Below are 144,179 nucleotides of genomic sequence, written 5' to 3'. Positions count from 1 at the left end.
TAAAGAACAATGATGAATCTGCAAAACATCTCACAGCATGGATGAAACTGGAGGGCATTATGCTGAGTAGAATAAGTCAATCACAACAGGACAAATACTGTATGAGACCACTATTATAAAAACACATGAAAATGTTTTCATACACAAAGAAATGATCTTTGATGATTGCGAAGGAGGGGAAGAGTGGGGAGGGAAAAATACTAACTAGATAGTAGATAAGTGGTAACTTTGATGAAAGGTAAGACAGTACACAATACTGAAGAAGTCAGCACATTTGACCAAGTTAATGTCATAGAAGCTTCACAGACACATCCAAATGCCCTGAGGGATCGAGCTACTGGGCTGAGGGGACAACAGTCTTGGGATACATCTAGCTCAATTTGCTTAACATAATCTATAAAGAAAATGTTCCATATTAGATTGTGGTGATTAGCGCCTAGAGGTCTAGAGTCTTAAAAGCCTGCATGTGGCCATCCTACATACATCTACTGGTCCTATCCCAGCTGAAGCAAAGGGAAATGAAGAAAACCAAAGACACAAGGGTAAGCTTAGTCTAAAGGACTAATGGAACACGACTACCACAAACTCCACCAGACTGAGCCCAGAATAACAGGATGGCACTTGGTTGCCATCACAGGCTGCTCTGGCAGGGATCATAATACAGGACCCAGACAGAGCAGGAGAGAAATGTAGGAAAAAATCCAAATTCATCAAAAAAAAAAAAAAACACACAGAAACCAGTCTTGTTGGTCTGACAGTCTTGAGAAACCCCGAGAGTATGGCTCTCAGGCATTCTTCTAACTTAGTACTGAAGTCACTCCTGAGGCTCACTCCTCAGTCAAAGATTAGACAGATCTATAGGGCCAAATGGAGCCCCGGTGGTGCAGTGGTTAAGAGCTCAGCTGCTAAACAAAAGGTTGGCAGTTCAAATCCACCAGTCACTACTTGGAAATCCTATGGGGCAGTTCTACTCTGTCCTATAGGTTCGCTATGAGCTGGAATCAACTCAACAGGCCACGGGTTTGGGCTTGGGCATAGGGCCAACAATAACACACTTGAGAAATGTGCTTCCTAGTTCATTTATGTGTATGAGACTAATGGGCACACCAGCCCAAAAGCGAAGGTGAGAAGGGACAGGAAAACTGGATGAATAGTAATCGGGAAGCCAGAGTGGAGAAGGGGAGAGTGTTGACACATTGCGGAGTTGGCAAATGGTGTCACAAAACAATTTGTGTATTAACTGTTTAATGAGAAACTAATTTGCTCTGTACTTTCACATAAAGCACACACACACACAAAGTCAGGACTGTGGTCTGTTTGCAGGCCATAGTCAGAATGCCTCTCCTCTCAGGGACACAGTTGGCAAGGAGCATAAACCAGATGGTTTGGTTTTTTGTTTTGATGGGAATTGAACAAAATAATATTGATCAGAATTCTCATATTTGAAGGCTTTTTTCAATCAGTACTGTGAATAGTGGGTACCCATATGTGGAGTTACGTGTCTTATGCGTCTTGTCTAAGAGTAATAAATGTTTACTCTGTTAAAGTAAACTAAAGCAATTTATTGAAGTTTCAATAACAGTTCAGATGGGGAAAAACATCTGATTTTACAAAGTAAACAAATCCTTCCAAAATGGCAAAGCTTTTAAAGACTGGAAATAAAAAATTTCAGATTTACTATTTTGATTAGACATTACAAACTTAGATTAACACAAGGTGGGTTTACTGGAAGTGGGGGCTGGGGAGGTTACAGGACATTTCTCTCTTAGAAACAGCTTAAGTGAAATTTTTCTTGTCAGCAGTTGCCTAGGAGAGTCAGCATCAAGGCCTTCTTCCTGAGACATTGTTTAAGGAAGGGTCTTGATAGCTCCTGTGAAACAGTTTATTGTTATCCTCTCAGCCTAACCACAGAAAAAAGGAGAAAACTTTATCTAGTTTACATTTAGTCACAGGCCTTAAAGAATAAGTCAGGGTTTGCACATATGAAAAGAAAGACAAGATGGAGGAGGACCCCAAACTCTAAAGCAGTCAAGTGCCTCAGTTGACTTGCTCTTACTCATCCTTCCTTCTGATCAAAGATGTTTTCGAACATCCTTTGATCACTTTTTGAATGAATGTTTCTTCTGCATGGACCCAAATGTTTGTGTTTTTCTTTTGGTGGCTGCTTAAGTTTAGCGAGTTTATACATTGTCATTTTTAAGTGGCTGTTGGTTATGACGAGTCTTTGCACTATTTGGTTTCTTTTTAGTAGTCGGCCATCACTGGACCCCTTCACCGTGCTGTAACTTGACATTCAGCTTCTCTGATGTCATAGAGGTAGGTTAGTAAAGAGCGGAGTCACATTTGAGGAACAACTTGTCTATTTCATACAGCCAATCCAGGGTGTGGGGTCCCTCTGTTTTGTTGTAGAGATGGGCAGCTTCTGTATACAAGCCATGGATTTACTTTTATTAATTCCTGGGAATATTAAGACTATATAATCTATTTAAGTGTTCATTCACCATTGAATTAATTAGAATAAATTCTTTGAAGAAATATTGTAATCTAACTTAATAAAACAACATAAATCTACCAACTTGTGGGACTCAGTCTAGAATCAGGTTTATATAATATTATACAACATAAATAATTTAGTTTCTTAGCATCACTGAGATTATAAATTATTTCTAAGTATATTCAGCTTATAGTTGTTTTTAAACATGAACTTTAAATTTTCATCCTGGAGGAGGAGAAATCTAGGGTCATTTAACAAAGATGTTTTAAAATTCTTTTTTAAAATAATTAACAAAAATTAGAGTCATCAATAAACAAATTTGAGTGAAGCGGTTTGTACAGCCACCTGGTAATTAATTTAGAAAGTCAGGAGCTTTGGGCAAAGCTGGCAGAGTTTTTAGTTATTTATGGAGCTACACCTCCACCATTTCCTATGTGGATAGTCTGGTCAGCCTGGCTGCCTGATAACACAGAGGTAGCCCCCCTTTTTTTAGCTTTCTCCTTACTATCGCTGCAGTTTGGTTATCTTGGTGGGAACAGTTGACAAAGAATCCCAGAGAGGGCCTCGTACGGTCTCTTTAAGGTTACTTTAACATAAGCTATTTGGAAGGGCTTTTTACTTTTCTTGCTTTGCACTGTTTTCAGTGTTGGGAACTTAGAAATCTGTAGTTTTTCTCAGTCCCGTGAGCCTTCCATTTCTTGTTTCTTTATGGCTCAAATTAGATATTTTTAAATGAGAGGGACTTCCCTTTGCCTGGTTATTATATAGACTAAAAAAAAAGAAAACCTGTTGCCATCGAGTCAATTCAACTCCAACTCATAGCAAGCCTTTAGGACAGAGTAGAACCGCCCCAAAGGAATTCCAAAGAGTGGCTGGTGAATTCGAACTACTGACTTTCTGGTTAGCAACCAAGCTCTTAAACACTACACCACCAGGGCTCCATTATATAGACTAGTTGGTATGAATCAGGGAGTCCAGACTTCAATAAGGATTTAACCAACTGTCATGGATTGAATTACATCTCCCCAAAAATGTGTGTATCAACTTGGTTAGGCCGTGCTTCCCAGTGTTGAATGGTTGTCCTCCATTTTGTGATTGTAAATTTTATGTTAAAAGATTAGGGTGGGATTGTAACACCATCCTTACTCAGGTCACCTCTCTGATCCAATGTAAAGGGAGTTTCCCTGGGGTGTGGCCTGCACCACCTTTTATCTCTCAAGAGAGAAAAGGAAAGGGAAGCAAGTAGAGAGTTGGGGACCTCATACCACCAAGAAAGCAACACCAGGAGCAGAGCCTGTCCTTTGGACACGGGGCCCTTCACCTGAGAAGCTCCTCAACCAGGGTAAGATTGAGGACAAGGACCTTCTTCTAGAGTTGACAGAGAGAGAAAGCCTTCCCCTGGAGGCAACACCCTGAATTTGGACTTGTAAAAGCTACTAGACTGTAAGAAAATACATTTCTCTTTGTTAAGGCCATCCACTTGCAGTATTTCTGTCATGGCAGCAGTGGATAACCAAGACACCAACTTTAAATTGCCCATAAACAGATAAATGAACTAGTCAAAATAGGCACACTTGCAAGAACTATTAACCTGCATGTGCAAGTGAAAGAGAAAACGAGCAGAAAGTTTTCAAAGTGGCTACTGATAGTTTCTAAACTGTCAGACAGACAGAACAAAATGTGCACACAGCAAAATCCAATTTGATTGTTACTTTCAGTTTCCCAGAGTCAACCAAATGTTTACAAGACTCTGAGATTCTTAGGCAGTGATCAAGTTGCAAACCTGAACCAATGTCTTGGTCAGTATGTTCAAATTCACATGTGAACAAAAAGGAGACAGAGAGACATGTACATATTACACTCTCAACAAACTTTCAAAACCGACATACTAAGCAAGGCAATAATAGAGTAGTATTTTTAAAAAGCTCAACAAAAGGAAAGCTGAGTCAAGGATTTTATATCCAATCAAAGTGTCCTTCAAATATCAATGCGATAGAAAAACAGATTTCAACATCAAAGAATTTAGGGAATTTTGCACCTATTAGCCCTTCTGAAGACTTCATTAGAGGATGCACTTTATCCAACAAAAACTTGACTGGGAAACTTCAGCAAAAGAACTGATGATGAACATTTAAAACTATATAAAGGTATACTATACACGAGAGGAAACCCTGGTGGCACAGCAGTTAAGAGTTAAGGCCGCTAACCAAAAAGTTGGCAGTTCAAATCCACCAGTCACTACTTGAAAATTCTATGGCGCAGTTCTACTCTGTCTTGTGGGGTCGCTATGGGTCGGAATCAACTCAGTGGCAACCACTATACAAAAGAGTAAATGAAATAGAAGGGTAAGGGTAGACAATAAATCCTACAATAAATTTCAAGAGTGAGGTATGCAAAAAGAGCAGAAGGCTTGCAGCCAACAGGGATTTAACTTGCTGCACTCCTGAATCCACTGTGGAGAAGGAGGGTCCAAAAATGATCCAACTCAGTACCATTAGCCCAAACCCCCTGGCTTCTTGGAAGTTACAGAGGCAAATTCTCCTTTGGGTCCCATCTGAGTCGCCAAGAAATGTCTAAGAGTAATAAACAATTACTCTGTTGTTTTTTTTTTTCTGTTAAGCAGATTTATCGAAGATTCAAAAACAATCTGAACTGGGGAAAACATCTGATTTCACAGAGGGAACAAACGCTTCCAAAACAGCAAAGCTGTGGAGACTTTTAAAAGATAAAAAGAAAGAATTTGAGATTTACCATTTGATTATGCATTACAAATGTAGATTAACACAAGGTGGGTTTACTGGAAGTGAGGGCTGGGGGAAGTTATAGAACAGTTCTCTCTTAGAAACAGCTTGCTTAAGTAAAATTTCTCTTGTCAGCAGTTGCCAAGAAGACCTAAATCAAAGTCAGCATCAAGGCCTTCTTCCTGAGACATAGTTTAAAGGAAGGGTCTTGATAGTTTCTATGAAACAGTTTGTTGTTGTCTCTCAGCCTAACCACAGAGAAAAGGAGAAAACTTTCTTTAGTTGGCATTTAGTCACAGGCCTTAAAGAATAAGTCAGGGTTTGCGTATATGAAAAGAAAGGCAAGATGGAATAGGGCCCAAAACTCTAAAGCAGCCATTTTTACTTCAGTCAAGGGCCTCACTTTACTCGCTCTTACTCAGTCTCAACTCTTAATAATAAATAAAAGTATAAATTAATCAGAAGAAAGACTGAGTTACCTTTCTATTCTTGCTATATAAATGACATTACAAAATTGATCAAAGAGCATGCAGTAAAAATATGTAAAAAGTATGATACAGGTGTGCCAGTGAGTTAATTACTACAAATACAAATATGATGCTGTTTTATCACAGTTTTTGTTATATCTGTAGTATTTCTCAGCTTTTTAAAATTTTAATTTTTTGACCTATTTTCTCATTCCAAATAAATATTCACTTTTGTATTGCATTGCACAAAATCAGGGCTACTGAATTTGTGGTTTTCTTTTTGTAAATGAGGATCCCAAAAGGTGTATGTGCTTCAGGCTCCACAAAACACGGTTCCCCCCTGCATAAAAACTCTGTAGCAACATGAGGTATTAGATTATACATTTTCATATAAAGAAAAGAGTCTACCTCTCAACAGAGGAATGTGCTGAGCCACACCGATCAGAATGTATTCATCCTTCTGGGCTGAAGAATGGTCATTGGTTTTAGCCCTTGGTGGAAAAAAAACCCTGCGTCCCAGGCACTGTGTATTGTTGGTCGTATTGTCTTTCATAAAACAGATCCTCTGGACAGAGGCAGATGGTCAAGTTATTATACTAATTCTTCACACTTGGCCATGCACAAACCCAAGCTGCAATACAGTTTTATCTGATGCTTTAAAAAGAAATGTATGGTTAGATTATTTTCCTGTAAAACCATCACTTAAAAAAAATGAAGACAAGGTTATATTTAAATGGATAAGAATGATTTAATATATAAAAGATGGGGGTATGAAAAGCATATTCAATTTCCCCTGACCTTCTCCTTTTTTCTAAACAGGACGTTCTTTCCTGTATTACTGCCAGAGATAGAATCACTTAACAATCTCCTGTTTCAATTTTCCATGTAGCCACCAGAGTCGAAGGTAGCCTTTTCATTTTGTTGATTTGTATTGTGATCAGAAAGTGTTGTTTGAAATATTTCTACTTTATGGACAGCACTATTTTTCTTTTTGTTACCTAACATATGATTAGTTTTTGTGAATGTTCTTTGGCTCTTAAAAAGAATGTGTATTCTCTATTATCAGGGTGTCCAAACCTGTTGGCGTTGAGTCGATTCTGACTCACAGCAACCCTCTAATTATCAGAGTGTAGCATTTTCTGTATCTGTCCATAAACTCGTTGCTGTCCAGTCGCTTCCGACTCATAGTGACTCTAAAAGAGAGAGTAGAATTGCCCCACAGAGTTTCCAAGGAGCTCCTGGTGGATTCGAACTGCTGACCTTTTGGTTAGCAGCCATAACTCTTAACCACTGTCGCCAGAGTTTCCATCGATCCATAAGACCTACCCTATTGATTGTTTAGATCTTCTGTCTCCTTTCTCCTTTTTTATCCATTTGATCTGTCTTGTATTGAAAATGTTGTAGTTGTGTCTTATTACTAGTGTGCTCCTGTCTATGTCTTCTTACTTTCCTGCTGTTTTTATTTCATCCAACGGGTTGCTGTGTGCACATATAATGGACACATATTCATAGGTGTTATATTTTCCTTGTCAATAATAGCTTTTAGCATTAAAAAAATGTCCTTTGTTGAACATACTGCTTGAATTCTACCTTGTTTGCTATCACAATCATTACTCCTGCTCTCTTATTGTTCCTGTTTTCCTGGTATACTTTTGCCCATCCCCTTTATTTTATTCTTTGAGTCACTTTATTTTAACTGTGTTTTTCCTAAACAGTGAATAGTTAGGGTTTGTTTTGTGAACAAAATTAAAAGCTGTTTTGTTTGTTTTTTTTAAAATAGGTGAGTTAAGGAGTTCTGACGGCACAGTGATTAAAGCACTTAGCTGCTAACCAAAAAGTCAGCAGTTCAAACCCACCAGCTACTTTGCAGGGAGAAAGATGGGGCGGTCTGCTTCCATAAACAATGGCAGCCTTGGAAACACTATGGGGCAGTTCTGCCCTGTCCTATAGGGTCACTATAGTCAGAATCAACTTGTTATAGTTTATTTGGAAAGAATTTTTAAAAATAAATTTTCACTATGTTTTTCTATTCCCACCACCCATCTGTCAGCCTGTTGTATTGTTTTGTGGTGGCTTGCATGTTGTTACAATGCTGAAAGCTATGCCAAACAACATATTGCATTGGGCAAATCTGCTGCAAAAGACTTCTTCAAAGTTCTAAAAGGCAAAGATGTCACTTTGATGATGACTAAAGTGCTCCTGATCCAAGCCATGTTTTTTTCAGTCACCCCATATACAGGCAAAAGCTGGATAACGAGAAAAGAAGACAGAAAAATTGATGCATTTGAATTGTGGTGCTGCTGAAGAATACTGAAAGTCACCAAGAGTCAAAGTTGACCCAACAGCCACTAAAAACAACCACAGACTTTTCTAAGAAACTTCTCAGTTCCTGATACCTTGTTGGTGTTTTCCTGTCCAATGTCCTAAGTCTCTGCTTATACAGAGTTTGAACCCCAAAGGTGGAGGAAAAGCATTTTTTACAAGTGAAAATTTTCCTCTAGTCTTTCATGTGTGGTCCCCAGGTCACAATTAAACATTGAAATGCAATGGAATGAAAGACAGATTTCTTCTCCAAACCAAGTTTCCACTACTCATTAGCAATTCCCACCTCTTGACTCATTGTTTTTTTTTTCCTTAAATACTTTATACTTCTAAAGTAACACCAAGGCCAAAAATAAAACAGGAAGCAACTCAGGAACAGAGAGTTTTTAGAGCTATTACTGGACCAAATCCATAAAATTGAATCTTCCACAATCTGAAAAGCTGTTAAAATCACAGATAATTTCTTCAGCTCTGTCCTGGAAAATGAAGCTGGCAGCAAAGAGCTTCTTAACGCCTTCTGGAATGTCTTGATTTCTTGGCAAGTAAGGAGAAAAAGGAAGGAAAATAGGTTCAAAACACTGGCATATCACTTGAACATTGTGTTCTTTTAAAGAACTATCTATATGGGATCAAATTGACAACCAAAAAAAACCAAACCCAGTGCCATCGAGTCGATTCCAACTCATAGCAAACCTATAGTACAGAGTAGAACTGCCCCATAGAGTTTCCAAGGAGCCCTTGGTGGCTTCGAACTGCCGACCTTTTGGTTAACAGCCATAGCTCTTAACCACTACGCCACCAGGGCTTCCCAGATTGACTACAAACCACCGGAAAGGTTAGATAGAAAGATTAGGGGACAGTGACTTTATGTTAATGATGGAGGAACAATTCAGAAAAGGAGGATGAAAATGGTTGCACAGCTTGAAGAATGTAATCAACATCCCTGAATTGTACATGTAGAAATTGTTAAATTGGTGTATATTCTGCTGTATATATTTCAACAAAAAATAAAACAAATTGCATTCAGTAAATAAATATTTATTGAATAGGTGAATAAATTATATGATGAATGGATAAATCCATAATCTGGCACTTGTTAAAAAACAAACAAAACATTGACATATTATACATAGACCTGAGATGGTAGAAACTTAGTTGAAAGTGTAGGTTTGACGATAAGAGACATGATGAACTGATTAGAAGAGACTTCTCTGTGAAAAAGTTTTCAAAAATGGAAACTAACTTGCTATCACAATCATTACTCCTGCTCTCTTTTTGTTCCTATTTTTCTGGTATACTTTTGCCCATCCCCTTAATTTTATTCTTTGAGTCACTTTATTTTAACTGTGTTTCTTTGAAACAGTGTATAGTTAGGGTTTGTTTTGTGAACAAAGTTAAAAGCTTTTTTGTTTTTTTTTATTTTAAATAGGCACTGTGCTAAGCCTTTACCTACAGTCTTATCTGCTCCACCCCCAGCCCCCCACAAAAAGAAAAAAAAAACTCACAAAAACACTTTGAAGCATATAATTGTTGGCAGATGATTCTCCATGTGTCCTTCAAATTTCTGTATGATTTGCAACTGACTTCCTATGTTTGGAGCTATCTTTTCAAGGGTGTTTATATAGCAAAAACTTTGGAAAATAGAGATAGTATCTCTCTCCAGAGTGAAGGGTAGTGTGTTTACTGTCCATCATAAGAATAATATCTGCTTCCAGGGCAAGGGTCAGGCAGGCTTGCTGACTGCTATGGACCTGGGCTCCCTAAACCCAGGGTTCCTCTACTCTACCCCAAACCACTGCGTGTGGAGGAACACTGGCCCTCTTTGTATTGCCCTTTGGGAAGCAGCATTCAGAGAATTGGCTGAAATGCTAACACTCTGAGTGCTGCTATTGCTGTGAATAATAAAGTCTTTTGTCTCTGGCCCAAGGTTTAGGTCCTCTAATAGGATTCATGAAACCGTGCCAGACTAACTTGTTAGTTTGCTAATAGACCCTTTACAATTGTTGCAATAATATAATTTCCATTTTAAATATAAGGTAAAATAGTCTAACAGAGCTAATAAACGGGGAGAAAAGGAATTAAACTTAAGACTTTAGTCTTCAAAGCCCCTCTTTTAACGACCAGAGGCTGCCTCCTCTCAGGGGTAGAATTGTGGGTGATTTTTGTTTTCTCGTTGATGTTTTAAATTTTTATTTTATTTTTAGATAATTGTTAATACACATGCAGTTATAAGAAATAGCTTTCTCTATCTCTTTCCAGCTATCTTTCTAGTTTGATTCCACTGTGGTTGGAAAACACATTCTGTATCATTTCAAATATTTTAAATTTATTGTGGTTAATTTTATCACACAGGATATAATCTGTCTTGTTATATGTTCCTTGGGCACTTGAAAATAGTATATACCCTGCTATTATTATTATTTTTCTTATTGTTGGGTGGTGTGTTCTATTAATGTCAGTTAGATCCTGTGTGTTAATAGCACTTGGTGAGTTTTCTTATATCCCTTCCTGATTTTATGTCTAGTTGTTCTGTCAACTCTTGAGAGAGAGGTATTGATCTCTCTAAAGATAATTCCATATTTTTCTATTTCTCCTTTCATTTCTATCACTTTTGCTTTATATATTTTGCAGCTCTGTTGTTTGATGCATATAAGTTTATGATTGCTCTGTCTTCGTGGTGGATTGACCCTTTTATCATTATGTAATGTCCCTTTCTGTTCTTGGTAATTTCCTTTGTTCTGAAGTCTATTTAACCTGATATTAATATAGTCATTTTTTTTTAAACTAGTGTTTTCATGATATACCTTTTCCATCCTTCTACTTTTATCCTGCCTATATCATTACATTTGAAGTGAGTTTCTTGTAGACATAGACAGAATACAACTGGGTCATGTATTTTTAATATACTCTGCCAATCTCTTTCTTAGAATTGGTATATTTAGACCATTTGCATGTAATCATTTCTTTTTTTATTTGTTCTCTTTTTCCCTTGCTTTCTGCTAGTTACTTGAACATATTTTAGAATTTCAATTTATCTATAGTGTTTTTTTTAATAGTGGTGAAAATACGCACAACAAAACATATACCATCTCAATAATTCCTACATGTATAATTCAGTGACATTGACTATAATCTTCAAGTTGTGCACCCATTCTCAATGTCCTTTTTCAAATTATGCCAGCACCATTAATATAACTTTCTCTTTCCCATCCCTTCTACTTCTGGTAATCACTAATATCTTTGGTTTCTGCATATTTCATATTGAAGAGATTACACAGTACTTGTCCTTTTGCAATTGACTTATTTCACTCAGCATGACATTTTCAAGATTTATTTATGTTGTGGCATGCATCACAACTTCATTTTTCATTTTATAACTGAGTAGTATGCCATTGTGTGTACATACCACATTTTGTTTATCCATTCATCGGTTGATGGACATCTTGCTTTTTTCCATCTTTTGGTTATTGTGAAAAATGCTGCAGCAAACATTGACATACAAGTTTCTGTTTGCATTCCTACTATTACATTTTCTAGATATACACCTTGGACTGGGATTGCTGATTCATATGGTAGTTCTGTGTTTAACTTTTTGAGGAATCACCAAACTGTTTTCCACAATGGCTGCACCATTTTTACATTCTCGCCAACAATGGATGAGGGTTCCCATTTCTCCACAACTTTACCAACACCTGTTATTTACTTTTTTCTTTTTAATCCTTGCTATTCTAGTGGGAGTGAGGTGGTATCTCATTGTGGGTTTTGTTTTGTTTTGTTTTGCTTTGTCATTGTGAAAAAGTCTTTATTGTAAGAAAAAAATTTAGTTAACAAATTTCACTTAGCAATATATACCCAAAAGGAAAACAGAGTGCAAAGAAAGTTTTAAGTCAAAGCTTCACCAATTCCTACAGCATTAGTATTATGTCTCAATTTTCAAAATTAACTTTTTAAAAGCTTAAAACTTAAACTAAAATACTTTAAATGAAAACAAACTAGAATGGAAAAAAACATATACAATGTTTCTCTTTGGATTAAGGATCTAGCACCTCTGAGTTGTTCACAAAAGCATGCCTCCCAAATGTGTTTTTCTGTTATGTGGTGCAAAAGATCCATATTTAACGTGCTTTAAACTACTTCAACTCAGATTTCACTCTGAAGTATACTAATGAAATGTTAATTGAGAAAAGCTGAAAATAGTTTCTTATAGTTTAGTCAATACCTTTATTACATGCTAGAAGAAACTTTGTGTGAGAAAACACTGAAAAGGTAAATTTTTTAAACCATATTTCACAAATTCATGGTGCAAAATGGGTCCCACAGCTTCCTCTATGTAATAACTACTCTCCAGCCTTTTTTGGGGTAAACCTTTTCATGAGTTTTTATAATAGTGGTCTCATACAATATTTGTTCAGTTGCAATTGACTTATTTCACTCAGGATAATGCCCTCCAGGTTCATCCATGTTGTGAGATGCTTCACAGATTCATCATTATTCTGTATTGTTGTGTTCCATATTTTTGCTATTGTGAATAATGCTGTAATCAACATGGGTGTGCCTCTATTTGTATGATGGCTTTTATTTCTCTAGGATATATTCCTAGGTGTGGAATTGCTGGACCATATGATATTTCTATTTCTAGCCTTTTAAGGAAGCGCCATATCATTTTCCAAAATGGTTGTACCATTTTGCATTTTTACCAGCAGTGCTTAAGAGTTCTAATCTCCCCACAGCCTCTCCAACATTTGTTATTTTCTGTTTTTTTTGATTCGTGCAAGTAATGCCAGGGTGAGATGGTATCTCATCGTAGTTTTGATTTGCATTTCTCTAATGCCTAGTGATCTCGAGCATTCCTCGTGTGTCTGGGAACAGACTGAATGTCTTCTTTGGTGAAGTGTTTGTTCACATCCTTTGCCCATTTTTTAATTGGACTATTTGTCTTTTTGTTGTAGAGGCGTTGGATTTTCCTACAGATTTTAGGAATTTAGACCTTTGTTGGATTTGTCATAGCCAAAAATTTTTTCCCAGTCTGCAGGTTCTCTTTTGGTGCAGTCTTTTGATGAGCATATAAGTGTTTAATTTTTAGAAGATCCCAGTTATCCAGCTTATCTTCTGGTGTTTGTGTATTGTTAGGTATGGTTTTTATCTTATTTGTGCCATGTATTAGGGCCTCTAGTGTTGAGCCTTTTTTTCTTCTATGATCTTTATAGTTTTTGTTTTATATTTACACCTTTGATCCATTTTGAATTAGTTTTTGTGTATGGTGTGTGGTATGGGTCTTGCTAATTTTTTTACAGATGAACATCCAGTTTTGCCAGCACCATTTGTCAAAAAGACTGTCTTTTCCCCCATTTAATGAACTCTAGGCCTTTGTCAAAGATCAGGTGACTGTAGGTGGATGGATTTACATCTAGGTTCTCAATTCTGTTCCATTGGTCAAAGTGATTGCTGTTGTACCAGTACTAAGCTGTTTTAACTACCTTAGCTGTATAGTAGGTTCTGAGGTCAGGTAGTACATGTGACTCCTCCTACTTTATTCTTCTTCAGTAGTGCTTTACTTATCTGGCCTCTTTCTTTTCCATATAAACTTAATGATTAGTTTTTCTATCTCATGAAAGAATGCTGTTGGTATTTGGATAGAGATTACATTGTATTTGTAGATTGCTTTGGGTAGAATTGACATTTTCACAATGTTGAGTTTACCTATCCATGAGCATGGTATGTTTTTCCATTTATGTAGGTCTCTTTTGGTTTCTTGAACTAATGTATAGGTATTTGTAGAGGTCTTTTACATCCCTGGTTAAATTTATTCCTAAGTATTTTATTTTTTTAGGGGCTATTATAAATGGTATTGTTTTCCTGATATCCTTTTTGTAGTTCTTCTTATTGGTGTATAGGAATCCAACTGATTTTCATATGTTTATCTTGTATCCGGCTGCTCTGCTAAATCTATTAGTTTCAGTTGTTTTCTTGTGGACTCTTTAGGGTTCTCTATGTATAGTATATCATCTGCAAATAGGGAGAGTTTTACTTCTTCCTTACCAATCTGGATGCCCTTTTTTCTTTTTCTGCCTTATTGCTCTAGCTAGGACTTCCAGCACAATGTTAAATAGGAGTAGTGAAAAAGGGCATCCTGTCTTGTGCCTGTTCTCAAGGGGAATGTTTTCAGCTTCTCTCCATTGAGAATGATGTTGGTTGTTGGTTTTGTATAGATGTCCTTTATTATGTTGAGGAATTTCCTTTCTATACCTATTTTATTGACAGTTTTTACCAGGAATATGTGTTGGACTTTGTCCAATGCCTTTTCTGCTTCAACTGAGATGATTATATGAGTCTTTTGTTTTATTTGTATGATTGATGACACTGATTTTCTAATGTTGAACCATTCTTGCATACCTGGTATGAATTTCACTTAGTTATCATGTATTATTTTTTGATATGATGCTGAATTCTATTGACTAGAATTTTGCTGAGAATTTTTGCATCTATATTCATGAGAGATACTGGTCTGTAATTTTCTTTTTTTGTGGTGTACTTGCCTGGTTTTGGTATCAGAGTTATGCTGGCTTCATAGAATGAATTCAGAAGATCCTTTCCTTCTCTTTGTGGTTTTGATTTGCTTCTCCCTAATGGCTTATGCCTAATCGCTAATAGGAGCCCTGGTGGTGCAGTGGTTAAAAGTGATTGACTGTTAACCTAAAGGTAGGTGATTCAAAGAAAGATGTGGCAGTCTTCTTCCATAGAGGTTCACAGGCTTGGAAGCCCTATTGGTTTGCTATGAGTCTGAATTGACTCAATGGCAGTGGTTTCATTAATGGCTAGTGACACTGAGCATCTTCTCATTTGCTTGTTGGCCATTTGGATATCCTCTTCGGGGAAAGGTCTGTTCAAATTCTTTGCCCATTTTTTGATTGGGTTGTTTGTCTTTTTGTTGTTAAGTTGTAGAAGTTTTTTAAAAAATATATTTTGGATATAAAGCCCTTGTCAGATATATGGGCCCCCAAAATATTCTTCTAATCTGAAGGTTATCTCTTCACTTTGTTGATAAAGTCCTTGGATGAACAAAGGTATTTTATTCTGTGAGGTCCCATTAAGATTTTTTGTCTTTTGCTGCTTGTGCTTTTGTTGTCATATCTGATAATACATTCTTAAAAACTAGGCATGTTGATATTAGACAAATATGAACAGGTAAATGAGAGCCCACTTCAGGAGGAATCACACCCGGGGGGTCAGCTGGTGGGACCACCTGCATGGATGAGGGGTTTCTTTGGATATGAAGTCACAGTTCAACATTCAACAACCAAATGAGGAAATGACAGTTTATTATTTACAGATCCTGGAAAAGAGCACACTTGACGACTGCACACAGAGTTCACATGGGTACCGATGAAGGGGAGACTCAGAGAGACAGTGAACAGATACGGGTTCAGCTTTTAATTGGGTCCAAGGGGGAAGTACACTTTTGTTTGTGGGCTTAGGAACTATTGGCTAATTTAAAGCAAGAAGCAGGAAACTGTGAGGCCTGGGGTCTTGAAATAGCAGGGAGGGTAGGAGGTCCTTATCTGGGTTCACAGATGTGATGTGTTTGTGGGATAAAGGAGAGCTGGCAAGGGGAGGAAATGGCTCTGAACTGTTTTTAGGATTTTGCATGTGGCTGTGAGTTGATTTGGAAGGCAAGCAGGCCAGCTATTTTGAAATAAGTAATGTTTAAGCATAAAACAAACCAAACCCAGTGCCGTCAAGTCGATTCTGACTCATAGCAACCCTATAGGACAGAGTAGAACTGCCTCATAGAGTTTCCAAGGAGTGCCTGGCAGATATGAACTGCCAACCCCTTGGTTAGCAGCTGTAGCATTTAACCACTATGCCACCAGGGTTTCCTTGTTTAAGCATAGCCTGGAACAAAAGGGATACTGAGGCAACAAAAAAATGAAATCTTGGTCTCTTATGATGCTAGACTCCGTAGCCTGGCACCTACATTTTCTTCTAAGAATTTTACGGTTTCAGTTTTTACATTGGATTCTTAATTCATTTTGAATTGGATTCTTTTATCTGGTATGAAGAAAGGATCCTGATTCATTCTTCTGCAAATGAAAATCGAATTTTCCCAGCATCCTTTATTGAAGAGTCTTCCTTTCCCATTGAAAGGAATTAGCACCCTTGTTGAAAATTAGTTGACTATAGATGTATCCCCACACGTTTGTCGGTTTGTCGTACTGTGGTACTTGTGTGTTGCTGTAATGCTGGAAGCTATATCACCGGTATTCAAACACCAGCAGGGTCTCCCATGGTGGACAGGTTTCAGTTGAGCTTCCAGACTAAGACAGACTCAGAAGGACCTGGTAGTCTAATGCTGAAGAAATTAGTCAGTGAAAACTTTTTATGAATAATAGTGGAACATTGTCTGATAGAGTGTCAGAAGATGAGCCCCTCAGGTTGAAAGGCACTCAAAATATGACGGGGGAAGAGCTGCCTCCTCAAATTAGAGTCAACCTTAATGACATGGATAGAGTCAGGGTTTTGGGACCTTCATTTGCTGAGGCAGCACTATTCAAAATAAGAAGAAACACCTGCAAACATCCATTACTAATGGGAATTTGGAATGTACGAAGTATGAATCTAGGAAATTTGGAAATCATCAAAAATGAAATGGAATGCATAAGCATCAATATCTTAGGCATTAGTGAGCTAAAACGGATGCTATTGGCAGTGATAGGGTAAAATATTCATATGTCTACAAGGAAGGCCATTAATACTACTTTTCAAATTTACACACCAACCACTAAGGTCAGAGGTGAAGAAATTGGAAGATTTTACCAACTTTAGCAGTCTGAAATTGATCAAACACGCAATCAAGATGCATTAATAATTACTAGTGATTGGAGTGTGAAAGTTGGAAACAAAGAAGAGGAAACAGTGGTTGGAAAATATGGCCTTAGTGATAAAAACGATGCTGGAGATCATGTGATAGAATTTTGTAAGACCAATGACTTTTTCATTGCAAATACCTGTTTTTCAACAACATAAAAGACAGCTATACACAAAGACGTCACCAGACAGAATACGCAGGAATCAAATAGGCTACATGTGTGAAAAGAGACAATGGAAAAGCTCAGTATCATCAGTCAGAACAAGGCCAGGGGCTAACTGTGGAACAGACCATTGCTTGTATGCAAGCTCAAGTTGAAGCTGAAGAAAATTACAACAAGTACACAAGAGCCAAAGTATGGCCTTGAGTGTATTCTACCTGAATTTAGACACCATCTCAAATAGATTTCACACACTGAACGTTAATGATCAGAGACCAGATGAGTTGTGGAATAACATTAAGGACATCACACATGACAAAAGCAAGAGGTCATCAAAAAGACATGAAAGAAAGATTGGGCAGTGTTTCATTCTGTTGTACATAGGAACTGACTCAACGGCACCTAACAACAGCAACAACTTAGGTGTATGGATTTATTTCTAGACTTTCAATTCTATTCCATTGTTTTATACGTCTTTTTATTATACCTGTACCAGACTGTTTTAATTATTGTGGCATAATACTATGTTTTGCAATCAGGGAGTGTGAGTCCTCCAATTTTATTCTCCTTCTTCGTGATTGCTTTAGCTATTCATGGTCCCTTGCCCTTCCATATAAATTTGAGGACCAACTTTTCTGCTTCTGTTAAGAAAGTTGTTGGGATTTTGATGGTGATTGCATTGAATTTATAAATTGCTTTGGGTAGTACTGATATCTTATCTATATTAAGCCTTCCAATCCACAGAATGTCCTTCCTTTTATTTAGGTTTTCTTTAATTTCTTTTAGGAATATTATATAGTTTTCAGTGTACAAGTCTTTCATTTTCCTGGTTAAATTTATTCGTAGGTATTTTATTATTTTAGATGCTAGGGCAAGTGGTAATGTTTTCTTAATTTGATTTTCTGTAGGCTGATTGCTGATGTATAGAAACCCAACTGATTTGCCTGTGTTGACCTTGTACTCTGCCACCTTGCTGAATTCATTTATTAGTTCTAATGGCTTTCTTCAGGATTCTTTGGGGTTTTCTATGTATAGGATGATATCATCTGTGAAAAGTGACAGTTCCTTCTCAATTTGGATACCTTTTTTTTTTTTCTTAGTCTAATTGCTTTGGCTAAGACTACCAGAAACCTACTGAATAGCAGTGGTGGGAGTAGGCATCCCTGTCTTGTTCCTGATTTCCCTGATTTTAATGAGAAAGCTCTCATTCTTTCACTGTAGTGTTTTCAAGTATGTCTCTTTGTATAACTCTTTTAATGGTTGCTGTAGATATTACATTATATATACATAATTTCTCACCATCACTGGTGCTGACATTTTACCAGTTTGCATGGAGTATAAAAACCTTCCCTCTTTTTATGTCCTCATAATCTTCCCCATATGTAATATGTTATTGTTGTTAGGCATCATTGAGTCAATTCCAACTTATAGCGACCTTAGGTACAACAGAACGAAACAATGTCTGGTCCTGCTCCATGCTCACAATTGTTGCTATGTTTGAGCCCACTGTTGTAGCCACTGTGTCAACCCATCACTTTGAGTGTCTTCCTCTTTTTCGCTGACCCTCTAATTTACCGAGCATGACATCTTTCTCCAGGGACTGATCCCTCCTGATAACATGTTCCAAGTACATGAGATAAAATTCTGCCATCCTCACTTCCAAGGGGCACTCTGGTTGTACTTCCTCCAAGATAGATTTTTTTCCTTCTTCTGGCAGTCCATGGTATAGTCAATATTCTTTGCCAATAATTCAAAGGCATCAATTCTTCTTTGGTCTTCCTTATTCATTGACCACCTTTTGCATGCATATGAGGTGATCGAAAATGCCACAGGTTGGGTCAGGCACACCCTATTTCTTGAAGTGACATCTTTGCTTCTTAACACTTTAAAGAGCTGTTTTGCAACAGATTTGCCCAATATAATGCATCATCAGATTTCTTGACTGCTGCTTCCACGGGCAATGAAACCCTGGACAACTTCAATCTTTTCTCCGTTTATCAGGATGTTGCTTATTGGTCCAGTTATGAGTATTTTTGTTTTTTGTTTTTATGTTCAGATGCAATCCATACTGAAGGCTGGAGTCCTGGATCTTCATCAGTAAGTGCTTCAAGTCCTTTTCACTTTCAGCAAGCAAGGTTGTGACATCTGCATATCACAGGTTGTTAATGAGTCTTCCTCCAATCCTGATGCCATGTTCTTCTTCATATCGTCCAGCTTCTTGGATTATTTGCTCAACATACAGCTTGAATAAATATGGCTAAAGGATACAGCCCTGACATGCACCTTTCCTGACTTTAAACCTTGCAATATCCCCTTGTTCTGTTCAAATGAGTGCCTCTTGGTCTATGTACAGTTTCCTTATGAGCACAACTGAGTGTTCTGGAATTCCCATTCTTCGCAATGTTATCCATAATTTGTTACAATCCACATGGCCAAATGCCTTTGCATAGTCACTAAAACACATGCAAATATCTTTCTGGTATTCTCTGCTTTCGCCAAGATCCATCTGACATCAGCAATGATATCCCTCGTTCCATGTCCTCTTCTGAAACTGGCTTGAATTTCGGGCAGTTTCCTGTCAATGTACTGCTGCAGCTGTTTTTGAATTATCTTCAGCAAAATTTTACTTGTGTGTGATATTAATGATATTGTTCGGTAATTTCAGCATTCTGTTGGATCACCTTTCTTTGGAATGGACATATATGGTTCTCTTTCAAATTTCTTGGAATAGACAAGTGAGCACATTCAGCATCACATCAATTTGTTGAAACATTTCAGTTGGTGTTGTGTCACTTACTGGAGTCTTGTTTTTCGCCATTCCCTTCAGTGCAGCTTGGACTTCTTCCTTCACCACCATTGTTACTTGATCATATGCTGCCTCCTGAAATGGTTGCACACTGAGCAATTGTTTTTGTACAGTGACTCTGTGCATTCCTTCCATCTTCTTTTGATACTTCCAGCATGATTCAATATTTTCCCCATAGAAACCTTCAATATTGCAACTCAAGCCTTGAATTTTTTCTTCAGTTCTTTCAGCTTGAGAAATGCCAAGGCTGTTTTTCCTTTTTGGTTTTCTAACTACAGGTCTTTGAACACTTCATTATAATACCTCACTTTGTCTTCTTGAGCAGCCCTTTGAAATCTTCTGTTCAGCTCCTTTATGTCATCAGTTCTTCTTTTCACCTCAGCTACTCTGCATTCAAGAGCAAGTTTCAGAGTCTTTGCTGACATTCATTTTGGTCTATTGCCTGTATTGGGTGACAAATTGGGAACTCACCTTCTTGATTTTGGAAGAACCTTATTTCCCACCTGTTAGATGGGTTTATTTATAGGTTATAATTAACAGGCTACTTTCTCCCAAAGTTATCAGTTAATGGGTAAAAGATCATTCATTACATACAAAAAGTTTGTTCCATGTATGTTATTTATAAGGTAGTGGCTGAACTTTTAATTTTTTTTTTTTGTATGGCACACACAAAAATAGCTCCCCCCGAATCCTTCTCTCTCTAGCCAAACAACCAGAAACAGACAGCCTAGCAAGACAGAAAACCTTTAGACAATAACTGCTCTACTCCAGACAAACACCATGGAAAAACTGTGACACCACGTCCAGCAATTCTAGCAAAGATTGCGAAGGAGTCCTAGAATTCCACCCTTGCAAAGCTGTAGTGAAGCACTCTAACTGCCATGCTGTGGTGGTGTCAGTAAAGGCCAAGTAGGGAATGGAGATTTTCATCTCCTAGGGGGTGATGGGTACCCCCTCCAGGGTATCAGTAGAGATTGTGTGGTGAGCCTGGACTTCCACCATCACTTGGCAGTGATGTCCTTCTCCCCATCACCACTGGGGTAGTATCAGAGGATACCTAGTGAACAGTCAGGACTTTCACCACCTTCCAGTGTTAACAAGGACCCCACCCCAGTTGTGTCAGTGGCTACCATGTGGAAAGCAGTAATGATGCAATCCTATCCAGCCAGGGACTTATAAATGGAGGCCAAGTAAGGATCCAGAATGCCCACACCTACTCAGCAGTAACAAGGAACCATCTGCCCCTACCCCCACCTTAAAGTGTCCGTGGAGGCCAAGTAGAGAACCTGGACTTCTACTTACATCTGGCAATAGTGAGGTGGTATCCCACCCCTACCCCTGTCAGTGTGGTGCCAAAGGAAGCTGACTAAAACAGAGGTTTAAATAAGATCCAGAGTCTCATAACATAGGAATCAAAGTGTCCAGACTGCAAATGAAAATCACTCATCATACCAAGAATGGGAAGAACTCAAACTGAATAAAAATACAATCAATAGATGTCAGCACCAAGATGACAATCAAGACATATTAAAATTATCTGACAAAGATTTTAAATCAACCATCATAAAAATTCTTCACTGAGCAGTTATGGACACACTTGAAAGAAATGCAGAAACAGAAAGTCTCAACAAAAAAATGAAAAATCTCAGCAAAGGAATAGAAGTTATAAAGAAGACTGAGTTTATAATTTTAGAACCTAAAAGTAAAATGAAATAAAAACTCAATGGATCAGCTCAACAGCAGAAAGGAACAGGAGGAAAGAATTAATGAATTAAAGGTAGAACAGAAATTACCCGATCTGAAAAAAAAAAGGAGAAAATAGATTAAAAAAAAATGAACAGAGTCTCAGGGGTCTATGAGACTATAAGAAAAGATCTTATATTTGTGTCAAGTCCCAGAAAACAGAGGAGAAAGAGGGCAGGGCTGAAAAATTAATCAAAGATATAATGTCTGAAAACATCCAAAATTTGGCAAAAGACATCCGACAGACGCAAGAAGCTGAGAGAACTCTAAAAAGGATAAACCTAAAGAGATACATGCCAAAACACATTATAGTCAAATAGAAACTAAGTAGAAAAAAATATTGAGATGATCTTGAGGTGAGAGAACAATGATACTTCCTTCACCTATAAGAGAAAAAACAATTTGAATGACAGCAGCTTTCTCATTAGAATTAAGGGAGGCCAGAATTGCTGGAAGAAAAGGCCTGTTAATTCAGAATCCTATTTTCAGAGAAAATGGAAATAAAAACTCAACTGAAGGAAACTAAGAGAATTTCTTATTAGCAAAGCTACCCTAAAAAAGAAAAATTACAACAGGACGTTATCCAAACAAATAAACGGAGACAATTAAAGAAGAAACCTCGGAACATAGGAAAGAAAGAACACAGTAGGCAAAAATATGGGCTAATATAATCGACTTTCTTTCCTCTTTTGATTTTTCTAAATTATATTTGAAGCGAAAATTATAGCAATGTCTGATGTGGTTCCTAATGTGTAGAGAGGAAATAATTATGACAATTATAAATGTGTTATAAATAACATATAAATGCGTTTTACTGGCGACGTAAAGGCATTCAACTGTGTCTTATAACAAATTATGGATAACATTCCAAAGAATCGGAATTCCAGAGCACTTAATTTGCTCATGAGAAACCTCTACATAGACCAAGATGCGGTCATTCGAACAAAAGAAGGTAATACTGAGTTTAAAATCAGGAAGGGTGTGTGTCAGGGTTGTATCCTTTCACCATACTTATTCAATCTGTATGCAGAGCAAATAATCTGAACATGGCATCAGGCTTGGAGGAAGACTCATTAACAACCTGCAATATGCAGATGACATAACCTTGCTACTGACAAAGATCCAAGACTGCAGCCTTCAATATGGATCATACCTCAACATAAAAAAAACAAAAATCCTCACAATTGCACCAAAAGGTAACACCATGATAAACAGAGAAAATATAGAAGTTGTCAAGATTTCATCTTACTTGGAGCCACAATCAACATCCATAGAAGTAGCAATCAAGAAATCAAACAATGTACTGCACTGGGCAAATCTGCTGCAAAAGATCTCTTTAAAGTGCTCAAAAGCAAAGATGTCATTTTGAGAACTAAGTTGCCACTGACCCAAGCTATGGTATTTTCAATTGCCTTATTTGATTTACGGTGTTGGCAAAGAATATTGAATATACCATGCACTGCCAAAAGAATGAACAAACCTGTCTTGGAAGAAGTACAGCCAGAATGCTCCTTGAAGCAAGGATTGCCAAGACTTCATATCATGTTCTTTAAAAGCGTTGTCAGGAGAGACCAGTCCTTGAAAGAGGATATTATTCTTGGTGAAATAGAGGGTCTGTGAAAAAGAAGACCCTCAAAAAAATGGACTGACACAGCGGCTCCAACAACGGGCTGAAGCATAACAATTGTGAGGATGGTGAAGGGTTGGGCAATGTTTCATTCTGTTGTATGTGGGGTCACTATGAGATGGAACCCACTCAACAGCACTTAACAACAGCAACAACCTTACTACTTCTTACAGAGTATAAAGTGTTAATAAGTTTAATTGAGGAATGGATTCAGACAGTGTCTGTTAATTTCACAAGAGAAAATACCAAATGTGACATATTCTAGCTAATCTGTAAATTCAAAGTCCTAATTCAGACGGCCAACAGGCAGTACTATCACTTAACCATCCACTCCATTTCAATGATTTCAAGGGATTGCATCCCAGAGAAATATTTGTTATTGCTATAATAAGATGTTCCCAAGAGCATAATAAAGGTGCAGTGATCTTCCTTAGTCAGGCTCTGGTCAAATATATCTCCATTTAATGTAGCCTGGCTTTGAATTGGAGCCCTGGTGGCACAGTGGTTAAGATCTTGGCTGCTAACCAAAAAGTGGGCAGTTCAAATCCACCAGCCATTCCCAATATTTTCTCCGTTTATCATGGTGTTCCCTGTTGGTGCAATTGTGAGGATTTTTGTTTTCTGGAAACCCTATGAAACAGTTCTACTCTGTCCTTTAGGGACATTTTGAGTCAGAATCAAGTCAATGGTAAATTTTCTTTTTTTTTTCTCTTTTTTTTTTGCTTTAAATTGCACCTGTTTGAGGTCAGCAAGGGTGGAGGGCAGAGGGAAAATAATGGACAAATCCAACTTCATTACCAAAGCTGATGAAGGGGCAAAGGGATCACATTAATGAGGTCTCTAGAGTGTTGGGTCCTGAGCCAGGGCTTTGCTCACCTTACACAAGTGTTTAAGCAAATGAGAAAGCTGGGCAATGAATAAGGAAGACCGAAGAAAAACTGATGCCTTTGAATTATGGTGTTGGCGAGGAATATTGAATATACTGTGGACTGCCAGAAGAGGGAATAAATTGTTTTGGAAGAAGTACAGCCAGAATGCTCCTAGAATCGAGAATGGCAAGACTTCATCTTATGTACTTTGGACATGTTAGAAACCCTGGTGGCGTAGTGGTTAAGAGTTCAGCTGCTAACCAAAAGGTCAGCAGTTTGAATCCATCAGGCACTCCTTGGAAACCCTATGGGGTGGTTCTGCTCTGTCCTACAGGGCCGCTATGAGTTGGAATTGACTCGACAGCAACAGGTTTGGGTTTTTTTTTTTTTTTTGGTTTGGCGGGGATGACATTTTTCTGATTAGATATCTAATCGACCTCTCCCACCCTCCTGTTTGACCTTGCAGTCAGGATGTGCAGCCTGTGGCAAGCCCTCCCACTCAGGGGCAGACTACTGCATCCACCATTTGTTTAGTTCCCACAGGAGGCTCAACATCCACTGGTCCTGCCCCTGGAGTCTGCCACAACCCACAGGGCACAAAGGAGCTAGGAGGGCACTGTCCCAGGCCAGCGAGGTTGGTCTCAGAGAGCCCTGTCCCAGCTCCAACCACCCCAGCCCAGCAACAAGCCAATCTCTCCTCTTCCAACCACACTGCATAGCAACTCCTTTATTACACCCCAATGACTGGAAAACAAACAGTTACCACTGTCTAATTGACTACGACTCATGGCAATCCCATGTGTATCAGAGTAGAAATGATATAGATTTTTCAATGACTGATTTTTCAGAAGTAGATATGCAGGCCTTTCTTTTGAGGCCCTCTGAGTAGACTGGAAGCTCCAACATTTTGGTTAGCAGCCGAGTCTGTTAGCCATTTGCACCACCTAGCACACATTCGACGGCACTGGTTTTTTTTGTAGCACCCAAGGCACATACTGGTCCTCTTGCATCTGCAGATCTTTCTGCTTTTCCCAGCACATTCATTCTCCAAGTTGCTTTATTTTGTTTTGTTCTTTAAGGAAGTTTCTCCCTGGAAGGAGATGGAAACTAAGATTTCTTAAGGAAAAAAGAGTGCAGTCTCAGAATTTTGAAAGCAAAACTGTGCTGTTTATGAGAACTGCATGTCAGGCAGGAAGGATGAGAGTGCACACCAGGCGAAGTAGGTATGTACCTCCACCTCGGCTCCTTGCATCCCAGATGACAAGCTCTGCTTCATGCTTAAGGAAATTGGAGAACAATCTCACAACGAGCAGGGAGGAGGCTGCTGGGCCATCAGAAGGTGTGCGGTAGAGGAGGAAGAAGATGCACCTTGAGTCATATGTTAGCAAACTGCAAAAAGACTGATTGAAAAAGGAAACTGATGACACTCATTTGAAAGAGATCACAGTGTATTTCCAACAAGATGCTGCAGACACATAAAGAAGTCACAGGGTTTGTCCAGTGAAATAAAACATTAGGAATCCTCCTGTTAGCTGAGCTTTGTAACTTCTAGGAGGCAAAACAAGTTCTATTGAGTAGGGAGATTGTGTAACTTGCTCAGGGCAAGGCTGCTGTTTTTCCCTGACACAACTGATGAGCTTCCACTGACGATAAACCCCCATTGTCAAAGGAGGGTAACAGCTAGGCCAGGCTGGGGAGCCTCCTGTTTAATCTATCTCCTGTTTCCACCAGACAGTAATTTCCACAAGGGAGGAAACTTGGTTGTCCTATCAACCCTGTATCCCAACACCAAGAAGACTGCCTGGCACATGATGTTCCTCATAAACATTTGTTGAATTAATTTATTGATTCATTCAATTCTTATCTGAATTATTTTGCTCTTTAAATAAGCTAGCCTGGAAGCTTATGAGATGGGGGAGAGGGTTATCTGTAGTATTAAAGACACTCGCAATTAAATGCATCCACTCATTCCTCAAGAGACAAAGGTGTAGAAGGAGGATGATGGGGAAAGCACCCTTTCCCATCCCTAGTTACAAATTAAAATCGGGTGCAGGAGTGACCATTTCTCAGGTGTGCTGAGGAAAGCTTTCTGGGACCAACACATACAGAAGGAAAGGGACTCCTTGAATCTGAAGTGAAGACCTCCACATCCTGGTTCCATATCTGATAGGTCAACCCCTCATGCTGTGTTTCACTTTCTGGGCCCCGTTTCTCCACTGCTATCAAACCAGGAACTCACCTCCCCACCACCATGTCCCAGGCACGAGGGGGGATTGGGCATAGGAGGGTGGGGACAGCAGTTGGTGTCTTAGGGGGTAGGTATGATAGGGTGTAGTGGCTTCTCTTTACAAAGCTTCTCATATAAAGCCCTTAAAGAAAACCTCCATCTTGATCCAAAAGCACTGTTCACATTCCCATTCTTTAAGATGTACCAGGAACCTGTCAGGATTGGTCATTGACACTCCCCCATTCAGCCACCATCACAGCCATCTCTTACCAGAGCAAGTCAGAAACATACACAGAGGCAGACACCCTTGTTTGAGCACAAACCAAGTGCCATGACGGCACATGGGACAGAGGTTTCCTGCTCCTTGGGGTGAAGCTACCCAGTGCGGGGATGTGCAGGGAGGAGGTGGGCATGGCTGGCAGTCCACAGCAATATCTCCCATCTCACTGTTCACTTGCAATGAGAAGTTGATCCTCTCAACACAGGCAGTTTTTTTTTTTTTTTTTGGTTCTTTTTTTTTAATTCTTCCATAGAATTTGACCTGACTGGGCCCTGAAGCGCTGATGAGCATTCTTCTCTGGGCAGACTCAAGTCCAGTCCCTGTTTTCACTCAGCCTTGGGAAAAGTAGGAATTTGAAGCTGGCCTTCACAGTCAACATCCTCTTTCATTATGTAGAGCTTGGAATGAAATATTTATTCCAGGCATCCAACTCCAATTTGATTACCTTTCCAAAAAATGGCACTTGAGTTGGACAGGTAACAGAAAAGGCAGGTTAATCATGTGTGTCTCATTAGCATATTCTCCCTGTAATTACTGCAGGGCTGCTGCTGCAGCTGTGCCCCCAAGTGCAACACCCAGACTCAGGGGGCATCAAGCAGCAAGGAACAAATGGCCCATTAGCTCTCATCTCAGCAGGCAATGTGTAAGAGTATAGGCACTTAACTTCTGCCTGTAGCAGTTGTCGGAGAAGAGTTTCTCTCACATGCCTGGGAGAGAAGTCCAATAGCCACCCATATTTACATTATCATGAAACATGTGCCTGTTCTCCTGGAGGCCCAGGAAAGCTCCACCTGGGGACATTCATCAGCCTACCTCAACCCCATGTTTGATCTTTGGTTGGAAACAGACCACCGACAACTCTTCAACTTTCTTCTTGCCAGATCTCTTGACTAACACACACACACACACACAGACACACACTTTAAAATATCTTCAAGTCTGCCCTTCTACTGGTACATTTGCTGATTACTGGTTATCCCCATGACCTATCCTCTGGACCTCTTGGCTACCATTGCTCTCCTAATATCTTGCTACTTTTCAGTCTTACCTTCTGTTCATCAGTTCCCCTAAAGTACTCACCTCCGTGCATCGCATCTGTCCCAACATCCCCTGCTCCCATAAAAAGCAGGATTCTGCTGGCTCTGGCTCCAGTGGCCTTTCTGGCTTATCTCTCACTACCCTACTTTTTACATCCTGTGTTCCACCCTATCCTATGTTAAAAAGCAAAGATGTCACTTTGAGACCTGAAGTGCACCTGACCTAAGCCGTGGTATTTTCAATCACCTCATATGCATATGAAAGCTGGACAATGAATAAGGATGACTAAAGAATTGATGCCTTTCATTATGATGTTGGCAAAGAATATTGAATATGCCACGGACTGCCAGAAGAATGAACAAATCTGTCTAGGAAGAAGTACAGCCAGAATGCTCCTTGGAATCGAGGATAGCAAAACTTTGACATACTTTGGACATGTTATCAGGAGAACCAGTCCCTGGAGAAGGACATCATGCTTGGAAAAAGACAGGATCAGTGATAAAGAGGAAGGCCCTCAATAGATGGATTGACATGGTGGCTGCAACAATGGACTCAAACATAGCAATGATTGTGAGGATGGTGCAGGACTGGACAGAATATCGTTCTGTTGTACATAGGGCCTCTATGAGTTGGAACCAACTTGACAGCACCTAACAACACAATAACATGCTCCGCCCAAACAGTGCACACCATTCCTGCACTCACACTCACACACTCCACACTGCCATCCACTGTAACTTGCCCAAGAAAGACTCCTGCTGTTCCCTGACACAACTGATGAGCTTCCACCGAGATAAGCCTCACATTTTCAATAGAGGGTGACAGCCAGGTCAGGCTGAGGAGGCTCCTGTTTGGTTTATTTCCTGTTTCCACCAGACAATAAACTCTTGGACCCTCCTTACTCTTTAAAGAACAACTCTAATTCTTCCTATCCACCAAGGCCAATCCAGACACACCCTCCATGATTCTGTCTTCAGAGTTACAAACTGGAAGTAATCTGTCAATCTCATCAACTCCTGAAACCATTCATCTCTTTTTTTGGTAACACTTCGTTGTTCTCATACGATAGCTGTTTATGTACATATCTTACCACCCATTGTGGATTGTGTCTCTGAAGAGTTCCACAACAATATCTCCCATCCCATATGCTCTTTTGCAATGTAAACTTGACTCTCCCTCAACAAAAGGCAGAGTTGTTTTCTTGCCTTGCATCTGACCTGGCCTGTGACTACTTCGACCAATGAAAAAGAAGTATACTCTTGAATTTCCAAGGCCAGTAATTAAGAAGGAATGGCAGCTTCCACTTTTGTGCCCTGGGCAAATTCAGTTACTGTGTGAAAAGGACAAGTTCCTTGTAACCATGCTGTAAGGAAGCCCGAGACAGCCACATGGAGATACCAAGTGGAAAGAGAGAGTCCTGCCCAGCCCCAGTGTTCCAGCCACCCAGCTGAGGCACCAGGCACGTGAGTAAAGGAGTCATCTTAGATGTTCCAGCCCAAGTGAACACTATGTGAAAGAAAGACAAGCTGTTGTTTATAAAATGAGCTCTTTGCCCAAGCACCGCCTAAATTGCAGAATCATGAGCAAAGAAACAATTGCTGTTGTTTTAAGTCACTGAGTTTCAGGGTAGCTCATAATGTAGCCATAACCAGTTGCTGTCTAGTCGACTCCCTGTGTGTCAGAGTAGAACTGTGCTCCATAGGATATTCAATGGCTGATTTTTCGGAGCTAGATAGCCAGGCCTTTCTTCTGAGATGGCTTTGAGTGTATTTGAACCATCATCCTTTTGGTTAGCAGGAGAGCTTGTTAACCATGTGCACCACCCAGGGACTCCAAATGCAGCAATAGATAACCAATGCTGCGTGTACTGGATGAAAGTGTAGATGGGCTCAGGTGTCAGTCTTCCTGGGTTATAAAAAAACGATTGCCATCGAGTCGATTCTGACTCTTCCAACTCATAGGGACCCTATAGGACAGAGTAGAACTGCCCCTATAGAGTTTCCAAGGAGCACGTAGTGGATTTGAACTGCCAACCCTTTGGTTAGCAAGCGTAGCACTTAACCACTAAGCCACCAGGGTTTCCTAAAATAGCAGTCACTAGTTCCAAACCCACTGCTGTCGAGTTGATGCACACTCGTAGAGACCCTTTAGGACAGACTAGAACTGCCGCATAGAGTTTCCAAGGAGTGCCTGGTTGAGTCAAACTGTCGACCTATTGGTTAGCAGCTGTACCACTTAAGCAATATGCCACCAGGGTTTCCTCCTGGGTTATATAAATTATATAAATAAGTTACAATATACGCCTACAATAAAATGTTGATACAGCTACTGAAAAAGAATGGGGACAATTTCTATGCACTAATATGGAAAGATCTTCAAGAAACATCTTTAAACTAACACAAAGGAACTATACAGAATGAATGAATGATCCAGGTTGTATAAAAACAGTGATGTAGGAGGCGGAGCCAAGATGGCGGACTAGGCAGACGCTACCTCGGATCCCTCTTACAACAAAGACACGGAAAAACAAGTGAATCGATCACATACATAACAATCTACGAACCCTGAACAACAAACACAGATTTAGAGACAGAGAACGAACTAATACGGGGAAGCAGCGATTGTTTCCAGAGCCTGGAGCCAGCGTAACAGTCAGGTACGGCACAAGCACAGAGAGCTGCTCCACCCCCCTGAACTAACCCCAGGAGGGAGACCAGCCGGTTCCGCGGGCGGCGTGGGACGCAGCCGGTAGAAGAAGTCCCCGGGAGGCAGTGACTGGTCTTGGAGCAGGAAGAGCAGCGTCCCAGCTGGGGAACCATCTCGCCGGGATTTGGACTGGACGCAGGCGGCATCATTAACATCCGAAGAGCCTGAGCCAGAGGGAGAACTCTGATAGGGGTCTGACTGCATTTTTTTTTTAGCAGATTTTCTGGAAAAACCAGTTTCCCAGTGATGGCTCGGAGACAACAATCCATATCAAACCACTTAAAGAAGCAGACCATGACAGCTTCTCCAACCCCCCAAACAAAAGAATCAAATTCTTTCCCAAATGAAGATACAATCCTGGAATTATCAGATACAGAATATAAAAAACTAATTTACAGAATGCTTAAAGATATCACAAATGAAATTAGGATAACTGCAGAAAAAGCCAAGGAACACACCGATAAAACTGTTGAAGAACTCAAAAAGATTATTCAAGAACATACTGGAAAAATTAATAACTTGCAAGAATCCATAGAGAGACAACATGTAGAAATCCAAAAGATTAACAATAAAATTACAGAATTAGACAACACAATAGGAAGTCAGAGGAGCAGACTCAAGCAATTAGAATGCAGACTGGGACATCTGGAGGACCAGGGAATCAACACCAACATAGCTGAAAAAAAATCAGATAAAAGAATTAAAAAAAATGAAGAAACCCTAAGAATTATGTGGGACTCTATCAAGAAGGATAACCTGAGGATGATTGGAGTCCCAGAACAGGGAGGGGGGACAGAAAACACAGAGAAAATAGTTGAAGAACTCCTCACAGAAAACTTCCCTGACATCATGAAAGATGAAAGGATATCTATCCAAGATGCTCATCGAACCCCATTTAAGATTGATCCAAAAAGAAAAACACCAAGACATATTATCATCAAACTCACCAAAACCAAAGATAAACAGAAAATTTTAAAAGCAGCCAGGGAGAAAAGAAAGGTTTCCTTCAAGGGAGAATCAATAAGAATATGTTCTGACTACTCAGCAGAAACCATGCAGGCAAGAAGGGAATGGGACGACATATACAGAACACTGAAGGAGAAAAACTGCCAGCCAAGGATCATATATCCAGCAAAACTCTCTCTGAAATATGAAGGCGAAATTAAGATATTTACAGATAAACACAAGTTTAGAGAATTGGCAAAAACCAAACCAAAGCTACAAGAAATACTAAAGGATATTGTTTGGTCAGAGAACCAATAATATCAGATATCAGCACAACACAAGGTCACAAAACAGAACATCCTGATATCAACTCAAATAGGGAAATCACAAAAACAAACAAATTAAGATTAATTAAAAAAAAAATACACATAACAGGAAATCATGGAAGTCAACAGGTAAAAGATCACAATAATCAAAAGGAGGGACTAAATACAGGAGGCATTGAACTGCCATATGGAGAGTGATACAAGGCGATATAGAACAATACAAGTTAGGTTTTTACTTAGAAAAATAGGGGTAAAGAATAAGGTAACCACAAAAAGGTATAACAACTTTATAACTCAAGATAAAAGCCAAGAAAAACGTAACGACTCAACTAACATAAAGTCAAACACTATGAAAATGAGGATCTCACAATTTACTAAGAAAAACGCCTCAGCACAAAAACGTATGGGGAAAAATGAAATTGTCAACAACACACATAAAAAGGCATCAAAATGACAGCACTAAAAACTTATTTATCTATAATTACCCTGAATGTAAATGCACTAAATGCACCAAAAAAGAGACAGAGAGTCACAGACTGGATAAAGAAACACGATCCATCTATATGCTGCCTACAAGAGACACACCTTGGACTTAGAGACACAAACAAACTAAAACTCAAAGGATGGAAAAAAATATATCAAGCAAACAATAAGCAAAAAAGAAGAGGAGTAGCAATATTAATTTCTGACAAAATAGACTTTAGACTTAAATCCACCACAAAGGATAAGGAAGGACACTATATAATGATAAAAGGGACAATTGATCAGGAAGACATAACCATATTAAATATTTATGCACCCAATGACAGGGCTGCAAGATACATAAATCAAATTTTAACAGAATTGAAAAGTGAGATAGATACCTCCACAATTATAGTAGGAGACTTCAACACACCACTTTCGGAGAAGGACAGGACATCTAGTAAGAAGCTCAATAGAGACACGGAAGACCTAATTACAACAATCAACCAACCTGACCTCATTGACTTATACAGAACTCTCCACCCAACTGCTGCAAAATATACTTTTTTTTCTAGTGCACATGGAACATTCTCTAGAATAGACCACATATTAGGTCATAAAACAAACCTTTGCAGAGTCCAAAACATCGAAATATTACAAAGCATCTTCTCAGACCACAAGGCAATAAAACTAGAGATCAATAACAGAAAAACTAGGGAAAAGAAATCAAATACTTGGAAAATGAACAATACCCTCCTGAAAAAAGACTGGGTTATAGAAGACATCAAGGAGGGAATAAGGAAATTCATAGAAAGCAACGAGAATGAAAATACTTCCTATCAAAACCTCTGGGACACAGCAAAAGCAGTGCTCAGAAGCCAATTTATATCGATAAATGCACACATACAAAAAGAAGAAAGAGCCAAAATCAGAGAACTGTCCCTACAACTTGAACAAATAGAAACTGAGCAACAAAAGAATCCATCAGGCTCCAGAAGAAAACAAATAATAAAAATTAGAGCTGAACTAAATGAATTAGAGAACAGAAAAACAATTGAAAGAATTAACAAAGCCAAAAGCTGGTTCTTTGAAAAAATTAACAAAATGGATAAACCATTGGCTAGACTGACTAAAGAAATACAGGAAAGGAAACAAATAACCCGAATAAGAAACGAGAAGGACCACATCACAACAGAACCAAATGAAATTAAAAGAATCATTTCAGATTATTATGAAAAATTGTACTCTAACAAATTTGCAAACCTAGAAGAAATGGATGAATTCCTGGAAAAACACTACCTACCTAAACTAACACATTCAGAAGTAGAACAACTAAATAGACCCATAACAAAAAAAGAGATTGAAACGGTAATCAAAAAACTCCCAACAAAAAAAAGCCCTGGCCCGGACGGCTTCACTGCAGAGTTCTACCAAACTTTCAGAGAAGAGTTAACACCACTACTTCTGAAGGTATTCCAAAGCATAGAAAATGACGGAATACTACCCAACTCATTCTATGAAGCCACCATCTCCCTGATACCAAAACCAGGTAAAGACATTACAAAAAAAGAAAATTATAGACCTATATCCCTCATGAACATTGATGCAAAAATCCTCAACAAAATTCTAGCCAATAGAATCCAACAACACATCAAAAAAATAATTCACCCTGATCAAGTGGGATTTATACCAGGTATGCAAGGCTGGTTTAATATCAGAAAAACCATTAATGTAATCCACCACATAAATAAAACCAAAGACGAAAACCACATGATCTTATCAATTGATGCAGAAAAGGCATTTGACAAAGTTCAACACCCATTTATGATAAAAACTCTTACCAAAATAGGAATTGAAGGAAAATTCCTCAACATAATAAAGGGCATCTATGCAAAGCCAACAGCCAATATCACTCTAAATGGAGAGAACCTGAAAGCATTTCCCTTGAGAACGGGAACCAGACAAGGATGCCCTTTATCACCGCTCTTATTCAACATCGTGCTAGAAGTCCTAGCCAGGGCAATAAGGCTAGACAAATAAATAAAAGTTATCCGGATTGGCAAGGAAGAAGTAAAGTTATCACTATTTGCAGATGACATGATTATATACACAGAAAACCCTAAGGAATCCTCCAGAAAACTACTGAAACTAATAGAAGAGTTTGGAAGAGTCTCAGTTTATAAAATAAACATACAAAAATCACTTGGGTTCCTCTACATCAACAAAAAGAACACCGAAGAGGAAATAACCAAATCAATACCATTCACAGTAGCCCCCAAGAAGATACTTAGGAATAAATCTTACCAAGGATGTAAAAGACCTATACAAAGAAAACTACAAAGCTCTACTACAAGAAATTCAAAAGGACATACTTAAGCGGAAAAACATACCTTGCTCATGGATAGGAAGACTTAACATAGTAAAAATGTCTATTCTACCAAAAGCCATCTATACATTTAACGCACTTCCGATCCAAATTCCAATGTCATATTTTAAGGGGATAGAGAAACAAATCACCAATTTCATATGGAAGGGAAAGAAGCCCCGGATAAGCAAAGCACTACTGAAAAAGAAGAAGAAAGTGGGAGGCCTCACTTTACCTGACTTCAGAACCTATTACACAGCCACAGTAGTCAAAACAGCCTGGTACTAGTACAACAACAGGCACATAGACCAATGGAACAGAATTGAGAACCCAGACATAGATCCATCCACGTATGAGCAGCTGATATTTGACAAAGGACCAGTGTCAATTAATTGGGGAAAATATAGCCTTTTTAACAAATGGTGCTGGCATAACTGGATATCCATTTGCAAAAGAATGAAACAGGACCCATAACTCACACCATGCACAAAAACTAACTCCAAGTGGATCAAAGACCTAAACATAAAGACTAAAACAATAAAGATCATGGAAGAAAAAATTGGGACAACCCTAGGAGCCCTAATACAAGGTATAAACAGAATACAAAACATTACCAAAAATGATGAAGAGAAACCTGATAACTGGGAGCTCCTAAAAATCAAACACCTATGCTCATCTAAAGACTTCTCTAAAAGAGTAAAAAGACCACCTACAGACTGGGAAAGAATTTTCAGCTATGACATCTCCGACCAGCGCCTGATCTCTAAAATCTACATGATTCTGTCAAAACTCAACCACAAAAAGACAAACAACCCAATCAAGAAGTGGGCAAAGGATATGAACACACATTTCACTAAAGAAGATATTCAGGCAGCCAACAGATACATGAGAAAACGCTCTCGATCATTAGCCATTAGAGAAATGCAAATTAAAACTACGATGAGATTCCATCTCACACCAGCAAGGCTGGCATTAATCCAAAAAACACAAAATAATAAATGTTGGAGAGGCTGCGGAGAGATTGGAACTCTCATACACTGCTGGTGGGAATGTAAAATGGTACAACCACTTTGGAAATCTATCTGGCGTTATCTTAAACAGTTAGAAATAGAACTACCATACAACCCAGAAATCCCACTCCTGGGAATATACCGTAGAGATACAAGAGCCTTCATACAAACAGATATATGCACACCCATGTTTATTGCAGCTCTGTTCACAATAGCAAAAAGCTGGAAGCAACCAAGGTGTCCATCAACGGATGAATGGGTAAATAAATTGTGGTGTATTCACACAATGGAATACTACGCATCGATAAAGAACAGTGACGAATCTCTGAAACATTTCACAACATGGAGGAACCTGGAAGGCATTATGCTGAGTGAAATTAGTCAGAGGCAAAAGGACAAATATTGTATAAGACCACTATTATAAGATCTTGAGAAATAGTAAACCTGAGAAGAACACATATTTTGTGGTTACGGGGGGGGAGGGAGGGAGGGTGGGAGAGGGTTTTTTTTATTGATTAATCAGTAGATAAGAACTGCTTTAGGTGAAGGGAAAGACAACACTCAATACAAGGAAGGTCAGCTCAGTTGGACTGGACCAAAAGCAGAGAAGTTTCCGGGATAAAATGAATGCTTCAAAGGTCAGCGGAGCAAGCGTGGGGGTCTGGGGAACATGGTTTGCGGGGACTTCTAAGTCAATTGGCAAAATAATTCTATTATGAAATCATTCTGCATCCCACTTTGAAATGTGGCGTCTGGGGTCTTAAATGCTAACAAGCAGCCATCTAAGATGCATCAATTGGTCTCAACCCACCTGGAGCAAAGGAAAATGAAGAACACCAAGGCCACACGACAACTAAGAGCCCAAGAGACAGAAAGGGCCACATGAACCAGAGACCTACATGATCCTGAGACCAGAAGAACTAGTTGGTACCTGGCCACAATCGATGACTGCCCTGACAGGGAGCACAGCAGAGGACCCCTGAGGGAGCAGGAGATCAGTGGGATACAGACCCCAAATTCTCATAAAAAGACCAAACTTAATGGTCTGACTGAGACTAGAGGAATCCCAGCGGCCATGCTCCCCAGACCTTCTGTTGGCACAGGACAGGAACCATCCCCGAAGACAACTCACCAGACATGAAAGGGACTGGTCAGCGGGTGGGAGAGAGACGCTGATGAAGAGTGAGCTAATTATATCAGGTGGACACTTGAGATTGTGTTGGCAACTCTTGTCTGGAGGGGGGATGGGAGGATAGAGAGAGAGGGAAGCCTGCAAAATGGTCAAGAAAGGAGAGACTGAAAGGGCTGACTCAAGAGGGGGAGAGCAAGTGGGAGTAGGGAGTGAGATATATGTAAACTTATATGTGACAGACTGATTGGATTTGTAAACGTTCATTTGAAGCTTAATAAAAGTTATTAAAAAAAAAAACAGTGATGTAGGTATAATGCTCATAATAATTTAAAGAAAAATACCCATGTAATGATTGGAGGACTGGCCTCTGGGAATCTGCAGTGGAGGGTACATTATTTTTAATTTTATACCCTAGTGGATGCTTGGCCTCTTTTTTCAACCATTAATTTGTTTTATTTTTATAATAATAATTTTTAAAAAGTATTTTAAAAGAATCTCTTCTTTGTGAATTATCTGTGAGTAGAATGTAGTCATTCAAGCATCTCACGCAGACTTTTCTAAAATTTTAGGACCAAAGCGGAGTTTGGCTGTAGAGGAAAAATGGCTGCTATGCCTTCTGTATACAGAGGCTGCTGTAACAAATTACCACACACTTGGTGGCTTACAACAACTGAAATTAATTCCTCACTGTTATGGGGGCCAAAAGTCCCAAATCAGTATCACTGGGCCAAAATCAAGGTGTCGGCAGAACTTTGCTCTAGGGGAAAAATCCTTCCTTGCCTCTTCTAGCCTCTGGTAGCTCCCAGCATTCCTTGGCTTGTGACTGCCTTACTCTAAGCTCTGCCTCTGTGATCCCACTACCTTCTCTCCTTTGCAAGCCTCTGATAAGGATGCATGTGATTGCATTTAGGGCTCATCAGGATAATCCAGGATCATCCCTCTGTCTCAAAATCCTTAATTTAATCACATCTGCAAAGATCCGTTTTCCAAATAAGGTAACTTTTGCAGACTTTGGGGATTAGGACATGGGTATATTTTCAGGGCTATTTTCTAGCCTACCACCTCATCTATTTGCTGGATCACAGGTCCAAATGCATAAATACATACATTCATCAAATATTTAGTGCCTGTTCTATACAGGAACTGTGCAAAAGCTTAGCCCCTGGGTTTCCAAAAGAGCAAATAAATCATCCTACCAGGGGGCTTAGCACAAGGGATCTTCACGAGCTGGCCTTCCCTTTCCTTGGCCTTCCTAGAAGAAAGCTGCTTCCCTCTCTGGAGGGGCAGGGGAAGGGAAATTTGGCTGAGTGAAGGCCACAGGCAGGTCCCTGACACCCCCCCCCACCACCACCACAGCACAGCAGGAGGTGGCCTGGAGCTCATCTGGGTTTTCTCATGTCCAGTCTCCATTTCGGGCTTAAGGGGCTTCAGACACCCAGTCTGCTCTCAAAGAGAGGCAGGGTGCCCTCGCCACTGTGTCCTCCCCGCTGCCTGCTCCCCACTCCCAGGGCTACTCTGCATCACGTGCTCCATCCTGTGGGGCCAGCTGATGCCAAGGACCTTGGTCTAAAAACCACAGGCACTCAGGGCTCACGCATTTGTTGGGTTTTAATTTCATCTGGAAAACAGTGGTACAGGCCAGGCACTTTGCTATGAAAAAATTAAGAAAGCTCTGAAAGGGGTCTCTATTAACTGCTTAGCAACAGTTTCCTATAAATAAAAGCACCTTGTTTTGCTATTTTATGATTAATCACTCAATGCTCTCACAACAGCAGTGGCCTTGCTGGCAATCTGTGTTCTCTTTGCAGCGGGCGTGGGCTTCTCTACAGCCTTTCTGGGAATGCAAAGTAGGTGCACAGGGTTTAAACAAAAGGAGTGCTGCCTCTCCATATACACTCCTATTCAAAGGGGTCCAAGCTGCATGTTCATGCCCAGAAACTCTTTTTCTCTGGTCAAATAGCTAATATTCATTTTCATCAATTAGGCCAAATGAGGAGGCTTTATCTGGGATTCTGTCATTTGCGCTCTGGTGCTAGGAACATCGGCCCCCTCTCCACACCCTTCCCATGTGCAAAACAAATGACTGGTGCTAACACTGTGCATCTCATGCAATCTCTGTGCCACCCTAGGCACCCTTCTCCCCATTCTACAGCTGAGCAAACAAAGGCACAGATGGAGTGTTTTCAGGAGTTGAAAATGCAGGACCTGAGCCAGGACTTCAACCCAGTTCTGCCTGATGAGAAAGTTCAAGTTCTCCATTATCACCCCTCGCAGGTCTGTCATTAGTCATTAAAACCCTCGGGCATGAGATTGTTGTCCTGGAATATGAATGAGGAAACCAAAACCTGCAACAGTAGGCTGTTCACTTACTCACCTAGTGAGGAGGCTAGTCACCTCCCCTATTCTGTGAAAGAAATAGGCTGTTTCCTCCAAGACAAGACATAGGCCTGACATCAGTGTACAATTATCACATCAAATGCTTAACGTAGGAAGTCTTTATAGTCCTTGGGACTGCTTAACCACCTCTGCCATTCACCTGCTTATGGTTGGGTGATGAGTTCCTAGAGGTCAGGGTTCATGTCCTAGAGGTTCCTGTCCCCAGATACAGAGAGCCACCCAGTAACTTAGCCTTCCACAAAGCATGGTCCCACCCATCCAAATGGGAATTCCTTGGGGGTACTTATTAAATTACAGTCTTCAGTACATCTAAAGTAAAGAAAACAAAAAATTCTCATCACTGGACCAATAAGCAACATCATCATGATAAATGGAGAAAATCATGACGTTGTCAAGGATTTCATTTTATTTGGGTCCACAATAAACACCCATGGAAGCAGCAGCCAAGAAATTAAATGATGCATTTTATTGGGCAAATATGCTGTAAAAGGCTGCTTTAAAGTTTTCAAAAGCAAAGGTGATGGGGGGGCCAAGATGGCTGACTAGGTAGAAGCTACCGCGGATCCCTCTTGCAACGAAGACTCGGAAAAACAAGTGAATAGATCATATACCTGACAATCTAGAAGCCCAGTGGAATGCTGCTCAGACACATATGGCGTCACCATGAGACGGCATCAACCCATGGGCAACTGGTTCTGGCAAAAAACAAACAGTACCCTTCCACTGTTGATCAAGTGGACTTGCCCTCTTTTTCTTGGGGCTTCCTTCCGTAAAGACTTCCATCAGCTCTGGCCCCCACCAACCTTCCATCTTCCTGAAACAATATGATACTCACTGCCCGATATTTTAGTACCTCACTTCTGAGGTGTTAAGTTGCTTTATGTATTTAAGCCTTATCTCTTCAAAAGAGGTCTTAAGACCTTGAGAACCAGCTCTTCAGCTGTTTTTGGATGTCTCCAGTTTTTTTTTAGTCACCTAAGCTGAAACATTTTTTTAATGGAGTTTCACACAAAATGTGTATGTCTCTCATAAGCCAGTTCACTTTGTAAAGCTTTTCTTTAAAGGAATAAACAATATCATTCTTTTTCAGAACAAAAATGATCAAGTGATAAAGCTCTACGAAATAAACATGTGTAAGTTTGTCTCGTTTCAGAATCAGAAAAGAAAAAGCTTTGGTGGCTCTTTCCATTTTATATACCAACAGTGACATCTGCTGGTAAGGATGTGGAAGCGTTCTCAGGGCCATCTACAAGTGCTGCCAAGCAGATTCATATTAAAGAAGCACAAATTATTTCAACATTGTTGTCATGGCCTTGTCTTTACAGGGACACCCAAGGACCCCTTGTGAGACACCCAGAGTAGAGCCTCATTCTTGACGTCTGTAGAAGCTTTATTCTGGAAAATCACAAAATGTAATTCAAACATCGATAATTAAAACAATCCTGCCTTTAACAGATCCATTAGCCTCGCTTTAACTTTTAATTGTCTTCCCTTGTGATATATTTTTCCCCTAGGGGGAGTACTTAAAAGCATCCCTCTTGCCCCACAGTTCAGTAACCATGAGTTCATTTTGTTTCCTTATTCTGTTTCTCCAGCGTTGTTGTAAACAGTGCCATCAAGAATAACAATGTGCCAAGGACTAATAATGTCCAAACATGGGGCAGAGGCCTGTGAAGGACTTTTACCAACCCTGCCCACCACCACCCTGTGCCAAGTTAGCTCAGCCTGGGTACAGCACATGTCCAGAGCCACAGCAGCCTGTCCTCTATTTCAAACCAAACCCAGTGTGATTTTCTCAGACAGCCTGGTTGCATGGGCGGAAACCAAGCAATGGTGTGTGGTTGGAGCTCTAGAGAAAACTGGAGACTCTTTGCCACCTAGTGCTGTAAGCATGACACGAGAAACCAAAACCTTGATGAAAATAGGGACACCTGGAATTTGCTGTTGCTTGAAAAGAGAAGTCCAACTCCACAAAAGGACTGTTCTAGGTCCATGCCTCAAAGCAACTGTGTCCCTGAGCTGAATACCGCTGGAAAGGCAACCCTGTTCACAGCCCACTTGCCCCCTGCACACACACCCCATCAAGCTTCAGAGTCTATCCATCCCACCTCCTCTCTCAGACTTACCCTGTTTTTGTTGCATTTCTACTGCCACCCCCAGGCTCAGGCCTCAGGCATCTCACAGGACCGCTCCAGACATCTTATCCAGGCTCCTGCCCCCCCAGCCCTCACCAGGTTCCCACTGTCACCTTAATACCAGCTTCAACCCACTGCCCCCCACACAGCAGACACCCCAACTGCGCTGGATCCTCCAAACAAGAGACAAGGCAGACACATCATTTCTTCAGCTTACAGAGATAGGACCAGGGCTCAGAGAGCAACTTACCAAATAGACACAGCTAAGAAGATGAGCAGGAGTCCAGCCAGGGTGTATGCCTGACTCAATTTCATGCTTTTCCACAAGGCCCATGCCATGCACTTGCCCTGCTCTAAAAGCTTCGGCAAGGGTGGGCAGTGAAGCTTCAGTGGTAGAATCCTCACCTTCCATTCAGGAGACCCAGGTTCCACTCCTGGCCAACGCGCCTCACGCATGACCACTGCCAGTCTGTCAGTGGAGGCTTATGTGTTGTTATGATGCTGAATAGGTTTCAGCGGAACTTCCAGACTCAAATGGACAAAGAAGAAAGGCCTGGCAACTTGCTTCCAAAAATCAGCCATTTAAAACCCTGTGGGTCACAATGATGTGATCTTCCGCTGATCTTGGAGACGGTGCTGAACTGGGCAGTGTTTCATTTCACTGTGCATGGGGCTGCCATGAGTCAAGGACAGTAGCTAACGATAACAATAACAAAAGCTTCAACGGACTCTATTGCCTGTGGAATTATGCCTCCTTGGCCACGTACACTGGCTTCTCTGGCCATAACCCAGCCTGCCCCTTCAACTTCACTTTCCTTTTTTCTCTCCACCAACACTCCCAAGCCCCACACACCCCAAACTTCCCATGTTGTCCTTGTTCATCAGGAGTATCCCCTCCACCAGCACACTGTCCTTTCAAAATTCTACCTGTTCACCAAACTCTGATTTTCAAAAACTCCCAGAGTTTCCCTTGCATTTCCCTTTATGTTGTAATTCTTTATGTAGCAGGTCTGCCCCTACCAAACTGTTTTGAAATATCTTTGTATATCCTTCAGTCATGGGCAAAGGTGACTGACATGTTGTCAAAATGAACATGTGTTTGATGAACGGATAGATGGATGATGGATGGATTAATAAAGAAAATATCTATTTAAGTCATTACCTGTCAGGATGCAGGCAAAAATATTTGATTTACAGACATAAAAATAAGAGACTACTTATGATGGCGTAACAGGCAATATTGTTATTGGACTAACAGTACGTGATTAAGAAAAATTTATTATTTTACGTCAACATTGTATCTCTATCACCAGACTAACAAGACTAAGTTTCACCAGGGCAGGGACTATGTCTGTGGCTAGTACTACAGCTACAGCTGCTAAGTATATTGACAGCCCCTCTCCGGTTTGATACCATAAAGGCAGAGATCTCCACTCATCAGAGAGGAAAATCTGCTCCATCAAGATGCCTGTGATAACCCCTGGGAAGAAGCAGAACTTTCACTCTAAGTCTAGGCTTTGCGATTGGGACCCCTGAATTCGAAGCCTGGCTCTCTGGAAGGAACCTCTCTGAGCCTCAATTTCCTTCTGTCCAATGAGTTACATTGGAGAATAAATGTGATACCCCTCAAGCAACATTGCCCTGGGCAAAACTGTGGCAAAATATCTCTTTAAAATCTCAAAAACCAAAGATGTCACTTTGATGAAGTTATGGTCTTTTCAATCACCTCATATGCATGCAAAAGCTGGACAGCAAAAAAAGATCAAAGAAGAACTGACACATTCAAATTATGGTGTTGGCAAAGAATATTGAATACAGGTAGTCAGTCTCTGACTCATAACAGAGGTACATTCCGATGACTCTTTTGTAAATTGGTTTTGATATAAGTCAAATTCTTTTTTTTTTTTTTAGTTTTCATTATTATTGCCTTTTATTATCAGTATCTTTATAAATCTGATCTTTACTTGTCTTTGTGGGTTGAAAACATTACATACAAACTTACAGATATGATGACATCAGCAAATTACACACAGCAGCACTGTATGTAGTATATATTACTAATGATAAGATACACAAAAGTAATGATGGTCTTAAGTGCGGTTCATTGTAACTCAAATATGTCATTAGTCAGGGACTACCTGTATACCATGGACTGCCAGAAGAACAAACATCTTAGTCTTATAGGAAGTATAGCCAAAATGCTCCTTAGAAGCAAAGATGGCTAGACTTTGTCTCACTTTGGACACATGGTGGGGAGGGACAAATAGTTGGAGAAGGACATCTTGCACAGCAGAGGGTCAGAAAAAAAGGGATAGATCCTCAGTGAGATGAATTGACACAGTCACTGCAACAGTGGGTTCAAACACCATAGCAGCAATTATGAGGATGGCACAGGACCTGCAACATTTGTTCTGTTGTACCTGAGGTTGCTATGAGTCCGAGCTGACCCTACAGAGGTCCTCCAGTGCCAGCCAATGCAGAGTGACTGTGAGCAGATGGAGCCCACTTTTGGCAGTCTCACATTTTATTATGTAAGATAACTAAAAGACATTCACCCCTTTCCCGAAGCAAAAATGGAGAGGTATTGTTGACACACAAGGGCATTGCTTACATGCCCAGTCAGTTTTGAAAACATAGAAAGCACTGTTATTACCTAATGTCACTTGTAGCTTCTGTAGCCCAACACTAGCTCTAGTAGGCTGGGAATATGAACATTACTCAGCCTCCGTTACCATGTCCTTTAAAGCATGAATGCTCATAAGAAGAAAAATAGATAGATAGACAGACAGAGAGATAGGAAGGAGAGAGCCTATGCACCTAACCCAAGATGTCTGTGATTGTAGGGCTCCATTACCACTGCATGTGGTTTCATTTGGATCATTTCTTTTTTAATATGGCAGTTCCATTTCACCTTCTTCCCTGCCCAGTGGTGCTGGTGACATTACCAGAAATGACGAAGATATACACAGTGCATGCTGGTTACTTAGTCCCTTCACCCCCAGATATGGAAGTGATTTTCTCAAATTCCAACTTGAACACTTCCACAACCTCACTTGTGATGAGGAAATGAATCATCCTCACAAAAAGCAAAACTAGCTGCTCCTCTTCAGTGATGACAAACAGGATCTTTCCTCTCCAGACCCCTCCCAGGCAGGCTTCAGGCTGGTCACACTCCTCATCCATGCTTCTTCGCCCCAGCAACGTGGGGCTCTCAGAGTCCTCTCTTCGCTAACAGAACTGACAAGACTCATGTCTAGGAAGCTCCCCAAATCATTTGTGGGGAGAAACTGCATTTCATTACATGAAAACTTGTAGTCTCTGTGAGAAGAGTCTGAGCACTAGCAAGCAGGCTGGCTGCACCGCCTTCCCCACAGGAAATCTCAGCACACCAGGAAAGGAGGGAAGTGTAGCTGGGAGAGCTGGCCTGGGAAAGGGTATGAGAGCCACCTCATGCTCATTGCCCTGGAAGATCCCCATGGGAGAAGCACGGCCTCCCATTCTGAGCCTGCACAGTGAAGATTCAAGCAAGACTTCATCTTCAGAGAAGAAACCACGAAGGAATTCCTCCAAACTCTTCCTCCCCTGCCCTGGTAAAAAGGAATGGCGCGACAGACTGACTGAATGGAGGAGTGAATGAATAAGTGAGTAAGCTCCAAGCTTGTAGGCATCAAATTTATAAAGAGCATAAGTTTAACTAAATTCAGTAATGACTCCAGCCTTTCTTTAGCACCTACCTTCAAAAACCACCAATTCAACTTGATGATGCCCGGCTAACATGACTGAATATTTTGATCAAAGTTTCTATAGAAGAATCCTGATCAAAAGAGGGGAAATTCAGAACACAGTTTCAAACCAGAGAATGGGCAGAGAACTGTAGCACCTGAGAGGCTAGACGACAAAGGGAAGACTGAGAAAGAGGCTATGCAAGAGCAGGACTGGAGGGAGAGAGAAAAGAGCCACAGAAAAGAGTATGGAGAGGGGTAACGATGGAAGGACGATTGACAATCAGAGCACGCGGAAAACTAGGGACCTGATGAGGAGAAGAAAGGGATGGCTTACTCGTGGATTTGTACATTGATTTTTTCCTTCATGCTTTTCAAGAGATGCAGATTGGTATTTCTTCTTGAATTAATATCTGCTGTTGGGACTACCATCCTTTGACTATAACTCCTAAGAAAGAATGAATAACATGGGTCTTGAGTTCATAAGAATTTCTCAGTCCTTGTTAGAGTAGCCCACTCATCTTCTGGTAAAGAAACTGAAGTCTAGAGAAGCAAAATCACTGGCAATCAAAATGCACCACAATTTAGTACCAGATTTTTCATGGATTCCTCTGCCTACCACCACACGTTTGCCTCCTCTCCGAGATTTATTGGGAAAACAAAAACCTCACGCTACCTGGACATAGCATTTTGGTAAAGCAAAGGGCCAACAAAAATGAAGGAAATCCTCAATGAGATATATTGATACATACCAACAATCATGAAGATGGTGCTGGACCAGGTAACGTTTCGTTCTGTTATACATAATGTCACAAAGAGTCAGAGCCCACTCAATGGCAACTAAGAATAACAACAACTTCTTCCATAGAAAAAAATTGACTTTTGAAAACAAAGTGTCCCACCACAGTAGAAAACATTCCCAAAATAAGGTAGGTTCTGGGTCTGGGAGCCAGCAACCAAGCCTTGTGTCTGTTCATGGTCTAAAGACAGATCTTACCTCTAGAAGATCTTACCTCTAGGACTTTGTGAAGTCACAAAGAGGAAGGGACAGTGTTTGGATATTTAAAGAGCCCACGTGACTAAGTAACACTCACATTCCACCCAACAGATGGCAGCAGCAACATTTTATTTTAAATAAACATATGAAAGGTCAATGTTCAGAAAAAGGAACAGGTCAAAGTGAGACATAAAATCTTTCTGTCCTCTTCAGAAACCAGATTATCCATCCCCCTTGAGGTAACATGGAATTAAATCAAACAATTAAAAACCTACCTCAGCATTGCTAGATAAAATCTAATAGCTCACTAACATGTTACAGATTATGAATTATAACTAGCAATTTCTTTTGTGCTTTTTTTTTTATTAAAGGTACTAAAGAGAATTATTTCTCTTGTCTGTTTAATTTGACTCAAGGGAGCAGCTGAATATACCTTCTGTTTTCCACAGGCCAACATTCTCGAAGGAAAGAAAGTGGAACCCTCTGGTTGCTAACAATTGTTTGAACACCTCCTAACCCTTCGAGTTTATCACACTTGTGAGCAGACTGAGAAAGCAATTTATGTTAAAAAGCAGTGGGTTTTTCCATTTGGATTATATTTAACTCACTTAAATTAGAGAACTGTCAAATAGATAATGTAATTTATATTAGTTATAATAGTATTCTGATATAAAATACCTAGTAAAATATAAGCTTGTGTTTTGTGGTACCAATGCATAAAAAAAAACATTTCTAGAGTTTTTTTTTTTTTTTTTTTTAATTCATTCCACTTTTCTTTCTTGGCTCTATTTCTATCCACAGTATTCTGCATTTCTATATAATCAGGCAAAGGAAACAGAAGGACTAGCTAGACCTACCCACCAGCAACAAGTATTGATTGGCATAAACAGACTGCACTGCCCCAGTAGATTTTAAATTTTCAAGGGAAACACAGCAACATCTTCCACTGTATGGTCTGAAGGAGACAACATCTGATGCATTTAAGCTCCTTCCTGGCATGCAATAAATACACAGCAAGTGACGGCGGTTGCAATTTTCAAATCAAGCATGAACCATATAAATTTCTCCTCCCCAGGACCAGCTACTTAATTTTGGGGGCCCCGTGTAAAATGAAAAGTTGAAAGCCCTCGTTCCAAAAGTATTAAGAATTTCAGGATGGCTACAGAAGGGCATTTAACCACCCGTGGTGAGGCTGGTCCTGTTCGTCACCTTTGAATGAAGGCTGCTCTGAGTTTTCCAGCTCAAATGAATCTCTATCCCTCCACCAAACCTTTCACACTTATTGTCTGTGCTGAATAATTAGGAGCTTAACAACTATCATCCTAGTCTCCAGTTGCCTGTAGCAATATGTAATACCATTATTTTCACTAATAGCTTCACAGTTACATATTCTATTTCCTAAATAGACTGTCTATGTGGCACAGTGGTTAAGAGTCTGGCTGCTAACCAAAAGGACGGCAGTTCAAATCCACCAGTCTCTCCTTAGAAACCTATAGGGCAGCTCTACTCTGATCTATAGGGTTGCTATGAGTCACAATCAACTTGATGGCAACCCTTTTTGTTGTTGTTGTTGTTTTACGGTCAGTTCCTTGTGGGCAAGGGCCTGTAAGGAAATCTTTCTTTGTTTTCCATCCCATAGTCTCCAGGCACTACTGGCACATATTAGATGCTCAACAAACACCTGCTGGCTGAAGGATTAAGGTGAGGATGGTGCATCACTAGAGCTAGCATCTTGCGCCTATAAATTCTCCAGGTAGCAAAGGCAACATAATGGTGGTTGACCAGTTCCCAAGCCACCCATCCCCAGACTGCCTACAGGCAGCCCAGCCCACGCACACCAAGTTAGGATTTTTGCCCTAGGACCTGCACCAGAAAGAATCAAACTCCCATTCCTTGTGAACAGGAAAAGCAGAAGTGGGACTGCAGAGAGAAAAAAGCACGAATCGGAAAGAAAAGAGGTACAAGACAGAACAGGATGATTTTCCTATTTCCTGGTTCAAAACAAGCCTGGTCTTCAGCTATGCATTCTGATCATAGACTCCCATTTTCTACTCAAGCTCCCCCAAGAAAATTTTGTTATAACTCAGGGAGTTTGAATCTGTCCACCAACTCAGGTGAACATGAATACCACAATTTTATATCTTCTGAACTGGTGAGAAATTCATGCCATTGCAAGGTAGCCCACGGTTCAAGGTCTTACCTGGCACCCAGTCATGGACAGCAAAGGCTCTGTAAGAGCCAGCTGCCAAGGCCAGGAAAGCCAGGGGACACCAAGTGCAGAGAAGCCAAGGAGAGAGGTGCTCTGATAAAGTGCAGCTTGACAGTTCACCATCAAATGCACCACATTGAGGAACAAGCAGGGAGACTTTCCTGGAAGAGGAAAGCAGATCTGAGAGGGAATCAGAGGGCACTTCCCAGCTGGGAGAGGACACATGTCCCAGACAGCCTCCAGGAAAAGGAAGAGCAAGCCCTCCAGTTTTTGCTGGTCTATTTTTTTTTTATCACAGTAGATCACATCCAAGAAGAGAACCACAAAGAATAACAGAGAAACTAAGCCATCTTGTTATATATTATGTAACACTTATGATCAGGAGTCAGAGGAAAATAGTAAGCTCCTGTGCATTTGGAAAAGGGTAAGAAGAAGGGCTCCACCTGGCCAGGTACCAGCTTGGGCACAGATACCCTCACCGTTCATTGAAAAGCATGAATGAAATTTCACTCTCTTACAGATTCAGTCTTGGAAGAAGTACAACCAGAATGCTCCTTAGAAGCAAGGATGGTGAAACTATGTCTCACATACTTTGAATATGTTATCAGGTGGGATCAGTCCCTAGAGAAGGACATCATGCTGGTAAAGTAGGGGGTTAGTGAAAAAGAAGAAGACTCTCAACGAGATGGATTAACACAGTGTTTACAACAATGGACTCAGCATAACAACGATTGTGAGGATGGCACAGGACCAGCACTGTTTCATTCTGTTGTACATGGGGTTGCTATGAGTTAGAACTGACTTAAAGGCACCTAACAACAACATAGATACAGTACTGAATACCACAGATAGAACACACAAACCTAATAAACCCATAATCAGCTCAAAGAAGGATGTCAGCCACATGTCTTTCTGAGTGTATATTGCTCCTTTCTTTGGTCAAATACAAACGATTTTTTCAAGAGTGCACCATTGCAGTATTTAATTTTTTTTTTAATTTTTATTTTGCTTTAAATGAAAGTTTACTAATGAAGTCAGTCTCTCACACATAAATTGATATACACCTTGCTATATACTCCTAATTGCTCTCCTCCTAATGAGACAGCACACTCCTTTCCACACAGGAGCTGCCCACATGGTCTCATGTGTCTACTTCATTCAAGAAGCTTACTCTTCATGAGTATCATTTTCTATCCCTTAGTCCAGTCCAATCCCTGATTGAAGAGTTAGCTTTGGGAATGGTTCCTGTCTTGGGCTAACAGAAGGTCTGGGGCCCATGATCTCCGGGGTTCTTCTAGTCTCAATCAGACCATTAAATCTGATCTTTTTACAAGAATTTGAAGTCTGCATCCCACTGCTCTTCTGCTCCCTCAGGGGTTCTCTGTTGTGTTCCCTGTCAGGGCAGTCATCGGTTGTAGCCGGGCACCATCTGGTTCTTCTGGTCTCAGGCTAATGTAGTCTCTGGCTTATGTGACCCTTGCTGTCTCGTGGGCTCATAATTACCTTGTGTCTTTGGTGTTCTTCATTCTCCTTTGCTCCAGGTGGGTTGAGACTAATTGATACATCTTAGATGGCCGCTTCCTAGCATTTAAGACCCCAGAAGCCACTCTCCAAAGTGGGATGCAGAGTGTTTTCTTAATAGATTTTGTTATGCCAATTGACCTAGATGTCCCCTGAAACCATGGTCCCCAAACCCCCACCCCTGCTATGCTGGTCTTCGAAGCATTCAGTTTATTCAGGAAACTTCTTTGCTTTTGGCTTAGTCCAGGTGTGCTGACCTCTCCTGTATTGTGTGTTGTCTTTCCCTTCACCTAAAATAGTTCTTATCTACTATCAACTTAGTGAAAACCCCCCTCCCTCCCTCCCTCCCCTCGTAACCATCAAATAATATTTTCTTCTCTGTTTAAACTATTTTTTGAGTTCTTATAATAGTGGTCTTATACAATATTTGTCCTTTTGCAACTAATTAATTTCACTCAGCATAATGCTTTCCAGATTCCTCCATATTATGAAATATTTCACGGATTCATCGCTATTCTTTAATATGCATAGTATTCCATTGTGTGAATGTACCATAATTTATTTATCCATTCATCCCGTTCATGGGCACCTTGGTTGCTTCCATCTTTTTGCTACTGTAAACAGTGCTGCAATGAACATGGGTGTGCATTTATCTGTTCATGTAAAGGCTCTTACTTCTCTAGGATATATTCCAAGGAGTGGAATTGCTGGATCGTATCATAGTTCTATTTCTAGTTTTTTAAGGAAGAACCGAATAAATTTCCAAAGTGTTTGTACCATTTTACATTCCCACCAGCAGTGTATAAATGTTCCAGTCTCTCCACAACATTTATTATTTTGTGTTTTTTGGATTAACGCCAGCCTTATTGGAATGAGATGGAATCTTATTGTAGTTTTGATCTGCATTTCTCTAATGGCTAATGATCGTGAGCATTTCCTCATGTATCTGTTAGCTACCTGAATGTCTTCTTTAGTGAAGTGTCTGTTCATATCCTTTGTCCATTTTTTAATTGGGTTATTTGTCTTTTTATAGTTGATTTTTTGCAGTATAGTGTAGATTTTAGAAATCAGACACTGATCGGAAATGTCATAGCTAAAAACTTTTTCCCAGTCTGTAAGTAATTTTTTCACTCTTTTGGTGAAGTCTTTGGATGAGCATAGGTGTTTGATTTTTAGGAGCTCCCAGTTATCTAGGTTCTCTTCTGCATTGTTAGTAATGTTTTTTATACTGTTTATGCCATGTATTAGGGCTCCTAGCATTGTCCCTATTTTTTCTTCCATGATCTTTATAATTTTAGATTTTATATTTAGGTCTTTGATCCATTTTGAGTTAGTTTTTGTGCATGGTCTGAGGTTTGGGCCTTGTTTCATTTTTTTGCAGATGGATATCCAGTTACGCCAGCACCACTTGTTAAAGAGACTGTCTTTTCCCCATGTAACAGACTTTTGAACTTGGTCAAATATTAGCTGCTCATATGTGGATGAATTTATATCTGGATTCTCAATTCCGATCCACTGGTCTATGTATTTGTTGTTGCACAAGTACCAGGCTGTTTTGACTAATGTGGCGGTATAAAAAGTTCTAAAATCAGGTAGAGTGAGGCCTCCCACATTGTTCTTCTTTTTCAGTAATGCTTTACTTATCCAGGGCCTCTTTCCTTTCCATATGAATTTGGTGATTTCTTTCTCCATCTCGTTAAGTTGGAATTTGGATCGGAATTCCATCATATCTACAGATCACTTTTGGCAGAATAGACATTTTCACAATGTTAATTCTTTCTATCCATGAGCAAGGTATGTTTTTCAACCTATGTAGGTCTCTTTTGGTTTCTTGTAGTAGTGTTGTAGTTTTCTTTGTATAGGTCTTTCACATCTCTGCTTTGATTTAGTCCTAAGTTCAAATCCTCCAGGCGCTCCTTGGAAACTCTATGCGGCAGTTCTATTCTGCCTTATTGGGTCGCCATGAGTTGGAATCGACTGGACGGCACTGGGGTTTTTTATTTTATCTTTTTGGGGGCTTCTGTAAACAGTATTGATTTGGTGATTTCCTCTTCGATGTTCTTTTAGTTGGTGTAGAGGAATCCAACTGATATCTGTATGTTTCTCTTGTATCCTGATACTCTCCTGAACTCTTCTATTAGTTTCAGTAGTTTTCTTGAGGATTCTTTAGGGTTTTCTGTGTATAAGATCATGTCATCTGCTAATAGAGATACTTTTACTTCTTCCTTAACTATCCAGATGCCCTTTATTTCTTTATCTAGCCTAATTACTCTGGCTAGGACCTCCAGCACAGTGTTGAATAAGAGTGCTGATAAAGAGCATCCTTGACTGGTTCCCGATTTCAAGTGGAATGCTTTCAGACTCTCTGCATTTAGGATGATGTTGGCTCTTCGCTTTCCATAAACGCTCTTTATTACGTTGAGGAATTTTCCTTCTATTCCTATTTTGCTGAGAGCTTTTATCATGAATAGGTGTTGAACTTTGTCAAATGTCGTTCCTACATCAATTGATAAGATCATGTGGTTCTTGTCTTTTACTTATATGACGGATTACATTCATTGTTATTCTAATATTGAACCATCCCTGCATACCTGGTATGAATCCCACTTGGTCATGATGAATTTTTTTTTTTTGATATGTTGTTGAATTCTATTGGCTAGAATTTTGTTGAGGATTTTTGCATCTAAGTTCATGAGGGATATAAATCTGTAATTTTCTTTTTTTGTGCTGTCTTTAGCTGGTTTTGGTATCAGGGATATGCTGGCTTCATAGAATGAGTTAGGTAGTATTCCATCCTTTTCTATGCTTTGAAATACCTTTAGTAGTAGTGGTGTTAACTCTTCTTTGAAAGTTTGGTAGAACTCTGTGGTGAAGTCGCCCGGGCCAGGGCTTTTTTTTGGGGGGGGGCGGGGAGGTTTTTGATAACCTTTTAAATCTGTTCTTTTGTTATGGGTTAATTTACTTGTTCTATCTCTGTTTGTGTTAGTTTAGGTAAGTAGTGTGTTTCTTGGAATTCATCCTTTTCTTCTAGGTTTCTAAATTTGTTAGAGTACAATTCTTCATAGTACTCTGATAAAATTCTTTTAATTTCAGTTGGGTCTGTTGTAGCATCGCTCATCTCGTTTCTTATTAGGGTTGTTTGCTTCTTCTGTTTTTCTTTTGTCAGTTTGGCCAATGGTTTATTAATTTTGTTAATTTTTTCAAAGAACCAGCTTTTGGTCTTGCTAACTCTTTCAATTGTTTTTCTGTTTTCTATTTCTGTTAGTTCTGCTCTAATTTTTATTATTTGCTTTCTTCTGGTGCCTGAGGGTTTCTTTTGTTGCCCTCTATTTGTTCAAGTTGTAGGGAGAATTCCTTGATTTTGGCCCTTCCTTCTTTTTGTATGTGTGCATTTACTGTTATAAATTGTCCAGTGAGCGCTTCTTTAGCTGTGTCCCAAAGGTTCTCATAGGAAGTGTTTTCATTCTTATTGGATTCTATGAATTTCTCTATTCCATCCTTGACGTCTTCTTTTGTTGTGTTTATTTAGCAGAGTATTGTTTTTGAGCAGAATGTTGTTCATTTTCCAAGTGTTTAATTTCTTCTCCCTACATTTTCTCTTATTGATTTCTACTTTTATGGCCTTATGGTCAGAGAAGATGCTTTGTAATATTTCGATGTTTTGGATTCTGCTAAGGCTTGCTTTATGACCTAGTATGTGGTCTGTTCTAGACAATGTTCCACGTGCGCTGGATAAGAAAGTATACTCGGCTGGTGTTGGGAGGAGTGTTCTGTATACGTCTATGAGGTCAAGTTGGTTGATAGCATTTAGATCTTCAGCGTCTTTATTGAGCTTCTTACTGGATGTTCTGTCCTTCACTGAAAGTGGTGTGTTGAAGTCTCCTACTATAATTGTGGAGCTATCTCACTTTTCAATGCTGTTAGAGTTTGTTTTATGTATCTTGCAGCCCTGTCATTGGGTGCATAAATATTTAATATGGTTATATCCTCCTGATATATTGTCCCTTTAATCATTATATAGAGTCCTTCCTTATTCTTTGTGGTAGATTTAACTTGAAAGTCTATTTTGTCAGGAATTAATATTGCCACTCCTGCTCTTTTTTGATTGCTGTTTGCTTGATATGTTTTTTCCCATCCTTTGAGTTTTAGTTTGTTTATGTCTCTAAGTTTAAGGTGTGTCTCTTGTAGGCAGCGTATAGATGGATCATGTTTTTAATCCATTTTGCCACTCTCTGTCTCTTTATTGGTGCGTTTAGTCCATTTACATTCAGCATAATTATTGATAGGTATGAATTTAGTGCTGTCATTTTGATGTCTTTCTTTGTGTGTTGTTGACTGTTTCTTTTTTCCCCTTAATTTTTTGTGCCGAATAGTTTATATATTGTCTTTTCCTCTTTTTCGTTGTTGTTGATTTTGTTTCTGCTGAGTGGCTTTTTTTTTTTTTTTTTTTTTTGATGAGAAGGATTGTTAGTCTCCTTTGTGGTTACCTTAGTATTTACCCCTATTTTTCTAAGTTTAAACCTAACTTTTATTTCTTAATATCACATTGTCATCCTCGCCATATGAAAGATCTAGGACTACATTTCTTAGTTCCTCTTTATTGTTTTAATGTTGTCTTCTTTTACATAAAGTCCTCCCTGTTTCCCTGTTTTGAGCATTTTTTAATCTTAATTTATTTTTGTGATTTCCCTATTTGGGTTGATATCTGGTTGATCTGTCCAGTGTTCTAGTCTTGGGTTGATGTCTGGTATTATTGATTTTCTAACTAGAGAACTCCCTTTAGTATTTCTTGTAGTTTTGGTTTGGTTTTACGAATTCCCTATACTTCTGTTTCTCTGGAAGTGTCCTAATTTCACCTTCATATTTGAGAGGCAGTTTTGCTGCATATATGATTCTTGGCTGGCAATTTTTTTCCTTCAATGTTTTATATAAGTCATCCTATTGCCTTCTTGCCTGTGTGGCTTCTGCTGAGTAGTCTGAGCTTATTCTTATTGATTCTGCTTTGTAGGTGACTTTTCATTTGTCCCTAGCTGCTCTTAAAAAACTCTTTATCTTTGGTTTTGGCAAGTTTGATTATAATATGTCTTGGTGACTTTCTTTTATGATCTACATTATGTAGAGTTCAATGAGCATATTGGATAGATATCTTCTCATCTTTCAATCAGAGAAGTTTTCTGCCAACAAGTCTTCAGCAATTCTCTCTGTATTTTCTGTTGTCCCTCCCTGTTCTGGTACTGTAATCACTCGTAGGTTACTTCTCTTGATAGAGTCCCACATGATTCTTAGGGTTTCTTCACTATTTTCTTAATTCTTTTACCTGATTTTTCTTCAAATATATTGGCGCCAAGTGCTTTATCTTCAATCTCACCAATTCTGCCTTCAACTTGCTCAATTCTGCTCCTCTGACTTCCTACTGAGTAGTCTAATTCTGTAATTTTAATCTTCTGAAAGATTGCTGTCTCTCTATGGATTCTTGCAGCTTATTAAATTTTTCATTTTATTACTGAATAACTTTTTAATTCCTTCAATTGCTTTATCTTTGTGTTCCTTGGCTTGTTCTGTGTAGTGCCTGATCTCCTTCCTGATGTCTTGAAAAATTCTGTATATTAATCTTTTGTATTCTGCACCTGGTAATTCCAGGAAGGCACCTTCACCCAGAAGATCCATTGATTGCATTTTTAGAGAGCTTGTTGACGCAATCAAGGTCTGCTTTTTTATGTGATTTGATATCGACCGTTGTCTCTGAGCCATCTATAAACTATTGTATTAGTTTATTTTATGTTTGCTTACTGTATCCTAGCTTCTTGCTTTGTTTTGTTTTGATATGCCCAAATAGGTTGCTTGAGTGAGCTAGCTTATTTTCACCTTTGAAGCTCTAACATCCTCTCACCAGATGACTAGAGCTGTTACTAGGTATATGAGCCTAGGAGTCCATTCACTTTTCTTGTGTGGATTCAGCATATATGTCCAAGTAAGTTGGTCATCAAGTGTGTGGTACATGCTCTGTGCTAAAGCCTTAGAGGGGCAGGGGTGATTGGTGTAGGTACCAGTATCTGGTTCCAGCAGGTGGTCATGCTCTGAACAAGGCAAAGGGCTGACAAACATCCTGCAACTGACTGCGAGGAAAGCACATCCCTTGTTCTCTAGACTGCACAGGTGGGTGGGTTCTGCAGATAGACCATGGGCACTCAATGCTTTTGGTTGTAAGGACTGGGAGGTACCAGTTATCCTTGGACCCCTGTCAAGGGTGGCTGGGTGACCTGAGTGGAGCCACCAGTCCTTAGACCCCTGGCATGGGTAGGTGAGGACCCTGTTTAACAGGCAAAGCAGTGTTAAACGTCAAACACCCACCTCTCCACCACACAGCTGAAACAGTTGCAGTCTGCCAGCAAGGGCCTATTGTCCTGAAATAGGCCCACACAATTCATGCAGGGGTGAAATGTATTCAAAGTCCACAAGCCTTTTATGCCTGGACAGGAGCCACTTCTGTCCTGAGCTCCCCAGATTGGTGGAGTTGGCAGATTATCTTTTCCCCAATTGTGAATTTATTCCTTCTCCTAGGCCGGGAGAATGCCTCAGGATGTTCAGCAGACCCTATCTCAGTCCCAGGGAAATCAACAGCCACTGAAGCCAGGTTGGGGGTGAGGGGTGCAGTAAAATATACACAAGTACTTTTACTGAGAGCACCACTCTTCTCTGGTTTTGGAGATGTGAGTAGGCTGTGTGGCTGGCTGTTTCTCCCTGAGGAAACTGTGGGCGAATGCTACCACCAGCCTGCCACAGCTGCTCCCAGGAATAGTGCCTGAGAGTTTCCAGTGATTCAGGTCTGGCAACTCCTCTCTGCTTCTGAACCATCTCTCCCTCCCCCTGTCACTCAGTCCATTTTCTAACTTTGCCTTTGATGTTCAAGGCTCCTGGCTTGTCATAAATGTAATCATTTTACTTGTTTTTCAGGTCTTTGTTGTGAGAGGGTTCACTGGAAGCATCTGACTACCATCTTGGCTCCACCTCCCGCATTTAATGTTTTAAACTTAGTCATAACACCAAGCAGACAGATTTATCTTCTTTTCTCTGTTTTGGTATACAGGAGAGTTAAAAAAAAAAAAAAAAAAAAAAAAGCTGTTATTTTTCTGTGTTATGCCTTTTGTTATCTTAAGGCACCATTACTACAATATACAATAATATCCCAGCCAATAAATGATTTGGGCTGTACAGTGACTACTCACACTTTGCTGAACATACAGTGTGAATGTAATGTGTGTGGACAATTATTGAAATCAAGACATCTGTGTTTTCTATAAAGAAATTATTTAATAAGATTTTTCTGACGCTTACTATTAACCCCCTTTAGTACCTTTCAGCCTCCTTTATTTAGCAAACACTGAAGTTTTCAGACAATGAAATATCTACACCAAACTCAGATTGCATAAATGACTTCTTCTGGTATGTCCTAATTCTCCAAAGAGCAAATTCAGCCCTGGAGCAAACACATCTCCCTGTAGAAGCACCATAGGGCTTACCAGTCCTTGGTCAATGACTGTTAAGGACCTTAAGGTGCTATTGAACGTGGGGTTAGTGCTCTCTTCTCTCAGTTTAGTATATTGTGAACTTTGAGGAGAACACACCTGTCCTAGGCTGGGTTCTCTAAAGAAGAAAACCAGTAAAGCATAGAAATATATATGGATAGAGACTTATATCAAGCAAACAGCTCACACAATCGTAGAGGCTGGAATGTCCCAAGTCTCTGGGTCAGAATAGAGGCTTCTCCCAATTAACATAGCCATAGGGTCTGGTGAACCCAGGGTTGGAAGGTGGGAGAGCAGGGCTCTTACAGGCTGTGAAGATCAACAAATCCCAAGATTGGCAAGCAAGCTGATAGCTCAAGTCCCAAGAACCAGAGGTCAGATAAACAGGAGGTGGCTGTATGATCCAGAGCAAGTAAAAAGCCAGAACACCTGCTTATATTCAAATGCAGGCCACACTCCCTTTCAACCAATTGGCTACTCACAGCAGATTACATCAAGGGAGCGATCACATATAAACACTGAGAATCATGGCCCAGCCAAGTTGACACACTATCTTACCCATCACAACACCCCTTTGAGAATTTGATGAAGGCTGTAGTTCCTCTTGGAAACTCTGGTGGCAGCTACAGCTGCTAGCCAAAAGGTTGGCAGTTTAAATCCACCAGCCACTCCTTGGAAACTCTATGGGGCAGTTCTACTCTGCCCTATAGGGTCGCTATGAGTCAGAATCTACTTGATGGTGATGGGTTTTTTGGTAGTTCCTCTCCCCAGGAAAGCAGGAAAATATATAGGCACACATACACACACTCAACATTTTGCATGTGTTAACGGTTATCCCATGCCTTTTGTAGCCCATCCATGATCTGATTCATAAACTTCCAGGTAGAAAGCTCTGCTGTAAGAAGAAAAATTAACAATAAAAAAAAAAACATAAAATTATTGAATTCGTGAGTGGAAAGGAATCTCAGACTTCATCAAATACAACCTCCTCACTTTACAGTTAAGGTGACTGAAAACCAGAAGATTAAGGCTCTTGTCTAAGATTACCCAGGCATTGAGACTCAGCCAGGGCTGGATCCTAGGGCTCCTAACTTCCACACAATCTTGTCTTTTTAACAGTTGCTGACTCGTAGGTTCCAATCCTCTCCTTCGAGCACACACATGCAGCCATCTGCAGCCCTTAGATTCACAGGACTGTGTATATTTTCTTAAAGCCCTCCTTTCTTTACCTTCTATTGTGCAGCAGTCTTTCCCCACAATAGATATCAGGAGTGTCTACAGGTACACCAGGCACTCATAGACATTTCCTGATTGTCCACTATTTCTATAGTGCTCTGTGCTGGGTACTACAAGAAATAACAAAGTAGGGACTTCCAGTCAACATGGCACCATAGACAGAAGCACCACAAGGCCCCTCCACAGCAAAGACCTGAAAAACTAAGTAAAACCGAGACAAACGTCATTCCTAGAACCTGAATTGCCAAATGAAGAGAAGGAGAACTCAGCCAAGCACCGAATGGAATAAGAAACTGACAGAAGATGGAGAGTGAAGGGAGATACTTGCGGAGGTCCCCATCAGCTAAAGCAGCACGGATCCACCAACTTGGACTCAGTCGCGAATCGGCAGACAGGGATCATGGAAAAGCAGCTTCAGGGAATTCGCAGCAGGGGACAGAGCACCCGCTAACCAGCGATACACGCTTTCCCACCCCCATTCTCTCCCTGGTGCCCTATCTCTGAGTTTCTGGCTGGCTGTGGTGGCTTGGCTGCCCGCAAAATGCGGCGTCAGTGCCGCTTGGATTCACCCCACCCACGTCAGACATCAGCGGACATGGAGTACGTGAAAGCAGCTTCACAAAGTCCCCCAGCAAGAGCCAGAGCACCCGGTAAGGAGCGACATACACTTTCCTAACCTTCCCCTTCCCCCCACCCTGCAGCCTCCTCTGCTTCCCATCAGCCACAAAGCAACTGCTTTGGCCTCAGGCTGCTGGGATTCACCCTGCCCACACTGTCTGGACTCCTGAGCTGGTGTTGGTTCTTTCCGTCTCTTGGTTTCTTCTGTGCCTCCTACCACCTCCCCCTCCTATCTCTGGAAGGTCTGGCACCCTGTGCCATCTTTGCTTCTTCTTGAAAGGCTGCAAAGCCACGCTCCACTGTGGAACCACTCCCCCATCCCGCGATACCACACTGGTGGGAGCCCTGGGGCTTTTTTTCCCTTGTTTTGCTTTGTTCTCTTTTGTTTGTTTGTTTTCTTTTTCTTTTTGCAGCTTGGGAGCCCCTTCTAGCCAGGCTGCACTGCAGGGCTTAGGAGCCACTCCCCCAATCTGTGCAACTGCCTAGGTGGGATACCTGGGGGCATTTCTTTTTTTCTTTTTCTTTCTTTCTTTTATTTTTTCCTTTTCTCTCTCTTTTTCCCTTTCTGTCTGTCTTCATTTCTCAGTTCTCCTCTCCCTATACACACCTCCTTTTCCTGTCTCCTGAATACATGGCACTGTGTGACATCTTTACCCCCTCTAGACAGGCTATACAATGCAGCCTGGGATCCACTTCCCCATTCTTAGCATTCCCACCAGTAAGTGGAACTCCGGGACTCCTGAGGGCTTTCCTTTTTTTCTTTTCCAAATGTTTATCTACTTTTTTCTTCTTTCCTTTTCCCTTTTTCTTTTTGCTTTTCTCCATTACTTGGTTTCCCATCTCTCCACTCCTACAGCAAGCTCCCTTAGCACTCTTTTTTTTTTATTTGTGTGTTTTTGGCTCCTGTTTCTCTCTCCTCTTTCCCACACCCCTATTAGCTCTACTCATCACAACCTCCCCCCTCTTTCCTGCCTACCTCCATCATGCACTGAACATCACACCCCCGATTAGCACAGGCATAGCCTACTGGAACCTACCCAGCATTGATTCCTGGCCTGCCTTGTCAGCCCTAATACATGCCAAAAACAACCCATCCCAGCCCCTCCTCTTTAGCTGGACCTACCCTGCTGCACCAAAGCTGAATGACTGGCCCTGCCCATTGGACAAGGAGGTGAAAAGTATCATTACTACAAATGAACAAACAACAAAGAACACACAGCCAGCCTGCTCAGAGATAACCACATAAAACAAAAAAAGCGGGACAAAACAAACAAATCTACAATCAAGAAATGAAGAAAATACTGAATGTCCAGAAGGTAGCAGAAAATATCAAAACATAAAAAAAAAAAAGGACAGGATGGGTCCAGTAGGCATCCAAAATAAAACACCTGATGACTTTCCAGTAGAAGAAAAGGCACTTGAACTACCTGACAGGGAATTAAAATCTCTAATATTCAGAGCAATCTAAGAGTTGAAGCAAAAAGCAGAGAAAAGTGAGGAAAAAATAGACAAATTTATGGAAAAGGCAGACAAATTCATGGAAAATACAGACAAAAAAAAAAAAGGAACAGTTCAGGCAAGTAATACAGGGACAAAATGCCAAAATAAATTCACAACTAGAAGTCATACAAAAACAATTAGAAATCCAAAAGATAAAAAACAAGATTTCAGAAATGGGCAGTGTCATAGAAGGGCTGAAGAGCAGGTTTGAAGCAATGGAAGATAGAATCAGTGAAATTGAAGATGAATGCTTGGATACAACTGTTTGAGGAAAACTAAAAAAAAAATGAAGAAACACTGAGAATTATGTGGGATATACGATCAAGAGCAAAAATTTGTGAGTGCTTGGATTTTCAGAACAGGGAGAGAAAACAGAAAACACAGAGAGGATCATTGAAGAATTGCTGACAGAAAGCTTCCCTAATATCATGAATGATGAAAAGATGACCATCCAAAAAGCTCAATGAACCCCATATAGGATACATCCCAAAAGAAAAACACCAAGGCCTATCATAATCACACTCAATAAAATGAAAGACGAAGAAAAAATCCTGCAAGCAGCTCAAGAAAAATAAAAAGTCACATACAGAGGAGAAACTATAAGACTAAGCTCTGATTATTCTGAAGAAACCATGCAGGCAAGAAAGAAATGAGATGAGGTATATAAAACCTTGAAAGAAAAAAATTGCCAACCAAGAATAGTATATCCTGCAAAACTTTCATTCAAAATTGATGGTGAAATTAGGACATTTCCAGATAAACAGAAATTAAAGGAATACGCAAAAACCAAACCAAACTTACAAGAATTATGAAAGGGACCCCTTCAGTCTGAGAACATCAGACCACAGCCTGAATCTAGGATACAAGATTGAACCAGCCAGATACCAACCTAGGAACTGAACTCTCAAGGACTATCCAAAACCAAAACAATTGCAACAGGGAACCAGAGAGGTTAAACTGTAAATGACAACAACATCAGGACAATAAAAGAGGGAATAGACAGTATAAGTATAGAACTTTCTAATGAAGAGGAAGGCAAGACAATACCAAGAAATAATAGACTGGTTCAAACCTAGGAAGATAAGGGTAAATCTCAAGGTAATCACAAAAAAAGTTAACAAACCTACTCATCAAAATGAAAGAGAAAAACATAAAGTCTCAATAAAAACAAAATTTGCAAAAACAAAAGAAACAAAAAAGTAATCTACAAACAAAAGGAACTCAGCACAGGACATTATGCTGAGTGAACTAAGTCAATCACAAAAGGACAAATATTGTAAGAGACCATTAATGTAAAAACTCATGAAAAGGTTTATGTACAAAATTAAACAATCTTTGATGGTTACAAGGGAGGGGATCGGTGGGGGTGGAAAAACACTTAACAGACAGAAGATAAGCAGTAACTTTGGTGAAGGGTAAGACAGTACACAATACTGGGGAAGCCAGCACAACCTGTCCAAGGCAAGGCCATGGTAGTTCCATAGACACATCCAAACTCCCTGAGGGACCCAATTGCTGGGCTGAGGGCTGTGGGGATCATGGTCTCAGGAAACATCTAGCTCAACTGGCATAACAGAGTTTATAAAGAAAATGTTCTACATTCTACTTTGGCGAGCAGCGTCTGGGGTCTTTAAAAGCCTGTGAGCAAACATCTAGGTTACTCCACTGGTCTCACCCCTTCTGGAGCAAGGAAGAATGAAGAAAACTAAAGACACAAGGGAAAGATTAGTCCAAAGGACTAATGGGCCACATCTACCATGGCCTCCACCAGACTGAGTCCAGTACAACTACATGGTGCCCAGCTACCACCACTGACTGCTCTGACAGGGGTCACAATAGAGGATCCTGCACAGAGCTGAAGAAAAATGTAGAACAAAATTCTAACTCAGAAAGAAAGACCAGACTTGCTGGCCTGACAGAGACTGGGCAAACCCTGAGAGTATGGCCCTTGGACACCCTTTCAGCTCAGTAATGAGGCTACTCCTGAGGTTCACCCTTCAGCCAAAGCTTAAAGAGGCCCATGGAACAAAACAAGACTAAAGGGGTGCACCAGCCCTGGGGCAGGGTCTGGAAGGCAGGAGGGAACCGGAAAGCTGGTAATAGGGAACCCAGGGTTGAGAAGAGAAAGTGTGGACATGTTGGGGGGTTGTAAACCAATGTCATACAACAATGTGTGTACTAATTGTTTGATGAGAAACTAGTTTGTTCTGTAAACCTTCATCTAAAGTTCAATAAAAAATAAAGTTAAAGCTTGAAGAAAAAAAAGTAACAAAGTAGCAGTAGACAGTCTCCTCCTTTGTTGTTGTTAGTTGCCATCAAGTTGGCTATGACTCATGATGACCTTATGTATAACACTATGGAACATTGCTGAGTCCTGTGCCATCTTCACAATCATTTGGAGGCTCCAGTCCATTGTTGTGTCCACTGTATGTTTTGAGTGCCTTCCAGCAATATATCAAGCAATATTCTGTTGTGATCCACAGAGTTTTCCTTGGCTAACTTTGGAAGTGAACCTTCAAGCTCTTCTTCCTAGCCTGTCTTAGTTTGGAAGCTCTGCTGAAACCTGTCCACCATGGGTGACCCTGCTCGTGTATGAAATGCTGATGGCACATCTTCCAAATCATAGCAACATGCAAGCCACCATACTATGACAAAACAAAAGATGGGTGGCAGAATCCCCTCCTGAGGGAATTGCATATTTAAATGTTTCAATGTGCACCTGTCTGGGGAATTCCAGACAATATAATTAATATACTTAAAAGCCACATATAGTATAGCTTGGTAGTAGCAGATCAGATGTTATGGTGGCATCCCTACCTGTAGCCCCAAACCCAAAACCAAACCCAATGCCATCGAGTCCATTGTGACGCAGAGCAGCCCTGTAGGACAGAGTAGAACTGCCCCATAGGGTTTCCGAGGCTATAAATCTTTACAGAAGCAGACTGCCATATCTTTTTTCCAAGGAGCAGCTGGTGGCTTTGAACCACTGACCTTTCCGTTAGCAGCTGAGCACTTTAACCACTGTGCCACCAGAGTGCCTTTATAGGTAGTTAAAGATATTCTAATCTTTAAAATTTCTGTTTTTGCCAGGAAGCTGATCCACCCTTCCTGATGATTTTACATAGCCTGACATTTAAGATAGAATTATATAAATTGTTCCCATTCTGCAAGATATTTTGCCTGGAGAGATAGAATAAAGTTAACAAGAATGTCTCCAAAATTGCATAAATTCCAGACTGCTATCAGAGTTGCCAAAATAAGAACAGAATTTCTGTTCCTCCGACCACTGAAAAATGCAAAGGGCACCACTGACTCCCAGATAATGACCCACAGTATATCCATCCACATTTTAAAGAGGCGCAACCTTACCGTGTGTGTGTGAGAGATTTTTTTTCCCTCTTTTCAAAGCAAAGTTCTCTATAGTAGTAAAATATTTCTTTTGATAGCAGAAAATTCTGTGAACACTGTCCCACCCTAAATATCTCATTTACAATATATATTGTCATCTATTTTGACTCACTTTTTTTCTTACTGATTTTTAATCAAGAAGTTTCCTTGAATGAGATTATAAAAGGGACCCAGTGTGAGAAGTGTGATTGGTAGGCGACATGCCCTATTGATAGCCCCAAGATTCTCTAGAGAAGTAAATTGTGGAATCAACGAAAAAATATGCAGCTCAGATACTTCTACCCACTCTCCTTACAGAAAATCTGCTCGTGCTGTGCGCTGGGGGATGTAGCTTCATAAATGATACCAGAGGTAAATAGAGTGCTATAGTTTCCACAGCACCACTGATTCTGTTTCAACTACTTTTGTACTCTCATTATTTCTTGATAAAATAAAACAAAAAACTCCTGGTTGTGCTCCAAATAAGCATAAGACATCTTCTCTGTCCCTCAGAGGAAAGCCCTTGGGTTAGAGTAAGGGCTGGGAAATGGACCATGTTTTCAGGAGATGAGTTTTCCCCCTGCTGATTCACAAGCCAAGCAGTCATAGCCCTTTGTGAATCTTACTTGATCTATTCAGTCTCCAAAAGTTAACACTGAATCATAAAAAACGAAATCGTTTAGAATTCACATAGGTTTCATGGATGTCAGCTGACACACTGGATGGCTGAATAAGGGCAGGAATGATTTTCTTCTGTTCTGATTGCCACTATTAACACATTCCCAGGAACAAGTGTTGTAGAGACTCCTCACCATTTTGGCATACTAATGGAACACCGTGCTAATTGGTTCTTTGTAATTTTTCAGTTATAAAACTCATTCTACTTTCTATCCACTTCCCCATTTCTGCCTCTCACTCTGCTAACCCTCCAAATCAATGCTTTCTCTATTGATATGACCCTAAAATCTTATCTCCTCCTATTACAAAATACCTTCCCCCATAGTATCACACTTTCATTTGGTCCTAACTGGGTTCACAGCTTTTCTGTCTGCACCTCTACTAGCACTTTTAATTCCTGTGGAAACCGCTCAGATTGGGAGCAATCACATCTTTTTCATGAGGTGTCCTGCTTACCTAAAGTAGAACTTGGTCTCCCAGGTTCCAAAATTTATTCATTCAGTAACTCATTAAGCACTGCTTCCCTCAATTATTTTTTTTTCCCTCAATTCAGTGTGGAGAAGGTGTTGACATGCCCCTGAATCCTCCCCGCTGCCTCCAGACACCTATCCTCCATTTCTTCTCAACACACTTTATCTCCCTCTTTTCCACCTACCAGCCTTCAAACACTCCCCCAGCCCATAAACTAGGGACTGCAGCACAATCTCTTCTACCTCCTTCTATGAGCCATGCTCCTTGCTGAATTCACATCCTCACTGATAACTGTTCTCCCACCTTGGCCTCACAATTGCTTCATCTCTTTAACTCCAGTAGCCTCTCTTTCTATTTAGTCATTGACCTCCGTGGTTTCACTATGACCCTGTCCTTTAATCAATTGAAATGCCGTCACCCCCAACATCTCAACTCTGAGCAAACTCTGAAATCCTGTTCAGACAAGCACTGTTTTTCTTCCTTCTGTGCAACAGCCAGGTGCCTCCTGAGCCTTCTTTGTGTCTCATTTCCCTTTATTCTCCAAGTTCCTCTTGTTCTCTCAGCCCACAAGCAAGCCTCCTGATTAATTTCTTTCTCTACTCAGTCTGTAAGTCAGTCGTGTCAACTATATTTCCCTGAACACCTAAATTTCTCTTTTCACCCTCAGATGTTATCTTCCTTACCATAGTCAACCTTAGGTGAGACCTTGAGGCCCTTTTCATTGTATTCACAAGCAAGCCACATAATGTGATGCCAAAATTATTTATTCCAAAGACCTCCCCTTAGTCACCAAAACGAATCGTTCTTGGTTCTCCTTCAATTTAAATTCTCCACAACTTCTTAAACTTTTTCATCATTCATACTTCTTAAAGTGCTCTCCTGCTTTTTTTACTGTATAATGTATCACATCTGCAAAAGCATATAATACAAATACATTACAAAATAATAACACAAGTACACCCAACACCCAGGTTAACAAATCATTTCCAGTTACTTAAGAATACCCTGCAAGGACCTCCTCAATCACATTGCCATACCCCAGATTTTCCTATCATTCTGTTGTTGATTTCTAGTTTTGTTCCATGGTGGTCAGAGAACACACACTGTGATTTCAATTCTTTTAAATTTGGTGAGGTTTCTTTTACGGCCCAGGATATGGTCTATCTTGGTAAATGTTCCATGAGCTTGGAGAGAATGTTTATTCTTCTGTTGCTGTATGGAGCGCTTCATAAATGTCAGTTAGACCCTGTTGGTTGATGGTATTATTGAGGTCTTCCATATTCATGTTGATTTTCTCTTTAGTTTTTGTCAACTGTTAAGAGAAGCATATTGAAGTCTCTAACTAAAATTGTAAATTTTTCTATTTCTCTTTTCAGTTCAGTTTTTGCTTCACATATGTTGCAGCTCTGTGGGTTGGTGCATATACATTTAGGACAGTTATGTCTTATTAGTGAATTTATGCTTTATCATATCCCTGATAATTTTTTTCTGCTCTAAAATCTCCCTTTTCTGATATTAATATAACCACTTTTGCTCTTTTTTTTTTTAATGTTTTCATGGTACACTTTTTAAATTTGTCTTCAGACTACATTGTTACATTTAAAGTTTGAATATTGTTATATTTTAGTTTCTTGCATACAGCATATAGTTGGGTAATATTTTTTATCCACTCTACTTCTCCTTGCCCTTCCCAGCTAAGTATAACTATAAACCCAGGCTATAACACAAGAGACTACCAAAAAAGAATTCTGAGAAGTGGTAAAAAGAAGTTGAACAGGTCTGGGAGCCCAGAATGAGAGAAATAGCAAACAGAGTGTCTTTCAACCCCCAGATCTGGCATTTCCCCACCCCCAACCTAGAAAAGAAGGGCACCTAGGTGGGTTCATTCCGCCCTCTGATAAAATGAGAGTTCTTCTGATAACACCAGGGGAGCCCTACAACACTGACCAGGGGGATCAGTCAGGAGTCCCACCAACATAAGTGGTTGGGGAATCAAGCACTCTTGTTTCCCACATTGCCAGGACTCTCCGAAATGCCTGGTGCATGTGTGGAGCCAGCAGAGGACCCCACCACAAGTAGCCCAGCCCAGGAAGCCTCTTCATCCCTATGTGCCAGAGACTCCAATCCCCACCAAGATATTTAGTTGCCCAACCTGGTAAAACCTGTTCCACGCCTTTAGGCAGCACTATTAGGGAGTGGGAGCCCCAACAGCACCAGAGGATAAACCAAGCAGACCAAAAACTTTGAAATATAACTGTTATTGGAACCACAGCCCACAAAAGGAGGCCAGGCCTTGAGTGCTAAACTGAAACAGAATGACTGCCTATTGAAATGAAAGATTTAAATAGGACCCAGAGTCCCCTAACATAATAGGTACAATAAAAAATCATCCTCAACAAGTACACCAGGGGGCAGAAATTTGGGGAACCATCTTAAAAATCTGTCTACCGGCAGAGCCAAGATGGCAGAATAGACAGATGCTTCCAGCAAGCCCTCTTTGCAACAAAGACCTGAAAAAACAAGCGAAACGAGTATATTTGTGACAAGCTGGTAACCCTGAGCTTCAAAGGCAAGGTTAGAAAATGAACTGAGGGGCAAGGGGAGAAGCAAAGAAGAGTTACCAGACCTGAATCCTGAATCATGGGGAGCCTTCAGGCACCATTCCTGGAGCAGCAGTGGCAGGCTGGTACTAGCATTCAGCTGCAGTTTCCTCAGGGAGAAGCAGCCAGCCACACAGCCTACTCACACCACCAGAACCTGAGAACGGCGCTCTCAGCAAAAACTAAGTACTTGCGTATATTTTAACGTGCAGCCTGACCCCCAAGCCAGCTTCAGCAGCTGAATTCCTGGGCCAGAGATATGCACTGTTGAGCACCTAGAGCCATCCTCCCTGCCTTGAGGAAGGGAAAAAAATTCAATTTGGGGGAAAACACAATTTGCTAGCTCCACTAACCGGGGGAGCTCAGGACAGAAGTGGCTCCTGTCCAGGCATAAACAGTCTGTAGACTTTGAGCACCTTTCCCCTCTGCATGGAACTGTGTGGGCCTATTTCGGGAGAACAGGCCCTTGTTGGCAGGCTTCAACTGTTTCATCTGTGTGGTGGAAAGGTGGGTGTTTGATGTTTGACATTGCCTGTTAAACAAGGTCCTCACATACCCACATCAGGGACCAAAGGACTGGTAGCTCCACTCAGGTCACCTAGCCACCCTCAACAGGGGCACAAGGATAACTGGTATCTCCCAGTCCTTACAACCAAAAACTTTGGGTGCCCATGGTCTGTCTGCAGAAGGCACCCACCTGCACGCTATAGGCAACAGGGACATGATTTCCTCAGAGACACTTGGGGGTCAGTTCTCAGCCCCCTGCCTTGTTCAGAGAGTGACCCCCTGCTGCAATCAGATACCGGTATATATTCCAGTCATCCCTGCCCCTCTAAGACTGTAGGACAGAGCCTGTACCACGCACTTGATGATCACTTACCTGGAAATCTGAGCTGAATTCATACAAGAAAAGTGAATGGAATCCTAGACTGATATACGTGAAAACAGCTCTAACCATCTGGGGATGGGACGTCAGAGCTGCAAAGGCAAAAATAATCAAGCTAGCTCACTCAGGCAACCCATTTGGGTATATCAAAACAAAACAAAGCAAGAAGCTATGACACAATAAGCAAGCATAAACTAATACAATAACTTATAGATGGCTCAGAGACAACAGTTATTATCAACTCACACAAAGAAACAGACCATGATCACTTCAACGGGATCTCAAAACAAAGAATCCAGGGATCTTCTAGATGAAAGTGCATTTCTGGAATTACCAGAGGCAGCATACAAAAGTTTAATATACAGAACCCTTCAAGGAAGTATTTCAGGAAGGAAATGAGGCAATACGCAAAACAAGCCAAGGAACACACAGCCAAAGCAATTGAAGAAATTAGAAAGATTATTCAGGAACATAATGAAACGTTTAATAAGCTGGAAAAATCCATAGACAGACAGCAATCAGAAATTCAGAAGATTAACAATAAAACTACAGAAGGGGCCAAGATGGCTGACTAGATAGAGGCTACCTCGGATCCCTCTTGCAACAAAGACTCGGAAAAACAAGTGAATCGATCACATACATGTCAATCTACAAACTCTGAACAACAAACACAGATTTAAAGAGATGGCCTGAGTGACAGAGACGGAGAACAAACAACTATGGGGAAGCAGAGACTGTTTTTGGAGCCTGGAGCCAGCATCCCAGTCAGCGGATTTACTGGAAAAACAAGTTTCCCAGGTCTGAAATCTCTGCATATTCAACAGAGCCCTCACTGACCCACAACAGGGAACTGAGGGCTGAAGCTCCCCCCAGACCACCTAGCCTCCTGCCTTAGGGGTCTAAGGAGGGTGACACCTACCAATCTGTAGAGGTACTTGCATTGGGGGCCTAAGGTACAGCTGCAGAGCCCACCCACCAAGGTGCTTTAGGAATAGAGACACACCTACCCCACTGACACTTGGGGGAAGCCTGTCAGCATCCTGCCCCCCCCCCCCGGAGTAAGAACCCCAGCTGCTACTACAATCTGGTGCACACAACTATCACCACTACTTCTCAAGGTGGATAGGTGTTAGGGTGCATCACACACTTGATGACCCAAAATCAGATTCTACTCAAGAATAGTGAATGGACTCAGGCATATATATCTGGTAACAGCCCAAACCAGCTGGTAATAGGTCATAAGTAAGTCAAGGGCTACAACAATCAAGACAGCACAATCTAGTAGCCCATCCACATATATTGAAAGAAAACAAAACAAGATAAGACACAGTGAGCAAATATAGAATAAATGATGGCTCGCAGACAGCAGTCGATATCAAACCACATAAAGAAGCAGACCATGACAGCTTCTACAACCCCCCAAACAAAAGAATCAAAATCTTTCCCAAATGAAGATACAATCCTGGAATTATCAGATACAGAATATAAAAAACTAACTTACAGAATGCTTCAGGACATCAGGGATGACCTCAGAAATGAAATAAGGCAATCTACAGAAAAAGCCAAGGAACACACTGATAAAACAGTTGAAGAACTCAAAAAGATTATTCAAGAACATAGTGGAAAAATTAATAAGTTGCAAGAATCCATAGAGAGACAGCATGCAGAAATCCAAAAGATTAACAATAAAATTACAGAATTAGACAGCGCAATACGAAGTCAGAGGAGCAGACTCGAGCAATTAGAATGCAGAGTGGAGGACCAGGGAATTAACACCAACATAGCTGAAAAAAAATCAGATAAAAGAATTAAAAAAAAATGAAGAAACCCTAAGAATCATGTGGGACTCTATCAAGAAGGATAACTTGCATATGATTGGAGTCCCAGAACTGGGAGGGAGGACAGAAAACACAGAGAGAATAGTTCAAGATCTGCTGACAGAAAACTTCCCTGACATCATGAAAGACGAAAGGATATCTATCCAAGATGCTCATCGAACCCCATTTAAGATTGATCCAAAAAGAAAAACACCAAGACATTTTATCATCAAACTTGCCAAAACAAAAGATAAAGAGAAAATTTTAGAAGCAGCCAGGGAGAAAAGAAAGGTCTTCTACAAGGGAGAATCAATATGAATAAGTTCAGACTACTCAGCAGAAACCATGCAGGCAAGAAGGCAATGGGATGACATTTACAGAGCACTGAAGGAGAAAAACTGCCAACCAAGGATCATATATCCAGCAAAACTCTCTCTGAAATATGAAGGCAAAATTAAGATATTTACAGATAAACCCAAGCTTAGAGAATTTGCAAAAATCAAACCAAAGCTACAAGAAATACTAAAGGAAATTGTTGGGTCAGAAAACCAATAATATCAGATACCAGCACAACACAAGGTCACAAAACAGAACATCCTGATATCAACTCAAATAGGGAAATCACAAAAACAAATTAAGATTAATTTAAAAAAATGCTCAAAACAGGGAATCATTGAAGTCAATATGTAAAAGATCACAATAATCAAAAAGAGGGACTAAATACAGGTGGCATAGAACTGCCATATGGAAAGGGATACAAGGCGATATAGGACAATACAAGTTAGGTTTTTACTTAGAAAAATAGGGGTAAATATTAAGGTAACCACAAAGAGGTATAACAACTCCATAACTCAAAACAAAAACCAAGAAAAACGTAACGACTCAGCAAACGTAAAGCCAAATACTATGAAAATGAGGATCACACAATTTACAAAGAAAAACGTCTCAGCACAAAAAGTAAGTGGAAAAATGAAATTGTCAACAACACACATAAAAGGCATCAAAACGACAACACTAAACACATACTTATCTATAATTATGCTGAATGTAAATGGACTAAAGGCACCGATAAAGAGACAGAGAGTCTCAGACTGGATAAAGAAACACAATCCATCTATATGCTGCCTACAAGAGACACATCTTAGACTTAGAGACACAAACAAACTAAACTCAAAGGATGGAAAAAATATATCAAGCAAACAAAAAGCAAAAAAGAAGAGGAGTAGCAATATTAATTTCTGACAAAATAGACTTTAGACTTAAATCCACCACAAAGGATAAAGAAGGACACTACATAATGATAAAAGGAACAATTGCCCAGGAAGATATAACCATATTAAATATTTATGCACTCAATGACAGAGCTGCAAGATACATAAATCAAATTTTAACAGAACTGAAAAGTGAGATAGACACCTCCACAATTATAGTAGGAGATTTCAAAACACCACTTTCGGAGAAGGACAAGACATTCAGTAAGAAGCTCAATAGAGACACGGAAGACCTAATTACGACAATCAACCAACTTGACCGCATTGATTTATACAGAACTCTCCACCCAACTGCTGCAAAGTATACTTTTTTTTCTAGAGCACACGGAACATTCTCTAGAATAGACCACATATTAAGTCATAAAACAAACCTTCACAGAATCCAAAACATCGAAATATTACAAAGCATCTTCTCAGACCACAAGACTATAAAAGTGCAAATCAATAACAGAAAAATTAGGGAAAATAACTTAAATATTGGAAACTGAACAATACCCTCCTGAAAAAAGACTGGGTTATAGAAGACATCAAGGAGGGAATAAGGAAATTCATAGAACGCAACGAGAATGAAAATACTCCCTATCAAAACCTCTGGGACACAGCAAAAGCAGTGCTCAGAGGCCAATTTATATTGATAAATGCACACATACAAAAAGAAGAAAGAGCCAAAATCAGAGAACTGTCGCTACAACTTGAACAAACAGAAAGTGAGCAACAAAAGAATCCATCAGGCACCAGAAGAAAACAAATAATAAAAATTAGAGCTGAACTAAATGAATTAGAGAAGAGAAAAACAATTGAAAGAATTAACAAAGCTGAAAGCTGGTTCTTTGAAAAAATTAACAAAATGGATAAACCATTGGCTAGACTGACTAAAGAAATACAGGAAAAGAAACAAATAACCCAAATAAGAAACGAGATGGGCCACATCACAACAGACCCAACTGAAATTAAAAGAATCATATCAGATTATTACGAAAAATTGTACTCCAACAAATTTGCAAACCTAGAAGAAATGGATGAATTCCTGGAAAAACACTACCTACCTAAACCAACACAATCAGAAGTAGAACAACTAAATAGACCCATAACAAAAAAAGAGATCGAAATGGTAATCAAAAAACTCCCAACAAAAAAAAAAGAATGGCCCGGATGGCTTTACTGCAGAGTTCTACCAAACTTTCAGAGAAGAGTTAACACCACTACTACTAAAGGTATTTCAAAGCATAGAAAATGACAGAATACTACCTAACTCATTCTATGAAGCAACCATCTCCCTGATACCAAAACCAGGTAAAGACATCACAAAAAAAGAAAATTACAGACCTATGTCCCTCATGAACATAGATGCAAAAATCCTCAACAAAATTCTAGCCAATAGAATTCAACAACATATCAAAAAATTAATCCATCATGACCAAGTGGGATTTATACCAGGTATGCAGGGCTGGTTTAATATTAGAAAAACCATTAATGTAATCCATCATATAAATAAAACAAAAGACAAAAACCACATGATCTTAACAATCGATGCAGAAAAGGCATTTGACAAAGTCCAACACCCATTTATGATAAAAACTCTCACCAAAATAGGAACTGAAGGAAAATTCCTCAGCATAATAAAGGGCATCTATACAAAGCCAACAGCCAACATCACTCTAAATGGAGAGAACCTGAAAGCATTTCCCTTGAGAACGGGAACCAGACAAGGATGCCCTTTATCACCGCTCTTATTCAACATTGTGCTAGAGGTCCTAGCCAGAGCAATTAGGCTAGACAAAGAAATAAAGGGTATCCGGATTGGCAAGGAGGAGGTAAAATTACCTCTATTTGCAGATGACATGATCTTATACACAGAAAACCCTAAGGAATCCTCCAGAAAACTACTGAAACTAAAAGAAGAGTTTGGCAGAGTCTCAGGTTATAAGATAAACATACAAAAATCACTTGGATTCCTCTACATCAACAAAAAGAACATCGAAGAGGAAATAACCAAATCAATACCATTCACAGTAGCCCCCAAGAAGATAAAATACTTAGGAATAAATCTTACCAAGGATGTAAAAGACCTATACAAAGAAAACTACAAAGCACTACTACAAGAAATTAAAAAGGACATACTTAAGTGGAAAAACATACCTTGCTCATGGATAGGAAGACTTAACATAGTAAAAATGTCTATTCTACCAAAAGCCATCTATACATACAATGCACTTCTGATCCAAATTCCAATGTTATTTTTTAATGTGATAGAGAAACAAATCACCAACTTCATATGGAAGGGAAAGAAGCCTCGGATAAGCAAAGCATTACTGAAAAAGAAGAAGAAAGTGGGAGGCCTCACTTTACCTGATTTCAGAACCTATTATACAGCCACAGTAGTCAAAACACCCTGGTACTGGTACAACAACAGACACATAGACCAGTGGAACAGAATTGAGAACCCAGATATAAATCCAACCACATATGAGCAGCTGATATTTGACAAAGGCCCAGTGTCAGTTAATTGGGGAAAAGATAGTCTTTTTAACAAATGGTGCTGGCATAACTGGATATCCATTTGCAAAAAAAATGAAACTGGACCCATACCTCACACCATGCACAAAAAATAACTCCAAGTGGATCAAAGACCTAAACATAAAGACTAAAACGATAAAGATCATGGAAGAAAAAATAGGGACAACCTTAGGAGCCCTAATACAAGGCATAAACAGAATACAAAACATTACTAAAAATGACGAAGAGAAAGCGGATAACTGGGAGCTCCTAAAAATCAAACACCTATGCTCATCTAAAGACTTCACCAAAAGAGTAAAAAGACCACCTAGAGACTGGGAAAGAATTTTCAGCTATGACATCTCCGATCAGCGCCTGATCTCTAAAATCTATATGATTCTGTCAAAACTCAACCACAAAAAGACAAACAACCCCAATCAAGAAGTGGGCAAAGGATATGAACATGCACTTCACTAAAGAAGATATTCAGGCAGCTAACAGATACATGAGAAAATGCTCTCGATCATTAGCCATTAGAGAAATGCAAATTAAAACTACAATGAGATTCCATCTCACTCCAACAAGGCTGGCATTCATCCAAAACACACAAAATAATAAATGTTGGAGAGGCTGCGGAGAGATTGGAACTCTTATACACTGCTGGTGGGATTGTAAAATGGTACAACCACTTTGGAAATCTATCTGGCATTTTCTTAAAAAGTTAGAAATAGAACTACCATATAACCTAGAAATCCCACTCCTCAGAATATACCCTAGAGAAATAAGAGCCTTGACACGAACAGATATATGCACACCCGTGTTTATTGCAGCACTGTTTACAATAGCAAAAAGCTGGAAGCAACCAAGGTGTCCATCAACGGATGAATGGTTAAATAAATTGTGGTATATTCACACAATGGAATACTACGCATCGATAAAGAACAGTGACGAATCTGTGAAACATTTCATAACATGGAGGAACCTGGAAGGCATTATGCTGAGCGAAATTAGTCAGAGGCAAAAGGACACATATTGTATAAGACCACTATTATAAGATCTTGAGAAATAGTATAAACTGAGAAGAACACATACTTTTGTGGTTACGAGGGGGGGAGGGAGGGAGGGTGGGAGAGTGTTTTTTACTGATTAGTTAGTAGATAAGAACTGCTTTAGGTGAAGGGAAGGACAATACTCAATACATGGAAGGTCAGCTCAACTGGACTTGGCCAACAGCAAAGAAGTTTCCAGGATAAACTGAATGCTTCAAAGAGCAGCGGAGCAAGGGCGGGGGTTTGGGGACCGTGGTTTAAGGGGATTTCTAAGTCAATTGGCAAAATAATTCTCTTATGAAAACATTCTGCATCCCACTTTGAAATGTGGCATCTGGGGTCTTAAATGCTAACAAGCAGCCATCTAAGATGCATCAATTGGTCTCAACCCACCTGGATCAAAGGAGAATGAAGAACACCAAGGTCACATGACAACTAAGAGCCCAAGAGACAGAAAAGGCCACATGAACCAGAGACCTACAAGATCCTGAGACCAGAAGAACTAGTTGGTGCCCGGCCACAATCGATGACTGCCCTGACAGGGAGCACAAGAGTGAACCCCTGAGGGAGCAGGAGATCAGTGGGATGCAGACCCCAAATTCTCACAAAAAGACCAGACTTAATGGTCTGACTGAGACTAGAGGAATCCCGGCAGTCATGGTCCCCAAACCTTCTGTTGGCACAGGACAGGAACCATTCCCGAAGACAACTCATCAGACATGAAGGGGACTGGACAGTGGGCAGGAGAGAAATGCTGATGAAGAGTGAGCTAATTATATCAGGTGGACACTTGAGACTGTGTTGGCATCTCCTGTCTGGAGGGGGGATGGGAGGATAGAGAGAGTTGGAAGCTGGCAAAAATGTCACAAAAGGAGAAACTGGAAGGGCTGACTCATTAGGGGGAGAGCAAGTGGGAGTACAGAGTAAGGTGTATATAAACTTATATGTGACAGTTTGACTTGATTTGTAAACGTTCACTTGAAGCTCAATAAAAGCTAATAAATAAAACTACAGAAGTAGACAACACAACAGAAAGTCAGAGGAGCAGAACTGAGCAAGTATTAAGCCAGAATTTCTGAACTCAAAGATAAATCGCTTCACACTAATATATATGAAGAAAAATCAGGTAAAAGAATTAAAAAAAAATGAAGAAACCTTAAGAATCTTGTGGGACTTTATCAAGAGAAATAACCTATGAGCGATTGGAGTAGCAGAACAGGGAGGGATAACAGAAAATACAGAGAGAATTGTCAAAGATTTGTTGGCAGAAAGCTTCCCTGATATCGTGAAAGATGAGAAGATATGTATCCAAGATGTTCATCGAACTCCACATGAGGTAGATCTGAAAAGAAAGTCACCAAGACATATTATAATCAAACTTGCCAAAACCAAAGATAAAGAGAGAATTATAAGAGCAGCTAGGGATAAATGAAAAGTCACCTAAAAAAGACAGCCATTATGAATAAGCTTGGACTACTTGGCAGAAACCACGCAGGCCAGAAGGCAACAGGATGACATATTTTAAAAAATTGAAGGAAAAAAACTGCCTGCCAAGAATCCTATATCCAGCAAAACTGTCTCTTAAATATGAAGGTGAAATTAAGACATTTCCAGATAAACACAAGTTTAGAGAATTCATAAAAACCAAACCAAAACTACAAGAAATACTAAAGGGAGTTCTTTGGCTAGAAAATCAATAACATCTGGTATCAACCCAAGATTGGAACACTGGGCAGAGCAACCAGAAGTCAACCCAGAAAGGGAAATCCAAAAAAACAAAGCAAGATTATAAAAAAAAAAAGCTCAAAAAAGGGTAACAGCGATGTTATTATAAAAGACAACATTAAAATAATAAAGAGGGACTAAGAAATGTAATCATACACCTTCCATATGGAGAGGAAGATATGGCAATATAAAGAAATAAAAGTTAGTTTTAAATTTAGAAAAATAGGGGTAAATAATAAGGTAACCACAAAGGAGACAAACTATCCTATTCCTCAAAATAAAGTACAACAAAAAAATAGAGACTCAGTGGAAACAAAATCAACAACAACAAATACGAGGAAAGGAAAATATAAAAAGATAATCTTCTCAGCACATAAAATTAAGTGGGAAAAAGAAACTGTCAACAACACACAAAAAAAGACATCAAAACGATAGCACTAAATTCATACCTGTCCATAGTTACGCTGAATGTAAATAGACTAAAGGCACCAATAGAGAGACAGAGAGTGGCAGAATGGATTAAAAAACAAGATCCGTCTATATGCTGCCTACATGAGACACACCTTAAACTTAGAGACACAAACAAACTAAAACTCAAAGGATGGAAAAAAATATATCAAGCAAACAACAATCAAAAAAGAGTAAGAGTGGCAATATAAATTTCTGACAAAATGGACTTTAAAGCTAAATCCATCTTAAAGGATAAGGAAGGACACTATACAATGATCAAAGGGACAATACACCAAGAAGATATAACCATATTAAATATTTATGCACCCAATGACAGGGCTGCAAGATACATAAAACAAACTCTGTCGGCATTGAAAAGTGAGATAGACAGCTAGCTCTACAATAACAGTAGGAGACTTCAACACACCACTTTCGGTGAAGGACAGAACATCCAGAAAGACACTCAATAAAGACACTGAAGATCTCAATGCCACAATCAAACAACTTGACCTCATAGACATATACAGAACACTCCACCCAAGAGCACCCAAGTATACTTTCTTTTCTAGTGCACATGGAATATTCTCTACGATAGACCACATATTAGGTCATAAAGCAAGCGTTAGCAGAATCCAAAATATTGAAATATTACAAAGCACCTTCTCTGATCATAAGGCCATAAAAGTGGAAATCAATAAGAGGAAAAGCATGGAAAAGAAATCAAACACTTGGAAACTGAACAACAACCTGCTCAAAAAAGACTGGGTTATAGAAGACATAAAGGATGGAATAAAGAAATTCATAGAATCCAATGAGAATGAAAACACTTCCTATCAGAACTTTTGGGACACCGCGAAAGCAGTGCTCAGAGGTCAATTTATATCAATAAATGTGCACATACGAAAAGAAGAAGGGGCCAAAATCAAATAATTATGACTACAACTTGAACAAATAGAAACAGAGCAACCAAAGAAACCCTCAGTCACCAGAAGAAAACAAATGATAAAAATTAGAGCAGAACTAAGTGAAATAGAAAACAGAAAAACAATCAAAAGAATTAACAACACCAAAACGTGTTTCTTTGAAAAAATCCACAAAATTGGTAAACCACTGGCCAAACTGACAAAAGAAAAACAGGAGAGGAAGCAAATAACCCGAATTAGAAATGAGGTGGATGATATTACAACAGACCCAACTGAAAGGAAACGAATCATATCAGATTACTATGAAAAATTGTACTCTAACAAATTTGAAAACCTAGAAGAAATGGATGAATTTCTAGAAATACACTACCTACCTAAACTAACACAAACAGGGGTAGAGCAACTAAATAGACCCATAACAAAAGAAGAGATTGAAAAGGTAATCAAAAAACTCCCAACAGAAAAATGCCGTGGTCCTGACGGCTTCACTGCAGAGTTCTACCAAACTTTCAGAGAAAAGTTAGCACCACTACTACTAAAGGTTATTTCAGAGCACAGAAAAGGACAGAATACTACCAAACTCTATGAAGCCACCATATCACTGATACCGAAACCAGGTAGACACCGCAAGAAAAGAAAATTATATACCTATATCCCTTATGAACGCAGATGCAAAAAATCCTCAACAAAATTCTAGCCAATAGAATTCAACAACATATCAAAAAAATAATTCACCATGACCAAGTGGGATTCATACCAGGTATGCAGAGATGGTTCAACATTAGAAAAACAATTTATGTAATCCACCACATAAATAAAACAAAAGACAGGAATCACATGATTTTATCAATTGATGCAGAAAAGGCATTTGACAAAGTTCAACACTCATTCATGATAAAAACTCTCAGCAAAATAGGAATAGAAGGAAAATTCCTCAACATAATAAAGGGCATTTATATAAAGCCAACAGCCAACATCACCCTAAATGGAGAGGGCCTAAAAGCACTCCCACTGAGATCAAGAACCAGACAAGGATGCCCTTGATCACCACTCTTATTCAACATTATACTGGAGGTCCTAGCCAGAGCAATTAGGCTAGACAAAGAAACAAACCACATCCAGGTTGGCAACGAAGAAGTAAAAGTATCTCTATTTGCAGATGATATGATCTTATACACAAAAAACCCTAAAGAGTCCTCAAGAAAACTACTGAAACTAAGAGTTCAGCAGAGTATCAGGATGCAAGATAAACATACAAAAATCAGTTGGATTCCTCTACACCAAAAAAAAAAAAAAACACCAGAGAGGAAATCACCAAATTGATACCATTTACAGTAGTCCACGAGAAGATAAAATACTTAGGAATAAATCTTATCAGAGATGTAAAAGATTTATACAAAGAAAACTACAAGACACTACTGCAAGAAACCAGAAGAGACCTACGTAAGTGGAAAAACATACCTTGCTCATGGATAGGAAGACCTAACACTGTAAAAGTGTCTATTCTACCAAAACCCACTGTCATCGAGTCGATTCCGACTCATTCTACCAAAAGCAATCTATAAATACAAAGCAATTCTGATCCAAAATCTAAAAACATTTTTTAATGAGATGGAGAAACAAATCCTCAACTTCATATGGAAGGGTGGGAGGCCTGAATAAGTAAAGCATTACTGAAAAAGAAGAGCAAAGTGGGAGGCCTTACTCTACCTGATTTTAGAAACTTTTATGCCACCACAGTAGTCAAAACAGCCTGGTACTGGTACAACAACAGACACATAGACCAATGGGACAGAATTGAGAATCCAGACATAAATCCATCCACATATGAGCACCTGATATTTGACAAAGGCCCAAAGTCAGTTAAATGGTAAAAAGACAGTCTAACAAATGGTGCTGGCATAACTGGATATCCATCTGCAAAAAAAATGAAACAAGGCCCATACCTCACTCCATGCACAAAAATGATCTCAAAATGGATCAAAGACCTAAATATAAAATCTAAAATGATAAAGATCATGGAAGAAAAAATAGGCAGAATGCTAAGAGCCCTAATACATGGCATAAACAGTATACAAAACATTACTAACAATGCAGAAGATAAACTAGATGACTGGGAGCTCCTAAAAACCAAACACCTATGCTCATCCAAAGACTTCATCAAAAGAGTAAAAAGATTACCTAAAAAAAACAAAAGAAAAAAAAAACCAAAGGCTTCATCAAAAGAGTAAAAAGATTACCTACAGACTGGGAAAAAGCTTTTAGCTACGACATGTCCAATCAGTGCCTGATCTCTAAAATCTACATGATACTGCAAGAACTCAACTACAAAAAGACAAATAACCCAATTAAAAAATGGGGAAAAATATGAACAGGCTCTTCACTAAAGAAGACATTCAGGCAGCTAACAGATACATGAGGAAATGCTCACGATCATTAGCCATTAGAGAAATGCAAATCAAAACTACAGTGAGATTCCATCTCACTCAACAAGGCTGGCATTAACCCAAAAAACACAAAATAATAAATGTTGGAGAGGTTGTGGAGAGACTAGAACACTTATACACTGCTGGTGGGAATGTAAAATGGTACGACCACTTTGGAAATCGATTTGGCTCTACCTTAAAAAGCTAGAAATAGAACCATATAAGATCCAGCAATCCCACTCCTTGGAATATACCCTAGAGAAATAAGAGCCTTTACACGAACAGATATATGCACACCCATGTTCATTGTATCACTGTTTTACAATAGCAAAAAGATGGAAGCAACCAAGGTGCCCATCAATGGATGAATGGATAAATAAATTATGGTATATTCACAGAATGGAATACTATGCATTGATAAAGAACGGTGATGAATCTATGAAACATTTCATAACATGGAGGAATCTGGAAGGCATGATGCTGAAGGAAATTAGTAAGTTGCAAAAGGACAAATATTGTATAAGACCACTATTATAAGAACTGGCGAAATAGTTTAAACAGAGAATAAAATATTCTTCGATGGTTACTACAGGCAGGAAGGAGGGTGGGAGAGAGGTATTCACTAATTAGTAGAAAAGAACTATTTAAGTGAAGGGAAAGACAACACACAATACAGGAGAGGTCAGCACACCTGGACTAAACCAAAAGCAAGTAAGTTCCCTGAATAAACTGAACGCTTTGAAGACCAGCATAGCTGGGGCGGTGGGGGCGGGGGGGGGGGAAGGGGTATGGGGACCATGGTTTCAGGGGACATCTAAGTCAGTTGGCATAATAAAATCTATTAAGAAAATATTCTGCATCCCACTTTGGAGACTGGTGCCTGGGGTCTTAAACGCCAGCAAGAGGCCATCTAAGATGCATCAATTGGTCTCAACCCACTTGCAGCAAAGGAGAATGAAGAACACCAAAGACACACGGTAATTACGAGCCCAGGAGACAGAAGGGGCCGCATAAACCAGAGACTATATCAGCCTGATGCCAGAAGAACTAGATGGTTCCTGGCTACAACCCATGACTGCTCTGACAGGGAACACAACAGAGAACCTCCGATGCTGCAGGAGGGCAGTGGGATACAGAACCCAAATTCACATAAAAAGACCAGACTTAATGGTCTGACTGAGACTAGAAGGACCCCAGGGGTCATGGTCCCCAGACCTTCTGTTTGCCTAAGACAGGAACCATTCCCAAAGCCCACTCTTCAGACAGGGATTGGACAATGGGATAGAAAATGATACTGGTGAAGAATGAGCTTCTTGGATCAAGTAGACATATGAGACTATGTTGGCATCTCCTTTCTGGGGGGTAGATGAGAGGGTGGAGGGGGTCAGAAGCTGGCCAAATGGACATGAAAATAGACAGTAGAGGGAAGGACTGTGCTGTCTTATTAGGGGGAGAGCAATTAGCAATTAGGAGTATATATAAAAAAAGACAAAAACCCAGTGCCAACAAGTCGATTTTGACTCATAGTGACCCTATAGGCCAGAGTAGAACTGCCCCATAGAGTTTCCAAGGAGCACCTGGCAGATTCGAACTGCTGACCCTTTGATTAGTAGTTAACCACTACACCACCAGGGTTTCCTAGGAGTATATCGCAAGGTGTATATAAGTTTTTGTATGGGGGCCTGACTTGACTTGTGAACTTTCACTTAAATCACAATAAAAAAATTTTTTAAATGGACAAAGAAAATGAACAGACACTTCACAAAAAAGACATTCAAGCAGCCAACAGACACATAAGGAAAAGCTCACAATCTCTAGCCACCAGAGAAATGCAAATCAAAACCACAGTAAGATACCTTCTCACCCCAGCATTACTGACACAAATCAATCAAAAAGAAAATTACAAATGATGGAGAGGCTGTGGGGAGATTGGAACTCTTATGCACTGCTGATCAGAATGCAAAATGATACAACCATTTTGGAAAACGATATGGCGCTTCCTTAGAAAGCTAGAAATAGAAATACCACATGATCCAGCAATCCCTCTGCTAGGAATATATCCTAGAGAAATAAGAGACATCACACAAACAGACATATGCACGCCCGTGTTCATTGTAGCATTGTTCACAATAGCAAAAGGATGGAAATAACCTAGGTGCCCATGAACAGATGAATGGATAATCAAACTGGGGTACGTACACACAATGGAGTATTACCCAACGATAAAGAATAGAGATGAACCTATGAAGCATCTCATAACATGGATGAATGTGGGGGACATTATGCTGAGTGATATAAGTTATTCACAGTAAGACAAATATTGTATAAGACCATTACTGTAAAAACTCATGAGAAGGTTTACATACCAAAAGAAACAATCTTTGATGGTTATAAGGGAGGGAAGGGGTAGGGATGGAAAAACACTAAATAGACAACAGATAAGTGGTAACACTGGAGAAGGATAAGACAGACAGTACACAATACTGGGGAAGCCAGCATAACTTGTACAAGGAAAGGTCATGCAAGCTCCAAAGACACATCCAAACTCTCTGAGGGACTGAATTGCTGGGCTGAGGGCTGTGGGGACCATGGTCTCAGCAAACATCTAGCTCATTTCGCATGACATAGTTTATAAAGAAAATGTTTTGCATTCTACTTTGGTGAGTAGCATCTGGGGTCTTAAAAGGCTGTGAGCGGCTGTCTAGGGTACTCCACTGGTCTCACCCCTTCAAGAGCAAGAAAGAATGAAGAAAAGTAAAGATATAAGGGAAAGATTAGTCCAAAGGACTGATGGACCATACCTACCATGGCCTCGACCAGACTGAGTCCAGTACAACTAGTGGTGCCCAGCTACCACCACTGACTACTCTGACAGAAATCATAATAGAGGGTTCCGGACAGAGCTGGAGGAAAATGTAGAACAAGATTCTAACTCAAAAAGAAAGACCAGACTTGCTGGCCTGATAGAGACTGGAGAAACCCTGAAAGCATGGCCCCCGGACACCACTTCAGCTGAGTAATAAGGTCACTTCTGAATGGACAGGTAAATAAAACAAAATGAGACACACCAGCCCAGGGGCAAGGACTAGAAGGCAGAAGGGAACAGGAAAGCTGGTAATATGGAAACCATGGCTGAGAAGGGAGAGTATTGACACGTTGTGGGATTGTTAACCAATGTCATAAAACAATATGGGTCCTAACTGTTTAATGAGAAACTAGTTTGTTCTGTAAATCCTCATCTAAAGCACAGTTTAAAAAAAATAACTTTCATAAAAAAAAAAAAGACAGGAAAGAAAGAAAAACCCAAAAGAGATGTCAGAAGAGACTCTGGAACTTACTCTTGAACACAGAGTAGCTAAAATGAATGAAAGACGATGAAGTAAAAGAGCTGAAAGGAATAGTTCAAAGGGCAAATTGAAAGACAAAGTAAATTACTGTATTTTTACACAAATAATGTGCTCCATTTGTGTTTGTTTGCTGGCAGTATTCTGCCCCTTCAAAGACCCTATTTCCAAACATGGTCACATTCACAGGTACCAGAGGTTAGGACTTCGACATATCTTTTCAGAGGACACAATTAGATCTGTAACAAGAGGTATGATTATAAATGGACAATATGGGGAATTCTTGTGGTGATGGAGCTATGCAGTATCTTGACTGTAGACGTGGTCACATGAACCTAGTCATGTGAAAAATTATATGGAACCAAACACACACACACACACACACGCAAACACAGGTAAAACAGGAAATCTGAAATAGGTGGCAAATTGTATCAATGTCAGTACCCTGGTTGTGATATTATACTATAGTTTGGCAAAATGTTACTATTGGGGGAAATCAGGAAAATGTATACAGGATCTTTTTGTATTATTTCTTACAATTGCATGTGAATCTACAATTATCTCAATAAAACTTTTAATTAAATATAATTTGCATGTTCAGAGTTGTTTAAATACACACACAACAAAATTTGCTGTCTTCCTTTCTTATTGAAACAGTATTTGCCTCTTGGGAGTTCTCCAAGTCTCAAATTGCCCCGCACCCTTCCCTCAGGAATCTGTAGAATGTTTTAACAAAGACAGGCTCTCCAAGAAGCCTCCCTAGCCCAGCAAATCAGCCCTGGCTTCTGTCATTGCTGTCTGTGGTCTCAGTACAGTGCTCTTCAGCCTCTTTAGTCCTTAGTCAGTGTGAGGTGGCTCATTAGAAGCTACAGTGTTAACACCATAGCACTGACTAAGGATGGATTTGGCAGGCCAAGAGCAAAGAACAGAATAAAGAAAGCCAAGACTTCAGGCAGAAAGGCTTGAGTAATAGGGGTTTGAAGCCCGTGCTGTGGAAGGCAACAGAACAGCCATTACAGGACTTTTCAGAGGCTGCAGGTTCCTTTCCTGGCAGCGGAAAACAGCAGAAGGACCAGCACTCTGGCTCAACCATATCTCTGTGATTAATTATAACCTTCTGCATTAAGTGGTAACAGAGGCATGCATGCCTTTCAGGACATGCAAAGGGCACAGCACCTCCCCTTTGGGGCACTTAAATTTTCCAGGTGTCTTTTAAGCAGACTAGACCAATGACCAGTGGTATATGCCACTATGCTGCAAAGTTGTACCACTAGTAGGATAGCATCTTTGTTATTATCTTTATCCACTTGGTAGTTTATTAACATTAACAGACATTATGGGTATGGTTTATTCAATCCCCACCCATAATTAGGGCAACACCTTCTCCTGCAGCATAGACATTTGTATAAAGCAAGGGAGCCACAAGCATCCCAGGGAACCCCCAACCCCAGGACCATGGGCTTCTCTGGGACAGCTTTGACCTCTCCTTCCACTAGTCCATGTGAGGAAGGGACAATCAGATAAGGAAAGGGGAGTAGCCCTGCCCCTTGAGATGGCATACCCTCATTTATGGGAAGAGAGGTCTTATCCTCAATTTGTAGTCTCCTGTCATTTCTGCTCTTTTGGCTCTTTTGCCCATTTCTGACATCACTTCCTCCTCTACCCAGGCTGGGTTCCATGTCAGTCATTTTAAATCACTAGATTCTCCAGGACCTTACGGTTCCTGCTTTTCCAACTTCCCGACTTTTTCCATCTTTTTTTGCTCAAGAAATGTCACAAAGTGGTGCTATTTTGATTCTCAAAATTCATGCTAACTATAATTCACCCTTCAAAGTGATTCCACAGTACTTCATTTTGTTCATCTTAATGTTCTTGTGTTCCTGTCACCCTCTTGCAGCCCCAAGGGATGCTTCTGCCCCCACCATTCTTATCGCATTCCCTCTCCTCCCAGTTTAGTCAAATGAGCAAGCAATCCAAGGATAGCTTTCTTCACATCCTTTGCTTGCCATCTCTTCATGTTTTCTGATCTTTCCCATCCTCTCTTGTCACTATCCTTTGCAGCCCGACCTCTCCTTTTCCATCTTTTGTCTTACCCCCTCTCTCAGAGAGCCATTAGCTGTCTTCCAGCATTATCATTCTCCCCCTTCTTCCCACGTTCTCCCCTACCATTTACCATGCATCGCCCAGACCAGTCTCTCTTTCAGCTTCTCCCCCTCCTCACCCTGCACTACGCAGCCCCTTGCAGAGAGTTTTCTCCCCCATTGTGATTGAACAACTGTCTTTGATACCTCTTCTCAAGATATCAAAGCCCTTTCTGGCCTCCCCCACTTGACGTGCTACTACAAAGACACTCTCTCCGGCCTGATCTCCTGGGCACTTCACTGGTTCTCTCACTTTTTTGACAATTTCGATGCCATTTCCTCTATTATTTTTTTTCCTTCCTGCAGATCCCAGTTCTCTCTCTTCCCTTCTACCCTCAGCAAGTTTCTCTTTCCTGTCTGAATTTCCTTTGCCAATTCCCAACCCTCCTGGTTTTGGTCACCACTTGGTGCCTGGTCCCCAGTCCCTGCTAACACTATATCCTTCACCTCTGCTTCAGTCCCTTGTTTCCACTTGTTTGTTGGACATCGTAAATAGATTTGTATGAATGCAGGTCCTTAATGTGAAAGCCTGGACAGATCACCTTTCCCCCCAAATCTGCTCTTCTCTGTGATTTCCTATTTCTGTTCCCCATCACCAAAGTGAGGAACTTCAGCCCCACTCCTCTGAGTGTCCCTAAAAGCAGCATGGCTATCCCTCTGTATCCCAAGCATCTAGCACAGGCCTAATGGAGAGTAGTAGATGTTCAAAACATTTGTGGATGGCCTCTTTGTCTCCTACAGCTCAACCAATCAGCTACTAAGTCTAACAGCAGGAAGGATTCAGTCCCAATAATTTGGATAAACTGTACCGAGGACCCGAATTAAGTTGGCAGTGACATTGGAAATTGCAAGGAAGGGTAAATCATACTAAGAATTGGCTGGAGCTCCTCCGTCTGTTTGGCATTACAGAGCGTTACGTGTAAAGCACATATCACTACATAAGTGTATAGTAAGTAAGCAATGTAATAATGATTTTTAATATTTCTTTTGTATCCAGTCACTCTACTAAAATAATTCTAGTCAAGTGATTTTCATGGGTTTACCAGCCCTGCCATTTGCCAATAGTGATCATGTAGTAATTATATTTCTTATTTCTGTTTCATTTCTATTACAGTTCAAGACATTCATTAATAATAAGAGAAATAACTAAGCCCACAGACTCTTACCCAGCGTGAGTCATCTGCAGAAAAAGCATCTTAAAAGGCAGCTGTTATGATTTGGTGAAGTTTCCATTGTGTGGGTGTGTCTGTGTGCAAGTGCTTTAGGTATCTAGACAGGCATCAGCTTTAAGAAAAAAATGGCTTTTAAGGGCTCCACTCAAGATACCAGTTAAGCCCCACAAGTATTTAAGAGCTATCAGGAGCACTAACAATGTAAACGTCATACATTATTACCCAGTTGAATATTTTTATTACTAATAGATGTATAGTTCCAAAGAAGGAAAGCAAAATGCAACTTAGACAGCACATAGGAAGATCCACACTCAGGAGCCAGGGGGCTGTACACAGGGATGCAGAGAGGCAATACTTTCATTTCTCAGGGAATCCTGAATATCACAGTGTTGTACAGGAAAGATGGCCCCTGGTAAATGTTTTAATACTTCCTTTATTGCATTCACACTGCAAAAACAAACAAGCAAGCAAAAATACATCTCGAAAAAGTATTGAGATTTTCTGAATCACAGAGCAAGATCAGCAGTGCCACCTTTCTGTACAGAGGAAGAAATTATGCCTTCTGTTTTCTTTTGAGTAAAGTCATAAACAAAACTCCCCAAAGCCCTTCCTCAATCAAGAGCTGTCCCAGTGATAAGAACTGCTGGGTGTACAGCTTTGTTCTTGAGGGAACTGTAAATGCTCATGGCAAAGCTGAATCACAGACTTGCTGCTGACTCATTCTTGCCATGATTTTTCACTCACACACTGAGGCATTTAGCACAGAATCTGGCAGCGATGGAGGCACTGGTGACCTTGACAAAACTGCTTCCCTCCTTCACTTTTTCTACAAGCAAGGCATCCACCAGGTTTGAGGAACCAGGCTTAGTCCAGTGATTAGCTACACTACTGCAATCCCTATCCTTCTGAAATTCATAGTCTAGTGACATCCCTGAATACCTCAAACAATTTGCACTCAGCTGGTTGGTGGTTTGAACCCACTTGCAGCAGTGCAGAAGAAAAGGCCTAGTGATCTGCTCTCATAAAGATTACAGCCAAGAAAACCCAATGGGACAGCTCTACTCCATAACACATGGGATCACCATAAGTCAGAATCAACTCAATGGCATAAGACAACAACAACAACAGTGAGGGAGACAATAGATAAACAAGTGAAAGAAATATCAGGAGGCACGCTGTCAAGAAACAGAGCAGCTAGCAGAGAGAAAATGATAAGGCACAGAGAGGCTTACCTTAAATTGGGTGAAAAGACCCCAAGGATGTGAAGTAACAACTGGGAGGAGGAATGAGAGAGAAGGCATTGGGTTCCAGGCAGCAACAATACAAAGGCCCTGAGGTAGGGGAGAGTTCTTCACATCCAAGAAACTGAAAGAAAGCATGGGACTGGAAGACAGTGAGAAACAGGGACAGAGGGAGCTGCACATGGAGGAGCAGTAGGGCTGACTTCTGCAGGGCTCTGCTGCTTCCTTGAAGGGGTGGGTTTGGGGGCATTGGTGGGGTTTTGTTTGTTTTTAGAATAGTAAGATTGCAGTGACCTGAAGAGAATGATGGGTGAGGAAACGGACAATGAATGTGGGCTTATTCCTTCTGCAGAGCTTGGCAATGAAAGAACAGAGAGCAAAGGGATTGGGAGAGGATTCTAGTTTCAGAGGGAAAGACTAGCGAAAGCGTCAGTAAAACCTCGATGAACATGGAGACGATGGCCCTTCTGCTGTGGTTATGGAGCAGGGCATATTTCTCAGAAAGGCCCCCCATGACCTGGGCAAGGATCACCTGGGTGAGAGTTAAAAGTGAAAATGTCTGGAGGTGGGACTGAGATGGCTGACTAGGTAGAATCTTCTGCCAATCTCTCTCGCAATAAAGACTCAAAAAAACAAGTGAATCAATTACTTGCATGACAATCTACGAACCCTGACCATCAAACACAGAACTAAGGAGTTGATCTGAGAGACAGGGGAGCGAAAAGCTGTGCACTGAAGCTGAGACCACTTCTGGAGCCAGTGTCCCGTGCCACAGCCTTGAGACCTCGCAGTTCCCTGGTGCCAGAGTGGTGCAGCTGATCGCAGCTTACTAAGATAGGGCAAGCACGGGACACAGCTCTAACCCCCTGTGTAACCTTCGCAGGGACCCAGCCAGCGCACGCAGGCTGCACACCAACACAGCTGACAGGAGAACATGAAACCACAGGGAAGCAGTGACTGGATTCAGAGCCTGGAGCCAGCATCCCAGTCAGGAAACCTTGGCGCTGAGTTTGGACTAAGTGTGGAGGAGCTGATCATGGTTTCCTGAGACAGCACAAGCACAAGACGCATCCCTAACCCCCTGGAGTAACCTCGGCAGAGACCCACCCGGTGCATGCAGGCTGCACACCATCGTGGCTGACAGGAGAACGAGAAACCACAGGGAAGCAGCCACTGGTTTCAGTCCCTGGAGTGCAGTGTCCCAGCCAGAAAACCTTGGAGCTGGGCGTGGAGGAGCTGATCATACCTTCCTGAGAAGGTGAAAGCAAGGGAAGCAGCCCTAACCTTCGGGGGCAATCTCGACCCAGCCAGCGCACTCAGGCTACACGCCCCTCTGGAATCTCAGATAAAGCAGTCCTCAGCAAACAAGATAAGTAACTTTGTCTATATTGCTGCTCTCTCCTATCTCTCTGATCCTTCCCCTCCCTGCCATAGCCAGCTTCATTAACATTGGAATTTCCTGGGCCAGGGAGTGAAATGCTCTGCAGGTTTTTTTGTTGCTGCTTTCTTCTTTTTCTAACCCATTCTCCTGGCCTGAGAGAAGCAGCAATTAACGATCAGGGGAAAAAAACCTTCCCTGACTTCCCTAAACTGGAATAAAAATACAGAACAAGCTCCAGCCAAGCATAAGAGATCTGATTTTTGACTTCCATCCCTATAGGAAACCAGGTGGCTATTGTAATGCAAAGGCAATTCTGATAGAGATCTAACTGTAATTGTTTTAGCTGAGCAGTGGAAAGGTAAGTCTTGGAGGTCTGATACCTCTTTATCTATTAAACACAGCCCTCACTGATCCACAGAAGGGAACTGAGGGCTGAGGCTCCATCCACACCACCTAGGCACGTGCTAAAGAGATCTGAGGATAGTGATGCATACCAATCTTTAGAGATACAAGCATTGTATGCCTAAGGTACAGCTGCAGAGCCCACCCACCAGAGAGCTTGAGAGAATAGAGACACTCCTACCTCACTGGCATGTGGGGGAAGGGTGTCAGCATCCTGCCCTCCTCAGAGTGTGACCCCATTCTGCTATTAGAATCTGGTGCATACAACCATCACCTCTACTCCTCTAAGTTAATAGGTGACATCCTGCATCACCCACCAGGTTACCCACTGTCAGGACACCTAAGCTGATTCTATTCAAGAATAGTGAAAGGACTTATAGGCTCATATATCTGGTAATAGCCCAAACCAGCTGGTAATAGGATATAAGTGATTTAAAGGCTAAAACAATCAAGACAGCACAATCTAGTAGCCCATCTGGGTATGATGAAACAAAACAAAACAAGAAGATAAGATACAGTGAGCAAACACAAAAGAAAATATTACAATATCTTATAGATGGCTCGGGGACAGCAGTTGATATCAAATCACACAAGAAGCAGACCATGATTGCCTCTACAAACCCCCAAATCAAAGAATCAAAATCTTCCTCAAATGAAGATACAATCCTGAAGTTGCCAGATGTAGAATATAAAACCCGGTGTTGTCAAGTTGATTCTGACTCATAGTGACCCTGTAGGAAAGAGTAGAACTGCCGCCATAGAGTTTCCAAGGAGCACGGGGTGGATTTGAACTGCCAACCCTTTGGTTAGCAGCTGTAGCACTTAACCACTATGCCACCAGGGTTTCCAATTGCTATGAGTCAGAATAGACTCAACGGCACTGGGTTGGTTGGTTGGTTGGTTTGTCGGTTGATTGGTTGGTTGGTTGGTTGGTTGGTTGGTTGGTTGGTTGGTTGGTTGGTTGGTTGGTTGGTTGGTTGGTTGGTTGGTTGGTTGGTTGGTAGAATATAAAAAAAACTAATATACAGAATGCTTCAAGACATCAGGGATGACCTCAGAAATGAGATAAGGCAATCTACAGAAAAAGCCAAGGAACACACTGATAAAGCAATTGAAGAACTCAAAAAGATTATTCAAGAACATAGTGGAAAAATTAATAAGCTGCAAGAATCCATACAGAGACAGTATTCAGAAATCCAAAAGATTAACAGTAAAATTACAGAATTAGACAATTCAATATGAAGTCAGAGGAGCAGAATCAAAGAATTGGAATGCAGAGTGGGGGAGTTGGAGGATAAGGCAAATGACCAATACAGTTGAAGAAAAATCAGATAAAAGAATTTTAAAAAATGAAGAAACCCAAAGAATCATGTGGGACTCTATCAAGAATAACTTGTGTGTGATTGTAGTTCCAGAACAGGGAGGGATAACAGAAAATATAGACAGAATAGTTGAAGGTCTGTTGGCAGAAAACTTCCCTGGCATCATGAAAGATGAAAAGATATCTATCCAAGATGCTTATCTAACCCCATATAAGATAGATCCCAAAAGAAAATCACCAAAGCATATTATCATCAAACTTGCCAAAACCAATGATAAAGAGAAAATTTTAAAAGCAGCCAGGGATAGACAAAAAGTAACCTACAAAGGAGAATCAATAAGAATAAGTTCAGACTACTAAGCAGAAACCATGCAGGTGAGAAGGCAATGGGATGATGTACATAGAGCACTGAAGGAGAAAAACTGCCAGCCAAGAATCATATATCCAGCAAAACTCTCATTCAAATATGAAGGTGAAATTAAGACATTTACAAATAAAGGTAAGCTTAGAGAATTTGCAAAAACAAAACCAAAGCTATAAGAATTACTAAAGGAAGTTCTGTGGTCAGAAAATCAATAAATCAGATACCAACACAAGGTCACAGAACAGAACATCCTGATATCAACTCAGATAGGGAAATCACAAAAACAAAATATGATTAATTTTTAAAAAATGCTCAAAACAGGGAATCATTGAAGTCATTATGTAAAAGATTACAATAATCACAAAAGAGGGACTAAATACAGGAGGCATAGATCTTCCATATGGAGAGGAAACCAAGGTGATATAGGACAATACAAGTTAGGATTTTAATTAGAAAAATAAGGGTAAATATTAAGGTAACCACAAAGAGGTATAACAATTCCATACTTCAAAATAAAAACCAAGAAAAACATAATGACCCAGCAAATATGAATTCAACTACTATGAAAATGAGGAACACACAATTTACAAAGAAAAACTTCTCAGCACAAAAAAGTAAGTGGAAAAATGAAATTGTCAACAACACACATAAAAAGGCATCAAAATGACAGCACTAAACTCATACTTATCTAAAATTATGCTGAATGTAAATGGACTAAATGCACCAAAAAAGAGACAGAGAGTCTCAGACTGGATAAAAAAACATGATCCGTCTATTTGCTGCCTACAAGATACACACCTTAGACTCAGAGATTCAAATAAACTAAAACTCAAAGGATGGAAAAAATATATCAAGCAAACAACAATCATAAAAGAGCAGGAGTGGCAATATTAATTTCTGACAAAATAGACTTTCAAGTTAAATCTACCACAAAGGATAAAGAAGCACACTACATATTGATTAAAGGGACAATTTACCAGGAAGATATAACCATATTAAATATTTATGCACCCAATGAGAGTGCTGCAAGATACATAAAACAAACTTTAACAGAATTGAAAAGTGAGATAGACACCTCCACAATTATAGTAGGAGACTTCAACACACCACTTTCAGTGAAGGATAGAACTTCCAGTAAGAAGCTCAATAGAGACACAGAACATCTAATTGCCACAATCAACCAACTTGACCTCATAGACTTATACAGAACACTCTACCGAATAGCTGCAAAGTAAACTTTTTTTCTCTAGTGCACATGGAACATTCTCCAGAATAGATCACATATTAGGTCATAAAACAAACCTTTGCAGAATCCAAAACCTTGAAATATTACAAAGCATCTTCTCAGACCATAAGGCCATAAAAGTAGAAATCAATCACAGAAAAATCAGGGAAAAGAAATCAAATACTTGGAAACTGAACAATACTCTGCTCAAAAAAGACTGGGTTATAGAAGATATTAACGATGGAATAAAGAAATTCATAAAATGCAAAGAGACTGAAAAGGCTTCCTATCAAAACCTCTGGGACACAGCAAAAACAGTGCTCAGAGGCCAATTTATTTCAGTAAATGCACACATACATAAAGAAGAAAGAGCCAAAATCAGAGAACTGTCCCTACAACTTGAACAAATAGAAAGAGAGCGATAAAAGTATCCATCAGGCACCAAAAGAAAACAAATAATAAAAATTAGAGCAGAACTGAATGAATTAGAGAAGAGAAAAACAATTGAAAGAATTAACAAAGCCGAAAGTTGGCTCTTTGAAAAAATTAAAAATTGATAAACCACTGGCAAGACTGACTAAAGAAATACAGGAAAGGAAACAAATAACCCAAATAAGAAATGAAATGGGCCATATCACAACAGACCCAACTGAAATTAAAAGAATGATATCAGGTTACTACAAAAAATCGTACTCTAAGAAATTTGAAAACCTAGAAGAAATGGGTGAATTCCTAGAAACACACTACCTACCTAAACTAACACAATCAGAAGTAGAACAACTAAATAGACCCATAACAAAAAAAGAGATTGAAAAGGTAATCAAAAAACTCCCAATAAAAAAAAAAAGCCCTGGCCCGGACGGCTTCACTGCAGAGTTCTACCAAACTTTCAGAGAAGAGTTAACACCACTACTACTAAAGGTATTTCAAAGCATAGAAAAGGATGGAATACTACCTAACTCATTCTATGAAGCCAGCATATCCCTGTTACCAAAACCAGCTAAAGACAGCACAAAAAAAGAAAATTACAGACCTGTATCCCTCATGAACTTAGAAGCAAAAATCCTCAGCAAAATTCTAGCCAATAGAATTCAACAACATATCAAAAAAATAATTCACCATGACCAAGTGGGATTCATACCAGGTATGCAGGGATGGTTCAACATTAGAAAAATAATCAATGTAATCCACCATATAAATAAAACAAAAGACAAAAACCACAGGATCTTATCAATTGATGCAGAAAAGGCATTTGACAAAGTCCGACACTTATTCATGACAAAAAAAACTCTCAGCAAAATAGGAATAGAAGGAAAATTCCTCAGCATAATAAAGGGTATTTATACTTTTTATACAAAGCCAACAGCCAACATCATCCTAAACGGAGAGAGCCTGAAAGCATTTCCCTTATTCAACATTGTGCTGGAGGTCCTACCCAGAGCAATTAGGCTAGGCAAAGAAATAAAAGGCACCCAGATTGGCAAGGAAGAAGTAAAATTATCTCTATTTGCAGACGAAGTGATCTTATACACAAAAAACACTAAGGAATCCTCCAGAAAACTACTGAAACTAATAGAAGAGTTCAACAGAGTATCAGGTTACAAGATAAACATAAAAAAATCAGTAGGATTCCTCTACATCAACAAAAAGAACATAGAAGAGGAAATCACCAAATCAATACCATTTACAGTAGCAGCCAAGAAGATAAAATACTTTGGAATAAATCTTACCAAAGATGTAAAAGACCTATACAAAGAAAACTACAAGTTACTACTGCAAGAAACCAAAAGGGACCTACATAAGTGGAAAAAGATACCTTGCTCATGGATAGGAAGGCTTAACATTGTAAACATGTCTATTCTATGAAAAGCCATCTATATATACAATGCACTTCCGATCCAAATTCCAATGACATTTCTTAATCTGATGGAGAAACAAATCAACAACTTCATATGGAAGGGAAAGAAGCCCTGGATCAGTAAAGCATTACTGAAAAAAAAGAACAAAGTGGGAGGCCTCACTCTACCTGATTTCAGAGCCTATTATACCTATTATACAGCCACAGGGAAACCCTGATGGCATAGTGGTTAAGTGCTATGACTGCTAATCACGAGGTTGGCAGTTCAAATCCACTAGGCACTTTTTGGAAACTCTATGGGGCAGTTCTACTCTGTCTTATAGGGTTGCTATGAGTCGGAATCGATTCAGTGGCAGTGGGTTTTATACAGCCACGGTAGTCAAAACAGCCTGGTACTAGCACAACAGACACGTAGACGGATGGAACAGAATTGAGAATCCAGACATAAATCCATCCACATATGAGCAGTTGATATTTGACAAAGTCCCAGTGTCAGTTAATTTGGGAAAAGATAGTCTTTATATCAAATGGTGCTGGCATAACTGGATATCCATCTGCAAAAAAATGAAACAGGACCCATACCTTGCACCGTGCACAAAAACTAACTCCAAATGAATCAAGGACCTAAACATAAAGTCTAAAACGATAACGATCATGGAAGAAAAAATAGGGACAACATTAGGAGCCCTAATACAAGGCATAAACAGAATACAAAACATTACTGAAAATGATGAAGAGAAACCAGATAACTGGGAGCTCCTAAAAATCAAACACCTATGCTCATCTAAAGACTTCACCAAAAAAGTAAAAAGACCACCTACAGAGTGGGAAAAAATTTTCAACTACGACATCTCCAACCAGTGCCTGATCTCTAAAATCTATGTGATTCTGCTAAAACTCAACCACAAAAAGACAAACAACCCAATCAAGAAGTGGGCAAAGGATATGAACAGACACTTCACTAAAGAAGACATTCAGGTGGCTAACAGATACATGAGGAAATGCTCTCAATCATTAGCCATTAGAGAAATTCAAATTAAAACTACAATGAGATTCCATCTCACTCCAACAAGGCTGGCATTAATCCAAAAAACACAAAATAATAAATGTTGGAGAAGCTGTGGAGAGATTGGAACACTTATACACTGCTGGTGGGAATGTAAAATGGTACAGCCACTTTGGAAATTGATTTGGTGTTTCCTTAAAAAGCTAGAAATAGAACTACCATAAGACCTAGCAATCCCACTCCTCGGAATATATCCTAGAGAAATAAGAGCCCTTACACAAACAGATATATACAGACCCAAGTTTATTGCAGCACTGTTTACAATAGCAAAAAGATGGCAGCAACCAAGGTGTCCATCAAAGGATGAATGGATAAATAAATTATGGAATATTCACACAATGGAAGACTACCGAGTGATAAAGAACAGTGATGAATCTGTGAAACATTTCATAACATGGAGGAACCTGGAAGGCATTATGCTGAGTGAAATTAGTCAGTTGCAAAAGGACAAATATTGTATAAGACCACTATTATAAGAACTTGAGAAATAGTTTAAACTGAGAAGAACACATACTTTTGTGGTTACGAGGTGGGGGAGGGAAAGAGGGTGGGAGAGGAGTATTTACTAATTAGATAGTAGATAAGAACTACTTTAGGTGAAGGGAAGGACTACACTCGATACAGGGGAGGTCAGCACAACTGGACTAAACCAAAAGCAAAGAAGTTTCCTGAATAAACTGAATGCTTTGAAGGTCAGCAAAGCAGGGGCAGGAGTTTGGGGACCATGGTTTCAGGGGACATCTAAGTCAACTGGCAAAATAAAATCTATTAAGAAAACATTCTACATCCCGCTTTGAAGTGTGGCGTCTGGGGCCTTAAACGCTAGCAAGTGGCCATCTAAGATGCATCAATGAGTCTCAACCCACCTGGATCAAAGGAGAATGAAGAACACCAAGATCACACAACAACTATGAGCCCAAGAGACAGAAAGGGCCACATGAACCAGAGACTTACATCATCCTGAGACCAGAAGAACTAGATGGTGCCTGGCCACAACGGATGACTGCCCTGACAGGGAACACAACAGAGAACTCCTGAGGGAGCAGGGGAACACTGGGATGCAGACCCCAAATTCTCATAAAAAGACCAGGCTTAATGGTCTGACTGAGACTAGAAGAACCCCGGTGGTCATGTCCCCCAGACCTTGTGTTAGTCCAGGACAGGAACCATTCCCGAAGCCAACTCTTAAGACATGGATTGGCCTGGACAATGGGTTGGAGAGAGACATTGATGAGGAGTGAGCAACTTGCATCAGGTGGACGCTTGAGACTATGTTGGCATCTCCTGTCTGGAGGGGAGACAGGAGGGTGGAGGGGGTTATAAGCTGGCTAAATGTTCACGAAAAGAGAGACTGGAAGGAAGGAATGGGTTGTCTCATTAGGGGGAGTGTAATTGGGAGTATGTAGTAAGGTGTATATAAGTTTATAAGTGAGAGACTGACTTGATTTGTAAACATTCACTTAAAGCACAATAAAAATTATTTAAAAAAAATGAAAATATCTGGGCAACACCCAGCATCTGAACTGACAAGGATAATGCCCAAGAATTTGCATTTTCTACAAAGTCGTCATATGACTTATGTGCAGTAGAAGTTGGGCTCCACTGTGGCCAAGGGAGAGTCTGAGACTGGGCTCGCCTCCCACCGGAGAGGTGCCTGTCCTATGAGGCTGGAAGAATCCTGAGGGCAATTACAGGCTCAGAAAAGCCTGCTCTCTCAGTGTGGGTTGGGAGGAGGGCAGAGCTCAGTCCATTGAAGTCAAACCCAAGAAAAGCACCTACCTCCCAGGCTGGCGATGGGCACCTCTGATAAATAGCAAAGTATTTGAAAGCTACCTGAACTCCATTCTAACCGCATTTCCTCAGGTACTTCTAAGAGTTTAATATCCTTGATTCTGAGTGTTAATGGTAACTTTTCCCCGTGGATCAGTAGAATCCAAAATGTGGCACCTGGGGTGGGGGAAGAAAATACTAAAACTTCTCTTTATTTTGTATCTGAAGAGAAAGAAATACACTTCACTGATACTTAGTATAAGAGCCTGACACTGTGCCCAGGCCCTGTAAGCAGAGCTCAGAGATTACGTGGCATCCTGAGGGCTGTTATAGTGAAATATTAAACTTATAAACTGTTAGGAAGAAAATAAAGAGTTTTACTGAAAGACAAAATAACATTCCGTGGAATGGGAAATCACACAGACATCCAGGCATTGGGATGCTGTGTGTTCCACCACGCAAAGGAGGAGAGAGCTTTTTATTAGGTGAGGTAAACAAAGGATTGTGTTCATAAACCAGAAGATTTGCAAGGAGTTGTCAAGTTACAAACAAGCTATAAACTTTCTTAACATAAATATTTATCTTAACGTTAATTTCTGATTTCTCGACAACTTGACTAAGGCAATATTTCTAAAATGAGCTGTATAAACATTTTGAAGTAGAAGTTCAGTGATGAATTGTAGGTCTAAAAACCCACCCACTGCCGTCGAGTTGATTCCGACTCATAGCGACCCAATATTGTAGGCCTAGTCGAACTTAACTGAAGTTCTAAAAACAACCATTTGATTAAGAAAGAATTAGCCTTATCTAAGGCCTTTTGACACGTAAACATTGTTTATCTCAGCTAATGGTGAATTAGGGTCAAACCCAAACCCACTGCCTTGGAGTTTATTCTGACTCATAGATAGTAAGTGAAGCTTTTTGACATGTAAACATTCTTAGCAATCACTGGATAAATCTTTATTTAGACAAGAAGTTCTGCCTTTTGTTTTTCAAACAGTAAACTTTGACAAAAGTTTGAATGCTTTCTTAGAAGAGTAAAAGTGAAACTGGAGTATCTAATTTAAATTCTGAAATCTCCTAATTCAGGTGTGAGATATTCTAGATTTTATAAATCCACACACACAGCAGAACGGGAGTTTGTTCCATAATCTGGAGGCGTTGACGAAGAGCCCCGTCTCATCTTTTCAGCTTCATTGTTTTTTGACTATCATGTTTACGTGTGCCAATTTTAAGTGATTTACAGGTTATATGGGACACTTCTACTCTGTCCTATAGGGTCCTATAGTCAGAATCTACTCGACGGCAATGGGTTTGGTTTTTCAGTTTTGGTATTATCTACTTTATTTAAAAGTCACAAAACGGACAAATAGCCTTTAAAAAAAACATACAAAAGAAACTGCCATTCTAAGATACTCTCCATAAAACAATCGCAGGGAACGAGGAAACGGCAGGGTAGGAGGCCTTTGTCAGTCCTGGCATAAGGTAAGAAACAGCAATGGCCCGCTCAGATCTGATCAGGAGGGGCCACCAAAAAATTCAAAAAGGGCAAAAAAAAAAAAAAATGTTGCTGTGGAGTCAATTCCGACGCACAGCAACCCTGTAGGAAAGGAGTAGAACTGCCCTATAGGGCTTTTTTTTTTTTTAATAATTTTTATTGAGCTTTAAGTGAACGTTTACAAATCAAGTCAGTCTGTCACGTATAAGCTTATATACACCTTACTCCATACTCCCAATTACTCTCCCCCTAATGAGTCAGCCCTTCCGGTCTCTCATTTCGTAACAATTTTGCCAGTTTCTAACCCTCTGTACCCTCCCATCTCCCCTCCAGACAGGAGATGCCAACACAGTCTCAAGTGTCCACCTGATACAAGTAGCTCACTCTTCATCAGCATCTCTCTCCCACCCACTGTCCAGTCCCTTTCATGTCTGATGAGTTGTCTTCGGGGATGGTTCCTGTCCTGGGCCAACAGAAGGTTTGGGGACCATGACCGCCGGGATTTCTCTAGTCTCAGTCAGACCATTAAGTCTGGTCTTTTCATGAGAATTTGGGGTCTGCATCCCACTGACCTCCTGCTCCCTCAGGGGTTCTCTGTTGTGCTCCCTGTCAGGGCAGTCATGGGTTGTGGCCGGGCACCATCTAGTTCTTCTGGCCTCAGGATGATGTAAGACTCTGGTTCATGTGGCCCTTTCTGTCTCTTGGGCTCATAGTTGTTGTGTGACCTTGGTGTTCTTCATTCTCCTTTGATCCAGGTGGGTTGAGACTCATTGATGCATCTTAGATGGCCGCTTGTTAGTATTTAAGACCCCAGAGGCCACATTTCAAAGTAGGATGCAGAATGTTTTCATAATAGTATTATTTTGCCAATTGACTTAGAAGTCCCCTTAAGCCATAGTCCCCATACCCCCGCCCTTGCTTCGCTGACCTTTGAAGCATTCAGTTTATCCTGGAAACTGCTTTGCTTTTGGTCCAGTCCAGTTGAGCTGACCTTCTGTGTATAGAGTATTGTCCTTCCCTTCACCTAAAGCTGTTCTTATCTACTAACTAATCAGTAAAAAAACACTCTCCCACCCTCCCTCCCTCCCCCCCTCGTAACCACGAAAGTATGTGTTCTTCTCAGTTTATACTATTTCTCAAGAACTTATAATAGTGGTCTTATACAATATTTGTCCTTTTGCCTCTGACTAATTTCACTCAGCATAATGCCTTCCAGGTTCCTCCATGTTATGAAATGTTTCACAGATTCGTCACTGTTCTTTATTGATGCGTAGTCTTCCATTGTGTGAATATACCACAATTTATTTAACCATTCATCCGTTGATGGACACCTTGGTTGCTTCCAGCTTTTTGCTATTGTAAACAGTGCTGCAATAAACATGGGTGTGCATATATCTGTTTGTGTGAAGGCTCTTATTTCTCTAGGGTATATTCCGAGGAGTGGGATTTCTGGGTTGTATGGTAGTTCTATTTCTAACTGTTTAAGATAATGCCAGATAGATTTCCAAAGTGGTTGTACCATTTTACATTCCCACCAGCAGTGTATAAGAGTTCCAATCTCTCCACAGCCTCTCCAACATTTATTATTTTGTGTTTTTTGGATGAATGCCAGCCTTGTTGGAGTGAGATGGAATCTCATCGTAGTTTTAATTTGCATTTCTCTAATGGCTAATGATCGAGAGCATTTTCTCATGTATCTGTTAGCTGCCTGAATATCTTCTTTAGTGAAGTGCGTGTTCATATCCTTTGCCCACTTCTTGATTGGGTTGTTTGTCTTTTTGTGGTTGAGTTTTGACAGAATCATATAGATTTTAGAGATCAGGCGCTGGTCGGAGATGTCATAGCTGAAAATTCTTTCCCAGTCTCTAGGTGGTCTTTTTACTCTTTTGGTGAAGTCTTTAGATGAGCATAGGTGTTTGATTTTTAGGAGCTCCCAGTTATCTGGTTTCTCTTCGTCATTTTTGGTAATGTTTTGTATTCTGTTTATGCCTTGTATTAGGGCTCCTAAGGTTGTCCCTATTTTTTGTTCCATGATTTTTATCTTTTTAGTCTTTATGTTTAGGTCTTTGATCCACTTGGAGTTAGTTTTTGTGAATGGTGTGAGGTATGGGTCCTGTTTCATTTTTTTTGCAAATGGATATCCAGTTATGCCAGCACCATTTGTTAAAAAGACTATCTTTTCCCCAATTAACTGACTCTGGTCCTTTGTCAAATATCAGCTGCTCATATGTGGTTGGATTTATATCTGGGTTCTCAATTCTGTTCCATTGGTCTATGTGTCTGTTGTTGTACCAGTACCAGGCTGTTTTGACTACTGTGGCTGTATAATAGGTTCTGAAATCAGGTAAAGTGAGGCCTCCCACTTTCTTCTTCTTTTTCAGTAATGCTTTGCTTATCCGAGGCTTCTTTCCCTTCCATATGAAGTTGGTGATTTGTTTCTCTATCACCTTAAAAAATGACGTTGGAATTTGGATCAGAAGTGCATTGTATGTATAGATGGCTTTTGGTAGAATAGACATTTTTACTATGTTAGGTCTTCCTATGCATGAGCAAGGTATGTTTTTCCACTTAAGTATGTCCTTTTTAATTTCTTGTAATAGAGCTTTGTAGTTTTCTTTGTATAGGTCTTTTACATCCTTGGTAAGATTTATTCCTAAGTATTTTATCTTCTTGGGGGCTACTGTGAATGGTATTGATTTGGTTATTTCCTCTTCGATGTTCTTTTTGTTGATGTAGAGGAATCCAAGTGATTTTTGTATGTTTATCTTATAACCTGAGACTCTGCCAAACTCTTCTATTAGTTTCAGTAGTTTTCTGGAGGATTCCTTAGGGTTTTCTGTGTATAAGATCATGTCATCTGCAAATAGAGATAATTTTACTTCGTCTTTGCCAATCTGGATACCCTTTATTTCTTTGTCTAGCCTAATTGCTCTGGCTAGGACTTCTAGCACAATGTTGAATAAGAGCGGTGATAAAGGGCATCCTTGTCTGGTTCCCGTTCTCAAGGGAAATGCTTTCAGGTTCTCTCCATTTAGAGTGATGTTGGCTGTTGGCTTTGTATAAAAATATTATGTTGAGGAATTTTCCTTCAATTCCTATTTTGGTGAGAGTTTTTATCATAAATGGGTGTTGGACTTTGTCAAATGCCTTTTCTGCATCAACTGATAAGATCATGTGGTTTTTGTCTTTTGTTTTATTTATATGGTGGATTACATTAATGGTTTTTCTAATATTAAACCAGCCTTGCATACCTGGTATAAATCCCACTTGGTCGTGGTGAATTATTTTTTTGATATGTTGTTGAATTCTATTGGCTAGAATTTTGTTGAGGATTTTTGCATCTATGTTCATGAGGGATATAGGTCTGTAGTTTTCTTTTTTTGTGATGTCTTCACCTGGTTTTGGTGTCAGGGAGATGGTGGCTTCATAGAATGAGTTAGTATTCCATCATTTTCGATGCTTTGAAGTACCTTTAGTAGTAGTGGTGTTAACTCTTCTCTGAAAGTTTGGTAGAACTCTGCAGTGAAGCCGTCCGGGCCAGGGCTTTTTTTTGGTTGGGAGTTTTTTGATTACTGTTTCAATCTCTTTTTTTGTTATGGGTCTATTTAGTTGTTCTACTTCTGAATGTGTTAGTTTAGGTAGGTAGTGTTTTTCCAGGAATTCATCCATTTCTTCTAGGTTTGCAAATTTGTTAGAGTACAATTTTTCATAATAATCTGATACGATTCTTTTAATTTCAGTTGGGCCTGTTGTGATGTGGCCCTTCTCATTTCTTATTCGGGTTATTTGTTTCCTTTCCTGTATTTCTTTAGTCAGTCTAGCCAATGGTTTATCCATTTTGTTAATTTTTTCAAAGAACCAGCTTTTGGCTTTGTTAATTCTTTCAACTGGTTTTCTGTTCTCTAATTCATTTAGTTCAGCTCTAATTTTTATTATTTGTTTTCTTCTGGTGCCTGATGGATTCTTTTGTTGCTCACTTTCTATTTGTTCAAGTTGTAGGGACAGTTCTCTGATTTTGGCTCTTTCTTCTTTTTGTATGTGTGCATTTATCGATATAAATTGGCCTCTGAGCAATGCTTTTGCTGTGTCCCAGAGGTTTTGATAGGAAGTATTTTCATTCTCCTTGCATTCTATGAATTTCCTTATTCCCTCCTTGATGTCTTCTATAACCCAGTCTTTTTTCAGGAGAGTATTGTTCAGTTACCAAGTATTTGATTTCTTTTCCCTAGTTTTTCTGTTATTAATTTCTACTTTTATTGCCTTGTGGTCTGAGAAGATGCTTTGTAATATTTCGAAGTTTTGGATTCTGCAAAGGTTTGTTTTATGACCTAATATGTGGTCTATTCTAGAGAATGTTCCATGTGCACTAGAAAAAAAAGTATACTTTGCAGCAGTTGGGTGGAGAGTTCTGTATAAGTCAATGAGGTCAAGTTAGTTGATTGTTGTAATTAGGTCTTCCGTGTCTCTATTGAGCTTCTTACTGGATGTCCTGTCCTTCTCCGAAAGTGGTGTGTTGAAGTCTCCTACTATAATTGTGGAGGTGTCTATCTCACTTTTCAGTTCTGTTAAAATTTGATTTATGTATCTTGCAGCCCTGTCATTGGGTGCATAAATATTTAATATGGTTATGTCTTCCTGATCAATTGTCCCTTTTATCATTATGTAGTGTCCTTCTTTATCCTTTGTGGTGGATTTAAGTCTAAAGTCTATTTTGTCAGAAATTAATATTGCTACTCCTCTTCTTTTTTGCTTATTGTTTGCTTGATATATTTTTTTCCATCCTTTGAGTTTTAGTTTGTTTGTGTCTCTAAGTCCAAGGTGTGTCTCTTGTAGGCAGCATATAGATGGATCGTGTTTGTTTATCCAGTCCAAGACTCTCTGTCTCTTTATTGGTGCATTTAGTCCATTTACATTCAGCGTAATTATAGATAAATAAGTGTTTAGTGTTGTCATTTTGATGCCTTTTTATGTGTGTTGTTGACAATTTCATTTTTCCACTTACTTTTTTGTGCTGAAACGTTTTTCTTTGTAAATTGTAAGATCCTCATTTTCATAGTATTTGACTTTATGTTTGTTGAGTCGTTACGTTTTTATTGGCTTTTATTTTGAGTTATGGAGTTGTTATACCTCTTTGTGGTTACCTTAATATTTACCCCTATTTTTCTAAGTAAAAACCTAACTTGTATTGTCCTATATCGCCTTGTATCACTCTCCGTATGGCAGTTCTATGCCACCTGTATTTAGTCCCTCTTTTTGATTATTGTGATCTTTTACGTATTGACTTCAATGATTCCCTGTTATGAGCATTTTTTTCTTTTAATTAATCTTAATTTGTTTTTGTGATTTCCCTATTTGAGTTGATATCAGGATGTTCTGCTTTGTGACCTTGTGTTGTGCTGGTATCTGCTATTATTGGTTTTCTGACCCAACAATTTCCTTTAGTATTTCTTGTACCTTTGGTTTGGTTTTTGCAAATTCTCTAAGCTTGTGTTTATCTGTAAATATCTTAATTTCGCCTTCATATTTCAGAGAGAGTTTTGCTGGGTATATGATCCTTGGCTGGCAGTTTTTCTCCTTCATCACTCTGTAAATGTCATCCCATTGCCTTCTCACCTGCATGGTTTCTGCTGAGTAGTCTGAACTTATTCTTATTGATTCTCCCTTGAAGGAAACCTTTCTTTTCTCCCTGGCTGCTTTTAAAATTTTCTCTTTATCTTTGGTTTTGGCAAGTGTGATGATAATATGTCTTGGTGTTTTTCTTTTTGGATCAATCTTAAATGGGGTTCAATGAGCATCTTGGATAGATATCCTTTCGTCTTTCATGATGTCAGGGAAGTTTTCTGTCAGCAGATCTTCAATTATTTTCTCTGTGTTTTCTGTCTACCCTCCCTGTTCTGGGACTCCAATCACACGCAAGTTACCCTTCTTGATAGAGTCCCACATGATTCTTAGGGTTTCTTCATTTTTTTTAATTCCTTCATCTGATTTTTTTTTCAGCTATATTGGAGTTGATTCCCTGGTCCTCCAGAAGTCCCAGTCTACATTCTAATTGCTCGAGTCTGCTCCTCTGACTACCTATTGCATTGTCTAATTCTGTAATTTTATTGTTAATCTTTTGGATTTCTGCATGCTGTCTCTCTATGGATTCTTGCAACTTATTAATTTTTCCACTATGTTCTTGAATAATCTTTTTGAGTTCTTCAACTGTATTATCAGTGTGTTCCTTGGCTTTTTCTGTAGATTGCCTTATTTCATTTCTGAGGTCATCCCTGATGTCTTGAAGCATTCTGTAAATTAGTTTTTTATATTCTGTATCTGATAATTCCAGGATTGTATCTTCATTTGGGAAAGATTTTGATTCTTTTGTTTGGGGGGTTGTAGAAGCTGTCATGGTCTGCTTCTTTATGTGGTTTGATATCGACTGCTGTCTCCGAGCCATCATTAAGATATTAAAAATAGTGGTTTATTCTATAATTGCTCACTGAGTCTTATCTTGTTTTGTTTTCTTTCAATATATGTGGATGGGCTACTAGATTGTGCTGTCTTGATTGTTGTAGCCCTTGACTTACTTATGACCTATTACCAGCTGGTTTGGGCTGTTGCCAGATATATATGCCTGAGTCTATTCACTATTCTTGAGTAGAATCTGATTTTGGGTCATCAAGTGTGTGCTGAACCTTAACACCTATCCACCTCGAGAAGTAGTGGTGATAGTTGTGTGCACCAGATTGTAGTAGCAGCTGGGGTTCACACTCCGGGGGGGGACAGGATGCTGACAGGCTTCCCCCAAGTGTCAGTGAGGTAGGTGTGTCTCTACTCCTATAGCACCTTGGTGGGAGGGCATTGCAGCTGTACCTTAGGCCTCCAATGTAAGTACCTCTACTGATTGGTAGGTGTCACCCTCCTCAGACCCCTAAGGCAAGAGGCTAGGTGGTCTGGGGGGAGCTTCAGCCCTCAGTTCCCTGTTGTGGGTCAGTTAGGACTCTGTTGAATAAGCAGAGATATCAGACCTGGGAAACTTGTTTTTCCAGTAAATCCACTAAAAAAAAATGCAGTCAGATCCCCATCAGAACTGCCTTTGGAGTATAACCGCCACCTTGTTCCCTGTAAGGATGAAAGCCCGAGATCTGGATCATATATGCTTGGCTGGAGCTGGTTCTGTGTTTTTAGTCCAATTAGGGAAGGATTTTTGGTCTCTGAGTTTTTTGTGGTTGCTTCTCTCAGGCCGGAAGAATGGGTTAGGAAAGACCCCAAAAAAGGGAAAAGCAAAGCCGCCACGGAGCCGCAGCCGTTCTCCCTCTGGCTCAGGAAATTCCAATGTTAATGAAGCCGCCTGGGAAGGGGGGGATTCAGAAAAACAGGAGAGTAGCACCCCGGAACATAGCCAAAGTTGCTTGTCTTGCTTGGGATGACTATTTTATCTGTCTCCTATGTGTGCTGGCTGTGTAGAGATTGCCCCCGAGGGTCTGGCCCACTAAAGCCGCGGTCAGACCCTCCGCTGCCAGTCCAAAGCCCAGCGTCAAGGTTCCCCTGCTGGGACGCTGCACTCCCGGCTCCAAAACCGGTCACTGCCACCCGGGGACTTCTCTTCCTGCCAGCAGCGTCGCCGCGCCGCCCTCGCGGACCGGCTGGGCCCCCTCCCAGGGTTAGTTTAGGGGAGTAGGGCTGCACCCCGTGTTTGTGCCGTGAGTAGATGCCATGTTCACCTCCTGTGCTCCCAGTCCAAAGCCCGGCGCCAAGGTTCCCTGGCTGGAACGCTGCACTCCTGGCTCCAAAACCAGTCACTGCCTCCCGGGGACTTCTCCCACCAGCCGCGTTGCCACGCCGCCCGCGCGGACGGGCTGGGCCCCCTCCCGGGGTCAGTTCAGGGGGGTAGGGCTGTGCCCCTTGTTTGTGCCGTCACAAGATTTTGTGTTCAGCTCCCCTGGGCCCAGACCTAAGCCCGGCACCAAGGTTACCTGACTGGGACGCTGGCTCCAGGCTCTGAAAACAGTCGCTGCTTCCCCGTATTTGTTCGTTCTCCGTCTCTGTCATTCAGGTCAACTCTTTAAATCTGTGTTTGTTGTTCAGGGTTCATAGATTGTTATGTATGTGATCGATTCTCTTGTTTTTCCGAGTCTTTGTTGCAAGAGGGATCCGAGGTAGCCTCTACCTAGTCAGCCCTCTTGGCCCCGCCTCTCCAAAAGATCCCCTATAGGGCTTTTAAGGAGCAGCTGGTAGATTGGAACTGCTGACCTTTTGGTTATCAGCCAAGCTCTTAACCACTGGGCCACCAGGGGATTCTTGAAATTGTGATTTACATTCAATATTATCAATATCGAGCTTTTCCCTAACCCTCTATTACACCTTGAAAAAAAGCTAATGATAGTACTTTATGTATTAAATATTTAAATACATGAGGGGTGCTCTTTTTTTTTTTTTTTTACGAATACATTTACTAACAGACTTTTTTCACCAGCATTTTAATCTACTTTTCTAGCTCAGTAGCAAGGACTTCCATGATTGAGCCCAGGCTTGATTACACCAAACCTAAGGGGCGACTCTGTAAGACTAGTAGGCAGCATCATTGCAGCAACTACTGAAGCCTCCAATGAGATTTGCCCCACTCCACCACGGTTCCCCCCACCTTTGCAGCCTGCCAAGCCACAGCTTCTAACTGTGGTTTGGCCTAACCGTACTGTGGCCCTAACCATAGCTTGGATTTGGTGCCAGAATCCCATGAATGCATGAACCGGGATTTTGGAGCATGTGCTGGACTTAAAGAGCTGTGTCCTCAGTCTGTCCTTGGACCTGAACATCACCCACATGATTCAACATCTGGACCTCCAAACGTGGACATGGGAGGGCTAAGGGTGGAGAGTCCCAGGCACCAAACTCAACCCTCAGGTGGCACTGGAAATAAAAAGCTCCCCAACCCCCTCAGGCAGAGAGCATGTGGTGTTTTGGCTGCTGAACCCCATGTTGCTCCTTGTTTGCCCAAACAATAAATTTCCACTTTTCTGTTTCCCTTGCAATTGATAGTGTGGCGTCCATCTTATTTTGATCAGCTAATAGGACAGAAGAAGAACCCTCGTTCAGTTACAGATTTTGGTGACCCTGGTGGGACTTGCAGACTTTGAAACCTGGGCAGTGACTATCCAGACCCCTGCAACCCCCCAAGGCACGCCCCAACTCTGTTTTGTCGGTAAGGAGTTTCAGGTGGCCACAGTGATCCCCGCCCCAGGATAAGGTCTGCCGGGTACCCCTCTCAGCTTGGAAGCAGAAACTGGAAACTGGGTGTGAAAGACCTCTGAATTAAGATAATCACGTGCAGGACCAGGTTGTTCTACTCCTCATCTGAAGGGGCTTAAAGTCCCCCCTGAGGGGGTTTATAGTCCCTCCAGGGAGCTAGGCAAAGAAGAGGGTGGCAACGGTGCAGTCCTAAGACCTGACCCCAAGGGTTATAAAACGAGGGAAGTGGGGGTCGTGGCCTTTGGAAACTATCCTCAGCCTAGCTGGGGTCCCTCACACCATCTGAAACCAAAGTATCAGTTCACCCTGCAATCAGCGATGATCTTTGTCCATCTGTGATCACCCAAGGTTAATCAGTACTTAATAGAGGGTATTTAAGTCCCTCAGAGGTTTCTCTGCCATGGCGACAAGCTTTCTTTTGGAACACTCTTCCTCTTGCCCTTACTTTCTATCTCTGCTCTCCCACAGCAGAAAACAAGCAATTTAATTTAATTTTGGTTAAGTTCTAGTTTGGGTTTTTGGTTTAGAGGAACTCCTTTTTGCATTGGTATTCTTTGTTTGTCTGGTAAGCACTCCTCTAGGTTGGAGGGGGGCGTTCTTCTGTCTTAATGTGTTTAAAACTGGTGTTCTTTGTTCGTTTGTCCCTGTGTCTTAATGCAAGTGTGTATGCATGGGAACAGGGGTAATCCTAAAAAAACATTTCAAAGCATTCACCCTTAAAAGGTGTACTTCAGAGAATTGAGATAGATTCGGTTGTGGTGGCGGGAAAAAGAGAAAGTCCAACATGCTGCCGCCAGGGTTAGTGATAAACAGCCCTTACAATCCCAGCAGTGTGATGCTCACCTCCTAGACCTGTACTGGGGCGGAAGGGGTGGAGAATTAACCAGGGAAGGCAGTTCAAATGCCCTGGGAATCTTCCCTTGCCATAACCCCGTACAAGGAGGGAGGGGACACCCTATGAAGGGATGACTGTGGCCCTGGATGCTGCAAAGCCAGAATGGAGCCAACAGGGAGGGCTAGCCCCCAGCCAGTATCCCCTCCACCAAACAACTCCAGTGGCAAATAGGGATCAGGCTCTCTTTAGTACAGTGGATCTGATTATCTGGAAGAATAACACCTCCGGATGTCGAGAGTAGATTGTTTACTGCCATCTTTAACTCTTTAGATCCCACCTGAGCAGGCTGTCAATCTCTCTTAAGTACCTTCCTCCCCCCAGAAGAAAGGAAGATGGTCCTAGACAAGGCTGGGGAGGAAGCACAGAGGTGACATGATGCCCGATGGACTAAAGATGCAGTCGATGACATCTTCCCCCTTCAAGACACACTGGGACCACAGTTCACAGTGGAATACAGTAGGCTCACCCAATATCGGGGCTGTCTTTTAGCGGGCCTTAGATGTGGAGTGCCTAAGCTCTTAGAACGGAACAAAGCATATAAAATTAACCAGAGTAAAGATGAGGACCGTACAGCCTTCCTTGAAAAAGCTTGGAGAGCCCTTAGACAATATACTGATCGAGATCCAGAGGACCCAACAAATTCTCACACATCAATAGTATTTTTATAAGACAGTGTGCCCCGGATATTGGGAACAAACTTAGCAAAATAGAGGGAGGAGTAACTATGAGTACCAAACACCTAGTTGAGTTGGCATTCAGGGTCTATAACAACAGGCAAGAATACAAAGGCAGGAAGTGCCAGGTTGCTCTACCAGCAACAGCAATGACAGTACAGAAACAGTATAGGCCCCCTAGAAGGAAAAGACCCTCAGACCCTAGCAAGACCTGGCCCTGACCCCTGCTGGGAGAGAACCAGTGTACATATTGTGAGTAAGAGGGCCACTGGCAAAGAGAGTGTCCCGAGAGCGAGCAAGTACCGAGTAACTCAATACCAGACCTCTCTAGTTGGTAATGCCAGTGCATTGGTCCAATCTGTTGCCACTTCAGATCCAGCCACCCCTCTTTCCACTCTGTCCCTGGGAGACTCCATCCACTGTGACTGTGTCCAGACGGTGGACCTGGTCCATGCTAGCTATCCTGACTCACAAAATCAACCTCTAGCAGACGCCAGTTTAAAGATCTTCATAGGTGGGAGTAGCTTTGTCAAAGGTGGCCAAAGGAGAGCAGGCTACATAGTTGTCAGCCACACCAAGGTCCTCGAGGCAAACGCTCTCCCAGATGGAGCCTCAGCCCAAAAAGCCAAGCTGGTAGTAGTGATCCAGGTCTTGCAGCTGGCCAAGTCCAAGTGAGTGTCTATATAGATTCAGTGTATGTGTTGTCAGTTTTACATGTATATGGGACTTTGTGGGAGCAAAGAGAGCTTTTAAATTGGGTCAGTAAAGAAATCAAATATGGCCAAAAGATTTTACAACCCCTTGAGGCAGTGTCACTCCCCGCCATTCTGGCTGTAGTACACTGCAAAGGACACCAACAGGAAGATACAGTAGTGGCCCAAGACCACCAAAGGACTGACTTAGAGGACAAGCGGCAATGAGAGCTGTTACCCCAGTAGTAACGACTGATTCTAGCTTGCAACAAGCTACAGAAGATGCTTATAGTTGCAAAAATAGGGGCTGGACACGGAAGAAACAACTGATGAGGCTTGGAGGAATAAAAGGGTAGAAAGCAAGAAGAATGAAGAGAAAACAGAAAGGGAGAATATGAAAAGGCAGAGAAGAAAAGAAAGAAAAGAAGTATAATAGCTAGAGAAAGAAAAACAAGGAGCAAAGAAGAAAGAACAAGGAAGTGAAAGAAAGGTGAGAAGGAAGTAGGAAGAAAGGAAAAAAAGGAAGGGATGTCTCCAGACCAGACTGTCCTGGGTTTCCAGGAAAAACCTAAATGTAAACATGTTGTTTTATTCTGCTACTGGATCAGGTTTTACAGTCTTGTGAGCAGCTGGCTCTGCACCACTTTTCACCCTGTATGGTCCCTCTCAGTATTAAAGACCACTACTTACAAAAAAAAAAAAGAGGCAACAAGATCTTCTTAGCAGGGTAAGAAGGGACTAAGCACCTAGGATACATTCTGGAAGACGATTGCAGGAAAAAGGTAAACCGGACTATTCAAGCACACTGGGCCAAACCTTGCAAGAAGGGCAAATTAACATGGGTTAAGACACTTCCCTTGGATCTGTTCAGGACTAGGGTTGCACCTCAAACCAAACCTACAGTAAGCCTTTCTGGCCCTACATGTCTGTGAGTTTTGTCATACTGTGGGGGCTTATGTGTTGCTGCGATGCTGGAAGCTATGCCACCAGAATTCAGATACCAGCAGGGTACCCATGGAGGAGAGGTTTCAGCTGAGCTTCCAGACTAAGACAGACTAGGAAGAAGGACCTGGCAGTCTACTTCTGAAAAGCATTAGCCAGTGAAAACCTTATGAATAGCAGCGCAACATTGTCTGATATAATGCTGGAAGATGAGCCCCCCAGGTTGGAAGGCACTCAAAAGATAACTGGGGAAGAGCTGCCTCCTCAAAGTAGAGTCAACATTAATGACATGGATGGAGTAAAGCTTTCGGGACCTTCATTTGCTGATGTTGCACGACTCAAAATGAGAAGAAACAGCTGCAAATATGCATCAATAATAGGAACCTGGAATGTATGAAGTATGAATCTAGGAAAATTGGAAATTGTCAAAAATGAAATGGAACACATAAACATCGATATCCTAGGCATTAGTGAGCTGAAACGGACTGGTATTGGCCATTTTGAATTGGATAATCATATAGTCTACTATGCTGGGAATGACAACTTGAAGAGGAATGGTGTTGCATTCATTGTCAAAAAGAACATTTCAAGATCTATCCTGAAGTACAACACTGTCAGTGATAGGATAATATTCATACGCCTACAAGGAAGACCAGTTAATACAACTATTATTCAAATTTACACACCAACCACTAGGGCCAAAGATGAAGAAATAAAAGATTTTCATCAGCTGCTGCAGTCTGAAATTGATTGAACATGCAGTCAAGATGCATTGATAATTACTGGTGATTGGAATGCGAAAGTGGGAAACAAAGAAGGATCAGTAGTTGGAAAATATGGCCTTGGTGATAGAAACAATGCCGGAGATCAAATGATAGAATTTTGCAAGACCAACAACTTCTTCATTGCAAATACCTTCTTTCACCAACATAAACGGTGACTATACACACGGACCTCGCCAGTCGGAAGACACAGAAATCAAATTGACTACATATGTGGAAAGAGACGATGGAAAAGCTCAATATCATCAGTCAGAACAAAGCCAGGGGCCAACTATGGGACACATCATCAATTACTCATATGTAAGTTCAAGCTGAAACTGAAGAAAATCAGAGCAAGTCCACGAGAGCCAAAATATGACGTTGAGCATATCCCGCCTGAACTTAGAGACCATCTCAAGAATAGATTTGACGCTTTGAACACTAGTGACCGAAGACCAGACAAGTTATGTAATGACATCAAGGACATCATCCATGAAGAAAGCAAGAGGTCATTGAAAAGACAGGAAAGAAAGAAAAGACCAAGATGGATGTCAGAGGAGACTCTGAAACTTGCTCTTGAGCATAGAGCAGCTAAAGCAAAAGGAAGAATTCATGAAGTAAAAGAACTGAAGAGAAGATTTCAAAGGGCCTCTCAAGAAGACAAAATAAAGTATTATAATGACATGTGCAAAGAGCTGGAGATGAAAAACCAAAAGGGGAGAACAAGGTCGGCGTTTCTCAAGCTGAAAGAACTGAAGAAAATGTTCAAGCCTCGAGTTGCGATAGTGAAGGATTCCATGGGGAAAATATTAAACGATCCAGGAAGCATCAAAAGAAGATGGAAGGAATACACAGAGTCATTATACCAAAAAGAATTAGTCGATATTCAACCATTTCAAGAGATGGCATATGATCAGGAACCGATGGTACTGAAGGAAGAAGTCCAAGCTGCTCTGAAGGCATTGGCGAAGAACAAAGCTCCAGGAATTGATAGGATATCAACTGAGATGTTTCAACAAACAGATGCAGTGCTGGAGGTGCTCACTTGTCTATGCCAAGAAATATGGCAGACAGCTTCCTGGCCAACTGATTGGAAGAGATCCATATTTATGCTTATTCCCAAGAAAGGATCCAACCGAACGTGGAAATTATAGAACAATATCATTAATATCGCACACAAGCAAAATTCTGCTGAAGATCATTCAAAAAGAGCTGCAGCAGTATATCGTCAGGGAACTGCCAGAAATTCAGGCCGGTTTCAGAAGAGGACGTGGAACCAGGGACATCATTGCTGATGTCAGATGGATCCTGGCTGAAAGCAGAGAATACCAGAAGGATGTTTACCTGTGTTTTATCGATTACGCAAAGGCATTTGACTGTGTGGATCATAACAAACTATGGATAACATTGCGAAGAATGGAAATTCCAGAACACTTAATTGTGCTCATGAGGAACCTTTACATAGATCAAGAGGCAGTTGTTCGAACAGAACAAGGGGATACTGATAGGTTTAAAGTCAGGAAAGGTGTGTGTCAGGGTTGTATTCTTTCACTGTACCTATTTAATCTGTATGCTGAACAAATAAATAATATGAGAAGCTGGACTATATGAAGAAGAACGGGACATCAGGATTGGAGGAAGACTCATTAACAACCTGCATTATGCAGATGACACAACCTTGCTTGCTGAAAGTGAAGAGGACTTGAAGCACTTACTAATGAAGATCAAAGACCACAGCCTTCAGTATGGATTACACCTCAACAGAAAGAAAACAAAAATCCTCATAACTGGACCAATGAGCAACTTCATGATAAAAGGAGAAAAGATTGAAGTTGTCAAGGATTTCATTTTACTTGGATCCACAATCAACACCGATGGAAGCAGCAGTCGAGAAATCAAAAGACACATTGCATTAGGCAAATCTGCTGCAAAGGACCTCTTCAAAGTGTTGAAGAGCAAAGATGTTACCCTGAAGACTAAGGTGCACCTGACCCAAGCCATTGTATTTTCAATCGCATCATATGTATGTGAAAGCTGGACAATGAATAAGGAAGACCAAAGAAGAGTTGACGCCTTTGAATTGTGGTGTTGGTGAAGAATATCGAATACACTGTGGATTGCCAAAAGAACGAACAAATCTGTCTTGGAAGAAGTACAACCAGAATGCTCCTTAGAAGCAAGGATGGCGAGACTGCATCTTACATACTTTGGACAAGTTGTCAGGAGGGATCAGTCCCTGGAGAAGGACATCATGCTTGGCAGAATACAGGGTCAGCGGAAAAGAGGACGACCCTCAACAAGGTGGACTGACACAGTGGCTGCAACAATGAGCTCAAGCATAACAACGATTGTAAGGATGGCGCAGGACTGGGCAGTGTTTCATTCTGTTGTGCATAGGATTGCTATGAGTCGGAACCGGCTCAACGGCACCTAACAACAACATGACCCTTCTCTTGGGTCTGTTCAGGACTAGGGTTGCACCTCAAATCAAACTTAAGGTAAGCCTTTTTGAGCTTATTGTATGGGCATCCCCTCTTCTGTAACTTGTGGGAGGGCTTGATTACTCTGGGTCCTGAAAATATATTGGAGGCTAGAGACATGCACAAAGCTAGCTCTCTATTAAACAATATTTGTATTCTGTGGCAGGGATGCTTGACTCTCTTTACAGGTACACAATGTGACAGACTCTTCCACAACCTGAAGTCTCTCTCTCCATGTCAAGACCTGGAGCACTACAGACCCAGCAGGAGAACAAACTCCCAGCACTGCAATCAAGATCACCAAAAAGAGAGCGTGGATCCACTACTGTCTCGCATCAAGCCAGCTCCTATTCACAATACAAACCAACAAGCTCTACAGAGCAGTAAGAATTGGCAGGACAGTAATAATGGAGAAACCCAAACTTCAGAGGATTTAAAGTGATAGACAGTTGTGCCAGTTGATTGCCATCCCCTGGTAATTGTGCAGGGTGTTATTCATGACTCTGTTCAAGTTTACCACCTATATGTGGGCTTATATCCTGCTTGTTTATTTCCTATGTCTCTCTGGAGGAAAAACAGGGCCCCCAGAATGACAGGATAATTGTCTCATAAGCACCTCAAATGCTCTCCACTTAAAAGATCACTGGGTCTGCTTCACCCACCCTGCCAGAACTAAAGACAACATAGAGGCAGCCCCAGTCACCAATCACACCCAGGAGCCCCCACCTACTAAAAACACCACTAGATTCCCCACGCGATGGGTCTCCCCCAGGTCAACCTTTCATTAATTACAATAGAGACTTTGTCCAACAGACTATCCAGGGTCTCAGGGACTCCACTGCTAAAATCCCAGACAATTGGAAGGAGACACCTTATCTCCAGACTGATCTGACCAACCAAGTCTGTTGCACAGAGACACTGACTGAGAAAGGATATCCAGGAATTTCTCAAGAACTTTTTATTTGCTCCTTGACTATTGCTTGACCAACCACATGGGGCCTACACCCCTGGGCACACTCATTTACCTCCAAAATACATTTGCAATTCCAAAAATAAATAAATACCAAATCCCCACATGCCAGCCTGGGCTTTGTGGTCCCCTGGCCCCAAACTTGTGGAGTGGTACTTGGCTTGAGCAAGCTGACGCCACCCTCCATGGCTGTGCCATCACTGAATCTTTGCGTGCCCAGATGGATGTGTCTGAGTGTGTAGGTCCGGCTCATGGCTGGGTAACAGCAGCCAGGCTTGTCATTGTCCTGGCTGTGAATAGACAGCTCCTTACATTGGCCCTGTCACAACCATCAGTTAATATTCCCTAGGATTTTTGTTCCTGTCAGGCACCAGTGTCCGCACATACTGGGCCTCCAGCCGAGCCTCAGGTTATAGACTAAAGAGGGCAGTGGGTTTAATCCTAACTGAGGCAAGTGCAATAATAGGGTTCCTGGCCCCTTGGGGAGAGTTTGAGTCCCTCCTTAATAAATGGCTACACAAGTTCAACCAAGGCCCAACTTCAAAGGATATCTAGAATATAGTAAAGGCAGCAATCCTGAACTTAACGTGGTATCTTCCCCTAAGATCCTTGGCCATGGTAGTACTGCTGCTTGTATTCAGGCCTTGTTTGTTTAACCTTTTAGTAAAGCTTGTGTCCTCCAGGCTGTGGAAGTTCCACCTACAGATGATGCTGTGACGGGGATATCACCCCATCTCTCTCAAGCAGGTTCCAGCTAGAGCCCAGTTCTATGCCAGTGCCCCTAGCCAGCAGGAAGAAGCTACAGAAGATGAGACCTTTGGCTCTAAACCCCTTTTAAGATTAAAAGGAACCTGTTAGAGGGGGAATTGAAGCCTCCATGGAGACTTCCCCCTGCTCCGTCGCTGATTCCCCCCTTGCAGCCCACCAAGCCATTGCTTCTAACCGTGGCTTGGCCTGACCACACTGCAGCCCTAACCACAGTTTGAATTTGAAGCCAGGATCTCGTGCATGCCCGAACCAGGATTTTGGAGCATATGCTGGACCTGAAGAGCTGTGTCCTCAGTCTGTTCCTGGACCTGAACATTACCGACATGATTCAACATCCGGACCTCCAAACGTGGACATGGGGGGGCTAAGGGTGGAAGTTCCAGGCACCAAACTCAACCCCCAGACACCATTGGAAATAAAAAGCTCCCTAAACCCCTCAGACAGGAACATGTGGTCTTTTGGCTGCTAAACTCCGTGTTGCTCCTTGTTTGCCCAAACAATAAATTTCTACTTTCTGTCTCCCTTGCAATTGGTGGTGTGGAATCCGTCTTATTTCAGTCGGCTGATAGGACAGGACAAGAACCCTCATTCCGTTACAATATGACGGTCTTCGTGAAACTGTGGAATCAAATTCATATTAGTTTTAGATATTTAACTTTTATTTTGGAAACCCTGGTGGCGTAGTGGTTAAGTGCTACTGCTGCTAACCAAAGGGTTGGCAGTCCGAATCTGCCAGGTGCTCCTTGGAAACTCTATGGGGCAGCTCTACTCTGTCCTGTAGGGTCGCTATGAGTTGGAATCAACTCGAGGGCACTGGGTTTGGTTTGGTTTGGAACTTTTATTCCAAGAGACCTTTTCTTATCCACGAACTTAAAAATTCCTGACAAAAATTATTCCAAGAGTTTTTTTTCTCTCACCCAAAATTTCTTATCAACTTCTCTTTACTATTCCAAGACCAGATGATAACAAAACCATTGATTTGTGATTTAATGAAAAAGATAGGCTTCTTTAAATTTCTAAAGGCCTCAAGACTGCAGGTGAGCAGTGGACTAATCTTCCAGAAAGTTACCTTTTTAGTGTTAACTCAGTAACCATTAAGTACTTCATAACCATGGAAACAAGTATTCTTCACACAAAAGTTATTTAAGTCTCTGGGAATTCTCCATTCTCTGGAAACTGGTTTTACTTGCATGAGGGGAAGTTTCCCCCAGTTTGCAAATTGTTTATTAAATCATAGAGCGATCAGGTACTGTGTTTTTTAATTAGTGCATAATTATATTCTTTAACAATACCACCAAACATCCTAGGTTTTATGCAAATTTTTTTAAAAAAACCCACTGCCATTGAGTCAGTCCTGACTCATAGTGACCTTACAGAGACCCTATAGTGACCCCAGAGTAAAACAGCCTTTTAGGGGTACCAAGGAGCAGCTGGTGGATTCAAACTGCCGGACTTCTTGGTTAGCTCTTAACCACAATGTAAGTGAATTTTTCTGAGAATAGTTTTTTTCTGAGGAGAATCTTTCTAGGGATTAGACTTTTTCTGGTGTATTAAAGGCAAAATAAAGGAATGAGTTCTCCAATGGAGACATAATTCACTAGTAGTAAGTGGGGTTGGGGAAGCTTGTGCAGGAAACCCTGGTGGCATAGTGGTTAAGTGCTACGGCTGCTAACCAAAGGGTCAGTAGTTGGAATCCACCAGGCGCTCCTTGGAAACTCTATGGGGCAGATCTACTCTGTCCTATAGGGTTGCTATGAGTCGGAATCGACTCAGCGGCACTGGGTTTGGTTTTTTGGTTTTAACTTTGTGCAAACAAACAAAAAATCCCATAGCTTTAAAAAAGGTATTCCCTTCAGCAGCTTAGACTAGCTCCAGGAAAATAGAAAGTACATATTCCCAATTCATGTTTATATTGCAGTATAAATATGCTAAGGAATAATATTCTGATAAATAAAAATAATAAGCATTTTAGATAAACCTCACAGAAGGCAGAGTATCTGGCAAGGTGGGATCTTGGGTCCCTATGAGTCGGAACTGACTCAATGGCAGAGAGTTTTTTTTTTTTTTTAAAGTAAATGCAAGCTATGAGAAGCCTTGGTGGCATAATGGTTAAGTACTTGACTGCTAACCAAAAGGTTGGCAGTTCAAACCTACCCAATAGCTTCACTGGAGAAAATTCGGGCAATCTACTTCTGTAAATATAGCCTAGAAAATCCTATGGGGCAGTTCTACTCTGTCACATGGGGTCGCTATGAGGCAGAATTAACTCAATGCCACCCACCAACAGCAATAACAGGATTAGCCTAGAGGGATGAAAATACTGTTTGTAAATTTATTTTCTTGGAAACTTTTAAGACTCTTAAGAAAAGGCAATTCAAATTCTCATTCCAGAGTGAGGCTATAATCCTACTTACCTAGTTATGGGAAACTCTGGTGGCGTAGTGGTTAAGTGCTACGGCTGCTAACCAAAGGGTTGGCAGTATATTCGGAATTCCCAGACCCTGTCTTTACCTGATCCCTAAAACAGGCTTCCTTCTTAGTGCACCTCCTTCTCCCCCAGTTCTGGTGGCCAGCCAGGCACAGGCACTTTTTTCTCCACTCACTGTGCTGCTTATCCTCGTCTCTATCGATATGCCTGCGGTATAGCAATATTTATAATTGGATGGTCATCCTAGGCATGGGCACATTCTGATTAGGCAATTCCATTTGAGATGTTTTACTGAAAGCCCTTCCAAGCCAAGGACAGGCTTTACTAATGAATCTGACATCTATCATATCACATTTATCATGTGATGGTTAAGGTAGTGTGTCAACTTGGCTGGGCCATGATTTTCAATGATTTGGCAGTTAGTTAATGATGTAGTTTGATGTTATGTAATGATGTAATTTGGCAGTTATGTAATGATATAATTAACCTTCATTTTGTGATATAAAGTAATCATCTCCATGATGTGATCAGCCAGTCAGTTGTAAGGGCAATTTCCTCAGGAGCGTGGCCTGTATTCAATATATATGTATGTTCCAACTAAGCTCACTGGCTTTTGCTCCGTCTGGATCCTGCATCTAGCTCATCATTATCTTACCTCCAGTTCTAGGGCTTGAGCCAGCAGCCTGCCATCTTACTTGCCCATCTCGGATTTGTCAGCCCCTGCAGCTATGAGTCAGGAGAAGCCTCCAGCCTGATGCCTGACCCATGGACTTGGGACTTGCCAGCCTCACAATTGCATGAGCCATTTCCTTGAGATAAATCTCTCTCTCTGTCTGTATACACACACACACACACACACACTTCACTGGTTTTGCTACTCTACAGAAACCAGCCTAAGAACCAATGTCTTTTCCAAAATTCTGAATTCAAAAGAAGCAGTTTTCCTTTATCTGTCAAGGCCAGCAATACTCCATCACTGTCCTACATCAGCGGTATATCAGCTTTCCAGCCCTATGTAATAATTTAGCCTGCATGGAACTTGATCAACTTTCCCTTCCACAAAACATCACACTGACCCATTACATTGATGACATTATGCTGATTAGACCTAGTAAGAAAGAAGTATCAACGACTTCAGACTTATTGGTAAGACGCTTGCCTGCTACAGGGTGGGAAATTGACCAGACAAAAATTCAGACTCTTTACACTCAGTGAAATTTCAACTAAGAAGGAGGCACAACGCCTGGTGGATATCACTGGAGTTTTGAGGCAGCATATCCATGATCTGTGTGTGCTACTCCAGCCTATTTATCAAGTGAGTCCAAAAGCTGCTAGTTTTGAGTAGGGCCCAAAACAAGAGAAGGCTTAGCAACAGGCTCAGGCTGCTGTGGAAGCCATTCTGTCAAATGGGCCATATGAACCAACTGGCTCAATGGTGCTTTAAGTATGAGTGGCAGATACAGATGCTGTTTTCAGACTTTGACAGGCCCCTATTGGTTAATCACAGCCTATACCCTTAGGATTTTGAAGCAAAGCCTTGAAAACCTCTGCAGATAACTACTCTCCTTTTGAGGAATAGCTTTTGGCTTGTTATTGGGCCTTAGTAGAGAACGAATCCTTAACCATGAGACATGAAGTCACCATGCAGCTTAAGCTGCCCATCATGAACTAGGTGTTGTCTTACTCACAGAATTATAAAGTCGAACGTGCACAGCAGCACTTCATCGTTAAATGAAAGAGGTATATATAAGATTGGGCCAGAGCAGGACCTGAAGGCACAAGTAAGTTGCATGAGGAAGTGGCCCAAATGCCTCTGGTCTCCACTCCTGTCACATTACCTGTCCTCTCCCCTTCTGCACCTGTGTCCTCCTCATGGGAAGTTTCTTATGATCATTTGACTGAAGAAGATAAAACTGACTGGTTTACAGATATTTCTGCATGATACGCAGGCACCACTCCGAAGTGGACAGCAGCAGCACTGCAGCCCCTTTCCAGAAGCTTCCTGAAGGACTGTGGTAAAGGGAAACAGGGCTAATAGGCAGAACTTCAAGCAATCCACCAGGTTGTTCATTTGCTTAGAATGAGAAATGGCCAGATGTGTGATTGTATATTGATTCATGAGCTGTGGCCAAAGGTTTGGCTAGATGGTCAGGGACTTGGAAGGAACATGATTGGAAAATTGGTGACAAGGAGGTAGGGTGAAGTATTGTCCATAGACCTCTCTGAATGGGTCAAAGAAGTGAAAATATTTGTGACTCATGTGCATGCTTACCGAAGGGTGACCTCGTAAGAGGAGGATTTTAGCAATCAAGTGGATGGGATAATGCATTCAGTGGAAACAAGTCATCCTCTTTTCCCAGCCACTCCCATCATTGCCCAGTAGGCTAATGAACAAAGTGGCCATGATGGCAAGGATAGGAGTTATAGGCTCAGCAACATGGACTTCCACTCACCAAGGCTGATTTGGCTACAGCCACTGCTGGGTGTCCAATCTGCCAGCAGCAGAGACCAACACTGAGTTCCCAATATGGCACTATTCCCTGAGGTGACTCAGCCAGCAATCTGGTCACAGGTTGATTACATTGGACCACTTCCATCATGGAAGGGGCAGCATTTTGTTCTTACTGGAATAGACACTCTGGATATAAGTTTCCCTTCCCTGAATGCAATGCTTCTGCTAAAAATACCATCTGTGGACTTACAGAATGCCTTATTCATTGTTATACCACACAGCATCACCTCGAATCAGGGACTCACTTCACTGCAAATGAAGTGTAGCAGTGGGCCCATGTTCATGGAATTCACTAGTCTTACCTTGTTCCCGGTCATCCTGAAGCAGCGGCCTTGATAGAATGAAGGAAAATTGAAAGTTACACTTAAATGCCTCTGTGGCCAGAAGCAGACAACAACTGAGGCAGATGGCTAACCCAAGACCCTGGACAAGGCCTGAAAATGCAGCTCTTTATCTTTTTTTTTTCTTTTTATCACTGTTACAGCCATTCCTCTACTAATGTTTTCCTAGATTGGGCAAATGCTTATGTTCACCATTTTAAAAGATTTAATTGTTGGATATGTGGTGCTCTCCCAACCGCAAGCTAGTCTGGACTTCCCTGGTGGGCTTCTTCACTATAGGGGTCTGATTGGGTTGTTTTTGATCTACAGATATAAGAACAACAGAGAAATATTTCATTACTGTAGGAAATTACTATTACTCGTGGCCTCTTTTTTAATCTGAACAAAACCTAGGCCATAACTTAACACAACCCATATATTCTCCCAAGAAGGGCTAGCTAAAGAATCTCCCAAACCCATAAAATGTACTTTTTGTATTGTAGATCCATATCGACAACTGTGGGACATTCATCTGGTTAAATTTCGAAGCTAGAAGGAAGGCTAAGTCAGGTTGCTCCCCTTTGCTGGGAAGAATCTAACCACACCCATATGAACAACTCTGCCATCACCAGACGGATGGGATGGCTTCCAATGTCTGAATGTGGATCAATTATAATATTACCAGCTACTGATTGGTTTGCCACCAACTGGCTACGATACTCAGGTTTCTATTGGGTAACCTCTAATGGCATCTCTTGGCTGTGTGGAACCAAACTTTGCCCCTAGCTTCCACCAGGCTATATTAGAAGACCCACTATGGGACTGAGTTGAACTCAAGGACACATTTTAGCTAAACTTTCTTTACCAGTTAATGTACCCATATTAAGAGCTCTATGATCTCATTGGGTTGATCATATAGCAGCAGTATTCTTACCTGAGGCAGGACTTGAAGATGTCATGGCATATGTAGAAATATTAACCAAATATATACAAACTACCTTAGATGATAGTGCCCATGGGCTCAGGAGATCAATAGTGAAATGATGATGATGAGAAAAGTAGTATTCCAAATAGAATGGCCTTGACATTCTCACTGCAGCCCAAAGAAGTGCCTGTGCCATAATAAAATCTGATTTCTGCGTTTATATTCCCAACAATAGTGCTAATATTATACTCTATGTTAATCGTACACAACATATAGTATCTCACCTCAACAATCCTGTTATTTCCCTAATTGATTTTATAAATAATTGATTTTCTTCCTGGGGTGGATGGTGGAAAAATTTGCTGCTTTATTTTGGAATCATTAAATTTCTCACTACCTCTACTATTGTAATTACAATATATTGTTTTGTTTTAACTCAACACATTCTATCCATAAAATGTTATATTTCAAAACTTTTTGACCCTACACATAAAATCATGCTAGTTTCACAGGCTTTCACCAATGATCATGCTGTCTAACCATTTCCCTTTTGTCTCCTTGGGCATGTTTCATCTTGAGCTCTATCATTCTGTCCTAATTGAGAGGTGTTCCTTGAATGTGGCCTTTTCTATGACCATGTTCCCCAAAAACCTACTCACCTTTAAGATTAGGTCTAGTACCTCAGCAAGGTGAAATAGAAAAAAAAAATTTTTTTTTAAGCCAAAGTTGACCAGAAAAACAATGACTTTGTAGAAAAAAGGCTACTCCATTGTGGATGATCAGCACTTCTAGCAGAGTCTGAACAAAAAGGGGGAAATATGTAAATGGAAAGTTTCACACGTGGAAGCACTCATCCTAGGAATAAGAATGGCGGGGTCAAAGTGCATTCCCAGGAAGCCAAAGGTCAGGATGTAAGCGATTTGTTCCTGGGAAGAATGTGTCAGGGTATAAATGGTTTTTTCCTAGGAAGAATGTGTCAGGGTATAAATGGTTTTTTCCTAGGAAGAATGTGTTAATGACTCCAATCATGTATAATTGAACTGCCTGGTGCCACTCACCTAGGTGGTAACTCATTCCCTCCTAGCCAACTGGTCAACCTTTACATTTCAAAGGAATCCAAAGCAGAAGCTGATCTTATTTAAACCCTTATGTTTCCTTTGTTCTCTATGCATAAAAATCTTTGACTCTGTAGAGACTGTGGAGCACTTTGTATTTTTATTTAGTGCTGCCCAGCTTGAGCTGTATTATTCCACAATAAAACTCCTTTTTTTTTTTTTTTTACTCCTAACAGACTACAATATTTTCTCCTTTGACATCACTTAAAGTTAATGCTTACACTGGGATCTAGTTTGATACCACAAAACCACTGTTTTGCCCAACTTCTCCATGCTGTCTGGACAGCACTGAGGTTCTGTGGTGGTGCTCAGAGGTTAGAGCAGAAGTTCTGAAACTTGAGGAGTAGGGAAGGGTGCCACCTCAGTTGTGGGGGGAGGTGAGAGTTCTGGTAAGGGCAAGGTGAGTTCCATGGTCTCAGTCTAGCAGGGAGAAGTCCAAAAGCCCAGGAGAAGTGGAGTTTTAAGGCAGTAGCTCACTCATGAGACTCTGGGGGTTAGAACAAGGTCGCTAACCTCAACTTGAACTTCAGAGGTCCTTAAATGTCCTGGAAAGGTAAGCAAAATCAGAAATATATGTGTATTTTTCTGGGGATAGGGCCCATAGTTCTGTATTTTTTAAAAGGTTCTATTACTTATAATAACAAGTGTTGGTAAAACATGGAGACATTGGAACCCTTGTGCATTGCTGCTGGGGTTGTAAAATGGTCCATCTGCTGTTGGAAACAGTTTGGCAGTGTCTTAGGCTGGGTTCTGTAGAGAAGAAAACCTGTGAAGTGTGTGTGTGTGTGTGTGTGTGTGTGTGTGTGTGTGTACATACGTATATACAGAGACTGGTTTATATCGAGGAAATGGGTCACACAGTTGCAAAGGCTGGAAAGTCCCAAGTCCATGGACCCAGCTAGAAGCTTCTCCTAACTCATGTAGCTGCAGGGGCTGATGAACCCAAAATCAGCAGGTAGAGTGGTAGGCTCACAGGCTGTGGAGGCTGATGAACCCTAAGATGGACAGGTAAGCTGCCAGCTCAAGTCCCAAGAATCGGAGGTCAGTTGAATCGGAGCCAGATGCAGGATCCAGAGCAAGCAAAAGCCTGCGAGCTTTGCCAGAAAGTCCACTTATATTGGATAGAGGCCACACCCCCATGGAAACTCCCTTTCAATTGATTAGCTGCTTATAGCAGATCTCATCATGGAGGTGATTACATTATATCAGATTTCATTATGGAGGTGATTGCATCATTACATAGCTGCTAAACTACAACATAACTGGCAAATCACTGAGAATCATGGCCCAGCCAAGTTGACACACAACCTTAACCATCACAGGCAATTTCTCAAAAAGTTAAACATAGACCTACCATCCAAAGTAGTCACATGGTAGTAAAAAAAATTACCACCATATGACCCAGCAATGCCACTGCTGGGTATATACCCAAAAATGTGAAAGGAGAGACTCAAACAGATTCTTGTACACAAATGATCATTGCATCACTATTCACAATAGCCAAAATGTGGAAACAATCCAAATGCCCATCAACAGACGAGTGGATAAACAAAATGTTGTACATACATACAATGAAATTTTATTCAGCCATAAAGAGAAATGAAGTTCTGATACATGCTATGACATAGAAGAACTTTGAAAACATTACGCAGAGTAAAATAAGCCAGACGCAAAAGGACAAATACGTATGATCCCACTTACATGAAATATCTACAATAGGCAAATGCATAGATGCAAAACTCTCCTAGTGGGTACCAAGAGCGGTGAGGAGAAGGGAATGGGAGTTATTGCTGAAGGGGTGCTGGGTTTCTGTTTGGGGTGATAAAGTTTTGGAGAAACCTAGTCGTGATGGTTGTACAACACTGTGAGTGTAATTAATGTCACTGAATTATGCACTTAAAAGGGTTGAAACGGCACATTTTATGTTACATATATTTTACCACATTAAATTCAAAAAGGAAAAAAAAATCTTAAGAAAGTCTGGATTAGCAGAAAGCTGAGGCTTGACAGTCACAGGCTGAGAGCTCCCCTCCTCACCTGTCCAGGAGCTTCTATGGGTGCACACACCAGACTCTGTCTTTGGCTATAGACAAATTTAATCAACTGATGAAGGCTTAGGATTGGCTAGGATTTTCTCAGTAATTACACAGCCCTGAAATTAGTACTCTCAGTTCCTTGAGCTGAAGGCAGCTGTTGAAAGCAAAGACTGATAATTTTTTATTAAGCTTCTTTTTTAACATTTTCTCACAAGTTTACATGTAGCATTAACAGTTTTCTATTCAGTAACAAAATATGGAAAAATCATAGACAATTGGCAGACAGTCATGATACCCTATATTTTTTAAATAATATTTTATCGCGTTTGTGGTGAAAGTTTACATAGCAAATCAGGTTCCCATTTGACAACTTCTACACAAGTTGTTCAGTGATATTAGTTACATTTTTCATGATGTGTCAATATTCTCATTAATTGCATTCTGGTTGTTCCATTTCCCTGCCTCCCTTGTCTTCTCATCTTTGCTTTAGAGTAATTGTTGACCTTTTGGTCTCATATAGATGTTTTTTAAATGGAGCCCTGTGCTCACAGGTAATATCCTTCATTTTGTTTGTCAATTTGTGGCATCATTTACTTAGGTCAAGCTGTGCTCATTACACCCGTATTCTGTGCTACTTTTCCCATCACCAAAAATAACAGGTATCTACAACCTAGAGTAATGCCACATCAGCAAATGAAGGTCCCAAAAGCTTAACTCCATCCACTACATTAAGGTTGACTCTACATTGAGGAGGTAGCTCTTCCTGAGTAGTCTTTTGAGTGCCTTCCAACCTCAGGGGCTGATCTTCCAACACTACATCCACTGATATTCATAAGATTTTCACTGGCTAATTTTTTTCAGAAGCAGACAACCAGATCCTTCTTAGTCTGGAAGCTCCACTGAAACCTCTCCACCATGGGTGATCCTGCTGGTATTTGAATACCGGTGGCATGACTTTCAGCATCACAGCACCATGCAAGCCCCCACAGTATGACAAACTGACAGGTGAGAAGAAAGAGTTGCAAACATTTATTAATAATCAGAATGTGGAATTTATGAAGTATGAACCTAGGAGAATTGGAAATCATCAAAAATTAAATGGAACACTTAAACTTTGATACTCTAGGCATTAATGAGCCGAAATGACCTGGTATTGGTCATTTCAAATCAGACAATCATATGGACTACTATGTCAGGAATGACAAATTGAAGAGGAATGATGTTGCATTCATCATCAAAAAGAACATTTTGAGATCTATCCTGAAGTACAATGTTGTCAATGATAGGATAATATTCACACGCCTACAAGGAAGATCTGTTAATGCGATTATTATCCAAATTTACATGCCAACCACTAAGGCCAAAGATGAAGAAATTGAAAAATTTTACCAACTTCTGCAGTCTGAAATTAACTGAACATGCAATCAGGATGCATTGATAATTACTGGGGATTGGAACATGAAAGTTGGAAACAAAGAAAAAGGATCAGTGGTTGGAACATATGGCCTTGGTGATAGAAATGATGGTGGAGATTTCATGATAGAACTTTGCAAGATCAACAACTTCATTGTAAATACCTTTTCAACAACATAGACCTCACCAGATGGAATACACAGGAATCAAATCCTCTATGTCTGTGGAAAAAGCTCAATATCATCAGTCAGAAAAAGGCCAGGGGCAAACTGCAGAACAGACCACTTGCTCATATGAAAGTTGCAGTTGAAGCTGAAGAAAATGAGAACAAATCCACAAGATCCAAAGTATGACCTTAAGTATATCCTACCTGAATTTAGAGACTGTCTCAAGAATAGATTTGACACACTGAACATAAATGACTGAAGACCAGATGAGTTGTGGAATGAACTCAAGGATATCACACACAGCGAAAGCAAGAGGTCATTAAAAAGACATGAAAGAAAAAAAAAGACCAAAATGAATGTCAGAAGAGAGTCTGAAACTTGCTCTTGCATGTCAAGTAGCTGAAGAGAATGGAAGAAATGATGAACTAAAAGAACTGAACAGAAGATTCCAAAAGGTAGCTGGAGAAGGCAAAGTAATGTATTATAATGACATATGAAAAGGCCTGGAATTAAAAAATCAAAAGGGAAAAACACATTCGACATTTCTCAAGCCGAAAAACTGAAGAAAAAATTCAAGCCTCGAGTTGCAATAGTGAGGGATTCTGTGGGCAAAATATTGAAGGACTCAGGAACCATTAAAAGAAGATGGAAGAAATATGCAGAGTCATTGTCACCACGTTCAATCATTTCAGGGGTAGCATATGATAAAGAGCCAATGATACTGAAGGAAGGAGTCCAAGCTGCACTGAAGACATTGGCTAAAAACTAGGCTCCAGGTACTGACAGAATACCAATTGTTCCAACAAACTGATGCAGTGATGGAAGCACTCACTTGTCTATGTCAAGAAATCTGGAAGACAATTAATTTCCTGCCCAACCAACTGGAAGAAATCTATATTTATGCCTATTCCAAAGAAAGGTGATCCTATGGAATATGGAATTATCAAACAATATCATTAATATCGGAAACCTTGGTGGCGTAGTGGTTAAGTACTATGGCTGCTAACCAAGAGGTCAGCTGTTCGAATCCACCAGGTGCTCCTTGGAAACTCTATGGGGCAGTTCTCCTCTGTCCTATAGGGTCGCTATGAGTCAGAATCGATTCGACGGCACTGGGTTTGGGTTTTTTTTTTTTTTATCATTAATATCACTCGCGAGTAAGATTTTCCTGAAGTACCAGGCAAAGACACCACAAAAAAAGAAATTTACAGACCAATTTCTCTCATGAATACAGATGCAAAAATTCTCTACCAGATTCTAGCCAGTAGAATTCAGCATCGTATCAGGAAACTAATACACTATGACCAAGCAGGATTCATACCAGGTAAGCAAGGATGGTTCAACATTAGGAAATCAATCAACATAATCCACCACATATGTAAAAGAATCATGTGACCATCTGAATTGACACAGAAAAGGCATTCAACAAAGTCCATCACTCATTCCTGATAAAAAAAACTCTCAATAGAATAGGTATAGAAGGGAAATTCCTCAACATAATAAAGGGCATCTATGCAAAACCAACAGCCAGCGTCATTCTCAATGGAAAGAAGATAAAAACATTCCCCTTGAGAACAGGAACAAGACAAGGATGCCCTTTATTACCACACCTATTTAACATTGTGCTGGAAGTCCTAGCTAGAGCAATAAGACAAGAAAAAGAAATAAAGGGATCCAAATCAGTAATGAAGAAGTAAAACTGTCCCTATTTGCAGATAATATGATAATATACATAGAAAACTCAAAAGACTCCATGAGAAAACTATTGGAACTAATAGAAAGATTCAGCAGAGTTGCAGGATACAAGGCAAACATACAAAAATCAGTTTGATTCCTATACACCAATAAGGAGAATAACGAAAAGGAAATCAGGAAAACAATACCATTTATAACAACCCCTAAAAAAAAATAAAATACTTAGGAATAAATCTAACCAGGGATGTAAAGGACCTATACAAAGTAAACTACAAAAAAGTACTGCAATAAACCAAAAGAGATCTACATAAATGGAAAAACTTATCATGCTTATGAATAGCTAGGCTCAACATTGTGAAAATGACAATTCTACCCAAAGCAATTTACAAGTAAATGTAATCCTGATCCAAATACCAACAGTATTCTTTAAACAGATGGGCAAATTAATCATTAATTTTATATGGAAAAGAAAAATGCCCTGGATAAGTAAAGCACAATTGAAGAAGATGAATAAAGCAGGAGGACTAACTTCAGAATCTTTTATACAGCTACAGTAGTCATAACAGCCTGGTAATGGTACAATGACAGATACATTGACCAATGAAACAGAATTGAGAACCCAGATGTAAATCCATCCACCTACAGAAACCTGGTATTCCACAAGGGCCTGAAGTTCATTAAATGGGGAAGACAGTCTTTTTAACAAATGGTGCTGGCAAAACTGAATGTCTCTCTGCAAAAAAATGAAACAGGACCCATACCTCACACCATATATAATACCTAATTCAAAATGGATCAAAGACCTAAATACAAAACCAGAAACTATAAAGATCATAGAAGAAAAAATAAGATCAATGCTAGAGGCCCTAATACACAGCATTAACAGGATATGAACCATAACCAACAACACACAAACTTCAGAATATAAGCTAGGTAATTGGGATCTTCTAAAAATTAAACACTTATGAGCATCAAAGAATTCACCAAAAGAGTAGAAATAGAACATACACAGTGGAAAAAAATCTTTGGGTATTACAGATCCAACAAAGGTCTAATCTCTAAAATCTATGAAAAAAACAGCACCTCTACAACAAAAAGACAAATAATCTGATTTTAAAATGGGCAAAGGAAATGAACAGACAATTCTCCAAAGAAGACATTCAAGCAGCTAACAGACACATGAGGAAATGCTCACAATCACTAGCCATTAGAGAAATGCGAATCAAAACCACAATGAGATACCATTTCACCCAGGCATTACCAGCACAAAAAAAAAAAAAAAAAAAAACAGAAAATAAATTTTTGAGAGGCTGTGGGGAGATTGAAACTCTTATGCATGTAAAATGGTACAACCATTTTTGAAAATTGATATGGCACTTCCTTAGAAAGCTAGAAATAGAAATATCATATGATTCAGAAATCCCACTCCTAGGAATATATCTTAGAGAAATACGAGCTGTCACACGAATAGACATATGCACACTCATGTCCATTGCAGCATTGTTCACAATAGCAAAAAGATGGAAATAACCTAGGTGCCCATCAACAGACGAATGGATAAACAAACTATGGTGCATACACACAATGGAGTACTACACAACGATAAAGAACAATGATGAGTCTGTGAAGCATCTTACAACATGCACAGATAAATCTGGAGGACATCATGCTGAGTGAAATAAGTCAATCACAGAAGGACAAATATTGTATGAGACCACTACTATAAAAACTCATTAAAAGGTTTATACACAAAAAGAAAAAAATCTTTGATGCTTACGAGAGAGGTGAAGTGTGGGGATGGAAAAACACTAAATAGACAGTAGGTAAGTGGTAACTTCAGTGATGGGTAAGAGGGTACCCAATACTGAAGAAAATAAAAATTTGCTGAAGACCATTCAAAAGCAATTGCAGCAGCACATCAACAGGGAACTGCCAGAAATTCAAACTGGATTCAGAAGAAGACATGGAACCAGGGATATCATTGCTGATGTCGGATGAATCCTGGCTGAAAGCAGAGAATACAAGAAAGATGTTTGCCTGTGTCTTATTGACTATGCAAAGGCATTCGACTGTGTGGGTCATAACAAACTATGGATAATATTGCAAAGAATGGGAATTCCAGAATACTTGTGTTCATGAGGAACCTGTACATAGATCAAGAGGCAGTTGTTCAAACAGACCAAGGGGATGCTACGTGGTTTAAAGCCAGGAAAGGTGTGCATCAGGGTTCTATCCTTTCACCATACTTATTCAGTCTCTACACTGAGTAAATAATCCGAGAAGCTGGACTCTGTGAAGAATAGGGCATTAGGATTGGAGGAAGACTCATTAACAACCTGCGTTATGCAGATGACACAACCTTGCTTGCTGAAAGTGAAGAGGACTTGAACCGCTTACTGATAAAGATCACAACCTTCAGTACGGATTACACCTCAACATAAAACAAAAATACTTACAACTGGACCAGTAAGTAACATCATGATAAGTGGAGAAAAGATTGAGGTTGTCAAGGATTTCGTTTTACTTGGATCCACAATCAACGCCCACGGAAGCAGTATTCAAGAAATCAAATGATGTGTTGCAATGGGAAAATCTGCTGCAAAAGGCCTCTTTAAAGTATTAAAAAGCAAAGATGGCACTTTAAAGACTAAGGTGAGCCTGACCCAAGCCATGGTGTTTTCAATTGCCTCATATACATGCAAAAGCTGTGCAATTAATAAGGAAGACCAAAGAATTGATGCCTTTGAATCACGGTGTTGGTGAAAAATATTGAATATACCATGGACTGCCAAAAGAACGAACAAATCTGTCTTGAAAGAAATACAGCAAGAATGCTTCTTAGAAGTGAGGCTGGTGAGACTTTGTCTCACATACTTTGGACTTGTTATCAGGAGGGATTAGTCCCTGGAGTAGGTCATCATACTTGATAGAGAAAAAGAGGAAGACCCTCAATGCGACGAATTGACACAGTGGATGCAACAATGGGCTTAAGCATAACAATGATCATGACTATGGTGCAGGACTGGGCAATGTTTCATTCTGTTGTACATACGATTGCTGTGAGCTGGAACCAACTCCGTGGCACCTAATAACAACAACAACAACAATTTAGGAAGTGAATCCCCCCAACCCACCTATTCCTGGTCACCACCAGTGAACATTGATCTCTGTATATATATTTTTTGTCATCTTTCAAAGTGGGATTATATAATATTTGTCCTTATGTGACTGACTTATTTCACTCAGCATTATCTCCTCCAGATCCATTCATGTTATAGTATGTTTCCCAGACTCATCATTGTTCTTTGTGGTTGCATAGCATTCCTTGTATGTATTACTATGTTTTGCTTATCTATTCATCTGTTGGGAACCTTGGTGGTGCAGTGGTTAACAGCTTGACTGCTAACCAAAATGTTGGCAGTTTGAATCCATCAGCTGCTCCTTTGAAACCCTATTGGCAGCTCTACTCTGTTCTGTAGGGTCGCTATGAGTCAGAATTAACTCAACCACAATGAGGTTGGTTTTTTATTTTATTTGTCTATTGAAGGGTACTTAGGCTGATTCCATTTTTTTGCTATTGTGAGTAATGCTGCAATAATGAACACAGGTGTGCATATGTTTGTATCACTTCTGCCAGGTCTCTAGGATATATACCCAGGAGTGGGATTGCTGGATCATAAGGAAGTACTATTTCTAGACTTTGGAAGAAGTGCCATACCATTTTCCATAGTCTTTTTACCATTTTAAAGTCCTACCAGTAATGAATAAGGGTTCCAATCTCCCCAAATCCTCACCAAAATTGCTGTCTGTTTTTTTATTTTATTTTGTTTATCAGCGCCATTTTAGCCGTAACGAGATTGTATCTCATTGTAGGTTTAATTTCCATCTCCCTAATGGCTAATGTTTTTTTTTTTTAATGGCTACTGATCTTGAGCGTCTTTTCATGTTTGCTGACTGCCTGAATGTCCTCTTTGGTGAAGTGTCTGTTCACGTCCTTTGCCACTTTTTAATTGGGTTGTTTGTCTCTTTGTTGTTGCGTTGTTAAAGTTTTAGATATATTTCAGTGATTAGACCCTTATAGCACATGTCGTTTCCAAAGATTTTTCCCCTTTACGTAGGCTGTCCTTTTACACTTTTGATTAAATCTTTCGATGAGCATGTTTAATTTTTTGAGGTCCTGATTATCTAATTTGTCTTCTGCTAATCATGCATTATGTTTGTTAGGCTATTTTTACAAAATACTAGGTCCCATAGTTTTCTCCCTATGTTTTCTTCCAGGAACTTTACGGTTTTGGGTTTAATATATAGGGTTTTGATCCATTTTGAGTTAGTTTTTGTGTTGATGTGAGGTAGGGATCCTGTTTCATTTTTCTGTAAGGGGATGTCTTGTTTTGCAGCACTGTTTATTAAAGAGTCTGCTTCTTTCCCCCTTTGAATGGATTTTGACCCCTTGTCCAATATTAGTTGGATAGATTTATTCCTGGGTTCTCAGTTGTATTCCACTGGTCTATGTGTCTATCATTGAACCAATACAGGCTGTTTTGATTCCAGTTGCTGCACAGTATGTTTTTATATTAGGAAGTACGAGGCCTCCTATTTTGTTCTTCTTCTTCAATAGTAGTTTTGCTATTCGTGGACTCTTTCCATATAAAGTTGATCGTTAATTTTTCTATTTTCATAAAGAAAGCTGTTGGGATTTGTATCGAGATTGCATTGCACCTGTAGATCATCTTAAGTAGTACTGACATTTTCACTGTGTTAAGTCCTCCAATCTATGAGCATGGAATGTACTTCCATTTATGTACGCCTCTTTTGGGTTCTTGTAGTAGTGTTTTATAGTTTTCACCGTATAAGTCTTTTATGTCCCTGGTTAGGTTAATTTCTAGATTTTTTCATTTGAGGAACTATTGTAAATGGTATTGTTTTCTTGATTTCTTTTTCAGAATGCTCCTTATTACAGTAAAGGAACCCCATGGATTTTTGTGTATTGATCTTATATCCTGCAATGTTATGAATTCTTCAATTAGATTCAGCAGATCTCTTAGGGAATGTTTAGTGTTTTCCATGTATAAGATCATGTCATCTGTGAATAGGGATAGTTTTAATTCTTCCTTTCCTATTTGGATACTGTTTATTTCTCTTTCTTGTCTTATTGATCTGGCTAGGACTTCCAGTACAGTATTGAATAAGAGCACTGATAATTAGGTATTGTTGCCTCATTCCCATTCTCAAAAGGAGACCTATCAGTATTTCTTCATTGAGCATGTGCATATATTCCCTTAATTATGTTGAGAAGTTTCACTTCTATTCCTATTTTGCTGAGAATTTTTAGTGAGTTTTTAGGAAAAGGTGTAGGATTTGGCTAGAATTTTGTTGAAAATTTTTGTATCTACACTCATGAGGGACATTGGTCTGTAATTTTCTTCTTTTTTTCATGTCTTTGCCTGGTTTTGATATCAGGGCGATGTGGGCTTGATAAAATGAGTTAAGGTTATTCCTTCTTCTATGTTTTTAAAGAGTTTGAGTAGAATTGGTATCAGCTCTTCTTTGAATGTCTGATGAAATTCTCCAGTGAAGCTAAATGGTCTTGAGCTTTTTTTTGGCAGTTTTATTATGACCTCTTCCATCTCTTCTTTTGTTATGGGTCTGTTTAGATTCTCATCCTCTATTTGAGTTAGTTTAGTTAGATAGTGTGTTTCTAGGAATTTGTCTGTTTCATCTAGGATTTCGAATTTGTTGGAGTACACTTTTTCATAGCACTCTCTTATGATCCTTTTTGTCTCAGTTGGGTCTGTTATAATGTCTCCAATTCATTTCTTATTTTGGTTCTTTGCCTCTTCAGGTTTTTTCTTTTGTCTGTCTAGCCAGCGGTTTATCTATTTTATTGATCCTTGCAGAGAACCAGCTTCTGGTTTTGCTGATTCTATTGTTCTTCCATTTTTTTACTTCATTTATTTCATGGGTCCCACAAGTCAAGGGGTAGAAATGGGAGTGGCACCACTCACTACTACCCCTAGTGACCCACTCACAAGATTTTTGCTTCTTTTCCCCGCGACTTTCTGCTCTGCGGGTCTAGAGGTCTCAGTTCCAAAGGGAGGAATGCTTCCACCTGGAGACACATCACAGATTCCATTGAACTGGAAGCTAAGAATGCCACCTGGCCACCTTGGGCTCCTATGCCTCTGGATCAACAGGCAAAGAAGAGAGTTACCATACTAGCTGGTGTGACTGATCCTGATTATCACGAGGAAATCGGATTGATATTATACAATGGAAGTAAAGAAGAGTATGTCTGGAATACAGGAGATCCCTTAGGGCATCTCTTAGTACTACCATGCCCTGTGATTAAAGTCAATGGAAAATTACAATAACCCAATTCCGACATGACTACTAATGGCCCAGACCCTTCAGAAATGAAGGTTTGGGTCACTCCACCAGGCAAAGAAACACAACCAGCTGAAATGTTTGCTGAAGACAAAGCAAATACAGAATGGGTGATGAAAGAAGGTAGTTCTAAGTACCAGTTACAACCACGTGGCCAGTTGCAGAAACAGGTATTTTAATTGTTATGAGTATTTCTGCTTCGTACATGTGCATCAAATATTTTCATTTTCTTCACTTATAAAATATAGAAGTAAACAGAGCTAGTGCATTTTCAGTTGTATGTTTGTTGTATAGGTGCAAGAATGACTTTATAATTGTCTTTATTCAGCAGTTATGTATGGTTTAAGGAGATGTGTAAAGTTTCCAAGTTGACAAGATATGGATTGTGATGTTTTGTGTCAAATTGGCTGGGCTATGATTCTCAGTGGTTTGGCATTTGTTTGATGCTGTGATCATCTCCAGGATGGGATCTGCTGTGTGTAGTAGATCAGTTGAAAGGAAGTTTCCTTGGGCATGTGGTCTGTATCAAATCTTTTTCTTGCCTTATTGCTCTGGCTAGGACCTCTGGCACGATGTTGAATAAGAGATGGTAATAAAGGGTATCCTTGTCTGGTTCCAGTTCTCAAGGGGAATGTTTTCAGACTCTCTCCATTTAGAATGATTTTGGTTCTTAGCTTTGTATAAATGCCCATTATTATGTCAAGGAATTTCCCTTCTATTCCTATTTTGCTGAGAGTTTTTATCAGGAATAAGTGTTGGACATTGTGAAATGCCTTTTCTACATCAATTGATAAGATCGTACGGTTCTTGTCTTTTGTTTTATTTATGTGATGGATTACATTCACTGCTTTTCTAATGTTGAACCATCCCTGCATGCCTCATATGAATCCCATTCAGTCATGATGGGTGTTTTTTTGATATATTGAATTCTATTGGCTAGAATTTTGTTGAGGGTTTTTGCATGTATGTTCATCAGAGATATTGGTCTGTAATTTTCTTTTTTGTGGTGTCTTTACCTGGTTTTTGTATCGGAGTTATGCTGGCTTCATAGAATGAGTTTGGGAGTATTCCTTCCTTTTCTATGGTCTGAGATACCTTTAGTAGTACTGGTGTTAACTCTTCTCTGAAAGTTTGGTAGAATTCTCCAGTGAAGCCATTAGGGCCAGGGCTTTTTTTGGTTGGGAGTTTTTTTTTTTGTTTTTTTTTTTTTTTTTTTCATTTTCCTCTTCAATCTCTTCTTTTGTTATGGGCTTATTTAGTTTTCCTACTTTGGTTTGTTTTAGTTTAGGTAGGTAATGTGTTTCTAGAAATTTGTCCATTTCCTCTAGGTTTTCAAATTTGTTGGAGTTCAGTTTTTCGTAGTATTCTGTTATGATCCTTTTTATTTCGGTTGGATCTGTTGTGATATTGCCCATCTCATTTGTTATTCAGGTTATTTACTTCCTCTCCTGTTCTTCTTTTGTCAGTTTGGCCAATGGTTTGTCAATTTTGTTGATCTTTTCAAAGAATCAGCTTTTGGTCATGTTGATTCTTTCAATTGTTTTTCTAGTCTCTATTTCATTTATTTCTGCTCTAATCTTTATTATTTCCTTTATTCTGGCACCCGAGGGCTTCTTTTGCTGCTCTTGATTTGTTCAAGTTGTAAGATTAATGTTTTGATTTAGGCCTTGTCTTCTTCTTGAATGCGTGCATTTATTGCTATAAATTGACCACTGATGACTGCTTTTGCTGTGTCCCAAAAGTTCTGGTAAGATGTGTTTTCATTCTCATTTGATTCTATGAATTTCTTTATTCCATTTTTGATTTCTTCTATAAAAAAAAAAACTAAAAAGTTTTTTTTTTTTTTTTTTTTTTTTTTTTTATAACCCAGTAGTTTTTAAGCAAGGTGTTGTTCAGGTTCCATGTATCTGTTTTTTTTTTTTTTTTTTCCCTTGATGTTTCTGTTATTGATTACTACTTTTATAGCTTTATGGTCAGAAAAGATGCTTTGTAATGATCTGATGATTTGGATTCTGTTAAGGCTTGCTTTGTGGTCTTATACGTGGTCTATTCTGGAGAATGTTTCATGTGCATTGGAAAAGAATGTATACTTGGCTGCTGTTGGGTGGAGTGTCCTGTATGTCTATGAGATCAATTTGTTAGGCTATGGCTTTTAGATTTTCCATGTCTTTATTGAGTTTCCTTCTTTTACCAAAAGTGATGTGTTGAAATCTCCTAGTATTATTGTAGAGCTATTTCTCTTTTCAATGCTCTTAGAGTTTGTTTTATGTATTTTGGAGCCCTGTCTTTGGGTTCATATATGTTTATTATAGCTATGTCCTGTTGATGTACTGACCCTTTAATCATTGTATAGTGTCCTTCCTTATCCTTTGTGGTGGATTTTGTTTAAAGTCCATTTCGTCAGAGATTAATATTGCCACTTCTGCTCTTTTTTATTTTTTGCTTGATATATTTTTTCCATCCTTTGAGTTTTAGTTTGTGTCTTTGAGTCTAAGCTGTGTCTCTTGTAAGCAACATATAGACTGATAGTGTTTTTTTATCCATTCTTCCACTCTTTGTCTCTTTATTGGTGCATTTAGTCGATTTACAATCAGCATAATTATTAATAAGTATGAGTTTACTGCTGTCATATTTTTTTTGGTAGTGTTGACAGTTTTTGTTCCACTTAATTTTCTGTGCTGAATAATTTTTCTTTAAGAATTTTCTTTTCAGCTTTTTCATTATTGTTGATTTTGTGTTTGTCAAGTCTTTATGTTTTTCTTTTTCTTATTTTGATGAATAGATTTGTTAGTTCCTTTGTGGTTGCCTTAAAATTTACCTCTGTTTTTCTAAGTTTAAACCAATCTTTTATTTCTTGATATTGGCTTAACTTCCTCTCCATATGAAAGTTCTATGATTATACTATTTAATCCCTCTTTTTTCTTTTAGTATTGTCATCATTTACATATTGACATGCTCAACTGGAGGGCAATGCCCCAGCCCATGATACCATGCTGGTAGAATCCCTGGGGTTTGTTTTGGCTTGTTTTGCTTCATTCTGTTTTGTTTTGTTTGTTTTCTTTTTCTTTTTGCAGCTTGGGAGTAGCTGGGCTCCACTGCACGGCTTGGGAACCACCCCCCAATCTGCACAGCCACATAGGTTGGATCCCTGGGGGCGTTTCTTTTTTTTCTTCTTTCTTTTTTCTCTTTTCCCTTTCTGTCTGTCTTCATCTCTCAGTTCCCTACTCTCTACACTTATCTTCTTTTCCTGTCTCCTGAGTACAACATGCTGGGTATCATCTACATTCCCTCTAGCCAGGCGATACTGCACAGCCTGGAAGCCACTTCCTCAGTCTTAGTAGCCCCACCAGTGGGACTCCAGGACTCCTGGGGCTTTTCTTTTCTTCTTTTCTAAATTTTATCTAGTTATTTTATTTCTTCCCCCCCCCCTTTTCTTCTTTTTTTTTTTCTTTGTTTCTCAGTTTCTCAGCTCTGCACTCGAGAGCGTGCTCCTTTTTCTCTTTCTTTGCTTGTTTCTTTTTGGCTCCTGTTTTTCTCTCCTCTCTCTCTCTTTCCCACACCCATTAGCTCCACACATCACAACCACCTACCTGCACCATGCACTGAACATCACACCCCCAAGCAGCACAGGCAAAGCCTACTGGAACCTGCCCAGCACTGATTCTTGGCCCACTCTGTCAGTCCTAGTATGTGCCAGAAGCAATCCATCCTAGCCTCTCCCTTTCAGCTGGACCTGCCCTACTGAGCTATAGCTGAATGACTGGCCCTGCCCATTGGACAAGGAGGTGAAAAGTATCATGCCTACAGATGAGCAAACAACAAAGAAGGCACAGCTCTCCTGCTCAGACATAACCAAATAAAACAAAAAAGCAGAACAAAACAAACAAATCTACAATCAAGAAATGAAGAAAATAACTACTGAATGTCCCAAAGACAGCAGAGAATATCAAAACATATTTAAAAAAAAAAAAAAAGGACAGGATGGGTCCAGTAGCTGTCCAAAATAAAACACCAGATGACTTTCCAGTAGAAGAAAAAGCACTAAAACTATCTCACAGGGAATTCAAATATCTGATATTTAGAGCAGTCTAAGAGTTGAACCAAAAAGTAGACAAAAATGAGGAAAAAATAGACAAACTTTTGGAAAAGGCAGACAAATTCATGGAAAATAGAGGTTTAAAAAATGGAACAATTCAGGAAAGAAATATAGGAACAAAATGCCAAAATAAATTAACAACTAGAAATCATATAAAAACAATAGTTAGAAATCCAGAAGATAAACAACAGGATTTCAGAAATGAGTAGTGTAATAGAAGGGCTGAGAAGCAGGTTTGAAAAAGTGGAAGACAGAAGCAGCAAAATTGAAGACAAACACTTGGATACAATCTTGTTGGATGAAAAATCAGAAAAAAGAATGAAGAAAAATGAAGAAACCCTGAGAATTATGACGGATACAATCAAAAGCAAAAATTTGCAAGTAATCAAATTTCCAGAACAGGGAGAGAAAATGGAAAACACAGAGAAGATCACCGAAGAATTGCTGGCAGAAAACCTCCCTAATATTATGAATGATAAAAAGCTGACCATCCAAGAAGCTCAACAAACTCCATAAAGGATAGACCCCAAAAGAAAAACACTAAGGCATATTGTAATCACACTCAGTAAAACCAAAGAAAAAATCCTGTGAGCTGCTTGAGAAAAACAAAAAGTCAAATACACAGGAGAAACAATAAGACTAAGCTCTATTATTCAGCAGAAACCATGCAGGCAAGAAGGCAATGGGATGACATACATAAAACCTTGAAAGAAAAAAATTGCCCACCAAGAATAATGTATCCTGCAAAACTTTTGTTCAAATATCATGGTGAAATTAGGACATTTCCGGGTAAACAGAAATAAAAGGAATATATAAAAACCAAACCAAACTTACATGAATTATTAAAGGAAGTCCTTTGGTCTGAGAACAAACAACATCAGACCACAGCCTGAATCTAGGATGCAAGATTGAACCAGCTAGATACCAACCTAGGAAATGAACTCTGAAGGAATTTCCTGCAACAGGAAACCAGAGAAGTTAATCTGTAAATGACAACAACATCAGAACAATAAAAGAGAGAATAAACGGCATAGGTATAGAACTCCCTAATGGAGAGGAAGGCAAGGTGATACCAAGTAATAACAGGCTAGTTCAAACCTAGGAAGATAAGGGTATATTTCAAGGTAACCACAAAGAAACTTAACAAACCTACTCAACAAAATAAAGAAGAAATACATAGAGTCTCAATAAAAACAAAATCTACAAAAACAAGAGAAATCCACAAACAAAAGGAACTCAGCATAGGAAGTTATGCTGAGTGAAATAAGTCAATCACAGAAGGACATATATTGTAGGAGACCACTACTGTAAAAACTCATGAAAAAGTTTACATACAAATAATAATATTTGATGGTTACAAGAGGGGCTTGGGGATGGAAAAACACAATAGACAAAAGATAAGCAGTAACTTTGGTGAAGGGTAAGACACTACACAATACTGGGGAAGCCAGCACAACCTGTACAAGGCAAGGCCATGGTAGCTCCATAGACACATCCAAACTCCCTGAGGGACCCAATTGCTGGGCTGAGGGCTGTGGGGACCATGGCCTCAGGGAACATCTAGCTCAATTAGCGTAACAAAGTTCATAAAGAATATGTTCTATATTCTCCTTTGGTGAGTAGCGTCTGGGGTCTTCAAAGGCTGTGAGCGACCATCTAGGATACTCCACTGGTCTCACCCCTTTGGGAGCAAAGGAGAATGAAGAAAACTAAAGACACAAGGGAAAGACTAGTCCAAAGGACTAATGGGTCACATCTACCATGGCCTCCACCAGACTGACTCCAGTACAACTAGGTGGTGCTCAGGTACCATCATGACTGCTCTGAAAGGGATCACGATAGAGGGTCCCGGACAGAGCTGGAGAAAAATGTAGAACAAAATTCTAACTCAAAAAGAATAAATATGGATCTCTTCCAATCAGTGGGCCAGGAAGCTGTCTTCCATATTTCTTGGCATAGACAAGTGAGCACCTCCAGTGCTGCATCTGTTTGTTGAAATATCTCAATTGATATTCCATCAACTCCTGGAGCCTTGTTTTTCACCAACGCCTTCAGAGCAGCTTGGACTTCTTCCTTCAGTACCATCGGTTCCTGATCATATGCCACCTCTTGAAATGGTTGAACATTGACTAATTCTTTTTGGTATGATGACCCTGTGTGTTCCTTCCATCTTCTTCTGAAGCTTCCTGCATCATTTAGTATTTTCCCCATGGAATCCTTCACTATTGCAATTCGAGGCTTGAATTTTTTCTTTAATTATTTCAGCTTGAGAAAGGCCAAGTGTGTTCTTCACTTTTGGCTTTCCATCTCCAGCTCTTTGCACATGTCATTATAATACTTTACTTTGTCTTCTCGAGCTGCCCTTTGAAATCTTCTGTTCAGTTCAGTTCTTTTACTTCATCAATTCTTCCTTCTCTTTTAGCTGCTCGATGTTCGAGAGCAAGTTTCAGAGTCTCCTCTGTCATCCATCTTGGTCTTTTCTTTCTTTCCTGTTTTTTCAACGACCTCTTGCTTTCTTCATGGATGATGTCCTTGATGTCATTCCACAACTCATCTGGTCTTTGGTCACTAGTGTTCAATGCGTCTAATCTGTTCTCCAGATGGTCTCTAAATTCAGGTGGGATATACTCAAGGTCATATTTTGGCTCTCGTGGACTTGCTCTGCTTTTCTTCAGTTTCAGCTTGAACTTGCATATGAGCAATTGATGGTCTGTTCCACAGTCGGCCCCTGGCCTTGTTCTGACTGATGATATTGAGCTTTTTCATCGTCTCTTTCCACAGATGTAGTCAATTTGATTTCTGTGTCTTCCACCTGGCGAGGTCCATGTATATAGTCACCGTTTATGTTGGTGAAAGAAGGTATCTGCAATGAAGAAGTCTTTGGTCTTGCAAAATTCTATCATTCGATCTCTGGCATTGTTTCTATCACCAAGGCCATATTTTCCAACGACTGATCCTTCTTTATTTCCAACTTTCGCATTCCAATCACCAGTAATTATCAATGCATCTTGACTGCATGTTCAATCAATTTCAGACTGCAGCAGCTGATAAAAATCTTCTATTTCTTCATCTTTGGCCCTAGTGGGTGTTGCTTAAATTTGAATAATAGTCGTATTATCTGGTCTTCCTTGTAGGCGTATGAATATTATCCTATCACTGACAGTGTTGTACTTCAGGATAGACCTTGAAATGTTCTTTTTGATGATGAATGCAGTACCATTCCTCTTTGAGTTGTCATTCCCAGCATAGTATACTGTATGATTGTCTGATTCAAAATGGCCAATACCAGTCCATTTCAGCTCACTAATGCCTAGGATATCAATGTTTATGTGTTTCATTTCATTTTTGATGATTTCCAATTTTCCTAGATTCATACTTTGTACATTCCAGGTTCCAATTGTTAATGGATATTTGCAGCTGTTTCTTCTCATTTTGAGTCGTGCAACATCAGCAAATGAAGGTCCCAAAAACTTTACTCCATCCATGTCATTAAGGTTGACTCTACTTTGAGGAGGCAGCTCTTCTCCAGTCATCTTTTGAGTGCCTTCCAACCTGGGGGGCTCATCTTCCAGCATTATATCAGACAATGTTCCACTGCTATTCATAAGGTTTTCATTGGCTAATGCTTTTCAGAAGTAGACTGCCGGTGTCCTTCTTCCTCGTTTGTCTTAGTCTGGAAACTCAGCTGAAACCTGCCCTCTGTGGGTGGCCTTGCTAGTGTCTGAATACCAGTGGCATAGCATCCAGCTTCACAGCAACATGCAAGCCCCCACAGTATGACGAACTGACAGACACATGGGGGAAGCTTAGATAGGTAGTGTCTTTCTAGGAATTTGTCCATTTCATCTAAGTTTTCAGATTTGTTGGAATACAATTTTTCATAGTAATCAGTTATGATCACTTATTTCATTTAGCAGCTGTTATAGAAGAAGCATGACTATGATAATTCCTGAGACGTTAAATTGCTGTGGTGTATTGTGACACTGTAGAGTATAATTTTATTTAATAGTGATTTAAGGATGATATGAGAAAGAGAAGAAAGAAAGAAAATAAGAACATTAATGTAATTGTCCTTGGTCTTTCTCTTCTTTCTTTCTTTTTTTTAAATAATATTTTATTGTGTTTTTGGTGAAGGTTTATATAGCAAGTTAGGTTTCCATTTGACAGTTTCCACACAAATTGATCAATGACACAAACTACATTTTTTACAATGTGTCAACATTCTCTTTAATTATTTTTTGGTTGCTGTATTTCCAGTACACTAGT

The sequence above is a fragment of the Elephas maximus genome, chromosome 13 (genome assembly GCF_024166365.1).
Source record: "Elephas maximus indicus isolate mEleMax1 chromosome 13, mEleMax1 primary haplotype, whole genome shotgun sequence".
NCBI classification, from domain to species: Eukaryota; Metazoa; Chordata; class Mammalia; order Proboscidea; family Elephantidae; genus Elephas; species Elephas maximus.
The sequence above is the reverse complement of the archived record's forward strand: the minus strand, read 5'-3'. Positions refer to the sequence as shown.